The 144,179-nt window shown below is 43.6% G+C and overlaps 3 protein-coding genes across 6 annotated transcripts; 1 reads left to right on the forward strand and 2 right to left on the reverse strand.

Annotated features, from left to right (window-relative positions):
• Positions 1 to 4,257: 4,257 nt before the first annotated feature.
• LOC126544726 (zinc finger CCCH domain-containing protein 15) lies at positions 4,258 to 37,909 on the forward strand. The gene is made up of 10 exons (XM_050192185.3): positions 4,258 to 4,424; positions 6,756 to 6,857; positions 7,768 to 7,858; positions 8,310 to 8,450; positions 15,529 to 15,620; positions 19,181 to 19,372; positions 26,846 to 26,992; positions 28,482 to 28,601; positions 30,978 to 31,062; positions 37,726 to 37,909. The coding sequence occupies exons 1-10, from the start codon at positions 4,353 to 4,355 to the stop codon at positions 37,830 to 37,832; spliced, it is 1,149 nt and encodes a 382-aa protein (XP_050048142.1). The 5' UTR covers positions 4,258 to 4,352; the 3' UTR covers positions 37,833 to 37,909.
• Positions 37,910 to 41,400: 3,491 nt separating this feature from the next.
• Positions 41,401 to 80,964, reverse strand: Hcs (holocarboxylase synthetase-like protein). Of its 3 annotated transcripts, none has more exons than XM_055061786.2 (10): positions 80,730 to 80,964; positions 64,396 to 64,608; positions 63,568 to 63,924; positions 60,504 to 60,686; positions 60,114 to 60,385; positions 57,779 to 57,834; positions 55,538 to 55,698; positions 51,899 to 52,013; positions 49,305 to 49,524; positions 41,401 to 47,378 (listed from the first exon to the last, which is right to left on the reverse strand). In XM_055061786.2, exons 2-10 carry the CDS (start codon positions 64,540 to 64,542, stop codon positions 47,216 to 47,218), a joined length of 1,674 nt encoding a protein of 557 aa, XP_054917761.1. In that variant the 5' UTR covers positions 64,543 to 64,608; positions 80,730 to 80,964; the 3' UTR covers positions 41,401 to 47,215. The 3 variants fall into 3 exon arrangements, with proteins under 3 accessions (XP_054917761.1, XP_054917760.1, XP_050048152.1); XM_055061785.2 differs by lacking the exon at positions 80,730 to 80,964 and adding an exon at positions 64,994 to 65,143; XM_050192195.3 differs by lacking the exon at positions 80,730 to 80,964 and adding an exon at positions 64,689 to 64,865.
• Positions 80,965 to 94,448: 13,484 nt separating this feature from the next.
• LOC126544731 (mitochondrial import inner membrane translocase subunit Tim21) lies at positions 94,449 to 116,237 on the reverse strand. Of its 2 annotated transcripts, none has more exons than XM_055061787.2 (6): positions 116,151 to 116,237; positions 114,186 to 114,444; positions 112,694 to 112,756; positions 106,539 to 106,701; positions 105,483 to 105,591; positions 94,449 to 94,653 (listed from the first exon to the last, which is right to left on the reverse strand). In XM_055061787.2, the coding sequence occupies exons 1-6, from the start codon at positions 116,220 to 116,222 to the stop codon at positions 94,528 to 94,530; spliced, it is 792 nt and encodes a 263-aa protein (XP_054917762.2). In that variant the 5' UTR covers positions 116,223 to 116,237; the 3' UTR covers positions 94,449 to 94,527. The 2 variants fall into 2 exon arrangements, with proteins under 2 accessions (XP_054917762.2, XP_050048147.2); XM_050192190.3 differs by lacking the exon at positions 116,151 to 116,237 and adding an exon at positions 115,252 to 115,746.
• Positions 116,238 to 144,179: the final 27,942 nt, after the last annotated feature.

Below are 144,179 nucleotides of genomic sequence, written 5' to 3' on the forward strand. Positions count from 1 at the left end.
GATCATCTGGGCGCCAGCTCATCAAGGCATTCCTGGCAACGAGGTCGCCAACCACGTGGCTCGAGATCTGACCCGCCGAGCCGACGCCAAGGAATCTGAACCCGAGCGCATGCACCCTCTAGTCTCTTACCAAGACATCACACAACACTACAAGCTCACCCGCAGAACATATGCACCCCCACACAAGTCACTACCTAGAGAGCAGGAGCGATGCCTCCGAGCTCTACAGGTTAATACATTCCCCCACCCAACCAGAAATCACCTCATAGACCCTACAAAATTCTCTCCGCAATGCCGCTTCTGCGCAGAGCCCGGGTCCCTCAGGCACATAGTAGGGGGATGCAGAGCGGCTCCATTAAATCCTCCGGACCCTTACCCCACTAATGAGCTTTGGGAGAGAGCCTTGGCCAGCTCCGACCTCGAGGATCAGCAATGGCTGATTGCGAGGGCCCAGGACGCGGCCCGAGCTCAAGGCATCCTGGAATGAGGACGCCTCTCCAAAGCTTCATTCACCGAATAAAAAAGTTTATTCTCTCTCTATTGCAGAGAAATTCTCCTTGAAATCCCCATAGAGATTTATATTGCAGAACATGTAATAATTAATATAACGAAGTAATTCTGACTTCTATAACTTCTTTTTAACAAGGTTTTACTGCATAAGAAACCCCATGGTCAAAAAGCATTGACATGTGGAATGGTGCTATCAGCAGAGTACTCTGCTGCTATCTACAGACAGAAGACTACACCAAACCACTTACTGCTCTAGCACAACACTGTCAAAAGAAGGTTCAGTTTTCACATTTTATACAGAAAGTGTATTATGGTACTTATGGCCTTTTGAAGAGGGATGAGATTTCTGAAATGCCCCCTTGCTAAAATTTTCATTGTTTTGTAATAATCAAATCTAAGCATTTAAACAATGAAAAGCACCAAGGAATGTTACAAAGCATTTTAATGGCAGTTACAAGCAACTTTTACAAGAGTAATTAATCCATCAATTTACCAACTCCAACAACTTTAAAATTTTATATTTGTCAGTAAATGCAATGCTTAGGCAATGGGAGTTGGTGTGCTAAATTACACCTCCACAATTCCACTTCAGCATTCATTAGCTTGATGCCACACAAATGAAATTAGTCCATCATGGTGTGTTCGCGAATGTGGCAGGCCACCTACTCGCACCATGCATGTCATAAAAAACCTGCATAGCAAGTGTGCAGATAACCACATAGTGATTAATTGAATGTTGTGTCGCCTTTTGTGACCTGAAAAGAAAAGAAAAGGGGGTTAAAGTAACAATGAAGCAAAAAAAAAAAAGGTATGCATGGCACAAATATTTGAAATGCAGTTGATTGGTCCAACAAGCAAAAGCTTCACTATATATATTCAATAAACGTGCAGGGTTGTTACCATAAAAACATGTGAGCAATGCACTTTAATACTGGACAAACACTTTTAGCCATGTTCCGATATTGAGGCAATGGACGAGTCCTTTCGCAAGACTTTTGTGAGGTTCTAACAGTTGCATTGGTGCTGCAATATGTTAACTGAAACAAGCAAATTGAATGCTCTGCGACTTCCTAGGGTTTTTTCAGCCAAGGAAGGAGCCCATAACTGTGAAATAATTACTACACCCAAGTAATCTAATCACATGCATTTTCTCCACTAAGAGCTTGGCTTTAGATGGTCCAAATATCTTGCAAGAGTGTTAAGAAAAAGAGTGAGTAGCGCAGGTGTTCAGTACTGTGCCTCAGCATTTTACCATGGTAGTTTTGGTTTACAAAAAGGAAAGGGGGAGGCTCGGGACTCCGCCTCCAGATTTGAATGAAGCAGTAAAACTTTGGACGAACTCGACAATGAATTGCCACATGGCGCTGCATAACATGATTCATGAATGGCCAAATGGTAATTTGAGCATGCTTTCTATGTCCACGGCATAAAATGTTTAACATTAATTGATTAACTCTTTCGTTACCACTGAAATATGCCCATTTTCGGTGCTTCTGTTTTAACATTGTATTTCATGACTACGTAGTTGCAACCTATACTACGTAAAATCATAGCCTGATCACTGGCATTTTGAATAGTTGTATAGCAGTAATATTTGCTCGGACAATTTTTTAGAATTAGTAAGAAATTTAAAACCTCAAGGAACAGGAATGAAGTTAATAATTTGCTATTTTTAGTATAAGTACTCAGTTAAAAAAAAAGTGAGATATATGAAATATGCACCTGGTTCCTAGTTCCCAACTTTTTTAAGTCTGATCATGCAACAAAATGAAGATTTGTTGGCGTAAATACTAGCCACAGTATTGCCAGTAATGCCCATGCTATGTGGGAACACGGTAGCTTTGTAAATGTGGAAACAGGTAAGTTCCTATTGTACAGGTAGCATTTGTTCTTGCTCATTGCAGCAGGCACCTGGTTGGTTTCTTTTTTTTTTTTTTTTACTGCATTCTTCAGGCTTGCGAAGCAATAGTTACAGTTCAATGAGCATGCAGAAGGTTCCTCAAGCTTGATTATAGCATTTAATCAGCTTCTCTGTGCAAGCAAGGTGGTATAGTGCGCTCAACTGGTGCTGGAGCCTCCCCATGCTTGGTTCAGTTCCTGTACACTGCTGCACAATATTGTACAGTAATGAACAAGGGCACTTGCATAGGCGATATCCAAAATGTAAGCGATCAGACAGCTAGTAAAGCTTCGGTCAAAGGTTGGTCTTGAATTTACTGCGTGCTCTTGTGCAAGTGAAAATCTCGCATGACGGGAACGATTGCTCGTAATAACTTATATGTACGCTGTCGAAGCATTGATGGATAAAAGCAACCCATGGGGGGGGGGAGGGGGGGAAATAAAGGTGCACTTGATAATGTCAACACAATTATCAAAATAACATGCGCTCGTAAGCATCTGCAATTTGAGACACTGTTAAAACAGCCTACAAATCAGAACATTTGATAACCCGCGAGAAGCTACTCGTCTTCACTGCCGCTGTCATTTAAAAATTATGTTGCCAAGTCAACCAAAACGTAAATTTTGCGTCTTTGTGGAAGAAGTGCTAGGAGCACTGGGTGCTAGTTTCGACGATACCCCCAGTCGAAGTTTTATTTTCCAGACTCTCCAATTTGTCAAATAGGGTCAAATCTGGCAAATAGCCGTAATTTCAGGCGGTGTATAATGTTAGCAGAATTCCAACAGAAAAGTTTAACAACGTGTTAAAAAAACCGATCAAATTGATTGATTTCTATATGCGCGGTAACGAAAGAATTAATGGGGCTTCACTTTCCGATGATGCACATAGGCTACGAGACACGTCATAGTGGCGGGTTTCGGATTGATATTGTACGTATTTAACGTGCTACGATATTTCAGTACACGGACATTTTCGCATTCCGCCTCCACCAGAATGCGGCCGCTACGGTCGTGAATTGAATCCGCGACCCGGTGCTTTGCAGCACAGTGCTTAAACAGCACTAAACATAGATGTGGCCTCGGAATTTCAATATTTACGTTGAACATGCAACACCACACAACTCTCGAACTTTTCTGGCGCAGCTTCGGCCGTCAAGCAATACTACACATGCGAATTAACGCTAACAAGGGAAGTTATATTCCTTCTCAAACCAGCTAAGATTTTACTTCCGAGATCAGCTTCGTAACTTCTAAACGCGAAAAAACATTCTGCTATGTATTACTAGTATTACTCACCCTGGCCTCTAAGTACTCAATTCTTCTCTCCAGTGACGTCAGCTTTTCGTTTAAGGTAGCGAGCCTCGCCCTACACGACATATCTGTAATTGCATAAGGCGCAGTTGTGTGAAACAGAAGAGGAACAGTCATGCTCACGTAACGTAGGAACACAAAACATGCATGCTTACCAAACGATGTAAGAAAATCCACGATTTTCTTGATGCTCCCGCTAATGATTTCAATATATTCCCTGTTCGCCCAGTCTTGCTGAATTTGCTTCTGTATAGCTTCTCTTTCTAACACAGACATTGCCTTAAGCAAACAAGATGCCCCAGTTTGACAGAAAGCAACACAGTTAGCATCCGGTCGACTAGATATGGCTGAAAACCATGCTGGCAATAAGCTTCATTTGAATTTTTTGCAGCAAATTTCGGCGCAAATGTTTCTGGATTTTATAAATAGTTTGCTATTACTTTAACATTATTTATTATTATTTAATGTTTTCAAATTACTTCTACAATCTATAACTACGTCAATGATGTTGATCAATGCCAAACCGCGGCTACTTATGTTCGGTAGTCTCCGCTGTCTCCGTGCTCGTTATTCACCATTTCGCCGTGTGTTACGGTACCTTCTAGGTTTTGCAATTAATTAAAACTGTCACTATGCCTCCAAAGAAGAAAGCGCCTGAGCCGAGTAAAAAGACTGAAATGAAGAAAAAAGAGAAAGTAATTGAGGTAAGCCAATGACGAGGCTTATGTATGTTGCACATCACGTCAATTCCACGGACACCGTTAGCGAGACTTTCCGGATTGATCGAATAAATCGCTACAAAGAGCGCAATTACCCATTACACGTACTACTGTCTTACACTTACTCAACTGTAACAGCGAGAACGTTTCATTCGCGTTGTGCTTAGATGCGCGACAAGTACTGACAATCATGTGCTCATGCGGAGGGAACGTGTGCCTAGGTTTCTTTTTTTATTCCTTAACCCATGAGTACAGATGATTGCCAAAAAAGAAAAAAAAGATTATGCATAGGTGTGCTTTATTATAAAGGTAGTCCTGAAAAATGCCCTTCACAGCATTTGTAATGGTTTGTTAGAATGGTTTGCTGCTTTTCGTGTTTCATATTCGCGAGGTTTCAGATCTATTATGAAGTTTAGTATATGTTTATGCTCTACAGCGAGGCAACAAGTTAGTAGGGCGAAGAATGGCCTAATTTTAGAAATCCCTAGAAATGTGCAAATTCAAGCAAGACCTGTTTCTAGACGATCTGAATCGTACATGATGCAGGGTGATCGAACGTTTAGCTGCGTTCGTCCGACCGTTTTCTTTCTTTCTTGTTAACAGGGTACTGTTATGCGAGGCTAACCTTGAAGTGATTGACGGAGTTTGATCGGCTTCCACATTATAAAACGGCTTGCATTTTCATTTGAAAACGTAAATGACAATATGCAACACAAATCATGCGTGCGTTTTACTTGGGCAACCAGTAATCGGGCCGGTTCATGATTCAGTCTTCAGAGCGAAAATTGCATGCATAGCTTCTCCCTAAAGATTTTATAAATTTTTGCTGTGCATAACAGAAAACACGAGAACTTGCGCCATTATACATGTAAGAATGCCTCAAATAAAATATACTGTGCTAGACACGTGACAGAAACCAATGGTTGATGGCAACACGTGCGCATAGTTTGGTTTATGAAATTTACTACTTACAAGAAGTTTCGATGCGGCAGCCTATACTAACCTGACCAAATTGCTTTTGTAATATTTCCGTGCTTGTAATTAGCATTCCTACTTTCCCTCTCCATGTGCTGTTTTAGCTGAGACTGGGAAAAAACTCTGTGCAAGTAATTAATCCACTTTGCTTTTATTGTGAAGTAACATTGTCATTTACACAACAAGAACAGTTATTTTAAACAAGTTTTTCTATGCTTAAGGAAGATTTACTGCTAATAGTTGCAACCAGCCGATGACAAGGTGCACACAGAAAAAGATGTGTGCATTGTCTGCTGGTTACAATCCTTGAGTTCAGTCAACTGAACTGACTTAAAACCATGTTAGCTCTTATTTGCTGTTGTTCTTATTTGTTCTGAAACACAACTGTAATTCTGAATTTGTGACTCTCCAATTCTCATGCATGTCACAGCTTGCTCTTTCTTGCTGTCATTTATAGCGTCCTGTATGTTTATGAGAGAATGTCTATGACAAGTCCTGTACCATCACCTAAAGAAAAGCAATTATAGGTTAACTGTTTGCCTGGTGTGCATCATTTTATTGCAGATAAATTAGTTGTTTGCATTGATGGTGTTTAAAGCAGGAGATAATTGTATCCTACAAGACTTCCTTTGCAAGATTTTGCTGGTGAAAGTATCATGTAACCCGCCACGGTAGCCTAGTGGCTATAGCGTTGTGCTGCTGAGCACGAGTTGCGGGTTTGACTCCAGCTGCAGAGGTTGCATTTTGATGAAGGCGAAACGCAAAAACTCTCGCATACTTAGATTCAAGAGTGCATTAACGAACCCCAGGTAGTGAAAATTAATGTGGAGTCCCCCACTATGACATGCCTCATAATCAGATCGTGGTTTTGGCACGTAGAACCCCATAATTAATTTTTGTTTAAGTACCATATAAACAGTTTTATAGCATCTTGTTTGGCGACAGGGGTGGGGGGCCATATCAAGAAAAACTATATATAGAAAGTGCATCATAGCTGTTTCCATGCATGGCTAAGCTCCTCTGAGAGGGAGGAGAATTCTCTTGTAAACCAACTACACCCTCATTCCTCCACCCCTTCACTCCTTTGTGGCACTTATATTGAGCTGCATTTTTGCCTAACTAACTAGCCATGCTGCCATTTTCTTTCAGGCTTTCATTAGAAACAGCACTACGCTATTACTAACCAGATCGTGTGAAAGCAAAGTTTGAAATGTGAGGGAGGGGAAGGATTTTATTACTGTGCTCATACGCATGGGGCTGCAAGTGTGAAAAAAAGCAAGCATGGGAAAAAAAATATCTGTGACATCCCATGCTTCATGTTTTTGCTTCATTTTACTGCAGGACAAAACATTTGGCCTCAAAAACAAGAAGGGAGCAAAAACGCAGAAGTTTATCCAGCAGGTTCAGCACCAGGTGAAGTTTGGCAATCAGCCTGCCAAAAAGGTATTGTACCAACCATACTGTACAGTCTTGCATAATAAAAAGCTCAAAAATTATCTGATACTTGTGCTTCCATTCCTGACAGCTTCAGTTTCTTTATTGCAAAGGTTTGTGTATCCTGTAATCCAGAAACACAGTTTGGTCACATTGTGCAGCAGTCGGTCCTGGCATGTTGCATTATTATAGTTTTACTTGTTTTGCCCACACGATGTTTCAAATACGAGTAGGCTTCTTTTGAAGGGAGTGATTAAATTTTTTGAATTGCTTCATTTTGGACCTCCAACCTGCTTTTTAGGTGCAAACATTACGTGAATCAAATATGGTTTCCTTAAGGGATTTACTACCGTAGAGCGTTGCACAGCTAGTCAAGTTGTAAGTAGCACTGTATTGCAACAGACTTCAGACATCATTAACTAGTGCAAAAAAGACAATGAATGACATCGCGAAGCACACAGGACAGAATGTAAGTTCTGTCCTGTGTGCTATGGCTCAAGTCTGTAATAAGCACCAACTAGCCCAACTGTCTCCTCTAACTGTACTCCACGTTCAATTCCCAACCATGCTGGCCTCATCATAATGAAGGAGTGATGTAAAAAACTTGTACAGAGCTACCAGAGCACATTAGAAAACTCCTCTAACTAGTCAGAATTAGTTGGTAACCCTCCACTATGACAATCCTTACAGAATGAATGTATTTTTGTGACAGAATCAATCAGTTGACCTAAATCAGTTGACCTAAATCTGAAATGAATTGTTCCAGTTGAAACGCACAAAAATATCTGTACACAGCATTAGGTCTTGTCTTAATAAAACATCAGCCAGATATTGAGACAAAGGACCATCGGTGATTTCTACTCCAGGGCAGATGAAACTATCAGGGCAGACATATTCAAGACCTCTTTCCTTCCTGCAGGTGGAAGCACAAGCAAAGAATGAGAAGAAGAAAACTGAAACTGAAGACTTAAACCAGCTACTTTTCAGGCCTGTTCAAAAGGTAGAGAAAGGTATGCTGCTATTTTTTGTGGGCCAAAATTCTCTTCGTTGAGTGATGTCCTTATAGTATGGGTTGCAGCAGCTTACAGTACAACAAAAATAGCTCATAAATTGTATGTGCGAATTTATTTTCCAGATGACTCAAACATGATAAAATGAACCTCCAAAGGTCATCATATCTATTGTGTTCTAGTGCCCAGAAGCGTTTTATGACTTATATGACACAAAGCTGTGGATGAATAGATGCATGGAACTCGAATAAATGAGCCATGAGAATTCAATGCTAATCGTAGAACTAAGATGCATGCATGTAAATTTGAAATTAAGTGGAATACTAGGTATTTACGAAGTCTGGACATCACAAGATATTTATTGCATTGAGTACATGGTCACCACTTGGCTTATATTGCTGCTATGGTTTATGTTGAGTAAATTCCCTTATTACAAACATTTTGTTTACAGGGGCTGATCCAAAGTCAGTGCTTTGTGCATTCTTTAAGCAAGGAACTTGTGGGAAAGGTGATAAGTGCAAATTTTCTCATGATCTAACTATTGAGAGGAAAGCAGAAAAGAGGGATATCTACACCGATATGAGAGACCAAGGTATGTTACTTTCAGCCAGTGCTGGGCTGTTTTTCTGCCTTTGAAACATCTATGCTACAGCTGTGAAGGGAATTGTGTGCAGTGCATATATATATATATATATATATATATATATATATATATATATATATATAGGGTTTTTTTTCAAAGTTCAGCACGCAGGACCCGACGTAACATACGCAGGAAAGAGACGACAAACTTTTTGGAAGACTTCTTTTACTTAACGTTTTCGGCTGGTGGACCAGCCTTCGTCAGAGTACAATAACGCATGTACAACACATACACAGCTTTAAAGGCACCGTATCGCGAGCAGAGGGCGCGCTGTCTGCACTGACTGGACCATACACTGCGCATCATAAACCATTATCATTGCGCATTATAAATGATTATCAATGACAGGCATTTTGGAATATACAAAAAATGAAATGCAGATGTGTTCACGATACAATACATACAAACATGACTCCCAAGTAAATGCCAGCGGTTACCATGATTATGTGTAGTGAAAGCAAAATGACTTATACATGCAGATACAAAGGCGTGATGTTTAGCACATGGCATCGTAAGTGCAACCTCGAATTATCTAAAAATTGAGATGTTAAGCGTACAACCTTGAACAACAGCGAAATATGTCAATAGAGCCACATGTAATGAAAGACAGAAAAAAAGCGCTGAAATCATGTGTGTACACTGTGTGGGAGGTGTATATTTGTGCTCAGTCTAAAGTTAGACAGGTTAGTTTTCCTTTGTTTTCATTTATTCCGAACGAGACAGTGTTAAATTTGTGAATCAGGTAAGATTCGCAAAGCTCGCGGTCATGGTTGGTGCGGAATCCAGATTCGAGTATTGTTACTTTGAGATTATTAAATGAGTGGCCCGGCATGTTTACATGTTTCGAGAGTGGTAGATTTGGTTGGGATTTGGCATGCGACCTGTGGTTGTTAAAACGGATCCTGAAAGGTGTTTCAGTCTGGCCTATGTATTGCATGTGGCAAGTTCCGCACTCGAGCAAGTACACTACATTATATGAATCACAGTTGAAACTGCCTTTAATAGTGAACATGAATTGGCTGGCTGTGCTGGTGGCTGTCAATGTAGGCGTTATATGAGCGCAGACTTTGCAACGTGGTTTATTGCAGCGGCTGCAACCGGTCGGGTTAGAAGTGGCGATCTTTGAAGACGTTAGTATGTCACCAATGTTTTTCGAACGTCTATACACGACATGAGGTGGCTCAGGAAAAATGGCTTTTAACCTGTCGCTTTGGGTGAGAATGTTATAGTGTTTGCGGAGTATGCCCGAGACCTTAGGGTTAGATGCGGAATGTGTGAGTATCAAATTAGCTGACAGGGAGCCACTGGGTTTGTTTCTGCCTTTAAGAAAGTCCATCCGGTCATATCCTGCCGCTCGGTGTATCGCGTCATCCATCATTTTCTCTGGATATTTACGGTTGAGAAGTTTCTTTTTGAGTTCCTGGCAACAAGAATTAAAATCGTCTTCTTCGGAACATATGCGCTTAAAGCGCTGTGCCTGGCTATATGGAATCGCAGTCTTGCAATGACGCACGTGGCTGCTTTCAAAATGAAGAAATTGATGATTATCAGTTGGTTTTTTGTAGAGTTTTGTGATTAGGCGTCCATCGGCAATGGTAATCGTGACGTCAAGGAAGTCTACAGATGACGGTGAGTAATGATGTGTGAATTTGATAGCGGGGTGTGCCTGGTTGAATGCCGCAATGAAGTTTAAGAGTTCTGTTTCGCTATGTGTCCAAATACAAAATATATCGTCGATGTAGCGTTTAAAGTAGATAGGTTTTAGTCGTACACTATTAAGGAACGCGTCTTCGAGCACTCCCATGAAGACGTTTGCATAGTTAGGGCCTATTTTAGTTCCCATCGATGTTCCACTAATTTGTACATAATGAGAATTATTAAATTCGAAGTTGTTAAGCTCGAGAACTAACTTAAGCAGAACCTCGAGGGTTGAGCTATCAATCGGGCTATTACACTGGAGGTGTTCATAGGATTTCAAGACAGCCTGAATGCCATCCCTATGGGGAATATTCGTGTAGAGGGAAGTGACATCCATCGTCACCAGAAGCGAGCCTTCAGGAACGGTTAGATCTATTATGTCATTAAGAAAAGCATTAGTATCCTTAATGAAAGAAGAAAATGTGGCTGGAATAAATTTGATTAGACTGTCGACGTAACGAGAGATGTATTCTGTGACTGTTCTGATGCCGGATACAATGGGACGGCCTGGATTACCTGGTTTATGTATCTTGGGCAGCAGGTAAAAGCATCCGGCTATTGGACTGAGTGGGATCAAGGAGCGTGCTGTTTTATCGTCGATCTTCTGCTTCTTCACCAATGCTTTTATGTTCTCCTTAATTATGGAAAGGAATTCGTCGGTAGGATCACAGGGAAGTTCTTTATAAAATGTACCGTCAGATAACTGTCTTGCAACTTCTTTTTTGTAATTTTCTTTTGTCATTATCACGACCGAGCCACCCTTGTCCGCCGGTTTAATAACAATATCATCGCGTGTGCTTAGGCTTCTAAGAGCATCGGATTCGCTAGTGGAAAGATTTCTCTGGAATGGGGCACGCGTTCTTGTAGGTGTCGAGCATGCGCGAGAAACAGCTTTGATATATAGGTCTAGGCATTTGTCCCGTTGCGAGGCAGGCGTCCAGTGTGTCGCGGACAGTATAGCTGGGTGGTCCTGTTTGCTGCTAGTGCGGCCATGAAAATATTCTTTGAGTCTTAAGTTTCAGGAGAAGTTTTCAATGTCTTTCATTAACTGGAATTCGTCGAAGCCCCCGGTGGCTGGACAGAAATTGAGGCCTTTTGAAAGAACCCTTTCTTACGCAGGCAGAAGCGCAACATGGGAAAGGTTAACTATGGTAGTGCCCGGGTTGGTTGTTTCCGGCAATGTTTTAGCAACTGGTATTACAGAAGTTGTCGAACAGCTTTGTTTGGTAGAGTATGTTATCGCCGGGACATTGTCCCGTAACAGTTTCCGACTTTTTATTTTGTTTAACGCATTCACCTTTCTTTCTTCGTAAACATTCAGCAAATGTACTTCATGCGGAGCAAGTTGGTCAACCAAGGTATTTTCTACATTTAAAAGTGAACTTGCCGATGATTCATAGTGATTTAAAATAATACGTACTAGCTGGAGTGAAGCATTAGTCAGAACATCTTGCCACTTATGCTTTTTTACAGTCGATAGTTCAGAGGTAGCTGGGTTTACATGAATTCGAAGGCCCCTAGGGATTATTGAAGTATTAACATACTCTCTAAGGGCGGACACGTGAAGTTCCGCACGAATGCATTTTTCAGTCACCTTCCGGCACTTCAGAAAAGATACAGAAACAGTACTTAAAGTTGAATTACCAAAAGAGTCTTGTAGATCTCTCGTTACGTCGACAGTCTAATCAAATTTATTCCAGCCACATTTTCTTCTTTCATTAAGGATACTAATGCTTTTCTTAATGACATAATAGATCTAACCGTTCCTGAAGGCTCGCTTCTGGTGACGATGGATGTCACTTCCCTCTACACGAATATTCCCCATAGGGATGGCATTCAGGCTGTCTTGAAATCCTATGAACACCTCCAGTGTAATAGCCCGATTGATAGCTCAACCCTCGAGGTTCTGCTTAAGTTAGTTCTCGAGCTTAACAACTTCGAATTTAATAATTCTCATTATGTACAAATTAGTGGAACATCGATGGGAACTAAAATAGGCCCTAACTATGCAAACGTCTTCATGGGAGTGCTCGAAGACGCGTTCCTTAATAGTGTACGACTAAAACCTATCTACTTTAAACGCTACATCGACGATATATTTTGTATTTGGACACATAGCGAAACAGAACTCTTAAACTTCATTGCGGCATTCAACCAGGCACACCCCGCTATCAAATTCACACATCATTACTCACCGTCATCTGTAGACTTCCTTGACGTCACGATTACCATTGCCGATGGACGCCTAATCACAAAACTCTACAAAAAACCAACTGATAATCATCAATTTCTTCATTTTGAAAGCAGCCACGTGCGTCATTGCAAGACTGCGATTCCATATAGCCAGGCACAGCGCTTTAAGCGCATATGTTCCGAAGAAGACGATTTTAATTCTTGTTGCCAGGAACTCAAAAAGAAACTTCTCAACCGTAAATATCCAGAGAAAATGATGGATGACGCGATACACCGAGCGGCAGGATATGACCGGATGGACTTTCTTAAAGGCAGAAACAAACCCAGTGGCTCCCTGTCAGCTAATTTGATACTCACACATTCCGCATCTAACCCTAAGGTCTCAGGCATACTCCGCAAACACTATAACATTCTCACGCAAAGCGACAGGTTAAAAGCCATTTTTCCTGAGCCACCTCGTGTCGTGTATAGACGTTCGAAAAACATTGGTGACATACTGACGTCTTCAAAGATCGCCACTTCTAACCCGACCGGTTGCAGCCGCTGCTATAAACCACGTTGCAAAGTCTGCGCTCATATAACGCCTACATTGACAGCCACCAGCACAGCCAGCCAATTCATGTTCACTATTAAAGGCAGTTTCAACTGTGATTCATATAATGTAGTGTACTTGCTCGAGTGCGGAACTTGCCACATGCAATACATAGGCCAGACTGAAACACCTTTCAGGATCCGTTTTAACAACCACAGGTCGCATGCCAAATCCCAACCAAATCTACCACTCTCGAAACATGTAAACATGCCGGGCCACTCATTTAATAATCTCAAAGTAACAATACTCGAATCTGGATTTCGCACCAACCATGACTGCGAGCTTCGCGAATCTTACCTGATTCACAAATTTAACACTGTCTCGTCCGGAATAAATGAAAACAAAGGAAAACTAACCTGTCTAACTTTAGACTGAGCAGAAATATACACCTCCCACACAGTGTACACACATGATTTCAGCGCTTTTTTTCTGTCTTTCATTACATGTGGCTTTTTTGACATATTTCGCTGTTGTTCAAAGTTGTACGTTTAACATCTCAATTTTTAGATAATTCGAGGTTGCACTTATGATGCCATGTGCTAAACATCACGCCTTTGTATCTGCATGTATAAGTCATTTTGCTTTCACTACACATAATCATGGTAACCGCTGGCATTTACTTGAGAGTCATGTTTGTATGTATTGTATCGTGAATACATCTGCATTTCATTTTTTGTATATTCCAAGATGCCTGTCACTGATAATCATTTATAATGCGCAATGATAATGATTTAGGATGCGCAGTGTATGGTCCAGTCAGTGCAGATAGCGCGCCCTCTGCTCGTGATACGGTGCCTTTAAAGCTGTGTATGTGTTGTACATGCGTTACCGTACTCTGACGAAGGCTGGTCCACCAGCCGAAAACGTTAAGTAAAAGAAGTCTTCCAAAAAGTTTGTCGTCTCTTTCCTGCGTATATATATATATATATATATATATATATATATATATATATATATATATATATATATATATATATTGCTAATCTATGTCTACGTTTTTCAGTTATCGAAAAAGGTAGTTTTGCTCTTTTGGGGTGGAAAGAATGTGATTATTATCATTCGCATGTGCACTTACGATACCTTTTCCTCTCTCTCTCGCTTTAAGGGTTTGTACATGACTACGCACTCTTGGGAGAACACTTCATTTGTATTTAAGCACCCGTAGCTGCTTCACTTTGAAGTGGGGTCCTGCAGAGTAACCTTTCATATATTGATATCTGCTGTAGATGTCATATCAGGCACTTCTTTCATATAAAGTAGAAAAACTTAAGTCATGCCATACTGTACGCTAACCAGATTTACACTTTAAAGAGTGCGCGTCCATGTGTGTAAACATTTACTAGCTTTTCGGTAATATGTGCAGTATCTCAAGTCAGTGTAACTCATGTTATGGCCTAGTGGGGCTGCTTTGAAGCAGTAGAAATTCTGGGCCTCTTACCAGGGGTGATGTTCTTGGGTGATCACTTTAGAAGATGCTCTCACTATCATGAGATTTCACATGAATAGTGCTGGATGTTCTTGGCGTCTATTGGCAACAGCGTTATTGAAACTGTGCCAGCTGTGCTAAGACAGCATGCTAGGCCTTGTGCCAGGAATGCCATCATTAGTAGATGCTGATATGTCCGGCGCTAGTCACGTGAAACCTCATGAAAGTATCTTCGAAAGTGATCACCGAAAAATGCCGCCCCACTACACAAGTAGTGCTGATGAGACAGCGCCATGCAGAAGTGTATGCAGTAGTAGTATGCATACACTCTGATGATCGTATCTAAATATCTGATGATTAGCACTGTACAAGTATTGACTAGTTCATTGTAAGAAGCATCCACTTGTAATATTAAAGATGTATAAACTGCAGCAAATTGACATGGTATTAAACTGATCATCACTTAGTGTTGACTGCAAGGAAAATTTATTTTTCCTTCAATTTCTTCCTCATTGCAAACTGATTGTGATTGTAGTGAATGCAAATGCACTTTTCAAGACCCTCTTTGTGGCAAATGTGTGCTAATTAGTTGCTGTTTGCACATATAAACATTTGAAATTGTCATTCCCAAGCATAATTTTCTTTGTGTCTCTTTTCTCTTGTGCTATACTGCCCCTAGATATTGATTTTTCAATTAAGGCAAAATTTTTAGAAATAATTGCAGTGTATTTTTTTTTTCTTTTTGTCCCATCGTAATAAACCCTCATTAAGTGCTGCCCTACTTGTATACAGAGGATCAGGATTCTTGTCAACAGCATGTAGCAGTGCTCATATGACACATTTAAAGAGTAACATGACATTCTGGTTCATGTTTTTCTAATAGGTGCATTATATTTTGGGTTTTAGGACACATTGGAAAGGAAGCAGAAAGTTATGTGCGGAATATTGCATAATGCAGATTTACATCTGCCAGCAGCTCTCCTGTTGGAATCTGTGGCTTGTTTATGTACAGACAGAAGTAGATTTGTATTCAATATTATGATGCAATTTTATAAGCTCTTCTGTTCGGCCACAGCTTCCACTTGGCAAACCTCTAAATATTATAATATGTATTTCAGATACCATGGACAACTGGGATGAAGCCAAGCTTGCAGAAGTTGTAGAAAAGAAGCATGGAGAAGCTGATAGGCGGATGCCAAAAACGGACATTGTATGTATGCTCAATGTAAATTGAGAAAGCCAACATTGCATGCATAATCAGTGGTTTCTGCAAAGGCTGACTGAAATACCTAAAGACAGTGCAGTAGATTAAGATATTTATTTTGGCAGGACACTTTCCTTGCACTGGGCATCAAGAATTGCGCGATAATGATTTATAAGCTAGTAATTGACTAAAATTTACTAATTGTTTAGTAATATCTTCAGGGTGCACTTTGTAATTGCAAGGTGTTGAGGTCATGTCCAATTACTAGGAATCTTGAGACTAGGACAGGTTCCAAGAAGACCACCACTAAATTTTGACTGTATTAGTGTACCATGTAGTATTGGCATGAAGTTGACAATTCAGCTTTTAGGAAATATATTATAAAAACATGTTTCTTTGCCACATTGTGGGGCCAGATATCTTGAAATAGGTGAGCGTCATGATTCCTTGTAAAGGAACATGCCTTAAAGGGGCTCTGAACCACTTATAGAAGTCGAGAAATGCATTTGAAGTTAAAGTAGACTATTCCAGAAATACTTTACCGCAAAAAGTACTTTAATGTATTCAGCAGAAACGGAGTTAATGGCAATCAAACATCCTGTTCGCAGTGCTTCCGCTGCTTCTTGAATGACTTGCACTGCGAAGGCTATGGTGGAGCAGTGTGTGCCCACAACACTCTGCGTACTGATCAGTCTGGCAAGCAGTTCAAATTTGATTTTGGAGGTTCATATAGACGCCATTATTTCTGATTTTGGGGCCTACAATGTGCCAAACCCGGTAGTCCTCGGTGAGCTGCAGTGTGCTCAGCCAGTGGACTCGTCGCAGCACCCTGCAGCTGCTGCAGTATCTATGCTACATAGCAGACTGCAGTGTGTATGCACAGCATTTGCTTTGTACACGACAGGGCTTGAGTGTCTGCTCACTCGCGCCCATGTGCTTAACTATGGCCATGCTACATGGTGCAGACCGGCTTTTTCCTGCACCAGCTTGATCGACGAATGGTAGCCACATAAAACTTGAATATTTTGATGTGCTATCAATAGCTCAATGTGATGCGAAGTCTGCCAAAGCATCTACCAGGAGCGGCCAGAAGTGAGCACGCGCTGGAAAGCGTGTGTGTGGTTGACCTTAAGTTTCATGTGGTTCGAGGCTAGTATAGTGTTGAAAACTAGTCGAAATTAGCAAGACCTCATGGCTAAGACACCGGTAAGCAGGGTGGCTAAGTTTAATTCCTACGTGGGCGGCCGTAGGTGAGTGGGAGCAGACAATAGTCGGCTTCTTCCGGAAGTACATAATTATTATCGAAATTCGAAAGTAGATTTTTGCTTACTTCAGCCCGTTTATTAAACTGCTTCAATAAATATACATGCAACGAAATGCATTCATTCAAACAGCCTTCCTGATTGATGTCAGCTATTGGCCAATAACATCTGCGTATGAGAATCTGCTATATTGAGAAATAAAGTGTCCGGAAAAGAGTGAGAAGCAGGCTTCCATTGAAAAGAGAGCGTTTGAGAAAAAGGTGACTTCGCACTCCACTTGAGAGGTCCATGAGCCGCACACTACTACAAAATTGGCCTGGGATGTTCGCAGCAGCATATGCTATCTGCGGACTGTTTTTTCATCAAGCTCGAGGAGTGATTCAGGACCCTTTTAAGCAGAGATAGGCTTTTCTTCCCACTTACACTGTGGTGGGTTTTTGCATCAGTTATTTAAGGGTAATTAGTAGAATATAGTACATAATGCACTTACTGGTGCACCTCTACAGCTGCAATTAACGTGTTGCTGAAAAAAATTGGCTCGTTTTCTGTACTGCACCGTCTCATAATGAATTTTTGTCAGAATTTGGTGAAACAGCCTGTGTTGCAGCTACTTATTCTTGCCTGTAGCCAGCTTTCTTGGCAGTTTTCAGCAAGCTCTTTCGTATGGAATTTCTTTGTGACCTGCAATACATGAGCTGCAGTCTTTTGTATGACATTCATGTATTGACTCTTGGTAGCAGCAATTTACTGCAATGTTGATAGTTACCTACATGTAGTTTGTAAAAAAGAAAGGTAGGATCATTAAGTCACTGTACAAGTGCCATATGAAACAAAATCTTTGGAATGCAGATATTTAATTGTTTGAAAATATTTGAGTGTGGGATTATGCTAGAAATGGATTTAGCATTTTATGAATGACATGCTGGAAATTCAAGACTTTTTTTTTTTTTTGAAGTAAGGTGTTATTGTAAAACTGCAAGGGAGGTGAAATTTGAGCAAATTGGTATGTACCCGGTCTGTCAGGAACAGTTCTAATACTATGAGCCTTAACAACATCTAGAAAGACAAGCATCAGTGCTGGGAACAGAGCTTAATAGACAACTACAGCTTGAAAGGGAAACAAGCATAATGTATGGCAACCAAGCTTGTGTAAGCACAATGGGCAATAGGTGATAAAAACTCAAAAGAACAGATGTAGCTTTTGACACCTGGCAACTGCTGTGACATCATATTAGTCTTCAAAACCAAGCTGCAGTGTTTTACAAAGGAGATTTAAAGGCTGGGCAATGGGTTTGATCTGCTTTTTTATGGATTACACTGCAATCTACAAAAGTGTAATCTACAGCTCATTTTTCTTCCTCTCATTCGGGTCTCTGTGGCTACTTGGCCTAGGTGCATGTGCTTGTTTACTGCTTTAAGAGACTGACTGCCAATCATAAACTCCTCCATCCTCACCAGTCTATTGAATGTTTATTTAGCTTTTTTAATCTAATACCCTAGTCACACAGAGCAGTTTTGATCAGGACCAAATTTATCAGTCGCGATTGGCTTCTTTGCACAGGCTGCAAAAGGGAGTCAATTGCGACCTAGAAATTTTGTCCTGATAGGGCTCAATTGTGATTGAAAGTGCCTCATGTGACTGGGGTACTCATCTTCGAGCCTACCTTTTAACTTTTGCTGGATCAGTTCCTTTGTTATAAGTCAATTCTTTGTTGTTGTTGTAAGCAATCTTTTGCTGTAAGTCATTTCCAGCATTGTTAATAGGACATTGTCCTCCTGTTCTTCCTTTTGTTCTTGTGTGAACTGTAGGTGCAATGTATATTAAGTCCAAATATAGCAGCTCTAGTCACCTGCAAACCACAGGTTGCTGAGGTACTTTCCGTTTTCCCAATCTGGCATTTCGAATGCGTCTTGTAGACATGCGGGGAATAAGAAAAGAGTGATTGTACCTCCTTGCCGGTCTGTTGATGGCTAAAAACACTAATTTAGCAGTGGCAACAGAGGTGCAAAATGATGGTACAGCTTCCATCTGACCATGGCCAGAGGAGCCAGACCAAGCACTCCTATGATTTCTTCATTGAGTCATCTGTCATATGTAGTAAAAATGCCTGCCATTGTACATATGAAGACCCATTGTTTTATATGTATGTGTGCATAGTTAAGGTTTCAGGGGAACTAACTTCTAACACCTGTTAGTATGAACAAATAACTACTCATTACACTATATAAGAAATTTGATGTACTAAAAAAATAACCATGAATTTTAACTCGCTACAGAATGATGTTTGGTAACCTTTGTTGCAGATTTGCAAGCACTTTTTGGATGCATTGGAGCAAAACAAGTATGGCTGGTTCTGGGAATGCCCGAATGGAGGACAGAAGTGCCATTACCGCCATGCTGTGCCTCCTGGGTTTGTGTTGAAGAAGAATAAAAAGAATCTTGATGAGGCTAAAACAGAAGATACCTTGACAATAGAGGACCTCATTGAAACAGAGGTTGGCACATGTTATTACATTGTCATGAGATCATCATTAAGAAATTTAGTGCAAGCACTCTTTGCAAGCGCATTTTCAGTCTTGCATTTGTCTGTGGCATACGAGATTAGGAATACCGAGCATAAGATTTCTTAACAAAGCCATCCTTATCAATGAGTTGTTGTAAATCAAAGGCATGCTGCATTTTGCACCTCTTGCACTACTCCTGTTTGAAACAGTGTGCAATATCCCTCATTGTGTGCTGGAACCATTCTTGTTTCTCTTAACTCCATGCCTGACTCATATTTTCTCATTCTTGCTTGATGCACTCATCGGAGTAAAAGAACATTAAAAAATGCATTGGTGCTAAGTGCATAGTAAGAAGTTCTCCCAGCATTTTCCCGTATTTGCTATGATACAGTACAATTTGGAATTCTTCGATATGATGTGCTTCAGAATGTAAAATGTCAGAAAACAGTAAAGTTATGCTATGGGTACAATGATATTGTGTATGATCTGTGTAACTTTAGTAGTTATGTAGGTATTAAGTGATACTCGTAACAGTAGTGTGAAACCACACTGAATGCAAGAAAGACAACTGACGCAGCGCTATGGTTGTTGTTGCAAATCGAATCACTCAGTTCTCTTCATTCTTCTCACTCATTGTAGGGAGATTGGGATTATGTTCTTGTTCATATTCATCATAAGGAAAATATCCGTCACCAATGCTAAAAGCACAGGGGGATTTTAGTATCTTTTGATTAGGAAGGGGGAGGCTGGGAAGTAATTTTGTTCCTATCTACAGTCATGCTTCTTTGTTAAAGATATGAAGAAGACCGTAAAATCGGTTCAGGTGTACTTTGGGAGTGCTAATTTCTATGCTACAATGCTGTGAATAACACATTGCTCATAGCAACAGGCTGTGTGGCTAATGAGCAGTGTTGCTTCTGACATTGTAGTGCGGGAAGAGTGAGGCAACTCCAGTTTGGACAGTTTTGAAGAGTCTGGGCTGATCGAGTGTGGAGGCAATAAGGGATAGTCCTCAGCTCTAGCAAGACCTCTTGTTGGGTGTGGCTGTGTGTGGCCCCTCCCAGCAACGCACATATATGACACCAAATTTTCTAGCTTTCGAAAATTGCATGTTAAACCGTATGCGTCCCACAGCAAGCTGGCAAAATTTGAGCGCATTAAGTGCAGTAGAAAATTTGTATTTAAACTTGTGTTGCAGTTAAACCGTAATTTAGTCTCGCGACACTGGGTGGTGAGGAAGTGAAGTAGCACCTTCGGAAATGGCTCCCTTAGATAACGAAAGCCGATCTTGAAGGACATGCTTTTGTGTACTGCCAACACAAGGGATTGCAGGAAGTGACCGCTGGATTTACAAATACGTCATGGCTGCCATGCATTGTTTTGTTTTTGCGTGTGCGTATTGGTGGTTTGCTGCTGCCTTTTATCGACTGAGTGAAGGAACTGTGGGTACAATCGAACGCCGACGCCCTTGCCTTGCTGTGCCATTGGGTGCCAGAGTGTGTGGAGAAAGACGCTCAGTGTGGTCTTGAACGTGGCCCCTCATTTCCTGATGTCACACAGCCATGCCAAAATGGCAGTTGCCTTTGGTGAGAGGGGTTTAGAGGCAGTGATTTCAAATTGAAATTTCTAGTTAAAATGTGTGCTGAGAGTCCAGCTTTTCTATGAGTATAACCATATTGGGCCCTATACTACTATCACTTACAATGATAAACTGAGAACAGTACGACAGTCATGTCATGGCCCCTTTAAATGGTGCTTTTATAACTGTGGTTGAACCCGTGAAAAGACCCAACACAATAATGCATACATTGGATACAAACTGGACTTAACTCTGTATGTCGCAAGACCAGCATATCTCATGTGCATACCGTATTTACTTGCATAATGATCACACTTTTTTGTTAAAAAAATTGACGCAAATTCAGGGGTGTGATCACTACGCGGGTTAAATTTCTCGCGAAAAGAAATTTTCATCCCGCATTTGCTGCGGGATGACAACAGGTCAACAAATAGGCGGCTGCTGCTGTATGTAGTGCGGGACACCAAAACAAAAATGGCGGCCGAAGGAGCAAGCCGAACGCGCCGAAAGTGATTTTTTTTTCTCTTCGTGAGTACATTACGTGCATTGAAACAGTTTTTTCCGTATCAGTAATGAATAATATCGTTAATATCAGCAAGTTTGCGGCAATAACGTAGCCATGTCCACTTTGAGGGGACAGAAACAGATGGGCGCGCTTAGCTGCCAGTGACATAGAAACACATGGCCGGCATGCTGCGGAAACTGCGGCCTCTGTCTTCACTACTATCCTAATGCGGCACGTTTCTGCTAAGGGTGGGCGAATATCTTAGCTGTGTTACAAGCGTCGGCATATGAATAGGGTACACTTCTAACGTATCAGTGTAAACGTGGCTACTATCGTTGCCGCTCGCGATTTGTTGCAAGCTCACGAGTGCAGATGAGAAGACTCGAAAGGCGCCTTTTTTGTTGTTGACCACAACCTTTATAAAGCCTACACATAGTAAAGGCAAGTTTGGTAGTACCTCTTTTTGTCATGGAAGTGCGGAAAGTGATGAAAGTAATGAAATGGGGCATCTACTTAAGAATATTTGGTGCGTGCAGACCGCTTGGTTTGTCTTGAAGAGTCATTCGCATAGCATTCGACAGATGGTAAGTGCAATCGTTATTAGCTTGACTTGGCACAAGAGATATCGCTGCGGCAAGTTCAGGGTGCGATCATTACACGGGAAATTTAAAAAATCAAATTCTGACGACAAAATTCAGGGGTGCGATTATTATGCGAGTAAATATGGTAGTCATTGTGAGTCTTTCTGCTGGTCCCCTGTTATACTATAGTCGAACCCAGATACGATGAACACCTTCATTGCACAAAATGTGTTTGCTGTATCACGAGTTCGTTATTATTGGGCTTGCCCTCTGAACTACTGATAAAGAACTGAACAAGGTGCAAAAGAGACGCTTTATTACCAAACATGAATTGCACAATGCTTAATGGCACAAATTGATTATTTAAGTAAGTTTAAGTAGTGTAAACCAGGTACTCACACTCTCAAACTTCGTCAAGCTGCTGACGTGGTCGTAGATGAAGCCCCTAGCAATTGAGGGGTACAGTTTGACGTTTGAAAGTTTCTGGCCATCCACGCCACTGCAGGCCTCCTTCTCTGGAAGTTGCTGCGCCTCTCCAGTGTTTGCTTCATCAGAGGTGTTTGTCGAAACATCTATGCCATCGTCAGTAGCAGGATCAGTCACTGTAACAGCATCCCAAAAATGAATTGAAAACAGAAACAGAAGTAGATTGGCCCATGCTGTTCAAGAGTATTGACAGTCCTAGAGCATCAAAATCAAAAAAAAAAAAAAAAATGAGAGGGGAAAAAATAAGGTAACGTAGCCACTGTGGCAGCGAGCGCTGGTCCACTATGTCAAGTACGCACCTAAAATGCACTGTTTTTATTGCCTAAAGTCGCCCAACCATGACCAGTGTCAATAATGCAGCGATGGATAAACATGCTATGTGCGTTTTTTCAAATCGGGGTGTTCATACACATAAACCGTTTTTTCATGGGCGCCATCTATGGGCAGTTGGCATGCCAGCTTGGGCGAGCGCTCCATTTTGCATGGCAGGTATACGCTCGGCAATAGTTTCTGGCGTTTGTTTTCGCGCTTGTGCAGTCTGTTTTATGTGCCGTGGTGTCTTCTACGTGGTAAATGGTTCTGTGAGACGTACTGAAGTGGTTTAGGTCGGTGCAGCCGTACTTTCTGCTGGCGTTGGCGCGGACGGAGCACGCCGCGCGATGTGTGCGCGCATATTTGAGCCTACAATCAGCCTCGGAGATGTATTGTGTATTTCTGAATGTTCCATCCACTAATGTAACCTTATTGCAGTATTATCCTCTAGTTCTAAGCTGCGGCTTAGGAGAAATGAAACATACGCGACAATTTTAACAGCGTGGGTACTGTTCTGCTACGATAGGAGCTGTGCTGTTTTACTTTGACAAGCATTCAAACTGTTTGCTGCAGGTTACAATGCATGACTACTTGGTTCGATGGATGAGGTTTCCACCCATGAATAAAATAGTTTTGGCTAGTAATAGCAGCATACCTTGCAGTCTGAATTAAGCTTGTCCAGCAAAGCGACCATTTATGAACTGCGCGAGCGTCCTATGCAGTGGTAGGTGCTGGATTACAGATATCTTTGTTCTATGTATAGTGCATGGTCCAAGCACACGACATCAGCATTTATCTATCGTTATATATATCAGCAGTTATAATAATAAACGTCGTGCGGCGCGACTACGCATGCGAGGTCATATTATGGCATTAGCCCCTTTTCTCTTGCTTTTTCGAAAAAGAGGATGATAACCGTTTTTTTTTTTTTTTTTCGACCTCGTTTTTCTTGCTATGACGCACTGACACGTATTACGGCAATTTTGTCTTCAAAAATAGCCATCGCATTCTTTTTATGCGATCCCTCTCATGTATTATGGCTGTATACAGGCCAAAAAGGCAATGCCGACGCACACAGCTTATATATGTATCATGCGGCAGGGCTAGCGTAAACAAATAGTAATTTCAAGCCGACTAGACTTGAAGTCCGTGAGAACGATGCCGGTGTATGACAAATATTTGATAGCGCCTGCTGCTTAGATGTTTCTTGGTTGCCTTAGGTTGGCCGTGCACGAGCATGCACTCTTAGGTTTTATGTTTTACTCCCTACGCCAAGCGATCAGACAATGAGCTGATTTACCATTTAATACTGGTAATACAGAGACACCGGTTTTCTTCGTTGAAATAAAACCGATATAAGCAAAATAGTTCACAACATATAAACACACCGTGACTGATAATGCACGTACACCGCGGCTGATTATGCGCGTCACATTTTTGCGCCCCCAAGACATATTTATGCCTACTGTAATTACCGATGCAATGAAAAGCTTCCCTGACAACCTTATATGAACGGACATGGCGTAAATTTCACAAAGTGCGATCTAAAACGTTCCAAAATCATTCCGCAGCACGCAACAGCAATACTTTCAAGCAGCGTCGCGCCGGATCGCCCAAGTCAGAGAGGAGGAAAGGCTCACCGTGCACCCTATCCTCCTCGCCCGATGAAAAAGTCTATATGTGCACGCTGGCTTATCTCCCACTGCAGCCACAGAGGAAGGAAAAATACTTTGTCCTTCCTTCATGGCCACAGGTCTATTCACAGTATGCTGCGTGCAAAGGTTGCCAGTCATATGCATGGAGCATTCTGGGTAATGCAAGCATCGAAGATAGGCGTGAGATAGAGCATGTTTTATCTCGATGTCAATGCCGCCTCCTCGCGCCAGTCTACAAAGTGGTCATCTCTCCTCAGTGTAACGTAACATCCATGCGCACATGTGTGCCGACATTGCATTCGATTATAAAGGAGCCTTTACAGTAGTGGTTGCCCTTGCAGCCTTCTCCTGTGCCCTGGCTCGTTGAGACGCTGTTGCTCCACGATTTATTCCATTCATTGTGACCAAATTGAGCAGGCTAACGGGTCGTTATATAAGTGGACAGCTTTCTCATATGCCCCTTGTGAAACACTTTGGTTGTTGAGAAACTACAGTCGAACCCACTTATAACGATACCGGTTTTAACAGTATATTGGTTATAACGATGAGAAGCTACTGCACCGTCAACTTTTGTATATTTTCCATGGTGAAATATCCTGCTTAGTAGAATGTCCTGATGCCACATTATCGTTTATAACGATGAAGCCTGGCTGCTGGGTGTCCGAGCCGAAAGGTAGTGAAATGCGAAATCCTTGAAAAGCAAAAAAGAAAATGAGAAATGGGCTGCACGACGGGCTGCTGCTTCAACAGCCGCCGCACGTTCATTTTCCAGCCATCTCCGAGCGCCTCTCTCCCGTCGCCCTTCCACCCCTCTGAACACGAATGGGCTGCGCCCATAGCTTTAAGCCGCCCCACCCCCCGAAACACAAATGGACTGCGCCAACTGCGCTGCTCGCAGATTTCTCGCATGTTGCTCGCTTGCTTTTCATTCAGCGCAGTTCTGCTAACAGCTCATTCGCTCGCGTTCGTTTTTGTTGGTTGCATCAAAATCGTTCCTGGCCACGTGGTTTCTCAGCCTCATTTGATCAACAGTTGGTTTGACTTGCTGCTGAAATTGGAGATGGCTGATGCGCCCGCTAATCATCGGCAATGAACGACATTGCCATGAAAAGAAAGCGCACGGCTATAGATTTGGAAACTAAGTGCTTCTAACCGATGAAGTGATCGTTGTGAATATGCTTGCATCAGATAGCAACGGCGACGACGGCAGCGATGACGCAGTAGGGCAGGCTGCCTCAACGTTGTCCTCACAGGAGGCCCGGCAGATGATTCAGTCCCTCTGGGGCTTTGTTTTCGCGAGGAACCTTCCGCTGCACTACGTGGAGCACTTGGATGCCTTAGAGAAGGATGTTGGCAAGCTTCGCGTAAAGCATGCAAGGCAGAAGGACATAGGGTTTTTTCGTGCAAGCCAATGAGAAGTACGTGGCGAAATGCTTGTGGCTATCTTGCCTCAGTGTTTCTTATGGATTTCTCAAGCTGACAGGCTGCCACGGCAGCCTTCTCACAATTTTGAAAAGGCCCCTTTTGGGGCCACCAAAGCGATGCCTCGGTGTTGCTCGCACATCGCTTGCCACCTGTGACCTCTCTTTGCAGTTGTCATAGCAGTGCTATTCTTTAACGCCGACAGCCGCGGCTTGTTAGACGCAATCGGAGTGCCCAGGAAGCAGCTAAATGAATGAACACAATCAGCAGCCGGATGGAGGAAAGTGGTGGGGAGGGGCACTGGCCTCCCCACCATTATAGTTTTCTCACATCAGGTCTGTCATCCCCCTATTTTGATTTTTTTATGCAGCCCAGTTATAACAATTATCGGTTATAACAATGGAATTTTCGTGGCACTTGAACATTGTTATGAGTGGGTTCGACTGTATTCACCTGCCCACGCTTTTGTGTTTCAGTAGTTATCGCGTAGTGCGGCGCTGGTTTTACTGGCTCACGAAACTTGCATAAACGGAAAGTGGTAGAGAATCAATGTCCACGTGATGTCGCGGGATGCCCGAGTGGTCCACGCCACTTGACCAAGAAGCAGCTGCAGCGGCGAATCTGCTGCTCTGTCTTGGCTCAGTAACGCCGTCTGTCGGGCGCCGTTTTACTCACTGATGGCAGCAAAGGGTGGTGATGGTGTATGCAACGTCACCACTCCCCTGATTGGGTGGCGGGAGATTTGAATTTCGATAAAGGTATTCGGGCCCTTCAGATGCAATTTTCTCGTAAACTAAGTCTCCTTTTTTTTTTTTTTTTGGCACAAAACAAGTGTTGCAAGGTTTCTTGAATGGTATTTAAACAGTCCATGTTGACTTAGTATTTGCCTTTAGTGTCCCTTTAAATTGAATTATCCTTTTGCAGAGAGCAAAGATAGGTGGCAACCTTCCCCGCATCACTTTGGAGAGTTTCCTTGCATGGAAAAAGGCTAAAATTCGAGAAAAGCAGGACACGGAGCAGAAAGAGCGAGATCGCAAGCGAGATGAATTCAAGGCTGGTCGCAGCATTGGTGTAAGTATTTTTAGTACATTTCACAACTTTTCAGCCTTAAGTAAGGTTTTTTTTACTTTTGTACTATCAACCACAAAATTTTACACAGCATGACTGCAGAAAAAGAAAGAAAAAAAAAATATTTCCTTGAAGCTGATGGATGTGTCCTGGAACTTAAAAGTGCACTCTGCTTTTCTCTCTCTCCTTCTTTCCTTTCTTTAATGTGTGAGTGGTTGAAAGATGCAAACAGTAATGATGCCTCTAAATCTCTCGTGCTGGCAGTAGTTCAAGTGATGGATGCCACTGACCTGTTATAATTTGCTGGCTCCCATGAAGGAACCAAAGATGTACAGACTTACTGTCTTTGAGAAATGCTTGCACCTGCAACTGACAAAGCCCACGCAGGCAGAAATGACATCTTTTTTCACTCTTAAGTAAATATGTTATTTGCATGAATGTTGTGTTCTTGACTTGCAGAAGTTCTTGATTTAACAGAACAATTCTCCAGTCCCATCAACTAAGTAAAATGAGGTTTAACTGTACTTGTCCAATAGTCGTATCTATGGTAGTATAGTATATATGCTTGTGTTGCACAATTTCATAGTGATGATAGAGAAATGAGTGGGATATTGAATGGGAAGGGGGATGTGTGTGGACATGCAGGTTTTCATCACCAACAAAAGCAAGCTAGTCCTCATCTCTGCTTGTTTATGTAACAATATTGCCATCATTTCTCATTGTAAGCAGGTGTATATTCCTTAAATCATGGGTGCTCAACGTTCAGGTCCTTTTTAGTGGACAGGATCCTCTATTGCATCCATGAAAGTCAGTTTGTGTTCATTGCACCAACATCACTTCATCAGAGTGCACACATCATAGGTAGTGCTGTTGAGTTACTGAATCACTGGGCATCAACCTTATTGGTTACAGGGAAATGGAGCTCGTTACAGTGTCTTTATGATCTTCGTACTAGTGGATTGTGGGGCTGTCACATTAACCTATGATTATCAGAATTGTAGACAACTTGTGTTGCAGTTATGACGTATCCATTGCTAAAACTTTTTACGTAAAGGCCAGTGAAGGCCAGTCTTTTTGTCCTGTTGCACAGGGTGTCAGTATATAGGACCTTTGAAAACCTTTTGCAGAGCTTTTTGTTACCTGTTGTTGTTGCTTAGTGGCTTTGACGTTGTGCTGCTAAGCACGAGGTCACGGTATCAAATCCAGGCCACGGCATTCACATTTCGATGGGGGGGGGGGGGGGGGGGATACAATAACGCCTGTGTACCGTGCATTGGGTGCATGTTAAAGAACCCCAGGTAGTCAAAATTAATCCTCAGTCCCCCCTTACAACGTGCCTCATTATCAAATCATGGTTTTGGCACGTAAAACCCCAGAACATAATTTTAATTATTGCCGTCTTTTTGTCTTTTAGTTGATCATGCCCATTAAAGGGGCATTTGCAAAAAGCCACTCACTACAGTATTGTGACGCTATACTTTTTTGTATCCAGTTGAGTGGCAGGGACATGTTCACATTTCGGCCTGAGCTGGCACAGGATGATGGCCAGGATGAAGAGGGTGAAGAAGCATATGACTTGTCTCGGTTTGACGGTGAGGAAGACAATGTTGAGGTGAGAGGCTTTGGTTATTGTTTTTCTTTGCTTTCTTTCTGTGCTTGTTAAAAATCTCATACTAATTTCACTCTTCATCTGCACTTGTGGCTCACTTTGAATAACCGTAGGTAATGCCATGTTTTAGCCACAGTCTGCTGATAGTTCGAATCTCAACTCTCAAAAGGAATTACAGGAAACATATGAATTAAATTCTTTGGTTATGATCCTAGTATATCTTTAATTTATATAAAGAGTATTTGGCATATTATTGCTTTATTTGGCACTGTGCCATATAACTTCATTAATGTAGAAAATATAACTGCTACACTGGGATCAACTATCATACAGTTGCTGGGTCAAAGCACGCTAGGTATGGCCTGCTGTGTTCAGCTGGCAGGCACGGGTGAGCGAGAGAGCTTGTTGTTTACAGCCCTGGCCATGGTTTTCGCAGGGTTGCTAGTAGACAGGTAGACAGGTATGCTGCAAAGTGTCACATTGTGGCACGAATTAGTTTTCTTGCATGTTCAGCGGTGGCATCTGTGCAGAATTATTTAGCTTCTTTCATCTGCAGAGAGAAACGTAAACAGATGGGAGCATTGCAGCAGCAATATACCAAGAAATAGCTGCATGTCAATGTGTACATGAACGAAGTGGCAGTACAGCCATCTGTAGTTTCGATGGTGTTCCAAAACAAGTCCTACATTCAAGGCTAGCTTGCTAAGGAAGAGGCCTGATTGAGCAAATAAATGGGCCCAAAAGACAGTACGCAGCTTTGCAGGAGCATAGTTCTAGGTCCATATATTGTAGGGATTATTTTTCTCTGATTCTGTTCCTTTATTTTTTTTCTCCGTCTGATCCACCAAATTGCCGATTCTGGCAGTAGTGGGAATCACTTTGTCAATGTCATTTTATTGTTTATGTGTTTGCACTTTTGTCATAATAGTATAATAAATACATGAATTTAAACTTACAAAAGCTCCAAGATACTTCAGAATCAACTGAATGTCTTTTGCATCCAGTGCCATCAAACAAAGGCATCTGTAAAATCTCGGTTTCTGTGTATATTCAACTGTGAGTGTCATGAGAGAAAAAAAATGCCATGAAACGCTCGGCCTTTGCCTTGAGCGCCATAGGGCAAGGAACAGGGCAAGGAACGCCCAGGACAAGGAACAAGCTGCCGTCATGATCACTGCTGCGGACCCAGACACAGCAGAAGAAATGGCAATCACCCTCACCATTTCCACGTGCACTGGCGCCGTCATAATCAGCGACTCACAAGCAGTGTCACAATTGCCAAAAAGGAAAAATCTCAAAGAAAGCCCTAAGCATCCTTACCAAAACCTGTAATTGAAGAGAAGATCTTCCAGAGACTTACATCATCTAGACCCCGAGGCACGAGTCCCTGGTGGAGAACGAAGCGGCCAACACTGCAGCATGGGAGCATACAAGCTGGGCTTTGCTGCCAGAGGAGACCAGAAAGGTGACGAGAGGGGAAGACATCTCGAATAAGTACGCCAATATTCTCCAGCACCGTAGACTCGAACAAAGAATGTGCCCACTACCTCACCTGAAACTCAACAGAGAAGGCACGGTTATTTTAAGAATATAAATGAACTCCTATGTTTAACAGTATCCTGTTGCATAGGATATCTCCCAACGCAATTCCCATGCCTCTGCAAGTTTTGCGGAGTCTCGGGCACCCTATGCCACATGCCCGCGGGACCCCCACAGAAACCGAAGACGGAAGAGGAAGAAACAGCCAAAGAAGAGAAGGCAGAAGAGGACAAAGAACTGTGGGAGACCATGCTGTCTTGCCCAGAACTGGATAACTAGTGAAAGCTGGTGGACCAGGCCAGGGTGGCAGCGAGAGCCCACAGATACCTGGAATGAGAAAGCCGCTCACCTGAGGGCAAAGAGAGATCTCTTTCTCTTTATCACTAGTTCAGAAATAAATGCTTATTTCTCTTTCTTTCTGAAATCTCTAAGCACTATAAATGAAGACTGCCAAAATGTTTTGAAATAACTTTTAGTAAGAATATGAAATTTCATTGCCTGCAGGCGTGGCAAGATCTTATTAATGCATAATACTTTCAGTATAAAAGTTGTAGTGAAAGTTCACAGTCATGTGTATAGGTCATATGTATGTCTGCTGTATTTGTACCTATATTTTATACCTGGATGTGTTTGACAGAAAGTAGTGCTCAATAACCAACAAGTCTGCACATGGACATATGTACAACTTGTGTTGTCTTAGAGCATGGCAGCACGTTCATTTATCTCAAAAGACCAAATTCTTAAAATTTGGCATTAAAGGCTTATCCACTATTTAATAAAATTAGTGTTTAGCATAATTGTGCCATGGCTCTTTATGGTGTTTGTGCTTCTGGTTACCAGGTTATAAGAGAGATCACCCTGGAAAACTTGATGGCAGAGTCACTGCAAAGTGGAGACATGGCAGCTGCAGCTTCCTCACCAATAGGTAATGTTAGTTTTGCATGTTCTCTAAACACTGCAGTGTCAAATAGTGGCGCAGCAAAAAATAACTGAGACATGTCCACCTCTTAGTTAAAGGAAATGTGCACTTTTAAGAGAAAGTTGTGCCATTTTTACAGGGTTTACGACACGTTAGATGTGCTGAAGCTTGTTAGCCCCTCCTGATAAAGCTTCTGTCTCATAAAAGTTATGATTATTGGTACTGATCATAACCAGCTTATGCTAGCAGCTCATGGAATATGTCCTTTTTCTGTGCCATTTGGTTTGTAATAATTTCTAGTGAGACTTCTATAGTCATCGCTTCTCGTGGTTGTCAACTAGAAATAAAAATGAGCTTGTAGTTTGAACCAGTGTTTCGGAAAGGGGACTTGTCTTTGTACAAAGACCACTGTTAACTGTTCGACCACTGTTAATTTTCTACTATATTCTACCTTCTACTTTCTACGTCCTATATGAATACAACAATCAAACCCCCGGCCCTCAGTCCCCAGCAGCTGTGAAGCAGCTGACCACAGCGGCGGTCAGACCTGTGACGCAGCAGAGGGTGCTAAGAATCTCTGGATCCGGACAGGCCGCCATTGGAATCTGAACCTGGCAACGTTTAACGCTAGAACGTTATCTAGTGAGGTGAGCCTAGCAGTGCTAATGGAGAAATTAGCGGACATTAAATGGGATATAATAGTGCTCAGTGAGGTTAGGAGGACAAATGAAGCATATACAGTGCTAAAAAGCGGGCACGTCCTGTGCTACCAGGGCTTAGCGGACAGACGAGAATTAGGAGTCCGATTCCTGATTAATAAGGATATAGCTGGTAACATACAGGAATTCTATAGCATTAACGAGAGGGTGGCAGGTCATGTAAAACTTAACAAGAGGTACAAATTGAAGGCCATACAGGTGTATGCGCCTACATCCAGTCAGGATGACCAGCAAGTCGAAAGCTTTTATGAAGACAGGGAATGGGCGATGGGTAAAGTCAAAACGAAATACACTATACTGATGGGCGACTTCAATGCCAGGGTAGGCAAGAAGCAGGTTGAAGACAAGTCAGTCGGGGAATATGGCGTAGGTTATAGGCATAGAGTTATTAGTAAAGTTTGCAGAACGGAATAATTTGCCGATAAGGAATACCTTTTTCTGCAAGCGGGATAACCGAAAGTGGACTTAGAGGAGCCCGAATGGCGAGACTAGAAATGAAATAGACTTCATACTCTGCGCTAACCCTGGCATCATACAAGATGTGGACGTGCTCGGCAAGGTGTGCTGCAGTGACCATAGGATGGTAAGATCTCGAATTAGCCTAGACTTGAGGAGGGAACGGAAGAAACTGGTACATAAGAAGCCAATCAATTAGTTAGCAGTAAGAGGGAAAATAGAGGAATTCCGGATCAAGCTACAGAACAGGTATACGGCTTTAACTCAGGAAGAGGACCTTAGTGTTGAAGCTATGAATGGCAGTCTTATGGGCATCATTAAGGAGTGTGCAATAGAAGTCGGTGGTAACTTCGTTAGCTAGGATACCAGTAAGCTAGCGCAGGAGACGAAAGATCTGATGAAGACAGCTGATTAAGAAAGGCAGCTGGGGAGGATCAGGTAACAGCAGATTTGTTGAAGGATGGTTGGCAGATTGTTCTAGAAAAACTGGCCACCCTGTATACGCAATGCCTCATGACCTCGAGCGTACCGGAATCTTGGAAGAACGCCAACATAATCGTAATCCATAAGAAAGGGGACGCCAAAGACTTGAAAAATTATAGACCGATCAGCTTACTGTCCGTTGCCTACAAAGTGTTTACTAAGGTAATCGCAAATAGAATCAGGAACACCTTAGACTTCTGTCAACCAAAGGACCAGGCAGGATTTCGTAAAGGCTACTCAACAATAGACCATATCCACACCATCAATAAGGTGATAGAGAAATGTGCGGACTATAACCAATCTTTATATATAGCTTTCATTGATTACGAGAAAGCGTTTGATTCAGTCGAAATCTCAGCAGTCATGCAGGCATCACGGAATCAGGGAGTAGACAAGCCGTATGTAAAAATACTGAAAGATATCTATAGCGGCTCCACAGCCACCGTAGTCCTCCATAAAAAAAGCAACAAAATCCCAATAAAGAAAGGCGTCAGGAAGGGAGATACGATCTCTCCAATGCTATTCACAGCGTGTTTACAGCAGGTATTCAGAGACCTTGATTGGGAAGAATTGGGGATGAGAGTTAATGGAGAATACCTTAGTAACTTGCGATAGGCTGATGATATTGCCTTGCTTAGTAACTCAGGGCACGAACTGCAATGCATGCTCACTGACCTGGAGAGGCAAAGCCGAAGGGTGGGTCTAAAAATTAATCTGCAGAAAACTAAAGTAATGTTTAACAGTCTCGGAAGAGAACAGCAGTTTACAATAGGTAGCGAGGCACTGGAAGTGGTAAGGGAATACATCTACTTGGGACAGGTAGTGACTGCGGATCCGGATCATGAGACTGAAATAATCAGAAGAATAAGAATGGGCTGGGGTGCGTTTGGCAGGCATTCTCAGATCATGAATAGCAAGTTGCCATTATCCCTCAAGAGAAAAGTGTATAACAGCTGTGTCTTACCAGTACTCACCTACGGGGCAGAAACCTGGAGGCTTACGAAAAGGGTTCTACTTAAATTGAGGACGACGCAACGAGCTGTGGAAAGAGGGATGATGAGTGTAACGTTAAGTGGGGGGGGGATAATAAGAGAGCAGACTGGGTGAGGGAGCAAATACGAGTTAATGACATCTTAGTTGAAATCAAGAACAAGAAGTGGGCGTGGGCAGGGCATGTAATGAGGAGGGAAGATAACCGATGGTCATTAAGGGTTACGGACTGGATTCCAAGAGAAGGGAAGCGTTGCAGGGGGCAGCAGAAAGTTAGGTGGGCGGATGAGATTAGGAAGTTTGCAGGGACAACATGGCCACAATTAGCACATGACTGGGGTAGTTGGAGAAGTATGGGAGAGGCCTTTGCCCTGCAGTGGGCGTAGCCAGGAGAATGGTGGTGGTGGTGGTGGCGGCGGCGGCGGTGGTGGTGAATTTTTTACTAAGAAAGCTTGGTCCATATGTCACTGTGTGCATTTTATAAATGAATAATCCCATTCATTTTGGTGTAGCTTTAACATGCAGCTTGCAAGAAAGCTTGAACACATTCTGTTCTCGTCACATTGAGGACTTCGTCTAGCTTCAGCCAAGCTTTCAAGAAATACTCAGCTAAACTTCACAGTTCTTTGCTAGTTGGCATAGCATACCACCCCTCTGCATACCTGCCAATCTGGGGACCTCAAAATTAAAGAGATTCACCGAGGGGCCCAGAAATTAGCGCTTTTTTTTCTGGCCCACAGCATTGTCAGAAATGGCTCTAAATGGCTGCCAGTAATCACCACCATACATTTCTTAGACGTCTCAGCACTCATACTGTGACTGGAGACAGAACGTGCGTGCGTGTATGATTCCCATGACAGTATAATGTATATATAATGTCCCATGACAGTAGCCCTGTTTCACTGTTAGTATGCTTCACCAAACAACATTTCTGTGCAGCAGCAAAACTAACTTAGGAAACCAGCCACTAAGCAATGGAAAATAAAATTTTATTGTTATAAGAGATCATCACTATATCTGGACTGCTGTAAAGAAAAGCTGCAGAACATACCTTTGTAGCTTTGAACCCAAATTTGCCACTTGCACTAAGGAATAGACGTAGAGAGTATGCTGTCAAAATAAAATGTTTGTTTATACCTCTAGACACCGTTTCAAACGTTTGGCGCGCTGAAATAGTAAGAAATCTGCACTTGCTTTCACAGCAGTTTCAAGTTTTTAACCACAGTGTGTATCATGTCCAGCTGCTGCGTGAGCACTGGCGGCAATCCTTAAGTGCGCACAAAATCAATGAGTGATTCGATCGACAACAGCGCACTCTACATTGGGGTCAAAGATGGGCCATTGTCAATCTTGTCACTGCCACTGCTGTAGTCACCTCGTTCGTACAGTGCCGCCATCTGCCACGACACTGATTGCCTCATTAGAGATCTCTTCGCAGAATGAGGCAGTACTATCTGCGCTCAGAAACTTCTCCATTGAAGCACCAACTGTCTCATCGTCAGTAACAATGTGCTCCCAGAGCTCGGTAATGTCAGTAGCTTCCACTGTGTTGGTTTCACTATTATGGGGGGCTTCGCCATTTGCGTTGATCGGCATGGCCACTGGTTCATGATCGCAGCACTCCCAGTTTTAGAGTTGTCAATATCACTGACTACATGGGCTCATACTCTTTTTAGTCTTTCAAAGTTTGCAGCTTTGTCCCAAGGGACACAACTTTGTGCTTTGTCAGCACCATCTTCTGCAAACTAGGCTGTCCGCTGCTTTGGGGCTGCTTCCGCAGAGCATTCCCACGCTCTCTGAGAGAGAGAGAGAGATTGTAGAAAGGGCGGCCGACATTATGCTGTTTCGCTTTTCACTTTTCTATTTTCTTTCTCTCTTTCTCTTCTGTGGACGCATATAGCCAGTTTCACCTATTGCGACTAAAGCGGGGAAAAATAAAATCTGTGCAGTCGCATGCGTCGTAATGTAATTTATGATCAGGGGCGATACAGGTGCGAAGCAGGTGGCACCATCTTGTGGCACGCTGCACCAACTTGCAATGCTCTCTGTGGCTATCGCAATTGTGCTGTGCGGTAATGGCAGCAGATACAAACTCACGTAGGCAAATTTTTTGCCCCGTCTTGGCATAGTTCATATAAGGGGAACTTCGAAAAGCCAAAAGGCAAAATTTTTATTGTGTTATCCGACATGCAGTCATAGCATAATGTTATATATGTTTTTTTTCTCATAGCCCTAATGCATAAGTAGATACTCGTAAATCAGCACGTTGTTATAGCTGATATATTGTTATATGTGGTATCGTTATAAGTAGACTGCACTATATTAGACCTTTGCCTCACACGCACTGCTCAATGCATCTCTTGATCTGAAGCGAACCGAGTTAGGCCTACACTACTTACACACAAATGGCTTAGATTTAAATGCAACTTCAGCTAGCTACCCAGTGCATAATGGCAATCATGATGTGTCTGTGCTGCATTGTGTGTTTATTTGTACTTGTATTTTATTTTTTTCGCAGAAGTAGGGGCTGTTTTTCGGGAGATTTATGGCTGTGTATAGAATCGGAAGGATTGGTCAGAATTTGGGAGTGTCCTGGACAAATCAGGAGAGTTGGCCTTTGGCTTCAATGGGGCTACATGTTGGCAAAAAATCACCGATGATTGCAATACTCCATGATGCAAAATTTTAGCACAGCTGTATAAGTGTTTTCATTTCGCGATATATTCTGGCATCGCACCGATCACCGCACTGACTGGCAGAGCCATGGCATGTGGCGCTATTTATAGACCGGCCACACTGTTGACGCTTCGTGGCAACTGCAGCTTATGCAACCATAATCTTTAACGGGAAAGCTTGCGGCAAACGCTGTGCGCGAAGGTGAGCTTTCTGGTTCTTTTTTCTTTCCCGCACACGGCCGCTACCGCAGATGCGAGTGCCATCTGGTGGTGCGTCAAGGTGGCTTCCTCCACTTTCCTCCTTGCGCTCTCGCTGTATTTCATCCCTCGCCACACTCCGCATTCGCTCTTTCATCTTTCGCTGTGCTCGTTCGCACGGTTACACCGCCGAGGCACGCCGACGCTCAATGCAGGAATGGACGCCTAAGAGTTGCATTCTAAAAGCTCTGATTTGATTGTTTGCAGTAGTATTGAAGCATTGCTGCGTGCAAGCTAGCCTTCAAGTGATATTTTCGCTAATTAAATTGAGCAGGGCACAACATTATTGAACGATGATTATGATACTCCCTAATGCGAAATTTTAGCGTAACTCTATACGTGTTTTCATTTCGCAATATATTGGATCGTGTGGACAATCTGTCTCATGTCGCACATTGCAAACGGAGCTAAGTGTGGCGCGACTGTCTCGCTAATCCGCAAATCGCGAGAGGCAGCATGTGGACGACGCATGTGTGCGAATCACAGCAGCCACCACCGACAGATCTCCGTTCATGCAATGCTTTGTTTCCATATATGGTATGAGTGGCGTCATCAGTGAACAGACAATGTGCGCTACTCTGGCGCCATCTCATAACCATCGTTACCACAGAGCCCGTCTTGTGCGGCACTACGCTTCTCACGGTTTCGCCATACCCTCCCCCTCATGGTTCTGCTGCGCCCTCCTCCGCTTTCCTCCTTGAGCCCTCTTTGCACATCCCCCGCTTGGCTCCACGTTCACTCTTTCATCTTTCGCTGTGCTCGTTCGCTTGGTTACGCCGAGGGACGCTGAGGCATGCTAAGGCTCAGTGCAGGAACAAGCTCCTAAGAGCTACGCTCTAAAAGATAACTTGCACAACGTGACAGTGAATAGCATTGTTTCACCCATTCAGCTGTTGAGACTGTTGTTTAAAAGCTTACCTCCAATTATGTTGGGTACATCTTATAGGGTGTGTTGTAACATCTAGTGCTCCGGAGGTCAATTTCAGGAACATTCCCTCTATCATTTTGATCCTTTCATATGCTGCGACACTTCACACGTTTGTGCACAACCTCGCTGGCACTTACGAATACGTTTGTTGTCATTTCAGCTTCTATGGCTACTTCTGTACCAATTGACGAGAAACTCTTTGAAGATGATGACTTGGAAGATCTTGAAGAACTTGAAGACGAGTTGGAGGAACTTGCAATTAAGTGATTTGGTAGGTTCATTGGACTGTGTCGCTGCTTGTTGCAGTTTTATTTTTGTGAATAAATGGACATGAGTGAAACAAATTTGAAACAGTGCACTTTCTTATCTTTCCGCTGTTGCCCAGAGTTTCTGGCAAGAAAGCAAAATGGTAAGGTTTTGCTCCAGAACCTTGGCCACATGTAGTGGGGACACCTACCTGTCTACTTTTGTCTTAAAGGACCTGACATTGGCTAGCTGAAAAATAAGCTGCTGCATTCATGGATAATTTTCTTTCCATTCATTAGCAAGAGAACTGCTTAACAATTACACTGCACAGTTTTGAGAGAGCAGCACAAGTTGCAGTCCAAGCTCGTGATCCAGTTTTTAGCTCAAAGAAATGCAGTCGGGTAGAGCATAAGGACAGAACAGAACAGACAGCAGCACTGTTCTTTCCAGGTGAACAATGTCAAGTTCTGTAACTGAATTGTGCGCGAGGGAGAGGGGTGTGTGAGGGGGGGAGCCCGCAGTAACATGATCAAGTGTGCGGCTATGGCTGTACATGGCTGTCACTGTGGCTGAGCGTTGGAAGTAATCTGCGCGGGAAGGGACAAAGACTGGGCGAGCCGAGATGGCTGGTGGCTTAATGTGCGCTGTCTTCCTGCGCACATAGTGTGGAATCTCAAGCTTCGAAGACGTATTGAAGCATGAAGCAGACGAAGAGTTCGCTTCCCTCTGCCTGTGCTCTTCATCGCGCCAGCATTGTGGTAGCGAGTGTTCACAGTCATCAAGAAAGGTCTGTTCATGTTTGCCTGTGCTTGCAAGATTCTATGCCTGTTATTTAATTAGTAAGCAAAAAAACTTCGTTGTAGTTCACTACTTTGCTATTGCTATCATTGCTTCACCTTTCAGATGAAACCGACTTCTTTAATCATGGAACTAATACTAAAACAATGCATAATGGCTACCGAAATTTTGGACGCCGTACCGCATATTGCTCGATTTCTCGGACGACACACATGCACCATGTCGTAAATTTACAAGAACAAATGTGGCGGCCACAAACAACAGATTGTCGCCCATCACCTTGCTTGCACAAGATGTTAAAGTGAACCTTTCTTTGCGGCGTCCAACGGGTTTTGATACTGCATTCGTCGGCCTGGTGTGGAGAGCGGTCCGTTGGTATAGCTTCATTCTACTGTAGGCGACAGTATCAGCTGCAGCGGTGGAGTGGACATCAATGCTTTTCAGGCTTCACATCGTACTGCCAATGTGGAGATATCTTCATCATCATCATCAGCCTACTTTACGTCCACTGCAGGGCGAAGGCCTCTCCCTGCAATCTCCAATTACCCCTGTCCTGCACCAACCAATTCCAACTAAGGGCACATTCACACCGGCGACTGACAGTGGTCGCGCGACCAAGTTGGTCGCAAAGCGACCAGTCGCAAATGGTCGCAAACGGTCGCCTTTCTTGAAAAGCGACCATTTTGGGCCAGTCGCTCTCTGCGCGATTTTTCAGTCGCGCGACCGTGGTCGCAAAACTGATAAACCAATCAGCGGCGCACCGGAAGTGATCTTTCATGTGTCTACATCCGGCCTCCTCCGGCGTCGCGTTCAAATTCCGCGTAGATTCCGAGAGTTCTCGCTGAGAACGATAATCTCCGGGATTGCGACTTGCGGGTCGCGCTCAGCTGGGCTTGCCGGTGTGAGCATCAGTCGCCTTCGGTCGCTTTTTGATTGCGAGTCGCAAATGGTCGCGCGACCTCCTCAAGTCGCCGGTGTGAATGTGCCCTAACGCCTGCGAATTTCCCAATTTCATCACCCTACCTAGTCTTCTGCCGTCCTTGACTGCGCTTCCCTTCTCTTGGCACCCATTCTGTAATCATGGCATAAAACCGCATCTTTGGCCGCTGACTCTCAAATTCAACAAAATTACATTTTTTTAAAATTATCCAAATGTCTTTTTCTGGATGCGCAGTAATTAAGGAATTTTCACAGCCCTTTAAGCTGTCTGCAACTGTAATGTGTGAAAAGGTTAAATTTCAATATAACGAAATTTAGATATAAGGAACTGCCAATTTTACCTACTTCGTTATGTCAAGGTATAACTTACTTTAGATCTCGAGTGCTTTCTGTGGAGCCACAAAAAAATGAACAGCAGCTCTCATCGTTGAAAGAAAACCTTTGGATATTTCTTTATAGGCTCACAATTTCTCGAAGGTTTTCAATCTACACCAACACTCTAAAAGTTGGTTAATTTTTGTTAACAGGGTGTCTACCAACCGGGAAAACAGGGAATTCTCAGGGATTTTGAGTAGTCTGGAAATTCTCAGGGAAAACTAAGGGAATTTGTGCTTCTATCAAGGAAAATTGGCTGTAATTTTATTGAAAGGGAACGAAAGTCGCTGTAATGCTGGCTCGAGTAAGAGAGAGGAATCGCAACGAATTGTCTTTGATGCCGTGTCATCGGCTGGAGGAGTTGCCAGTGTACAGTCAACGGCCGACTTTCCGAATGCCCGATAATTCGGACGGCTTCGCGGTATCTTAGAACGTCTCTGAAAACGTATCTGAAATTTTGGGCACAAGAACCCTTCGCCGTCCGATTTTCCGGACTATTTGCCGTGACCGAAGGTCCGAAACGACATTAATCAAAGTCACCACCGCTGCCGTTTTGATTGCCTCGCCGCCTCGAACCGGCGCTCTCGCACGCAGATCCGATGGCAGCCGTAGCCACCACCGCCGCAACGCTAGGCCTAGCTGCTTCGACGTTTGCTTAATAGCAAACTTCTTGCCGTCCGGTGCCGTGTTTTTCATTGAAAGAATTGCCGATGTCAGCAATGGCACCGACTCCGCCTTTGTGGTCATTGTGATTCCATGGCTTCGACGCTCTGAAAGCATTCTTTTTTTCGAACTGCCCGATTTTTTCAGACGTTTTTCGCGGCCCCTAGGGAGTTCGAAAAATCGACTGTACAACTGACCAAGAGGATGCTTCAAATGGTCCGTGGGGCGAACGCGCGGAGGAAGGACGAGAACATAAAGGACCTACGCATTGAGGAATGAACGGGAAAGGAAGCGTGCCATCGCTTCGTTCAAGGAGCTTGAGCTCAAGTAGTGGCTGACGCCAAGATGCTAGGTGACCATCACCCAAATCAAATAAACACTTAAAAGCAGTGAAATGCAACACTGAGGCGTTGTGCGTGGGCCGAGAGTATGTCAGGACAGTTGAGGTTGACTTTCCAGCTGCTGCGAGAGAATCACTTGTTACAAAGTTTGTCACTTGTCAGTGACAAAAAACAAAAAAAAACAACCATGCTTAAAAATTTATCTGGTGCTCAGCGGACCGAACGTAAGTCACACACAGACTTTGTAGTGGCACCACTAGATGGCTCAGTGGGAAATGAGAGGAGACCAGCTGCATGCACGTTTCGGCGTTAAGAATACGGTGTCACTACATTGCTTCAATACCAATTGCATTAAAATCTATATTTATCGCGAGATCGCTTCTGTTGGAGTTTTTTTCGCAATATCGTGAGTTTATCGTAAGATCGGTTCTGCTGGAGTTTAAGGGTACAGCGTCACACAATGAACCTACACATTCTTTCAAAATACTGTTTATTTAAAACAAATATCACAATGGGTAACAAATATTGGCAGGGTAAAAACTACAAACATATAGATGTCGCAAAGCAGGCCCCAATAGGTTAAAGCCAAAAGATTTTAAAACTGTAACCCAGCTGCCAGCATCAGCTAACACGGGCTGAGCTACATTGTAGAGTATTAAATCTGTGCTTTGAAATAAAGATGTTTGACTGGACAAAGAAGAGAAATGCTGAATTCCTGTAGAAAATAAAGGCATCCCAGGTGTAGTAGACCAACATAAAGTTCCACAACACAGTAGCACCTCCACCAGAGGTCATGAAGATCAAACCAGTAAAATGGTGGGAAAGAAAGCTTCTGCACCCATTTAGAGGAAGCTTATGAAAATAAACGTTTTGTGTACTAATGCAGCAGGGAAATAAAAAATACCACATAACAAAAGTAGCCTAAACATCGGCATTTTTCCTAACTTATACTGTACACATAAATGCACTACAAGCCACAATTTATGCCAACAACAAACAATTATTTGTGAAAGACTCATGACTATGAATTTTGAACATGCTTCTTAAAACATGTTCTTTGTGCATACAAATTACAGAATGCAATCTCTTCAATCACTCTCTTGTGTTTAGCAAAAGAAAAAAAAAGGAGAAAGAAAGATAAGCATAAATAATAATGCGTCTTTGGTGGCAAGAAAAATAAAAGGCATGACACAGTCAAATCTCAACATAATGAACCTCAATGCAATGAAATTGTGGTCTAACAAACTAACAAACACACATTTTTCTTAGTTTGGCAAAGCAAACCTGCACTGCTCTTTTGACTTAACAAGGACTGTGTGCATTGCACATTCATATTCGCAGCTTGCACAAGGAAGCAAAAGAAATACAAGGTTTCCTCACCACACATAAGTAATCAGCAAAAATGCATCTATGTAACCTGCCAGCCTTCAGCCTACATGGGCTTAGTAGGAAATGATTGAATCTTGGGATTCAACATACTAAAGCAAGGCAAGGTGTCTATAGGAGGCCACTCTGCTGCTGAGCAGCAGAATGCCATAGCCACTGAACCACTGTTATGGGTAGCAAAAAATCCAAGGCTGCATTCAGCTGTTTCTATTAAGATGGCTTTTTTTTTTATGGCAAGCATGGTAGCTGCACAGACACCAAAAGTTTTGTCCTCAGAAAAGATGCACTAGCAAGAACGTGTGCAGTGCAGTGCTAAAAGCACAGGTGGTTAGTTATTAAATGCAGCCACATTTACACTCATAACTGGACAAGTGCACCTGCATGTGCACAAATGCAGCCATGAAAAATGCACCCGTTATAGTCTGCAGGAAAAAAACGAAACAAAATCTGTGCACAGAGCCACAGGATCTTCGGTGGCAGGAAGACTAGATGAAACAGTGTTGCACAAACAGAGCAGTTGCCCATTGGAATGTGAAGGTGGTTTGGGTAACAGGTTTAGTATCATGGCTGTGAAGTTGCACTGCATAAATGTAAGGCACAAACGAAGAAGCAGCATCACACACACACAGGATGCTCTGTGTGTGATCATGTCCCCTTGTGTCTAGCTACAACCATGCAGCACAACTTCATAGCCGTGATCAAGCCTACACACAACCTCTCATTGGGTTCAATGTGCCCCGCAACAACTGAAGGGAAAAAGCAGGCTGTGGAATGCTCTCTCAACCTTAGCATTACAATTGTTGCAAACCACACTCTGGTTGATCCACAGTGGGCTTTGTCATTACATATTTGCTGCATTACTGGGAGTGACCACCTCCAAATGAATGGAATTATCCATTGAAGGGAGAGCACACAGGTGGCGTGAGGACTGAGTGGCTAGAATCAGTTTCCTACAAAAATTACTAGAAGGAACCTTGGCACTAGTGTCTATGGGAGTCGCAAGCATGCCGGTTCAACCAGCCTGGAAATGATGAGCGGCAAATGGATTTGCTTAAATTTCATCCTTCTGGCTTCAGATGGCTTTGAGACTTGCAAACTGTTCATTTTCAACACTATATTGTGTTATAAAGGCAACTATATGCAATAGTTATGCATGTGCACTAAACTAAGACTTACTGCCTAGCCAAATTTATAAAACTATGATTGCTTGGAAATTCATAAAAATAAAACACAAAAAGAAATGTCACAAGCACAAAGATTGCACAAATCCATGTATATTAATTACCCATTGCTGCTATAGTGGCTGAATGATCGTAGTGCCAGAGTTCTCTTTAGTCCCTTATGTAGGAAACTCTATGGCTAGAATGGCCAGGAGAGATGAGCAGGTGTGTGAGGACAGACAGGAAAGAAAATTGGCTCCCATAAATAACTGACATGCTCACTTCTGTGCTCACATGCTCACATGCTCACATGCTCACAGTGCTCACTTCTGTTGTTTAAACATTCTTTTAGCTTACTCAACATGGTTGTTGTGAGCATGTGGCAACAGTGCCATCTTCAATGCCTGTAGAAACATACAAAGAACAGGAAATGATGGCATGTGAACTTCCCTCCATGCATATATGTGATAGGCGCTTCATATAGGCTGCGATAGTAGGCGAGTGAAAATGGCGATTAAAGGCTAAAAGCAACTTCTTGTTGGTTTGCATTTTGCAATTTCTTGTTTGAATAACCGCTGATCACATGAGCCAATATCTGCCATTGTTCTTGCATTTGCTTCAAGCAACATTTCAATTTTATCTGAGCCATAGTCAGTACTGTCTTGAAAAAGTACTGGAAAGTCCCTTTAAAGCACCCTTGTCTGCCTTTTTCTGTACTTCAATCTTAGGCATATTCCATCATTTAGTATCATCCACTTACTTCACTTTCTGGAAGAATAGACCATGCTCAAAAGCACATAAAAATAAATATTTAAAAAAGGTAAAGCGTCTACACAAGAGTGGCCGGGTATTACAGTCCTGTCCACCCCTGTAGCATCCAGCATACTTGCAATGAGGAAAAAAAGAAAAGCCATAAGAGAGCATTAAAAAACTGAAGCTAAGCAAACAGCATTTCAGGCTCCAACATTATTGCAAATTTTAATTTAGTGCATATCTTGTAGACACAAAGCGAGAAAAGGAGGAAAAGCAAGGAGGTTAACCAGGCGCAAGTTCAGTTGGTACTTTGCACTGGGGGAGGTACATAGAGACGAAAAAACTATACCATGTCATCTAGGTCGTTAGCGCACCATTCTGCTGGGTTCCCGAGATCAAATTTACTTATAAAATGCACAAAGACAATAGTCAGCCAGTGATTCCATCAACTGTTACGTGCCAAGAGTGAATGACAGTGAAAAATGTATTTCATTGTAGTTGATACCCTTATATCACTGTTCACAGCATCAAATACAGTGAAAATCTGTATTGCACTTCCACAGAATACATTCTTGGGCTATATGCATGCATGATGTTTAAAAAAATAATTACAAATGTGGCTACCCTTTAGAAGACGCACACCAAATACTACATCAGCAGTTATGTTTACCTTACACGTTCCTATGACCAATTCATTTGCTGTTTATTACAGTAAAAATGTTTCACATAATGTGTACCTATCATGGGCAAAGAGTCTGCATCAATTCTTCAGTTTTCAAGTTCTCGCTTTTGTGCCACCCTGGCCAGAACCTCAGTTCTTTGCAGCACTGTCACTTGTGTACTATCTGGACATTACCAAAAGACAAATTTGAAACTATATAAAAAAATATTTTCTGGGGATAACTTTCCAAAAATTTACAGGAACTGCCAAGCTACAAGCATTTCACATATTTTAAAAATGCTCCTTGCTCCTCCCTTATGCCCTTTCCTTAACACTTCTCCCTGCCATGGCAAGTGCCTAGCTTTCACAGGAGATACGAGTGTACATCAGAGCAACATGCCCTGCTGGGCTCCTTTGACTTTCTGTTGTCAGGGGAGCATGCACTCCTGGTTGCACAAGCTATCTCACCTGCGCTGCCAGTTCCTGGTGAGTATCTTTCAACCAGTGAGAAAGTGCTTCTGCAGCAGCTATTCTGCTATTTATGACTTTAGAATGTCGTTGGAACCACCCAGTGGGCAGAATGTGCAGTTTTTCTTTTGCACTTCCAGACTCCTCACAAGGCACTAATAAATAACATTTGGCCTCGTGATGATGACTAAATACTGTACACATAAGCTTGTTAACTCAAAATGTCTGACACCCAACATTTATACACATTGTAGAACGACCTTTGCATAACATGCCAACAGCTTATATTAATATAAACAAATTCCAGAATTTTATGTGCCAAAACTATGATATAATTAATAGGCACGGGGTATTCCGGATTAATTTTGACCACCTGGGGTTTTTCAATGTGCGACCAGGACTCAATTCCACACCCTTGGGCTAGCTGATAAGCAAAAAGCTAATTACATGTCCATGAGTGATAAGCTGATATGTAACATGCACGCAATCTATTCAAAAGAGTGTCCAGCAATCAATCCACTCCTTTCCAGGAATTAGTGTCAATGATATTGCATGAAACATTCTTTGCTAACTTCATCAAGAACACCTCACAGTTCTTTAAAGGGACATTGAAAAGACTGCATCTATTTCTGCATCTATTTGGCAGATAAAGATGGCTTATTAGTAGAAAAATTGAAGGTTGGTTATTGAAGGTAAAGTTGATTGATTTGATTCATGGGGTTTAAAGTCCCAAAGCAACTTTGTAGCGAAGTGGAGGGCTCCGGATTTATTTGACTACGCACGCGAATGTATTCACGTTTCGCTGCCATCAAAATGTGGCTACTATGGCCAGGAATCGAACCCACGACCTCGTGCTCAGCTGCAGAACGCCATAGCCACAGAGCTAATATGGTGGGTGCATAGGAAAGTTAACAAAAGTAGCAGGTTGAGTCCTTGCTCATTTGAAAATGCAATCTAATCATATTTTGCTAATGAATGATTAACAAGCCCCAGCTAGAAAACAGCAAAGATCTATGAACACAGAAGGAGGTGGTGCAACAGCAGTGCCACCAATCTTTTGCCTTTGTATGCTTTTTGGCCAAGAGGCCTCAGCTCATGGTGAGACTAGCCTATTCGTAATTCCTGAAGTGTTTTCTTTTGTAGCTTAATTGAAACGTTCCCTTCCATACCCCTTTAAGACATTAGACAGTTTTAGCAGAGCATCACCTACAGCCTGCTCCACTCGTGCTTCATGTGCTCAGGTACTGCAGAGATTTGCGTTCATTGCACATTTTTTGATAAGTGAGTTTTCCAGAGATGCAAGTGGCACAGCCAGTTTGAGTGCAAAACAACTAAAACCAAGTGGATGCACCATCACGCTCTGTTCAATCAGCTCGGCAGTGAAGCAAGGGCAGTGTTGTGCCCTCCGCTGCCGACATGCGCATTGAGCGCACATGCACTAGTGTTCCCACTGAGTGGCTATGTACACATTTTTAAGGATACATCGGTCTGAGTAGAGCAGACTGTAAATGCTTGGCTAAATCTCTCTATTGTGCTACACTATAAGTTTTGGGAGCCACAAGCCCGTCTCGCTGTGTCAGCTTCAGTTTTCTAAGCCTTGCTTCAGCAGCTATAGCTCCCACGATTAAATAACCAAACTGTTTGAGCACTTCAGCTGTGTCAGTATTGCTTAAATTTCTGTTGAACTCTTATTTAAGTACACTCATCCACCACAGATGAGTCATCAGTACAGAGTACAGTTGCGGAAACATTATTGCATGAAAAAGCATCAGTTCACAATTTAACAAGTTCTGTGGTGAAGATGCAACTTCATTGCACTGAGGTTCAACTATGTAAGGAATGTTATAACATGGATAAAGGCTACACTTTTGTAACAATAAGATTGTTCATAAGGTCGAAGCTGTTTCCATCAGGCTGCAATTTGTATAGCTTGCCCGAGCACTCCGCCAATAAGTAGCCATAATCATCCAAGCCTTTGATCAAAGCCTTGCATCCGAAATCTTGCAGGGTGACTTCCTGGCCACTGGAATGTGAGAATAAAAAAAAAGCAAGTCACTAAATGAGTGAAATATTTTGGGTACAAGCTAATTCACAGAAACTAGTGTCACAAGACGAGTTCAAGAAAAGGTAGCCCATCGAGAAAATCAGAAAATGAAGCTTGTTATGTTGGAGCTGGAATGTTGGTACTAGATTGAATCATTTGAACTAGAGCATGCTGCTAGTGACTCCATCAAAAGATCTAGTAATCATGTAAAAAAACTCTGCTAATGTTCACATTAGCATTGAAGCACTCTCAAGTTGTGAACGATTACAAATTTATTTTGGCAGAGCAGTTTCCCACCACTGTGTGATGGTGCCATTGGAAAAGGCGTGGCCAAAATGGCACTAGCCAAAGCCAAGCCAGTTCTAGCCAAAGTCAACATCAAAGAATACCTGACACTGAATCAGAAGTATGTGAGTGACTTATTAATGAACATGGCTTAATTTTATCTAGCACAAAACAATAGGTCCAAAAGTGGCAACTAAGTGCAGCTGTTCTAATGCAAATTGCACTCTACACTGTAGACCAGTTATTCCAGAAATTACAAGCTTAGGCTGAAGGCAGGTGCCAGATGGACAGGACCAGACGTGCATCCATACTGAAACGTTTCTCATTTATAACTGCATGCAAGTTTCATATGCATCAGAGTTACACTTTTGATAATTAAGACCAATTTCATATATCTTATCGAAATAAGTTAATGCAAAATTTTTGTACAGAAAACAGAATATCTCAGAATAAACACTATACTTGGGCAAGTCTGCAATTTCGAAGCTTAAAAAGTTATACCAACTTATGCACTGTATTGGCAGAAAAGTCAGAAGATGCAAGGTGCTCTAAAAAACTAAATTCTCGGGTTTTGCGTGCCAAAACCACGGTATGATTATGAGCCAGGCTGTAGTGGGGGACTCCAGATTCATTTTGACACCCTAGGGTTTTTCCACGTGCACTGAAAGCACAGTACATGGGTGTTTTTACATTTCACAACCATCAAAATACAGCTGCCGTGGCTGGTATATGGTCCCGCAACCTCGGGCTTCGCAGCACAACACCAGAGCTACTATGCCACCAAGGCAAGTAAGATGCTTTGGTCTTAGGGCACAAAAAAATACTGAAACAGTGTCACCTTATCTTTAGCAGGAATTGGATTCATGCTAACTCATATTGCGTGATTTGGCTCACTTCATAGTTCCCAAAGAACACCATTTAAACCAAACAACGCCCATTTGTAAAAGGTATTTGTTTCAGTTGCCCTTTAACACTTCATAAATATCTAAACGTTAAGAAATTTTCTGTTATAGTAGAGAGTGGTCAAGAGTCATAGCTATCACTTCTGAGAGCATTCAAAGCTCAAGTTCTCGCTCAAAAGCAGAAATGACCAGCCACATTTATTTTTCAGCATGGCTGGCTAGGCAAGTATTGTGGGTTCCACACTTCTACATTAGCAGCAAATAAATGAATAGGGGCAGCACTGGAAACTCTCCGCCCCTACCTATTATAGCTTTAAATTCATAAGTGCTAACTAAGTGGTGATCTTAAGTATCTGATTTCTTTCTGAGCACAGTGCCTGAAGCACACAAATGGCACTGAATCTTGGCATAAAAATAGCAATGGCATGCATTGTACAAGCCAAGCTGTCAGAAGCAGAAAAATAAAGCATACAGACTGCACTGCATAATGCAAAAGCAACTCAACTGAGAGATGGACAAAGAAACATCACCTTACATGAGATAAAGCGCTGAAGCTAAAGTGCATTAATTTTATCCTGACACAAGGTAGTGCCACCACACGCATCATGCTTCCTTCATATCAGAGAAAGGTATGCTTGAGGGCATAATCCAAGACAAATAAGTAACTTTAGGATACCACTTGTTTGGAGTTGGTCTCTGAAAGTGATATGGTACTCACCCATGGAGCCAGTACTTGTAGTACTCTTGTAATACCATGCTGCTCCCTCCACTTTGGAATGTTGCCACCAAAAACTCTATTTCATTTAACACCTTAGCAATAACTTCTTCAGGTGTCAGCGGGCAAACCACTTGCTGCGTATTAAATTTACAGGACACTACTTTTGCAATGTCATTGATGCATAGAGTTGGTTGGCTGTTTGAAACGTTCATGCCACAGCCTGGGGAAAAAATTAAGGAGAGAAGAGCAGAATCAGAGAACTGAGAAAGTGCACTAAAGAAGATGGAAAAGTGAACAATACTGCTCTATCACGGACTTTTTATCGAACATTAGCATGTCCCAACATAGTTTGACAAGCCTTCATTTTAAAATGGTTCCAAAATACACGACCCTGTGATCTTTGCAATTCCAGATAAGTAAATCTTTCCAAAAAACTTTACACCCACCCTTAAAGTACCGTATAAACCAGAATATAGGCCTAGACTTTCCCCTGAAAAAGAACAGCGAAACTTGCCACTCATCTTATATAGTGGTCTTCAGTATACTGGAGTCATCGTCTGGCCAAGTTAAAGTCAGGGTTCGACCTATACTTCAGGCCGACCTATATTACAGTTTATACGGTAAGTAAAGTTGGATTTTATATGCGCAGCAGCCAGTTTCAGCTATAATGTGCCAAGAACAGGGTTACTTTGTGGGGCTAAAGTACGAGGTCTAGACAGTTAAGTTTCCAGACTAAATGTGTTGCTGCAAGACTTTTAGCACACCTACAGCAAGGGGTACTGTACCTGAGGTACGATGGGTTAGTGTGCTGAAAGCCAGCATCGTGAGCACATAGACGATGGCGGTACCCTAGCTCCTACATAGAGGTGCACCTCTCTTCCTTGACAAATATCATCATGGTGGAGTTTTCTGAACAATGCAATTGCCTCAAGTTCTGTTACAAGTTAATAAATACTGCTACAGCAGAATGTTATGAAATGTTGAAGATGGCCTTTGGGGTAGAAGCCACATGTTGTCCTCAAACTGTTGAGTGGTTTTCCAGGTTTTAGGCACAGAAATTCAATTAATGATGACAAATGCTCTAGTCCACAGGTGACTAGTACAACACCAGAGATCATGGTGACGAAGTACATAGCAGAATGCTAGGCAGAAAAGATAGCAGATAACGGAGCAGCTGACACTAACACGAGGGCGACAAAACAGGAAGTGAAGATCTCGTGCAGTGCAAGAAAAAATTGCTTGTGGCAGCACAAGTGAATAGCAGTCGGACAAGATTGTTCAAATGCCACCGTACCAGGTGGGCGTGCCTAGGTCCGCAGGGACAGCCGAACCCGCATCTAAGTGCACTGTTCTGAAGACCGAGCATGCACGTCTACAGGACGGAGAGTGCCTCGGCTCATCGCCAGAAGCGCGATGTCGGAGCGGTATGAGTTTGCTGCCGTCACGATCGAGACCGCTGCCATCATCCATTCAAGTTTGCTGCCTGCTGCCGTCTGCCAAGCCTGGCACTATCTACTTTTTGTGCCCATTCTGCCATCCTTTCCTTCCATGTCAGGCATCACTTCACCAAAGATAGTTCTATCGCAATGGGCACCACCAGTACCGCAAGTTTCAGCCTTTGCCAGAGAAATTGTGAAGTCTGACAAGCTTTATTTTATAACCCCTTGTATTTGACCGAGCTTCTCATATGTGTAGTGTTCGTGTTCCAATTTAATATTTTTTTGTGCCGTAACAAAACACCTTGTATAATTCATCTTTACTGCATCACAGCTTGCAATGTGCCAATCCTAACATTCACAATCACCAAGAAAGCCTGTCAAATTACCTGAAAGGACCATTGTCATACCACTGATGCTAGTGAGATGATGCATCAATACTAATGGTTAGACTACTGAACGTTGATCGAAAACAGAAAAGACTTGACGTTTGCTCTGACCTCACTCCTGCTAACAATTCCAGCATTCTTTGCAAATGTCATTGCAGTTCTCATTACAGGTTACAAAGCCTAGGCTTACACCTACTGATGCAAGTCAATGGAAAAGTCAAGAACCCTCTTGATTAATGACGACTAGGCAAATGAGACGCAACATAAAGTTATAATTTACTTTCGTTTTCCCCGTTTGGGTCCCACAGAATTTTGAGCTATAAGGAACCTGTTCCTCTATGTATCTATGGCAAAGTGTGAGAATAAAACAACCTTATCAGTGTGAATACACACGGCTGCTCCATGACAATATACTGCCCTTGTGACTTGACAGTTTTTGGTGAACAGCATGACACTGATTTGACATTCTACTTGCCCTACCTCACACTCTACAGCTAATTTTTGTTTCTAAAACTGAAAATGAAGCTGAGACGGCAATGATTTGACACGGTGAGGGAGATTCAAGCATGGTCACCACAGCCTTCTTATCCCACAAGTGTTTAACACATATCAACAATAGCACACATTTCTTTGCTGTTCCAATTTTGTTTTGGATCAGAGTCATGTCATCAAGGTTCTACTGTAACAGTTCCTATAACTGCACACAGCGTAAGTAGTTAGGGGAAAACTCTTCATAACCAACATTTTTACTAATGAATATTGAATTTACCTATAAAGCAAGTAATGGCATCCTTGTTAACCGTTGATGAGACCAAGACGCCTCCTATTTTCACATGGGACCCATAGTAAATGTCGTTTGGCCACTTCACTCTGATATTTACCATCTGAAAAGAAAGCATGTAGCAGTTATAAGCGCATCTATAATGTTAGTAGTTTCATCTATCAAGTATTGACAACCTTGCTATTTTACCTATGTTACATCAAAATCCACAGGAAAAACAGAAACACTTCTACGTTTCAAGTGTTCTAAAAATTCTTCTGTCAGCACTGATGCTCTCCAGCTGTCCACCAAAAGCAGCAGTCAAATAGTCCGTTAATAGCTCAGTAGAGTGGGAGTAGCTTCATAAAACTGGGAGCACACGAGAGCAGTACGTACTAGCCACTCCTTTATCACCTGCTCGCCCTAAAATCAGGCAACCTTGCATTACATTATTTAAAATTAAATTATGGGGTTTTACGTGCCAAAACCACTTTCTGATTATGAGGCACGCCGTAATGGAGGACTCCGGAAATTTCGACCACCTGGGGTTCTTTAACGTGCACCTAAACCTAAGCACACAGGTGTTTTTCGCATTTCACCCCCATCGAAATGCGGCCGCCGTGGCCGGGATTCGATCCCGCGACCTCGTGCTCAGCAGCCCAACGCCACATTACATTAATGCTCCTCTATTTCTTAAGATGGCAGTACTGCTAGCGCTTGCCTGCTTTAGACTGATGGCACACCTGCATTTCAGCCAGCTGTTAACCAGTGAGAGTACTTGACTGCGCTACGCGCTGAAAACTGCTAGTTAACCTTTTCAGGGTCAATTTTTTCACCATATGTGACCGCCCAGGGCCAATTTTTTTTCAGAGGGAACTATTTCGAAAAAAAAAAATTTCCGTAATTTTTCTAGCTCGACCGTAAAGTGAGAAAAAAATATTTTGCATTGTTAAATACGTACTGTTTATTCATGAATAACAACAATAAAAAAAGGAAATAAACTTATAAGAATTAAAACTTTGATGCATTGTTATGCAACATAGTTCAAGGCTTAGAAAATACACACACGAGAATATTTCGCAAGTTCAAATGTTCCTGCTATTACATTAATATTTACATCCATAACGTAATCAAACTGCGTAGGTCAGCGCACTCAAGAAAACTGTGTAGCTGTGCGCCCGTCAAAAAAAGCAAAACGTGTGACAAACTTCCCCTAATCTTCATCTTACTGCCAACCAGAGGCAATTAGTTCTCGAGAGTCTCCAGAAAAAAAAAAAAAAAGGAAACGCATGCACGGCGGCATCCTTCGTATGCGCACCCTTATGAGCAATAAACGAGTGAGTAACAGGCGGTCAACTTGTGAGCGATTAGTAACGGGATAGCCATCAGTTTTGTGAGCGCAAGAAGCCGAAATCACTTGTCGAACAAAACCCAAACTAACCGCTGCCTGTCCATGCATGCGCCAATGCACAAGCGGTAGTATATAGACTCGCCGGAGCAAACCATGCAACGAAAACCAAGACGGAGGCACTAGAAAAAAATTCCCTGTATTCCCACATAGTGGCAGCACATGCCAGGAAAGAAAAAGTTAGGAAATCGGTGCGCTTTTTAACCGTACAGATGGTGCCGTAAATATACAGCATAGACCATTTTGGACTTGTTCGCGGCGCCATATATATTTACGTCAATGACCCTGAAAGGGTTAATTAATCATCTTGTATTATGTGGAAAACACTGTCACAAATGAACAGTCCATGCAAGCTATCGAATGGAGCCTGTTCGTCTCAATCATCAGCATTCGCTTCACATTGTACATTCTACATCTCACTCCTCAGCAGTTTCCTTGGCATTGCAGTCTTACATTTTTTAGCCTTGCAATTCGCTTCAGAATGATGCTTTTTGTTTACAGGATTCACTCGGCGTCCTTTACCTGGTTATCTAGAGAAAGCTCCCATTTTATATCAGCAATTCATTCCACCACTCAGGCCGAGAAAGCAAAGTCGTGTAGGTCACTGCTTCACAGTGCCATGTGCACTCTGTTCAACAAAGCTGTTTTTAATGAAGTGTTGAACACTCCTGCACCTATGTGTGGGCCTTTGCTCACGCTGCTCTCACGTACTAATTCCAGTGCGTGGCACTTCTGTTTGCTCAATATTAACATCTCGTTTGTCTTGCAAATTCATATATTTATCAGAAATTAGCATGAGCGAGTACACACTAGAATCTATAAACAGATGGGCATGAAGTTAGCTGGTCAAAGCAGTGTCTTGAGCTTCATTGCAAGTCACTACAAAGTCAACATTAAAATTTTTTGGGCTGAACTCTTAACAGTGCTACAACGTCAACATCTATACCTAAGGTTTCATCTTTAAAATTTGTTTCTGAAGCTATAGTGAGTGACAGATCAAGAATGCAGTGGCAAAATCACCTCTGAAAGGCAGCATGCATACATGCACCAGTGAACTACGTTGTCCAATTCTTCCTCTCCTCCTTTCCTTCCTATTTATGTACTCCCTTTTCCCTTGCTCAGGCACTGCCATGTCGTGAATTATGAGATGGCAATGGTGTTTGTGAAATACAAATGATACAACTGTCTGTAAAAGAATTAGTTCCACCTTTTGTGGTGCACCTTTTAAGCTGGACATGCTCGACTAAGATCTGGAGCGGTATATTCGGTCGAAGACTCCCGGACATACTATCACTTTCGTGAGACGGCTTGCGACTCGGCACTGGATGCGTTGGCATATATATGACCACCAGCGTTTCAGGCACTGTGCTACGAACACTTTCGGCCGCCTAAATCGACAAGTCCAATGCACAGTTACCAAAAATATGAAAAAAATATCAAAACGTGATTGCTCGAGACTACCACCCCTGTGCATTTGGTATCTGTGGCCAATAAAATGCAAATGGTGATGACGGCACGCCACTTTCATTATGAAAGCTCATTAAAAGATTGCCTTCTGTGAAGGTGAATTCTGCACGTCATTTTTTTTTTTCTGATTGCGAACATTGGGTGTGCACTGCATATTCCTGTTATAAATCAGGAGCATGTCACATCAAGTGCATTTTTATTTCCGTACTTTAAACCCATGAAAATTGGGTGCGTGTTAGATTTGGGGTCGCGTTAGGATTGGGTAAATACGGTATATTAAAGAAACTTCAGAGGAAGCTGGGCACTCTGCAATGGGCAATGAAATAGATGATGATAGGCATAAATAACATCAAGAGACTGGATGACAATAGCATGGATTATAGAGCAAGCACATGTAGTTGATATTCTAGTTGAGATCAATAGGAATAAGTGCCATTGGGCAGGCCATGTAGTGTGTAGAGCAGATAAGTGGTCATTTACTAAAAGCAACAGAATGGGTACCAAGAGAAGCAAAGTCTTTGGTGGTGTGATGAGATTAGGAAATTTGCAAGCATAGGATGGAGTCAGTTGATGCAAGACAGGGTTAAGTGAAGATTACTTGGAGAGACCTTCCTGCAGTGGACATAAATAAACTGATAAGTGACGACATGCTGCACTTTTAATTTGCACATGTAAATTTTCAATTCAAACAAAACTTTGTTTCGCACACAAGAATCTGCAAGTCGAATGTATGACAAGTCAGTCAGCAGGGCAATTCCCCACTGATGCAGTACCTCATAGCCCTGTGTGCTACGAACAGCTTTGGCCATAGCCAGGGCAGCAAGATGCTGGACAAAAGGGCTTCTTTGGCCCAGAGGTGAATGCAGTGGCAACTGCAGGCACACAGTGAACATGGCACAGCCAGCAGGGCCAAGCCAGGCATTGCCTCCTCGACCTGCGATTACAAGACCACAGACAAGACTTATTGGTGCTGCTGTTTAAGTATAGCTTCATCAGTATTTTCTTAAAATCAATGACAAAAACAACATCAAGTGCATGTAACGACAGGCATTCATACTGAAGGAGCCAACAAGGTTTCCTGTTTGCAAGAACACTCAACAAGCACTCATTTTTGTTCATTTTTTTCTTGATGTCATCCGTCACTGTGCTGTTTATTTGCCAAGATGCAGACATGCCAGCCCACCTAGTTTGCAACTCTTGTCCATATTAAAATCTCAACTTAGTCATGACTCATGACCAAAGAATAGCATGGGCATAGATCAATGCTAGATTATTAATGAACCATATCAGTACAATGCATCTCAGTGCTTTTGTCATTAATTTATCTAAAGTTTGGACTGCCAAATATGACTGGCTCTTGCATTTAAAATTAAAAGCAGACCATAGTGAATGAATTATGTGTCTGGACTGCCACTTATATGTGGCCATGTTCATTTAAGTATGGTAACTCTATGCATAATGTCAAGGAAACTATTTGTATAAAATAAATAGCAATGTGGAATGAACCTTAGCTTTCCAAGATATATTTCTAATGTGGCAAAAAGTGCATCACAAGGTGTGTGATACATGTCCTGCGTTCTTTCACTTGTCCCTGTCAAAAGCACAGTGGGTAAACATGAAACACTACTTTTGTGATAACAAAATTTAGCAGGTTCTAGGCCTTGTGAAATACACTTCAAATACAGTATAAAAGCTCTGTAAGCAGAACTTATACATGTTATGACTAGTAGTTAAAAAATATCTTGGGCTAGTTTCTGGGAGAGGACTACATAGTATATCTAGTAATTTAAACCTCAGAACACTCACCACATTTGTTAGCTACATCACCGTTAATTAGAGCTAATCATTGCATGAAAACTTCTGGAATTTAAGACTGACAAATGGCAATTCTGAAACGCATGAGTATGCACCTATGTAAACACTTTCCGTCATCCTGCTTGCTTTAGTAGTATTACTTTCTATCACAAGGTTTGTTCAAAGGCTGAGAATATGCAAATTAACACACTTTCGCACATTCTGAACCTTTATAGAAGCAGAAACAATACAAAAAAGGAAACACCTTATTCAAAACTGTCCGCTAGCATTGTTTTTTTTCCCGAAATAAGTGCAGCTCCACAAGTCCGATTCTTCAACATAAGAACTACTCAGCAACTGCCAACAACTAAGGTTTGAAAGAGCATTTACTTTTGTTGTAAATGCTCTTTGAATACTGAATAAGTATTCCCTTTCATATTGGTCAACTACATTAACTGATTCAGCACCATGCCTGCAAGTGGATGAGAAGTGTCTTGCAGACTTGCTGACAATGAAACAATGTTATCAGCTGATAGGCTTAACATCTCTATTCTATTATAGAAGTGCTGTGGATTTTTACTATCTGAGGTCTTTGGACATGAACCAAAATTTCTGTTTTTAACATTTTGCCCTCGTCAAAATGTGGCTACCAAGGTGGGAGTCAAACCCATTACCTATCTTGTCCTTTGCAGTGAAATGACATAGCCATTGAGCCACATCATGATGTGTACTAAGTGATGAGTACTCCTACCATCTAGATTTGAGTAGACCTCGAATACTTCTAGGGCTAGGACGAAATCGCTGCTGTAAATTTCTCAGTCAAGCTCCTTGTAAGAAGAGATGTCTGCCTCTATCAAAATGGTGAAAATAAATGCCTCGACTAACACTCTCAAACAAACACTTCACAAGAGCAATCTTTCCAGCCAACCTTACGATCACCTACATAGTTAGGATCGATCACCTACAAAGTTAGGATAGATAGACTAGTCAACTCCTGCATGTGAACAAGGAAAAAAAAATAATAATAAAAAATTACCAAATAAAATAAAAAAATGAACAATTTTTATCGCACCCTCCATTTCTTTCTTTTTTGTTTTTTTTTCCTGATGACATAAAGGCATGCTGGGCTCATCAGCCTAACACCCTCAGTAAAACCAATTTCACTGATTTTGTACCTTTACTGGTTTTGTAACAGCTTTCCATGTTAAAACAGTACTTGCCTACTCCGTTCAGCTGACGTGTGGCAATAGCAATAGATCCATGGATAGATTGTAAACTGCACAGAAAAAGAGTAAACATATGTTACTGACCAAATGTCACTGTTCTGCGCATCATAACCCACAACTGCTTCTGAAATTTCTGGTCCAGTCCCTAAAAACCTGCCACAACAGTAGATGCATCATGTGCCAAGGCAGCTCAGAACAGCAGCTGCTGGTGACACTATTTTAATAGCAAGGATAGTAAAGCATTTTTGGATGAGACTGGCCAAGACATGTCTACTGACACTTTAGATTTTGATCAAAAAGTATATGCTGCTGATTTTTAATGCTGGAACATGAATGTGAGCTTGATTTTTTAAAAAATTACTGCTCTCTAAAGAGATGATGTGTGTGCAGCAGCATGCCACCATTTTCAGCGGATTGCACAGTCTAAAGTTTGCATGCTTACTATATGAGGTGTTTGAGCAATGATTATCTCCAATAATTAAAGATATGCAACTGAGGACAATATTTGCTAACCATGATTAACCGCAGTGGCAGGCATTCAATAATCCACAATGAGCAATCTAATTAAATTTTCAGCACATTTACACTATGAAAAAGTTTAATCTTTTGCCACTGTGCCATCTCTCCTCAGCAAGCATCCTTTGTTATCGGTTTTACCTTGTTGAAATGTAAAGTAATTTTCATGGTCCGATTTCAGTCTTGTAATCCTTTGAAGCAGCAGAAATGCCGTCATAAAGTTTTTTTAAATTAAGCAAATTCTGGCCTTGTTCACAGCAGCGCAAATGTTTGCTGCCCCACAACACGTCTTGCATCACACTGTTGTCAACCGATGCAACGAGATGCTGCTCGTATATGGCAGGAGGCTGCAAGGAAGCAATTTTCTTTTTGCTTGTACAGACATTTTGTTGCACAGACATTTTAAAGGCACCTTGCTAATTTTGCTTTACTATTATTCAAAAACAACCCCTAAAACATAATGACAGCTGCCTCATCAACATGCCCTGTCCTCTGAGAAATCATGTGAAGCATCTTATTACCGGTGATCTTACATTGAGCTTAAAGGCCACTGCAACACTTTTTCAACAGTGTAAGAAAATGTTGACAATCTGCAGAAAACACTGCGATGAACATTCAAATACATGCTAGCCATGGGGCAATTGCTCATTATCATTGTTTACTCTCAAGTGAGAAAAGCTTACAGTGCACACATGCACCCCCCCCCCCCCCCAATCTTCTAGCAAGCAGGGATTGCTAAAGCGTCCTGCCCGTCCTGTTGCCAGCCCTTTATCACTCACCGGCATCTTTGTCAGACGCCAACCTTGAAAGGTTATCGTAATTGCCCCACAGAAAGAAAAAGTAAGAAAGGGGCAATATGCAGTTGACTGCTATCAGTCCCGCATCCCAGCTACGAGGGAACGCTGTGTTGAAAAGGAATGGTAAAAGTAAATATTATGCTCTATATATACATCAGTTATTATTAGGTTCTTTTATAAAACATTTCTTTGGGAATATATCCTTTGCAAGGCATCATACCAACTCCAGTGCGTTTTCAGTATTGAAGCAGTGTTGCAGGGCCTGTTTAAGTTGCCCTTTGATGCCTTTGAGGCTTTCTTTTCTTCATTATTCTGAGCAAAAAGGAGGCTGAAACTTCATTAGTGTGAACAATGCTCCTACCAGTGATTCATCACTATGCTAAGCCACATTCACACTAGCCATACTCACTCAGTTCATTTTCTTTGCCACTGTGCTACCCCCCCCCCCCCCTTTATAATGCTTTCTCAATCTGTTTTCTTGCTGTGACACCTCCTGTTAATGAGCTGGTGCTTGATATTTCATTGCAACCGAATCAATTAAGCAAAGCCTGTCCAACAGCCGGCAATTTACTTTGTGACCGTACAATCTTGTTACCCAAGATTGCTGGAGAATTCAAATGGCCTCAGGAGCAGACATGCAAACTTTGAAGTAAGATTGGATGCTCTCAGGCATATGCAATTGTAAACACTTGGCTGAGGTGATCATGAGATGGCATAATGGCCGGGCGGGTTTATTTACTTTAAGAAATTGTTGTGCAGGGCCCCTGTAACAACAAACACCTCTGCATAAAGTATGTTGGTAATCAGCAACTTTGTCGTTCAACAGAAAAATAAGGATACTGTGTCATGTCCTTTCATTGATAATTCCACATTTCTCAAAAGTACATTCATGGGCATGCAGGGTCAGAAATATGTCAAATGTGAAAACTCCACGGAGGCTGCTATGTAAAAATGAAAAGTGTGTTCAACAAGAAAAAAACTGTAGTACACTTGGAAAATAAGAAATTTAAACTCACGCTTTTATAGCTGCCATTGTGGTAGTTACGTTCTCAACAAAAAGGGCTAGTCGGCCCAAGCTGTGTGTCCTCAATGCAGTGAAGTAAATTGCACTGTTGAAAGAGGGACAGCTGAAGAATAGATCGCTAGACGGGATGATCACAGGCAAGCAGTCAATTGTAGGTGTCATCGATGCGGCATTGTCTGCTGTGAGATAGTGAAAAGTGATGCCGCCATCCACAAATGCACCAGAAGTAGTTTGTGGTCTAGACAAAAAATCCAGAAGCGCCGCCTGCATAAAAGGACGAAAAGATAAAGTAGGGGAGGACGTTTAGTTAAAAACCAAATCTTCACAAAATAAGTACATCCTCCAAACTGAGGCAAACTCTCAACCTCCATCGTTGGCTCACCCTGTCTGCTGCAAACACATTTCCTGTTGACAACTTGTGGGAGATACTGATGCTGCAATTCAAGCGAAAGCATGTGGACAGTATGTTTCGCAACATCGATATCCTGCTCTCATTTGCTTTCTTGAGTTTTGCAAACACATCCTCAGATATACTGAAGAATACAGGATCAAACTCCAGGTGAATCTGAAAAAAGGAGCAGAATGCTGAAATTATGAAAAAAAAAAGCAATAAACACCATTAAAACTGCATACTAAAGTACACAACGCAGCAAGGTTGATTTACAGATGGGGGCTTTATGTCCCAAAGCAACAACTACTGGTCTGTGAGAGACACTGCAGTGTTAATATAGAGTAAAGTGCACAAAAGGTACTTAAAAAGTTTCATTTCAGAAAATCAGATTGTCAGCAATTGCTGGTTTTGATTATAATGCTCAAACCGCTAGTTTATTCCTCAGCTATAACATTCTAGAAGTAACAGTATTTTACGACTACCAACTCATATCTGCTTTTAAAGCAGAACTTTATGAACATTGTCCGAAAATGAAAGCTGCCGCAAATTTACAGAAAAACACACCTATTAATTTAGAAGACATAGCGAATACTGGTATGTCCCAAGGACATGTACTAAGTATGGCTATAATTGCAGTGAATATTTTTTGCTACACATACTCAACAAATGCAAGTTAACTGAAGACTCCCTCTGTGTTATGTCGAACAAGGAGTTAATGCTTATGTGTAATTAATCGGTGTATAGGTAGTCACTGTTTCTTTCTTAATTGGTATTTATGTTCTGAATACGCTTCTTCATGTTATTTGTTTACCATTCTTTGCATATATGTGTACGACTAAGCTGCTTTGTTGATTGCTGTCAAGTGGTCAGGGAAGTGGGTCCAGTCAAGCTGCTTAATCTGCAGCTTTTACCTTGCCTTCCTCATTACAAGTTGTAGACTGTATAATTTCCAAGAAATACTTACAGAATGACCTCAACAGGATTCATGCATGGTGCCAAAAATTGGTCATGTCCTTGAACAGTTCAAAATATCAGTTCATGTCATTTACCCGAAAGCGTCTGCCGGCAAGATCACTGTACAACTTGGATGGCCTTCCTCTTGAAATGGTTCAGCATTATAAATATCTTGGCGTCTTTCTTTTCTTTTAGAAAACTTAAAGTGGAATAAACATAGTGAATATCTCCCTTTAAAGTCATCCAGAATACTTAACCTTATCAGACGTAACTTTTATCAGGCCCCTTTTGATGTAAAAGAACAACTTTATGTTACATATGTACGTCCAATTCTTGAATACGCTTGTGAAGCGTGGGACCCTCAAACCTCATACCTTGTTAAAAATCTCGAACAAATTCAAAACCATGCTCCCAGGTTTGTTTCTGGCAATTATGACTTTCACAGCAGTGTTTCAGTAAATAAAGAAAATCTAGGCTGGAAATCACTAACGCATGGTTGAATGACTGCAAAACTGCAACTGTTTTTCTATATATACTCTGGTGTCACCGGAATAGACAAAAATCTGTACATTTTGCCTCCCCACTTTGTCTCTCAGCGATGCGATCATGATTATATAAAGTCCTTGAATTGCGCTGCTGCACTGAAGTTTTCAGTAATTCATTTTTCCCGCACACTTCAGCTCTATGGAATAGGCTCCTTAAGAGCATTAATCAATGTTAAATCTTTTCCAAGTTTAAATCTTTCTTCTTATTAAATTTTTCATAGCTGCATATTACCCTGTTCCATTTTTTCACATGTGTCTTGGTTTATGGTTTGCCTACTACAATAACTTTCCTTTTCGCTTAACTGTTTTCTCGGCTGCCTTTGCCTCTGTTTTCCTGCTGATGTTAGTCTTTTCTTTATTATCTAAGCTTTCTGTTTATGTATATTTTCTTTCCCGAGTCAGTCCTTACTGTACCAATGTATCTCTGTGGTGCCCCCCTGCTACAATGCCCTTGTGGCGCTGGAGGTAATCGCATAAATAAATAAAAAATCAATGTCAATGTCAAAGGCTTCGGATTAGTACCGAGACCACTTGGGGACCTCTAACATGCACTGAAGTTTAACATGTGGGCACTGTTCAACTCTGTTCTCACTGGAAAGCTGCTGCCACAGCTTTTAATTGGACTGCAACCTTGATAAAACTAGGAGCGAGAAAAAAAAAAAAAGAAACAGATGGCCCTAACACCACTCTGTTTTTTTTTTCTTCTTGCTTTTAGAATATAGCACCGCCAAGTCCAAACGTCCACTCTTGTTACCTTGAGCTTAGCAGCTGAATGCCACAGTCCCTTGATGCACCATTAACAAGTAGGTGCTAATAGGACAAGCATGAATTATTCTTGATGCTTGTAGGAAAGCAAATTTGACATTGCTTTCATTTCACAACTAATTTCCAAAATAATTTTGTACGACTCCCTACATGCTTTCTTCTAAGAAAGTGGGTATGGACCCCCAATTTGAAACAAGTTTAACCCTTTTAGGCACTTTGTGTACAATCATTGTGCCAACACAGCACTCTCTAAGAAAAGCTTGCACCCCCTAGGGCTTACCTTGTCTCCCAACATAAAAGGGCAGTTGCATAAAAGGAACAACTGGAACATTAAACCTTTTTGCTTGATCATGCCAATGCATGAAATTTAGGAAATATTTACCTGTGACCATCACCCCGTTCATAATGTATGTTGACTCTATAGTACGAATTCCACCCGCCATTTCTTTAACCTGACCTGCACAAACATTTATTTACATATACTACAAAAACCAAGAGCAGACTTTGCAGATGTTTCTTTAATAATATCAGCGCCCATACTTAAACAGTGTGATGTAACTGCATTGTGTTTTCTTGAAACTGATGCAAAATTTTTTAACCATATTGAAAAACAAATAAACAAAAAAGGCAATTCTGACATCTCTAAGGCAATGTGTTTTTTGTTTGGCACAACATGCAACAAGTGCATCTTTCATTGTTTATTCTCTCTACCTTAACATGACAGTATTTTTTGCACATAAAATAGGTTTAAAAGATTATTCAATATATTGAAGCAAAATGAAAGCCTTTACCTGAGATAGAAGTGCTAATCCGTTGCTGCCACGCCCTCGCAGCTCAAATAGGAGGCCGGTGCCGTCCTGATCACATGCCAAAGTTTTAACTCTTGTACCTGGGTCAAACTGGTAAACTACATCACCTCTCAGCACGGCAATCTCTCCTGCAGTGTCATATGTTACTTTGGCAATGTCTTGATGCCCTGAAATGTGTTCCAGTGGCCTAACACCAGGCAAGTCTAGTTTTGCAGCCATGACAAGAATATTCCCTCCACGTAGAAAATATTCAGTAATGATGCGCCTTGTTGTGCTGCTCATTTCACTGCATGCAACAATAAGGAGTTTAGTGTTGGTCAACCAAGGAGTAGTTTTGACCTGCAAATAAGATGAACATTAAAGAATTAGCAGTGACAAAACAATGACAAGAGAAAAGCACACCTAAATTTCACCATGCTGCGCATTTGCAGGACTTGTTACAATAATAACCGCACTGTCAGTTTGTGTGCAGCTAAGATGCTAAGCAGCAAGCAAAGTTTACTTACCAACTAGGCAAAACACAGATAGTGGTCAAAGCTACTAGTTATAATCCGAAATTTTAAACTACACATTCAGAGATAATTTCCGGGTGCATTTCTACATACACAGCATGACTAATTCTTTAATTAAACAGTACCAGTCAGAATGCAGAGCAGTTTTCTCATTGGCCTGGGTGATATTACGTTTTGCCCTATGTGAACACAAAGAAGTTCGTCGGCATCACCTAACAAAAGTCGTGTGCAGAGACGAGAAAGGAAGTTTCGTGCTACCTATTGTGAACGTTCTTGACACGGGTAATAAGGTACAGACCTGGTTCTCAGACAGAGGATAAATGGCGTAGTTATCGGGGCTGAGGCACATGCTCAAAGTTTCCTTCACGGCGTGAAAACGAGGCTGGTTTGATCCGACATCTTCATCAGTGAAAATCAGCACATTTGGGGGCTTCTGCGGAGCCATTCCGGCTGATTCTAGGTTGCCCCTGGCATAACTTCCAGCGGGAGAAGCCACCCCACGCAAAGGCAGCTGCAGGCAAAACCCAGCAGTTAGCGAATCGCCACACTTCCCTCACCACAGCTACCAAGACGCGGCCAATACGAACGCACCAGGAAGTACGAATGCGGCCGAAAGGACACTCGTCGAAAGACATGTAGGATCATTTATAGGTATGACGTTAAAATATAAGGGTCGCATACAGGCAGACGACGAAAATCAGAAACGCAAATCAACACAACTACGCGCCGCAGCACTGGCACCTGGCGCCACTGCAAAACCGCGCCACGGAACACTCAAACATGCTACATCGCGCAGGTGGTTCATACAAGCAACGACGAGAGAGGGAAACTTATGTATATATATTTATATATGTTTTAGGTAATTTAGAAAATGGTGCGAAAACCAAAAACATTACCACATGTACAATCACAGGAAAACGTGGTGCAAGTTTCACGTTGCATCGTCGTTCGGAAGGAATACACTTAATTCAGGTTCATTCAAATGTCCGAGATATTCCTAACTGTCAGTACAGTTCACCTTAGCGTCACTACTGCTACTACCAATGGTTATTAAACCTACAATAAATAAACATAATGATATAATACAAAACATGATGATGATAGCTGCGGGCAACAAGAACCACGGCCGCTCGATGCGTTTTTATCGTGCAAGAACTCCGACTCCTGACTACCCCTGACTATATCGCCGCGGCTGTTACAATCAGCTCGAAAAACCCCTCGTCTGTTGATAGATACTGTCAGCAGTCTCTCGTGGGGCGCCTACCGGCATACACGGCCAGATTGGAATATGAGGCAACGAGGAAGCCCGTTGTCGCCTGATGATGCTTAGGTTGCATGCAGTCTTGATCATGCTCAACTCACTGACATATACAGACAACGATTTATCCAGAGCGGGGTGGGAAGGCTAGCCTAGTTATTCTCATGACCCCCCCCCCCCCCTTCCTTTAATCGAAGGTATTATTCTGGATCCATGCCTGGCTCGACCGCTTAGTTTAAGAGGAAGCTTTAGCTCGGGTGCTCCTATCTAAATACATGTAAAAGGAGAATTCGTTTTTCTCGGCAACCACTGCAGCAAATTTGACGGGGTTTGCTGCATTTAAAAGAAAAGCTTAAAATCTAGTGACTGTTGGTTTCGAATTTTCGATTTAGGTCGTCAAATTTTTATTAAAATTTGGCAAAAATCGCAACATTTCAGAAAACGAAACTATGAAGTTTACAACTCCGTAACTCAGCAAGAAAAAATAATATCGCAATTCTGTGAATTGTACATGATAGCACATCTAAAGCGGACAAAATTTATATGTTACACATGAACCTCAAAAAATGGAGTAATGTGTAATTACAACTTTTGCAGAACCTTCGTAAACAACGTAACGAATTCACGTAAGATGTAAACTGACATATCAAATTTGTCCGCTTTGAATGGTCTAATGGATGCCGTTTACAGAATCGCGATATCTGCTCTTGATGCAGAGCTGTTAGCTTGTAAACTTCTTGCTTCTATTTTTTTCAAACGTCTGAATTTTTGAAAATCCTTTAACAAAATTCAAGCCCTTAATCGAAATTCCGCTTCCAATAGTCACTAGAATTTAACTTTCTCTCTCAAATGCAACAAATTTCAATAAAATCGGTCCAGGGGTTATCTCAGAAAAACGTTTTTGCGTTTTTACATGTATTTGAATAGGCCGCGTCGGAGTTGGGCCCGAGCTAAAGCTTCCTCTTAATCCTTATTGTGAACCCGCAGAGAAAATTCGGTTTCGATTACGCACTCATAGGCGTCCAAGTATTGTTTTCACTGATAAGTGAAGACAACTACTATAAAGAAACAGATGTACAAAAATAAAAAATCACCGACAATTACGATACTCCCTAATGCGAAATTTCGTGTTTTCATTTCGCGATATATATTGAGACATCGTACCGATCACCGCACCGACTGGCAGCTAGAGCCACAGCGCGCGGCGCTATTTACAGACCAGCCCCACAGTTGCCGCTTTTGCAGCATATGCAACTGTGATCTTTAGTGAGAAACGCTTGCGAGCTTTCTGTTTATTTTCTTTCCTCCACACAGCCAGTGCCGCGGATGCGCAGACGTGAGCGCCATCTGGTGGTGCTTCAATTGTGGCTTCCTCATGCTTCCGCTGCACGCTCTTCCTCCGCTTTCTTCCGGGTGGTGGAGGTCCCCGACTATCTTTTTATTGTTTATGTGGAATAGAAAAAACCCTACACAGATTGGAACCAAGCTTATTAATTTCTGCGCACGCCTTTGTTTGACAAAGAAAAAAATTTGCAACTAAAATAAGCAACTGCCTCTGCGCTTTCATACTGTTTAATGGCACGAGCATCGAGTGACACTCCTGTTTCTAGCGCAGCACTTCCGAACCTCCCGAGACAACCGGGGACGAAATTCAAAATAAATAAATAAATAAAATCTTAAAAAATAGTACAGTGCGAAAGTCTTGGGTTTCTTTATAGATATGATATCAGAGCATACGTTTTGTTACAAGTTGAGTTACTGAAGTGTCTGGAATAATTAGAATTAATTATAAATCACTGATTACCGCACACCAAGGCACAGAATCGTATAGACTTTAGAGACCCGCCACATGAGCAAGACGCCAACTGGTGAAATTCATGGTTTCCCGGCAGGCATAAAGGCAACACTGGACTTTAGTCAACCAAGGAAACAGGCTGGCTTCAGGAAAGGATACTCTACAATGGATCACATCCATGTCATTAATCAGGTTATCGAGAAATCCGCAGAGTACAATAAGCCTCTCTATATGGCTTTCATAGACTACGAAAAAGCATTTGATTCAGTCATATAGGCATTGCGTAATCAATGAGTACAGACCGCTTACGTAGATACCCTGGAAGATATCTAGAGAGATTCCACAGCCACCTTAATTCTACACGTTGTCAAAAGCCTTCTCCAGGTCCAGCCCTAGGCACTCTTATATTCTTAAGTCCATTTCGGATCATGGCCTCGGCGCGCGCTTTCATGATTATGTCAAGTCCTTCCTGTCAGGCAGGAAGGCTACCTTGAAGGTTGCGGAGCTGGAGTCAAAGATGTTCAATCTTGAAGACAGGGGCACTCCTCAAGGGGCCGTCATCTCGCCCACATTGTTCAATCTGGCCATGGTCGGATTGACCAAGAAGCTCTTGGAGATTGAGGGGATTAGGCACACCATGTATGCAGATGACGTGACCATATGGTGTCCCGGTGGTAGTGAGGGCTATATCGAAAGTGTTCTGCAGGAGGCAGTAAATGTAATTGAGAATTATTTGGACCCGACGGGGTTAAGGTGCTCCCCCTCCAAGTCGAAGCTGTTGCTGTACAGTCCCACTAGAAGGGGACGCAAGCCAAGGGGATGGATCCCCGTGGACCAGCTGAACATTCAGCTTCGTACAAGAAATGGCGATCTCATACCTAGGGTTGATAAGATCAGGGTTCTGGGGATGATTATTGAGTCGAACGGCGCCAACACGCTGACGATCCAGAAGATCATTGCCAAGACAAAATGCGGTACGCCTAGTGAAGAGGGTGGCCAACAGGCAGACGGGGTTCAAGGAGGATAGTCTCATTAGACTTATGCACGCATTTGTATTGTGTCACTTTACTTATGTGGCGGCCATGCACAAGTGGAAACCATCGGAGAAGGAGAAGCTTGACACGCAGATTAGGAAGATCACGAAGAAAGTGTTGGGAGTGCCAATGTGCACCAGCACCGACCGACTTCTCCAGCTGGGAATTCATAATACCTTAGATGAGATAGCCGAGGCTCAGCAGAGGACGCAGATGGTGCGTCTCTCTACGACTAGCACGGGTCGGCAGATTCTGAGAGAGTTAGGTGTTCCTCAGGAGAAGATTTCGCAGCTTCATGTCGGTATTCCCGTGAAGGTCCGTAATCGGTATCACGTCAAGCCTGTTCCCAGGAATATGCATCCGGAGCGAAATGTTGGTAGAAGAAAGGCCAGGGGAGCTTGCCTACTGAGACTCATTCGTGATAAGAAACAGAAGGTTGGCTTCGTCGATGCTTCTTTTAACGAGGAGAGAAAGGTGTTTACCATAGTTGTCGTGGACAATGAGGGCAGTCTCGTTAACGCTGCTACCGTTCGGACTGATAGGCCAGAGGTCGCGGAGCAAGCGGCTATTGCGCTCGCCTTGGTTGACAGGCGCAGGCCTTTTGTATATAGCGATTCAAAGTCGGCCGTTAGGGCCTTTGAGAAGGGCTCGGTGGCTAAGGTTGCTTTTAAAATTATGCAGACATGTGAGATCTCTCAACACTACTTATGTTGGTTCCCTGCTCACCTTGGGATGATCCAGGGAGCCCCTCCGAATCTCAATGAGTCCGCTCATGAGGCAGCGCGAGATCTTACCCTCCGCTCTGCCCCGCGCAACGGCGTGGCGGTACTCCCCGAGAATAGAGACTCTCCTTCCACATACAATGAAATCACGAAGTATTACCTTCTTAATCACAGGGTTTACAGTTTGCCACACCCTAAACTAAACAGGGCTCAGGCACTTACATTACGCTTACTACAGACTGGTACTTATCCTTGCCCACGGAGACTGAACATGTTTTATCCACAGACGTATACAGAGCCTTATTGCCAAGATTGTGGTGCTTTAGCCTCGCTCGAACACATGCTCTTATCTTGCGAAAGAATTGAAGACTCGGCGATCAAGGATGCGTCCACGTGGGAGGCTGCACTTCGCAGCCCGGACCTGGATGAACAATTCTGGGCTGTCCAGCAGGCTCACGATGTGGCCGTGAGGCTTGGCCTTCCGGTCCCGACGTGGGAGCGGCCCGCTTAGTGATTAATTATCGCTCCTTGCAGGACCAAATAAAGTTTTCCTTCCTTCCTTAATTCTACACAAGAAAAGTAGCAAGATACCTATTGGGGGCGCGGATTTATGGAGTCGCCATCTGTCGGAAGCGCCTCCCTTGCATAATATGAGGGATCACGCGGCGCGCTCTTCATAGGTTTCGTTTACGGCGCTCAATAAAAACACCACACGGCATCCCTCCTGGACATTTATGTAGGTGCTCTCAAAACGAGGGAAGTTTTTGACTGTCGATATAATAATCTTGGGCAAGCTGAAAGTACAGAATCGTTTACAGATGCTATCTCTTTACCGAACACGTACGGTAAACGCCACTGCGTGCGGTCGCCGCGATGGAGTCTCCCGAACCGACTTCTTACGTGAAAGGTAGGCAAACGCTGAAAGTAAACTATGTGAAATATGTTCTTATAGTGGGCTGCCTGTATAACCAAATGGGGCATAACAGAATGAAGGCTCAATGCAGCGATCGCACGGGTTCGCGGCGACCGACTGCGCGTCTCCATGCACGTCCGCGCACGTTTTGCTTTCGTTGTGAGCGCGTTTTTGCACCGTGCCGTTAGCTTTAGACCGCAGCATATGAGCATTTGACAGTACACTAGCAACCATTGTTGCGTGGACGCTATCAGAACTGTTCAAAAATAATTTCGTTAAAGAGTTAGACTAGTGCCTACGGAGACTGTGATGTGCCGTCGCGACGATTCAATCCTTTTCTGTCTTCTAAATTCTTGGACATATCAATATTATTTCTCAAGTTGCGTCGCACTGTATGTTTATCGGTCTTCTCAGCGTGCGATTTCCCTCTGCTTCTTTTTCGTAATCCAGTGCATTAATTCATAACACAAACATGACCATATGTCATGCCTTTTTTAATGTGCGTCTTACCGCTCCCTTTCCGTTCCAGTAACTTGCCAGTATCTAGCATCAACAAGTTCATAGACCAAACCATCATGACATTAACCGGGCGCAGGCGAGCGTCTCAGTACGCGTTTTCTGCTAGTCACCGAACATCGCGCAGTCCCGGCGCCGTAGCACAAATCTTCCTCACGTCTGTGCTTGCTGCATACCCGAGTTGCAGCCGATGGCTATCTGCCGGTTCTAAGTTTCGCCAGCCAAGCTTCACGCAGCTCCTTGCCCTGCGGCTACGTGTGAATATAAGGCTGACACCGGGCTCCGTAGCGTACGTCCGGCACTGCGGCACCGAGCAGTAGCCTACCATGCTGCACGCCTCCAAAGGCAGCCACTACCTATTACATTACTTTCAAATGTTGTCAAGCAGACACCCAAGGCGGTAAAGCCTCACCACTTATTCAGAACCGCGGCGCAGGTGGGACTTTATTAGGTTAGGTTAGGTGCTTCCGACGCGACCGCTGTGTCCACGTGATCCCTAATGGCACGTCGCGCCGACTGTGGCGCCAGCTTTATATTGAGCCAAAACGGCCAATATACTGCAAAATTTTTAATACCCGTGAGGCCACACTAGAGTAATGGCGCTGAGGTTTGGGCGCGAAATTTAAAAGGGATGTATAGCCATTTTCCCTTGTAATTAACAATCAACCTTTCTCGGTACTTGTGCTCCGCGAGCTGCAAGTGCCGGCTGAAGCTATTCGACTGCACATGGCGCCACGATGCCACCAGCCACAATCAAGTCCTGTGCTGCAAAGGCTAGCGATTGTACAGCTGCCAAAGGCGAAAACTCGCACTACGTTCTACACTCGGCATGCGTTCCTTTAGCAGTGGACCGCACTGTACCTCCTTTCACTTCCGAGTTCCCAAATTTTCCTTTTCTGTGCCTTCCTCTTTCATGGAGGCGGGCGTTGCGCTTGTTGCGCCCACTCCGGAGGCATGCAGTTGCCAATCAGTCGTCTCCAATTTTTTTTTTTTTTTTTTTTTTTTTTTGCAGCCATCGCGGCGGCTATAGGCGGATATATGGCATTCTGCTGCTGAGCACATGACACGGCTTCCGTTTCGCTCTACATGCGGTCTCTACGGCCTCGTCAGAAATTCTAAAGCGAATGGCTTTCTTTGGCTCTTTTCACTACTTTCGTGGCCGCGGACTTTCTCCTCCGAGATATGCGTGCACTCGCGCAACCTAAAACTCATCCACACACGTGAACGGATGGACTTTACCGCAGCCGAGTTGTGGGACGCGTTCGTCGCCCAACGCCAACTAGCTTTTCGAGAGGCACGTGCTGACGCGCAAGAGCTTTGTGATGTCTGAAGGTTTAGTTAAGATGCTGTGCCTCGTTTCTCTGCTGCCTCGGCTGACGGTTGGGATGCGCCTCTTGTCGGGATGTGCCTGGTCTTGCCAGTTCATGGTAGCTTCGCAGACGCGAGTATACATAATTTTTAAAGCGAATGGTCGGAAGAGTATTTGGCCTCCATGGAATAAGCGAACGAAGAAAAAAAAAAAAAAAGCGCAGGCGTGCATGCAGGTTCCGTTGTCCACAAGCCGTCTTAGTCATGCTGCCGCCGTCTAGGTTGTCATGCTATCTACCAAACCATGTGTTTAGAAGAAAATTTGGGCCGCCATATTAGACAGTTTTAGTACTGCGTACGTAACGGCGTTGCGTACACAAGATCGCTACGTCCTGCAAAGTGCGCATGCGCAGAACGAAACACCAACGGTGCGTGATGCGTACGCAGCTGCTGCGCACGCACGCATCCGATTCTTGCGTGCGTACGTGGGGAGCCTTGCGTGCTGCTCTCGTGGTTCTGTTTGTTCGGGAGTGCACGAGACAAAAGAGTTTCGCAAAATGTCGGCGTCGAAGGCGACCAACGGAAGGCTGTACTTTTGAATGACCTACGATTTGGCTTTGCTGCGTGAAGTGAGCGCGCCGAAGCCATTCCCGGAACCTGCACGGTGGGAATCCAGAGAGAGAGAGAGAGAGAGAGAGAGAAAAAAAGAACTTTGTTTTTGAGAGTGTTCAGTGTACGCTGTTCGCGCGAGAGGCTCGACCTCCTGTTGGCGCAGTTCATTGCAAATTAAAGGCCTAAATATAGTTCGACGTTGCGTGAGCGAGCCCACACGTAACATCAGGTTGGCGATATCAACAGCGTCTATAGTTCGACCGATGGTTCGAAGTGCTGGCGGATATATATATATATATATGTATGCATGTATGTTTATGGTGTCCCACGTAACTTCAGCCGAACTTTAAAAATATGCAAATGCCACGTAGCTGGACAGAACCAACGATGTTGTTCGCCGTCGTTTGGAGATACTCAGATTATTTTTCTATTCTGCCGAATTTGATAATTCGTCTTAATTAATCGACATTTCAATTATTATAGTTAAATGAAAAATATTAATGAGAAAATTGTAGAGCAACATGAAAAACTCCCGATACAGGTGCGATACAGCTTTCTGTTGCTCAGTGCGTGCTACATGAAAGTGTTTTTCCAAGCATGAAGGAAGTCCGCGAATACATGAAACAATTGCCGCGCGACTGGCTGCTCCAGACACTTTGCGTCAGGCACGATAGTCACGTTTCTGAAATTATGGCTTACCCACTGCGCGAGAAACTCCATGCTCACTGCATGCACATACAGAGGGAGGCAAGAAAACTAGAGATGGTGCCCTACCACCCCTACACTTTTCCTGCTTCCTGCGCGTTTTCACAAACGGCGTCGATCTTTAGCTTCTGCGTTTGTAATCATTGGTTGTTTTACTTACATTGCAATGATAAGAATATAATGCATAGCAATTAACCCCACTCCCTCCCTTTCAATTTTCTTCTTTCTTTTGCTACACGTATGTATGTACGGCACATTTCCAGGGTCTGTTCTGCACGCTCGATCTGTGCTTCATGGGAATTTCCACTGCATATGACCTCAATAATTAACTCGCTCGTGCGCCGAGTGGCTCCAAGAGTGCGGAGCTTTTGTATTAAATTATATCTCTTTATCGCATTACTACCACCGAACATTAACACTATGAAGAGATCGTCATTGTGCGATCACACACCGCACTTATCATCTCAATGTGCCCAAACCTGATGATGTGAGATTGCGAAATGAAGTTGTTTCTGTAATAGCTAACGCGCAACAAAGGGGCATTTAGGTACCAAATTTAAATACACACAGCCAGTGTTAGTGTTTATGTGCTACGAGTTTGTCTAGTCTCGAGCACCAGTAGCAGCTGGGCTGCTATACATACTGCACGAGCGTGGAACAGTAATCGCATTACATACAAGCCAGGATGTACTAGGGCAGATGAAGCGTGTGAAAATGCAAAACTCGCATCGGTACTAATTCAATAAAGCTGTGTGGGGCGCCATAGAATAAAGAACCACCTTGGGGCGCTCTGAAAAGCGTGCTGCAGCCCGAGGCCCAACCGCTCGTCGCACTGTCTGCCACATCAAACGAGCAGCGCGTCGCGCACCAGCGATTTTCGGTTTAGTTGGAGCGGAACTGGAACAATACTGTACGTTTACCACAGAACACCTGCGTTTACCTCCTTAAAACGAGATTTTATATGTTCACGTGGAAAAGTCAAGGGAAATTACGATTTGTTATATCCACAAGATCGTTATGAATCACTTCATTTGAAAAACTTCTCTGCGAAAACCCACAATAAGGTGCAGGAAGTTTCATGAAAGCAAATATATTATACCGCATATGTTCCTGCACTTAAGAGTTGCCGATTAACCCCTTAAAGCCCAGACACCATTCCACATCAAGGAAAATTACAACTTTTTCACCTATATTTCTGGTCATGCAAAGTACGCGTTCGTACAAAAAAAAAAAAAAAACCCACAACAATGAAGTGTTAACTTAATAGTAATTAATTAGCAATTTGCTTTCTAAACGGAAACTTGACTTTGGCACATCAAAAATACTATTGTCTCTGTGCTACGAGGAAGCTTCCTTGGGCCCAACTCGGATGCCACGTAAAAAGCAAGAATGCTTTTCCGAGATAACCCCTGGACCAATTTCAATGAAACTTGTTGCATTTGAGAGAGAGAGAGAGAACATTAAATTATATAGACTCTGTTGGAAGCGGACTTTTTCGGGACAGGATCTTTTTAAAAATTAAGATTCCCGAAAATTGCCAAGCTTGAAAAACACGACATTTATTCGAAACACAAAAAGGAATGACCTTTACAAATCTGCATCTCTGCACGAAAAATTGATATTGCAGTTCTGTAAACTGCATAAATCTGATATATCAACTTAATCTTACACGATCTTGTTAATGTTGACGAGGGATTTGCAGAAGTCATACTCGCGTATGAGCCATGTATAACACACCAATTTCGTCTGCTTTAGATGCACTATTATATTGTAGTTTTCTGTAGCAAACTTCATAGTTTTGAAACTTCAACAATTATTATAAAACATTTGACTGTCTAATAAAAAATCCACTTCCTACAGACACAAAATTCTAACTTTTTTCTTGTAAATGTAATAAATCCAACCAAATTCGGTAAAGTGGTTGCCGAAAAAAGATTTCTCCTTTCCAATGCATTAGACAGGTTCCCTCGAAATAAAGCTTCCTCTTCAAGGGTATTGACATGAAAATCAGACTATTAATTTCATGCGCTAAATGAAATTCCCAAACGTCTAAATCCTCAAAAAACCAGTGACAAGCCTCAGAGCGCCGGTGGTAATTTAATATAACAGCGTTCCTACAGACAGTTTAGTATCCAGGAGGATACTAAGTCACAACACAGTATATGGGAACAGAACATTGCGACATTTTGGCACTTGCTTTGGCTTGCTTGATCGTCTGCTATATTGCTACATCAGCCCTCACAAAAAATTGTAGCACACCATGTGACCAAGCAAGAAGGAGTGAGCTTCAAAACGTCACAGTGTCCTTCTCCCATATGACCGCATACTATGAGGAGCCAACAAACAGACACCAAGGAAAATATAGGGGAAATTACTCATGCTTACTAATTGAATTAAAGAAATGATAAATTAATGGCAACGAAAGTGGATGAAAAAACAACTTGCTGCAGGTGAGGAACGATCCCACATCTTCACATTACGCGTGTGATGCTCTAAGGCATTGGTCTCAGGTTCGACTTCCGGACTGGACTAATTTTCCTTCCGACTCCAAAGCTTTCTTTCTGGTATTTTCCTTTCAACCATTTCATATAACAAAATTGTACCCGTGTTCACATTTCTGTCAGCTATTTGTGCACTCGGGAACGACCTGGGTGATGTGGTAGGTCCTTAAGGAGTCTGGCTGGTTTGAGAATAAGGGCACACTGGCTTGTTGGAATTTTTTTGTTACCTTAGCATGCATCAGTGTGACATTTTGAACACAAAAACACTGCAATGTGATGTACGCACAATGGTCATTTGTTTGCAATGCCCAGTCCTGTGTGGAGCCCTTTAACATAGGCAAAAGCATGTCTTTTACTGAAGCAAAGCTCCCAGGAGCTTGCCCTTACACCTCATCAGCCAAGAAAGCACACACATTCTTACGAGTACCTGAAGGCAACAGAGTTCAGTGCTTGACTGTAGATATTCTGCACATTGTGTGTGTAGTGCACGTCTAGTTAACCTCCCTGCCTTTCTTTCCTTCCCTCCCCTCCTTGTTCAAGTGAACAAAGCTTTTATGTAGATGGGGCTTTTTATACGTCATTGTTGAAGTAAGCACATTGTGAAAACTCTGTTTAGAGAAGCAGACAAATACACAGCTAGGTTACAACTACTTGTTTCCAAATGATTTTATACATTCACCACACCTGCACAAAAGTGCTTTATTTCCACTGAAAACTTGAGACTTACTTTGTTTTTCCCGTCGAAGCTGGTCAGTCACATAAGCAGCATGAGTGCATCTTGTGGAACACACATAAAATGGCTGGCTATAGGTACTAATTTCCACAAGCTGCTGTTGCACAATTTTTGTAGCTTTAGGTTGACTGCAGTATCTGAGGGCTGCTGTTGACAGTCATTTTCAGCTGATGGCACTTTATTTCTTGGCTTCTGGCTCTATAAGCACTTAGGTCATTATATACTTACTTTTGTGATGTCTTCAGCCCCAGCCAACAAAGAGCTGTGTGAAATCATCTGAGTACAGAACACATTTTAAGGCTCCCTTGCCACATAAGAAAATTGGTGATACTAGTATTAAAATGTATTAAACACCTTGTGCCACTGTCTTGTACAGTGAAACCAGCACTGCTTGCAAGCCACAGGAACTGCACTTCTAGCATCTTCCTATCAACTTTTCACAGAAGCATTGCTGGATATGGAGACGGCAACTAATGCATGATGTCATAGCACAACACAATTCACCAAACACAGCCCAATGGCACAAGTCAGGCAACACACCACCAGAGATCACCACGGGAAGGAGCTCATTCACTTGGTGAGGCCACTCAACTCTAAATGAAATTATGAACATCTCACCATCACAAACACACACGCTTCCAGAGGAAATTGTTTCTGAAGCACTTCACACTTTCGATCACAGTGAACTCGCACTTCACAATGCTTCTGCCATCTCCTTGTACGTATCACATTTGCATTTCTAAAATTTTTCTTGCTCATTACCATTCACAAACACACTGTGCACAAGGGCATTCACAATTCCTCTCATAATCCAGCTTGTGACACATGGAACTTTGCTACTTGCACTGGAGTAGTGCTGCTTATGATGAAACAGCTGTGTAAATTGTCTTCAGCAACAGCACAGTTGCTTAGAATGAATAATGCCTTATGCTCCTATGTATGTTCATTTCGGTTGATGGGCGTTAGAAACAACTGAGCATCATCAAACTATGCATCACCAGCAACAGAACAACCCACTTGTGCTAATTTGATTAGGGTCCACATGATGAACACTGTCTTGCTGGTTTGAGGTGGTCATTTCGAGTAGGTGCAACAAATCTTGCAGGAAAATATGGGTAGTGGTGCTGGGAGGCACTGTAGCACTTGATGGCATCTCCACAATGGAATTGCAACACATTTCACTTCACGTGAACTTTCCCTCCAACCCCAGTTAATTCATGTCACTGAACAGTCCACAGATTATTTTGCACTTTAACACTGCTCTTTATATGTAAGAACATATGTTCCCCAGTTCTCAGTGAACTCCGATCCATTGTACTGATTTTCTAGGTCCACTAACACATCACAGATGTCCACACTCGTCTGTGCTGAATTTATATCTAAATACTGCATCCAACCAGTCTGAGCTTGTTTTTATGAATAATTTTAGAGCTGTCATGGCACACCCGGCACTACTCTTGAGCAGCTCCCTGTTGGACAGCACCATTTCCACTGTTTTCATTGCCAGTTTCAAGCCCGCTACAGCTCAGCTGTGCAGCCACTCCAGCAAAGGGATGCATTTGACTAGGTGTATCTGTGCATGTTTTACGCATTAAAATACCATTAAGTGAAGCTGCAACAGGATGTCTACACCTATGGCACTTTGTGCTGAACCACAGTTGTGGAAGTGATATTAGATATCTAATGATGAAACCCAGAGGTTGCATTCTGTTTGGTATTTGGCAGTGCACACTGCTGCCAATAAAAGAAATGAGCTGCAGTGATCTGATGGTCAAAGATTACAAAAAGATGGTCATGATTGGACTGTGGTTCAACAATGTGATATTTTAACTCGCCCGCCATTTTTAGGTGCAATAAACATGCTCTTGTGAGGGCCCATGCTATCTTCGGTTGTGCTGTTTAGACCCACAAGGCCCCTTGCAAGAGCACCTTCCAAATTGACCAAAATGGCTGATATCCACCCACTGGAAAATGACACAATATGTACAAACAGAATATGTCAGGATACTGGCACCTTGCTGCTGGTTCCGGCAACACAAAGGTTGTAATTGCACTGCTGACGTCACTCATTATTAGTGTGTTTAGCTTGGGTACGTTTCAAAATCTGAGAATTTATAATTATTGTTAATATTACTCCTTTCATGTTGCATTTTGAACCTACTGCGGCTGCTGATTTGAATAGGGGTCACTGTCAAACGCTAGTGAATATACTGCAACTATGCTTTTAGGCTCAAAATGCAACTGAAGTGTTCTCATAAGTCAATTTTCTGTGCATAGAAGTGTCTACCTTACAGCATATATGCACCATGAAAAAAAAAGTTTGTAACCACTTTCGTACTTGGTTCTTAGCCATTACTCAGCCTTACCCAGTCTGTTGTGCTACATGACAACAGTCTTCATTCAGGTTGCACCCTTTCTTCTTTTTTTTTGAGAGAGGGATCTTTAGTTGAAATCAAAATACACACATTGGGGTACATATTCAGAAGGAGGTCCTATACCACTTGGCTGAAAGGGCGACCTCCTGTAGGCTTATAGTGTGACATATTGTGTTCTTGTGCACTGCTGCAAAATACAAAGGTGCTTATCAGTTCAACCAGTGCCCTATGAATTATGCCTAAAAGTGCTTAACCCCTTCACCGTTTTGAACGAGCACAGCTCGTCTTTGCTGAACTGTCCCAAAACTGTATTGGACAAATGTAGCTCTTCCTCTCGAGATAATATCCCCTTGTGAGCGTATTGAATGAGACACGCTAGTTTGTTAGCTAGTTGGTGTGTCGCTTTGCAGATGGCAGCACTTGACAGGTAATTTCTTCTTTTTCAACTGCCATTTCACATTTACTGGGGGGGGGCAACTCGTGTTTAAAAAAATGGTGTCAGGTGGAGGCGACGCATGTGCTGCTGGTCTGTCGTCACAGAAATGAAGCCTTTTGCCGTTGTCCAAGTCTCTGGATGATAATGATTCAGACACCAAAGTTTACTTTGTTTCTGGAAGTGAAAGCAATAGTGATGACTTCAAAATTAGCAATTCATCTGATGAAGAAGACTGCTCAGACGACACTATTGCCAGTGCGTGTGACTGGCGGTGCACTGACATGAAGACTCCTCGGTTTCCGTTTTTGGGGGGTCCCCAGAAAGGTGTTGTCAGAATGATCAAACTTTCTGAACTGCGCTCTTGCTTTGTTTTTTATTGTTGATTACCAGAAAGTAGCTGGCCTCCTTTTTCATGAGCAATAATAAATGTTATGCTAATTCGACTTAGTATGCTCTAGAATTTTGCTTTGGACATAGAAAACTTGCTGTTTTAGAAGGAATATATTCAATACCAAACTTAAAAAAAAGATAAGCAGTTTGGGCATAGAAATTGTCAAAATAATAAAAGAGTTAAGGGGTTAAAGGATAATTCCTCGTGACTTGGCCTCCCATATTCATTAAACTAATCCCACCATTACTGGAAGTAGCTAAACAGGCATATGTGACAATATATAAGTTGGCAAATCTTTGCGCTAATAACTTCCGATTACAAATAATGTTCGGTTACATGAGTTATACTGACCTCTCAGTAAGGCACAGGGGGGGGAATTGCAAGGTACAAACCTCCAGTGAAGTTTTCATGCTGCAACGAGTGCCTCGAAGGGGGCAATTAACTAACTAAAGGTTGAGCATCATCAGCCTTTTATTTTCCCAAAGTGTGCAATTCTGCACGAAAGCAATGTGGCAACATATATATGTCACCGCTGTTATGCACTGGCAGCTTGTTCACATTATAATTGGAGTGTACTTATACATATCACAAAACTGTGAATATTAAGTATATGCTTAAACAAATATCAAATGTTATCAAATGAAACTGTACTGAAGCGTTCCCTCCCCCGCCCAATGGTTATCGCGTTCCTAAAAACTGTGCATACACACTTTCAACAAACACCCCACGCAATAAAATAAATAAAAGCACGCGCACGCATGCTGTACGTGTTTGTGTGTGTGTGGGGTGAGGGAGGGCATCACTAGTTCTCAGTAATGTATGCTGGTCTTTTTCACAGTTACAGAACGCTAGCAGCTGCAGTCAAAGGGCACCGCCATTAGTCCTAGAGCCCCATTAATGACATTAACACAAGAATCGACCCGTGCACCCAAATATTTGGCATACACTGAATGCAACATATAGCAGCAGTGCTGGTAACCGTTACATATTCCTCACAGCCGTGGTTAAAAATTAAGCGACTTATTTCAAACGTGAACAGCACAACCCGAACAATTAATGATAACAACAACAACAACAATAATAATAATCATAATAATAATAAAGAAATAAATGATGCCTTTCGGATATGTGTTTGATCTATGTTATGATTATGCAGAAGGCGCACAAGTTATCTCCTAAAGAAAACTGAAACACCAATTCTGACGACCGCTTGATTACACAGATCCAGACCATCCAGGCTGCGTACAGAACCCTTAATAGAGCCGCTTATGGCTGCTCTTTCATTTTAGACAAGCTTAGCTATAGAGCAAGCAGTAGCCATGCCATCGCCTACCGTGAGTCAGCACATCAGATATTGCCATTGGCGTAGCGCACTGCAGAGTTCACAGAAAAACGCTGCTCAACACATCTGCCATTCCACAGGCTCAACCGCAGGACCGCGACAGCCGCGATCGCCAGCTCTCATGCGGATATCCGAATTCTGAATCATACCCTCCCTAGACAGGGGACTACCATTCAGCGTGTAGCTCCCTGCCTCTAACGCGACTAACTTGACCTTGCACGACGAGTCGGACAGATCTCAATCAAGTAGGCTTGATCTCACTACGAAGCAGTGTTTTAAACTCGCATATTTGCTTTGTTGTGCAACGTAGACAGCATTTTTTTATCATAGCCTCTGGGAATGCGCATCTGCACGGTTTGTCCCCAGTTACCTCCATCTAAAAATGAAGAGACACATCATTGTGAGTGTGACATTATGTAAGATTAATCATTTAAAGTTACGCTATGTAATCCGCGAATTATAGTTGTGTTTAACCATCTTCACTGCGGGAAAACGGTAAATCTATTTGCGCTTATGTCCAGTTACTCCCTACATAGGTCCCTGCGTGCCCTGCGTCAATTCCCCTAGCCGTTCCGATCAATCCCCATAACTTTCACTGCTTTTTTCCCCCTTTTTTTATAGTACGTCATGCCATGGAGCACAAGCTTGGCCAGCATCAGTTATGTTCCGTGTAATTTACCCTATTTCGGGGAATTTTCGGCCGCAATTATTAGAATATTGCCTTTGAGCAAGCCATCACTTCGACAACCCATAGCAGTACACCCTTTTCAGTGCACGGGCCAAACTTGGAGTCGGTCAGCTTCAAATTCTAGTAGCCTTTGTTGCTGAAAAAGCAAGTGTTCTGTTGGGTACAAAACGTGAACTGCAGTGTCAATATTCGATGATGTGACCTACCCAGAATCGCTAAAATGCTGCGAGCCACCAGTGGTAGTTGGTGCTAGAGCTCTGTCTATGCAGATGTGTCGGGTACCGAAATTAGGAAGTACGACATTGGAAATTGAGCTCTCATGTTGTTACCGATATTTGAATAGGCTGTGTAATGCTTTTGAACATCTGTATATCCTGACTGGTGTTGCAGAAGTTACGGGGCGCTTGTTTTGTCGTGGGCTGCTTTCTTCATCGCGACGATAAATTGGATTACTTAGAACTACTGCTTCAGCAGGGCACATGTAACCGACTTTACAGAAGCACCCGAGATTATAATAAAGCAGGCGGTGCACCCAAGGGGCCGTGGGAGAATCAAAGCTGGAACCTGGACTGGTCCGTGGGTTGGGCCATGTAACCGACAAACAGAAGCACCCGAGATTATAAAATTATGCAGATCCCTCGCACTGTGGGAATCGATGTAAGCGAAGCTTTCCGTGCTGGATGCTTTGATTGACGATAATTATCGGTGATGTTGCCGGCTAAAGCTTAATTTCTTCAACGTTTAGGCTAACACGAGAATGGTGAGTTGATATTAAACGTTACCTTGCGTGCCCCACTGCTGTTTGTCTGCGTAGTACACAGAACACACAGGGAGAGATGTTTGCTTGAGTCGTTGTTGTGCGCCATATTTTATAACCTCCGAGAGGGTTGAGCGTTGTCAATGCCTCAGATGGCACATCGCATTGTGGCAGAATTAAGTATTAAACTTGAATTGGATTATGGGGCTGTACGTGCCAAAACCACACTCGGATTATGAGGCACGCCGTAGTGGCGGACTCCGGATTAATTTTCACACCGTGATTTCCTTTAACATGTCCCAAAATCTAAGTGAACATGCGTTTTCTATTTCGCCCCCGTTGAAATGCGGCTGCCACGATTGGGATCAAATGCACGACCTCTAGCAATGCCATAGCCCCAAAGCTAACGCGGCGGGCACAGAAGTGTTGATTTGACGGTCGACCGCTTCCGTAGTGTCTCCTGGACTCTGCGATGCGCTTTAATTAATGCGGCTCTGCTTCTGCGCACTGCGTAAGTTGCCCACTTGACATCTTTGCATGGCGTTTATTTTTCAGAAATAGCAGCAACCACTCCGTGGCAGCAACGTATACTGTACCGTACCTTGAACTTAAGAGGAAGCTTTAGCTCGGGTGCTCCTATCGGGTGCTCCTATAAATACATGTAAAAGGAGAATTCGTTTTTCTCGGCCCAACCGCTGCACAAAATTTGACGAGGTTTGTTGCATTTAAAAGGAAACTTTAAATCTAGTGACTGGTGGTTTGGAATTTTCGAGTTAGGTCGTCAATTTTCTATTAAAAATTGGCAAAAACTGAACATTTTCAAAAAACGAAACTATCAAGTTTACAACTCTGTAACTCAAAACGAAAAATTATAATTCTGTGAATTGAATCGAATAGTACATCTAAAGCGGACAAAATTGATATGTTGCACATGAATATAAAAAAATTTAGTAATATTGAAATACAGCTTTTGCAGAACCCTTGTAACCAGTGTAACAAATTCATGTAAAATGTAAAATGACATATTGAATTTGTCCGCTTTGAATCATCTAATGAATGGTGTTTACAGAACTGTTATATCAGTTCTTGATGCAGAGCTATGAATTTGTAAACTTCGTGCTTCTATTTTTTTCAAACGGTTGAATATTTTAAAATATTTTTAACAAAATTCAAGCCCTAAATCGAAATTACGCTTCCAACAGTCACTAGAATTTAACGTTCTCTCTCAAATGCAACAAATTTCATTAAAATCGGCCCAGGGGTTGTCTCAGAAAAACTTTTTGCGTTTTACATGTTTTGAATAGGCCGCGTCGGAGTTGGGCGTGAGCTAAAGCTCCCTCTTATCCAGTTTCCCCGCAAACGCCGTGGGGTTTCCTTGCCTTCTCACGTCACCTCCCCCATGTCTTGCATGGGAACTGCCTCTTCTCCTCCCTCTCCTTCTCTGCTCTCTACAGTTCTGCGGCCCCTCTGGCCTCGCACGTTAGTAGAAAGGGAAGCGCTGCAGTTTCTGCAATGCATCTGAGGGGAGTCACGGACAATTACAGCTGTCAAAGCGGCTAATGTGGCGACGGCCAGGAAGCTCCAGAGGGCATTGTGCACATTCGACGCGGTGGGGTGAAAACGAGTTTCTCCCTTTGCCTTTCCTCTCTTACTCGCCCCTGCCATCTATATACACGCTCTGAACCACCTCCCGATGCAGTGTGTGCTACAGCTGCAGCCACAGCAGCCCGCAGCAGCAGTGGGAAAGCCGAAGGAAGAGGCTAAGAAAGCTCCGCTTTAATAAAGCAGCTAGTGGAACACCCAAAGGGCAGTGGGATAATCAAAGCTGGAACCTGGACTGGTCCGTGGGTCGGGGCTCGCTGAGGCCCGACCCACGGGCAGGCGCCGCCAATAATACCAAATAATGACATGTTGTTTGAACCAGTACAACAACAACAACAATAACAACAACTATTATTATTATTATTATTAATAATAACACTGGTTACAAGGGTTCTGCAAAAGCTGTATTTCAATATTACAAAATCTTTTCATATTCATGTGCAACATATCAACTTTATCCGCTTTAGATGTGCTATTCGATGCAATTCACAGAATTGCATTATAATTTTTCGTTGCCGAGTTAGAGTTGTAAACTTGATAGTTTCGTTTTTTGAAAATTTTCGATTTTTGCCAATTTTTAATAAAAAATTGACGACCTAACTCTAAAATTCGACACCAACAGCCCAGCCACCAACTTGCGACGCTAAGTTCCGGGCTATCGCGGCTTGCGCCAGTCAGAACCTTGCCACCTATGTGTGTAGGGGCAGGAAATTTTACGGGTTTTTTAATAATGCAGGGGAAAATAGTCGCAAATAGTGAATTTTCGTGCATACGAATGGGAATTCTTCTGCAAGTTACGGAACGTCACTGGACAGCGTCTCCTTGGCCTTCATCAGCACAGAAGATGGAGCCGCACGCCGCGCCGCCTGCCTGCCGCACGCGTGCGGTCCTGCGAAAAATTGCACATCTGCACAAATTTCGGCTTATACTGCAATTTTTCGCACGACCGCACGTGTACGGCAGGTGGACGATGATGCAAATCGGAGGGAGCCTTGGAAAAGAGGCGGACCGCCATTTAGGGTCCTGCCTTTTCTGTTAGTCTGACATATATGTACCGATACTGGCACGCAATTTATTAAATTTCCTTAAATTAATTTCATTGAAATGCATGCAGTAAACCTGTGTATGCCCTCAATATATATGCTGCCTTTTTGTTTTATTTGAATACATGAAATTTATTTCTTAACAATTATATGTCGCATTATATGTGGCCCGACAGCCCGCAGCGTTATTTGACTGAGCTAGCTTAGATGCTCAGTTGACACAGACAGGAGTTTGAATCCTCGTGTTTGTCTTTTTTTTTTTTCTGAAGGTGGGAAGCTCGAATTCACTGCCCCCAGTTCACTACATCTCCAGGTTTGGAGTGGCGCCTGACACCGGCAAAAACGCCAAGAGCAAGTGGGGCTATACTAATCCAGGTAAACCAAATTAGGAAGACCCACTAAGCTTCAATAAGACACTCCCTAACCAGAACAGGAATTGGCCTCCCTGGTGCAGTGTTTGCCCATCACTACCAAATGACTCATTCAATTAGCCAATGGCCCTCAGTCCCCAACAGCTGCGGAGCGCTTGACCAAGGCGGCGGTCAGGCCTGTAACGCAGCAGAGGGTGCTAAGAATCTCTGAACCCGGACAGACTGCCAATGGAAACTGACCCTTGCAACGTTTAACACCCGAACCCTCGCGAGTAAAGCTAGCCTAGCAGGACTCTTTGAGGAACTATCAGGCATTGTTTGGGATATCATTGGCCTTAGTGAGGTTAGAAGAACTGGTGAGGCTTATAAAGTGCTGACAAATGGCCACGTTCTCTGCTATAGAGGACTACCAGATAAGAAGCAGTTCGGAGTAGGATTCCTACTCCATAAGGACCTAGCGGGCAGCATTGACGAATTCTACAGCATTAATGAGAGGGTAGCAGTAGTCGTAATAAAGCTGAATAGGAGGTATAAAATAAAGGTAGTACAAACCTACGCTCCAACCTCCAGTCATGATGATGAAGAAATAGAACACTTTTATGAAGATGTTGAATTAGTGATGCGAAAAGTGCAAACTCAGTATACTGTAGTAACGGGTGACTTCAGTGCAAAAGGGGGGAAAAACAGGCTGGTGAATAAGCAATTGGCAACTACGACATCGATTCTAGGAATGCTAGAGCAGAGATGCTGGTAGAATTCGCTGAAAGGAATAAGCTGAGAATAATGAACACCTTTTTCAGGCAGCGTAGCAACAGAAAGTGGACCTGGAAAAGCCCTAATAGTGAAACAAGAAGTGAAATTGATTTTGTACTTTCTGCCGATCCCAGCATAGTGCAGGATGTAGAAGTGATAGGTAGGGTAACATGCAGTGATCACAAGTTAGTGAGAGCTCGGATCCACCTCAATTTGAAAGAGAGAAAGAGTAAAATTGGTCAAGAAGAAACAGGTCAACCTAGAGGCAGTAAAAGTAAAAGCAGACAAATTCAGGCTGGTACTTGCAAACAAATATGCAGCCTTAGAACAGAGAGATAATGATGATGACATAGAGGTAATGAATGAAACTAACTAGGCTGGCTTCTGAGGCAGCAATTGAAGCGGGAGGCAAGGCATCAAGGCAACCAGTAGGCAAGCTCTCCCAAGTAACAAAGGACCTAATAAAGAAACGACAAAGAATGAAAGTGTCCAACTCAAGAGATAAGATAGAATTTGCGGAACTGTCAAAACTGATCAAGGCGAAGATAAATGATATTCGAAAGTATAACGTAAGAAAGACAAGAAGCTGTAAAAAAGGGACGCAGCCTGAAATCAGTGAGAAGGAAAGTTGGCATCGGTCAAACCAAGATCTATGCACTGAAAGATAAGCAGGGTAATATCATCAGCAATCTCGAAGATATAGTAAAAGCAGTGGAAGAATTCTATACTGACCTGTACAGTACCCAGAGGAGTCAGGATACCTCAATTAGAAACAGTAATGATCAGGTTACAGAGGCTCCTTCTATAACTAGTGATGAAATTAGAAGGGCCTTGCAAGACATGCAAAGGGAAAAAGCGGCAGGAGAAGATGGACTACCAGTCGATTTAATCAAAGATGGAGAAGGCATAATGCTTGAAAAACTAACGGCCCTTTATACGAACTGTCTATTGCCTTCAAGGGTCCCAGAGAACTGGAAGAATGCCAACATTATACTAATCCACAAAAAGGGAGACATTAAAGAATTGAAGAATTATAGGCCCATTATATCCAGTATTATATAAAATATTCACGCAGTCATAGAGGCATTACGTAATCAAGGAGCACAGGATGCTTACGTAAATATCTTGGAAAGTATCTACAGAGATTCCACAGCTACCTTAGTTCTCCACAAGAAAAGTAGGAACATACCTGTAAAGAAAGAGGTCAGACAAGGAGACACACTCTCTCCAATGCTATTTACTGCGTGCTTGGAAGTATTCAAGCTATTAAACTGCGAAGACTTAGGGGTAAGGATTAATGACGAATATCTCAGCAACTTTCAATTTGCAGATGACACTGTCCTGTTAAGCAACACTGGGGACGAGTCACAAGAAAGGATTGAGGACCTTAACAGAGAGAGTATAAGAGTGGGGTTGAAGATTAATATGCAGAAGACAAAGATACCGTAATGATCAACAGCCGGGCAAGGGAAGAAGAGTTCAGGATTGCCAGTCAGCCTCGAGTCTGTGAAGGAGTAGGTTTACCTAGGTCAATTGCCCACAGGGGACCCTGGTCACGACAAGGAAATTTACAGAAGAATAAAAATGGGTTGGATCGCATACGGCAGATATTGTCAGCTCCTGACTGGAAGTTTACCATTATCACTAAAAAGAAAGGTGTACAATCAATGCATTCTACCGGTGCTGACATATGGGGCAGAAACTTGACGACTGACAAAGAAGCTCGAAAACAAGTTAAGGACTGCACAAAGAGCGATGGAATGAAGAATGTGAAGTGTAGCGTTAAGAGACAGGAAGAGAGTGGTGTGGATCAGAGAGCAAACAGGGATAGCCAATATTCTAATTGACATTAAGAGAAAGAAATGGAGCTGGGCAGGTCATGTAACGCATAGGTTAGATAACCGGTGGACCATTAGGGTTACAGAATGGGTGCCAAGAGAAGGGAAGCGCAGTCAAGTACGGCAGAAAACTAGGTGGGGTGATAAAATTAATAAATTCGCAGGTGGTAGCTGGAATCGATTGGCGCAGGAAAGGGGCAATTGGAGATCGCAGGGAGAGGCCTTCGTCCTGCAATGGCCAAAAACAGGCTGGTGATGATGATCTGTTCCGAACCTGAATTTGAACCTGGCAACGTTTAATGCTAGAACGTTATCTAGTGAGGCGAGTTTAGCAGCGCTATTGGAGGAGTTAGTGGGCATTAAATGGGATATAATATGGGCTCAGTGAGGTTAGGAGGACAAATGAAGCAGATACAGTGCTAAAAAGCGGGCATGTCCTGTGCTTAGCAGAGAGACGGGAACTAGGAGTCAGATTCCTGATTTATAAGGATATAGCTGGTAACATGCAGGAATTCTATAGCACTAACGAGAGGGTGGCAGGTCTTGTTGTGAAACTTAATAATAGGTACAAATTGAAGGTTGTACAGGTCTACACGCCTACATCCAGTCATGATGACCAGCAAGTCGAAAGCTTCTATGAAAACGTGGAATTGGCGATGGGTAAAGTAAAAACAAAATACACTATACTGATGGGTGACTGCAATGCCAGGGTAGGCAAGAAGCAGGCTGGTGACAAGTCAGTGGCGTAGGTTATAGGAATAGCAAGGGAGAGTCATTAGTAGAGTTTACAGAACACAATAAATTGTGGATAATGATTACCTTCTTCCGCAAGCAGGATAACCGAAAGTGGACTTGGAGGTGCCTGAATGGTGAGACTAAAAATGAAATAAACTTCATACTCTGCGCTAACCCTGGCATCATACAAAATGTGGACGTGCTCGGCAAGGTGTGCTGCAGTCACCATAGGATGGTAAGATCTTGAATTAGCCTAGACTTGAGGGAACGGAAGAAAGTGGTACATAATAAGCCGATCAATGAGTTAGTGGTAAGAGGGAAAATAGAGGAATTCCGGATCAAGCTACAGAACAGGTATATGGCTTTAACTCAGGGAGAGGACCTTTGTGTTAAAGCAATGAACGACAATATTATGGGCATCATTAAGGAGTGTGCAATAGAAGTCGGTGGTAACTTCGTTAGACAGGATACCAGTTAGCTATCGCAGGAGACAAAAGATCTGATTAAGACAGCTGATTAAGAAAGGCAGCTGGGGAGGATCCGGTAACAGCAGATTTGTTGAAGGATGGTTGGCAGATTGTTCTAGAAAAACTGGCCACCCTGTATACGCAACGCCTCATGACCTCAAGCGTACCGGAATCTTGGAAGAACGCCAACATAATCTTAATCCATAAGAAAGGGGACGCCAGAGACTTGAAAAATTATAGACCGATCAGCTTACTGTCTGTTGCCTACAAAGTATCTACTAAAGTAATCGTAAATAGAATCAGGAACACCTTAGAATTCTGTCAACCAAAGGACCAGGCAGGATTTCGTAAAGGCTACTCAACAATAGACCATATTCACACTATCAATCAGGTGATAGAGAAATGTGCAGAATATAGCCAACCCTTATATATAGCTTTCATTGATTACGAGAAAGCGTTTGATTCAATCGAAACCTCAGCACTCATGCAGGCATTACGGAATCAGGGTGTAGATGAGCCGTATGTAAAAATACTGAAAGATATCTATAGCGGCTCCACAGCCACCATAGTCCTCCATAAAGAAAGCAACAATATCCTAATAAAGAAGGGCGTCAGGCAGGGGGGATACGATCTCTCCAATGCTATTCACAGCGTGTTTACAGGAGGTATTCAGAGACCTGGATTGGGAAGAATTGGGGATAAGAGTTAATGGAGAGTACCTCAGTAACTTGCGATTCGCTGATAATATTGCCTTGCTTAGTAACTCAGGGGACCAATTCCAATGCATGCTCATTGACCTGGACAGGCAAAGCAAAAGGGTGGGTCTAAAAATTAATCTGCAGAAAACTAAAGTAATGTTTGACAGTCTCAGAGAACAGCAGTTTACGATAGGTAGCGAGGCACTGGAAGTGGTAAGGGAATACATCTACTTAGGGCAGGTAGTGACGGCGGATCCGGATCATGGGACTGAAATAATCAGAAGAATAAGAATGAGCTGGGGTGCGTTTGGCAGGCATTCTCAGATCATGAACAGCAGGTTGCCATTATTCCTCAAGAGAAAAGTGTAGAACAGCTGTGTCTTACCAGTACTCACCTACGGGGCAGAAACCTGGAGGTTTATGAAAAGGGTTCCACTTAAATTGCGGATGACGCAACGAGCTATGGAAAGAAGAATGATGGGTGTAACGTTAAGTGGGGGATAAGAAGACAGCAGATTGGGTGAGGGAACAAACGCGAGTTAATGACATCTTAGTTGAAATCAAGAAAAAGAAAAGGACATGAGCAGGGCATGTAATGAGGAGGGAAGATAACCGATGGCCATTAATGGTTACGGACTGGATTCCAAGAGAAGGGAAGCGTAGCAGGGGGCGGCAGAAAGTTAGGTGGGCGGATGAGATTAAGAAGTTTGCAGGGACAACGTGGCCACAATTAGCACATGACCGGGGTAGTTGGAGAAATATGGGAGAGGCCTTTGCCCTGCAGTGGGCGTAGCCAGGCTGATGATAATGATGATATGTCGCATAAAACAATTCAACGAGTTCAAGCACCATGGTGGCATGTGCTTGGTAGCGTTATCTCACGTCAAGAATGTGAAGCCCATTCAGCCTTGTCTTTACTCTCCTTTTGCAGATCAAATAAATGGTGTTTTCAAATAGTAGCGTGTTGAACCATAATGTAATCAAGTATGCGGATCCCACGCACTGTGGGAATCGGTGCAAGCGAAGCCTTGTGTGCTGTTTGCTTTGATTGACGATAATTAACAGTGATGTTGGTGGCAAATGTGTAATTTCTTCAGTTTTAAGTCCAATACGAGTATGGTGAGTCAATGTTAAATGTTACCTTGCGCGCATCACTGCTGCTTGTGTGCATAGTCCACAGAACACACAAGGAGACGTGTTTGCTTGAGGCACCCATCGTTCATAATTTTTGAGAGGGTTGAGCATTGCTTCACATAGCATAACTTGAGGCCAGGCGCAAAACAGCACGTAGGACAGCAGAAGGGAATGAAGTCCCTTCCTCTGAACAAAACAGTCCTACATGCTGTTTTGCGCTTTGTCTCAAGTTATGCAGTACCAACTGGCCCACCAGTCTCTTCTCTTGAATCACATAGCACATCGCATTGCGGCAGAAGTATTAGACTTTAATTGAATTAGGGGGCTGTACGTAATTAAATTAATTAATGTGATTGTATGTATACATTGCACACATACATTCTTGGTCTGCACCATGTTTCGCTGCACAGCGAAGACGCTCCGGTTCCATGCAACGCTTCTTTCGGGCCTTGGTGTCTTTGATACTAAGTGCATGCTTTGGAGCCATTTTGCTGGCGCGCGTTTACATGCTTCTTCTGCATACGTGGCCAGCACACTGTTGAGAAGCCAGCTCTAAGCGCTCGCTTCAGGGTATCGACGATTGTAATGTTGACACTATCACAGCCCAGCATCTGCATTTTTGTCACATAGGAAAACAAGCACAGCACATACCATATGCACATGCTGAAACGCTGCCGCGCCGGCGCCGGCCGGGATGCGCGGAGGTGAGCGCTATTGTGTGGTTTTGCAAGAAACTCGCAGCTTGTGCGGCAAGACCATAACAGCAGCAGCAGTGCCCGTAGAGTCGGGAGAAGAGGCAAAGAAAGCTTCACTTCAATATGTGTCGTATGTACAGCTCACATAGGCTACATTTCTTTGGTGGCTTAGGACAATGTTTATTAAAGAAATGCAATTTCTTGCACATCCTAATGAAAAGATGATCACTGTGGCCTTTCCAACAATCGTTGGCAACGTGGCCTGTCTGTACGGTCTCCCACCAATTTGTCCCACATGGCTAAATTCAGCAGAAAGTTTCACCTGGTGACAGCACAATGGGCAGCAGGTACCCTTACAAAGGCTATCACCAGCCTAACAAAAACGGCTTTCATAACAGCTCCCTAGAAGTCATGATTGAGAGCCACCGAAACATTTGCTAAGAAAAAAAAAAAGCAGACATTGAAATTGACTAGAACTGTTTCACCCAGCGGTTTGAAGCAGCCTAATACTAAAAATGTTTGATCAATTGCTGGCTACAGATGCTATGTGCATTTTATGCTTTGTGGGCGAACACAAATCCATTGCTCGTGCTGGCACCTTTTGTTTCCCAAATGGCACCATAGCCAATACCAAACAAACAACAGAATTAGAGTACTACTGTCATGCTTTCTCATGCTGAGAATTTCAATGATGCCACCTTTATATTGTTGTGCTGCAAGCGCACTGGATGATGGCTTTTTCAACAATCATTTAGACCTGATTACCTGAACCGGTGATCCTTCCTTAAACTATGACGCATAATAACGAGAACACACGCAATAGAAGCACACTATTTTAAACATCAATGCCATCAGTTTCCTTGAAGGCATCTTGCATCTTTTATCAACAGTTGTATGTGTGAGGGTTTGTCTGGCAAATCCAAGCAATTACTCCCCAAATGGCTCTCCATATTATAACATATTCATGCATAAAAAAATAACTCATGGGCTCTACTTTGAACACTACTACCACCAGTGCTCCCTCACCATGCTTTTAAATTTTAACCAATCATAGCAGGCAACATACCGCCATATTGCTGTCCCTTGCCTCCCCTTGGCACTGTGATAGAAAATACTTATGTGCACAGGACTGTATTTATTCGAATCTAGGCAAGCCTCAATCCTAGGCCAAACCTTGAAATTCAGGTATGAAAAAAACATTTCCTCGGATGTAATTCGAAGAAAAAATGGCATTTGACAGTGAAAAGGAAAAGAACATGCAACATCGTCAAGATGTTGCACTTTTTGAATGCTCGCATTATCAGATCGACCAAAATTGCATCCCATGACACTCGGAACCAGCTTTCTAGTGGAGTAGTCTACTTCACTAGGCATGTTGAAGTAGACAGGCGTCTGAACCTGCTCTGAGCGATGCTTTAAATGCTTGTGACCTCTTTTGCCTTTGCCTATATGATCTCCATTGTTAAAGACATCCCCGATTCTCTTTATGTCCTGATAACATCAGCAGGATACTTTTCCACCTCATGGCATCAGCTTTCCTGCAGTTACCAGGGTCTGGCGGCTGCGGCCAAATCGCATCATCGAGTCTAAGCCGACCCGTGACTTTCGTACCTCATCTTTAAAGAAAAGTATTGGCCTACATTCGATTAAATAAGGTATAAGAAAAGGAAGCTGCTATTTTCTGATATTTTTACAGCAGAAGCAGGGTGTGAAATAATGTCAAGGTCAGTGTCATGCCTAAGATTTCTTGAAACTTAAAAAATTGTTGCAGGGTTAAAGATTCTTCCCACACACTACTGCATACCATAGGTTTTCCAAATAAGCTCGCCTAAGACTAGGTTTGCGACTGCATTTCTGGCAGAATAAAGTCAAATGGGTTGTGCCGTCTCTTTAGATGTATTGGCACAGCTCATAGCTCCAGTACAGCACACAACCTCTTGCATGCAAGTGGAATTTCCTGCACTATGCCGGACGAGCAATCCACATGTGAATTCGAGAGTTTAATAACACTGCTTCCAGAAGTTTCCAGTATAAGGTTCACTCTTCAAAGCATCCTGACAAACTTGTTTGGTACCCAAACACTTAACACCCAGCTTTAGCCAGTGGGACATACACAACTTCAGGCTTCTTGCATTGTGTGAAGCCCAATGATGTTAAGTAGCAGAAAGCCAGCAACCTTGCATCTGCCTCTGATAGATCATTTAGACTTAATGAGGGGAAGATTTCAGACAGAATTCTCCAAGGCAGTAGCAGGAGCAATGACAGCTTATAGTCTTCGAGCGTGCAACTTTAAGGGGCAGCAATTGCGTCTTTGAATAAAATGTATGCATATAAATCACACATGCCCCAGTATGATTCAAGCATTATGCCTAGAAACCAAATTGCTTGACAGGAGTTGTTTTGATCACCATTAGGCTGGCACCAACATCTTGTTACCAGCTCAACAAAAACTTTAGGATTTCAAAATCATTAAAAGGCCCCCTCAAAGGGCCCCTAACTGATGGACCTGCCGCACTGGTTTGCCATGGCCGCCCTGCTGTGACAGAGCGATGAAGCAGTGGCACATTTGCTTCATTTAAACTAAAAAATTTAACTTACAAGTTTTCTGTGTGTTCAGATGATATGTCCACTGACAGTAACAAAATGTTATTTTTGCACAAGCTGCTTCTGGAGAGGCAAGGAGTGCACTGAAAACACAAAAGTATTCTTGGGAGTGGCAGGCGCTGTGTGAGTTGTCTCAGGAATGGCAGCTAAAGAGCTAATGGCTTCTGCAAAGGTAAGTCTCTCACATAGAGCACAGAATTTTTGTGGAAAAGCATTAAGAAAATAAGTGTTAGCTTCTGCTGTCTGCCTACTGCAATTGATATGGACTCAGCGAGCAGAAAAGAATGATTGTATTGCTTGTGCACAGCAAATAAGAAGTGGCATATGGGAGGCACACTTTCTTTATTAGTATCATTTGTCTTTCTGGATTTACATAGGTATGATAGAGATGATCATTGCAACTTTTAGATAACATCAAATGTGTTGCTGGAGCCCCTGCTTTCCCTATTGTCCTCTAGAATGATCGTCCGCTTTGGTTGGCCGTCAAGATCAACAAACAGGTAGCGGTACTCGTAGTTCTTGCGATTGTCCTGTTGAGAAAGGAAAAAATTGAACTGAAAAACTCATGATCTTATGTCTTTAAGCAGTTTGTACATGTTATGGTACCCTGTGTGGTGAGGCATCCCTTATATAGTAGAATCTCAGTAAACGAAAATTGCTTAAAGGGAATTGCCTCTTGAATGGAACGACAGCCTCTAAATTGGTTGGTTCTGCATTTGTGTGACTCAAAAAAACTTTCATTATTTGGAACCAATATTTTCGCAACTCTCTGTAAGCGGAATCACAGAAGAAAGCACTGAAGGACTTTTTCAGAAAGAGGCAGGATCTGAAATATAACTTTTGCGATGGCTTTTACTATCCAGAAAGCCATCCTTAAAAAGTGGTGGCAGACTCAAGCAGGCAAAAGTTTAGTGGATTTCTAATGCATAGCATGTACACATGTGGACAGGTTCGCAGCACCATAACTAGCCCAATCAGATGACCAAAATAAGGACAACAGAAATTTCGGACACCCTACAGTGCGACGTCCGATAATTTGGACTCCCTGTGCATGAGCATGTGCTATTTGGGCAGCGATTGGAGCAGCAATAGATATGCTTTTGTTTTGATATGTCGCCGATGCCTGCTCGAAACCGAAGATACCATAGCCTAGGCAATCCAGCAGCTGTTGACCATGCCCAAACCACAGGAAAAACTAGCTGCTACATTCACTTTTTAAGTTTAACGTATCTGACAGTGTTAAGAGGGTGTATGACATATAGTGCTGCACCTCTGCATATCTTTCTCGGTAAACGGAACTCCTGTTGATCAGAGCACACTGAATTTCTCTGGTCCCTTAATGTTCCATTTAATGAGGTTCTACTGTATATAATATAAGGCTAAGCCTTGACATACTCCAAGAAGGGAGCAGAATTGCAAGTGCGTTCTAATGGCAGTTGCCTATAGAAAGCGTAATTCAGTAAGCAAGCAGGCTGATCATGTGACACTCAAGAGTTACATGGTGTTTAGAAAAGCAATTAGCAAATGATGTGTGCTGCAAAGTGCTAAATGAACAACCACACTCTCCATGGCCTACTCATATCTTGGTTTCGACCTGCAAATGCACTGTATTCCAGACGTGCAGCTAAATGATTCAAGCAGCAGGCTTCAGCTATTTTATGGTGCTCTTACTGCATCCTGATGGACCATATTGTAGCACTAAGAAAATAAAATGTTATTCACCAGCATAACACATCTTATCTAAATGAGCATTACAAATGGCTAAAGAGTGTACGCAAAAACAAGCAGTTTCAGAGCATCCTTTTATGGCCCCAGAGTGTGGCTACTGCCGCAAGGAGGCAACGTCATTCGAGGAATGGGTCTGGCCATGAGCTAATGTTGAAGCGACACTTAGCTCACTTTTAGCCCTGAGACGGACCTAAAGGGGCGCTGCGAGTGCCGCTCGTGTGACGTCAGGGCATGGACTTGTGCCTCTCATCTGCTGCAGTTCAGGCAATGTCCGGGAGCCTTCTGAAGTGTTTCTGCTTGTCTACTCTCATTCCCTATGCTTGTATACTTATGACGGTCGTCTCAAATATACTTTTACTGACGTCTTCGTTCGCGTAAACTTATTCAAAGAGCCTATTTCCTATGCGACAATATATTTCTCAAAGGTAATGCTACAGTACCGGCTGAAGGAGCTCAGACCAGCTCACTGTGGGTTTTTCATGCATGGATCTACACTTTGCAGTGGTAGCTCACGTGAATAATAAAAACATAAAAGCAAAAACATAGCACATAAGAATCCAGTTAGGATATCATACCTACCGTGATGCAACAAGCATCAGAACAATATGGCAATATGCGACTTCTGCGACATATAACTTCATTTTAACCAGCTAAATTATGTTTGCTCATGACGAGTAGTTCATGGTATAATAACAAATTTTTGGATTTCTTCACAGCAGCGCTCGGCAGTAACACGAGGGCTTATCACATTGACGTTGTTCTTGTTTATCAACTGCAACAGCAGCACTGCTGTTCAGATTATATAAGCACAACTTGCTTCTTTAACTGCTTCTAAAAATTAGTCTGTTTTTCACCGGTTAATTTTAGGTGGCGGTAATTTGAAGTAAAGCTAACTGTGGCTTACAGCTGTTTGAAGGATACAGAAAGGAATGTACCAATATTTATTCCCTTTTCCATGCTACACGTTCAACTCACTTGAGCAATTTACTGGTGCTTGTTGCTTTTAATTTTTTTTTAATTATAGGGTTTTACGAGCCAAAACCACTTTCCGATTATGAGGCATGCCGTAGTGGAGGACTCCGGAAATTTCAACCACCTGGGGTTCTTTAATGTGCACCTAAATCTAAGTACACGGGTGTTTTCGCATTTTGCCCCCATCGAAATGCGGCCGCCGTGGCCGGGATTCGATCCCGTGACCTCGTGCTCAGCAGCCCAACACCATAGCCACTGAGCAACCATGTCGGGTGCTTGTTGCTTGAGGAACAGACATGGCGAATCTGTTTGGCGAACTGACACAGGCTGCTCGGCCCAAATTTTTGAGTGAAATATGCCTTTTGGACTGCATGGCTGCAGCTGTAAAGAAGTCGAAGCCTGATTTATTAGTAGTACATGTATGGGACATATTGAAGATATAATTATTACGTGGTGGAGGTAAAAAATCAAGTGGATTCATGTGAGGCTTGTGGTGTCTTTCTTATGAGGCAGGTATGCGAGGTTCTTTTTGATGTATTGACGAAGTGCATAGTTCTCAGTTTGTATAATTAAACAACGCAGGTTCGAGACATGGTGAGGTAGAAGGTGTCTGAATTTTCATTTTCAAGGCAGCCTATGCTATGCTGTAGTGCCTCGAGTATACTTTAGGCAATGCAATTGGCACTGTAAAAACAGCATCAGGGTTTCAATTCTAAATTGCAGTGAACTGGTGGGTTTCGTGAACAATGCGTACTTCGCCGTAATGACAGTCAGTTGCTCTCACTGCGCAAGGGGTATGCCATATTGTCGATAAAGGCTACTGAGGGCCATTACGAAGGCCACTATGATATGATATACGTAGTGCCACTTGGTTGGCTCTCTATCTTAATCACGAAACTTTCCTTTAGTTACAGTGTTCGTGAAGCATTTACATGACCCGCTGTCATGTTAACCGCCATGAGCAATGAGCAATTCGTTTTCTGGGTGCCCGTTTCAGAGAACGGTGGAAGTATAGTACCAGACTTTTTCATACAAAACACACCTAACTCTTCTTTTTTTATAAAGTCCCATATTTGACCAGAACAACTCACTACAGTTAAGAATCATGATGAAAGCTTCACTGGGCAGTGTCCTTTTAACACGGATTTATGATGTCGACACCAATTACTAAGATTTTTCTTCCATGTAAAATACAATATGCCTCATAGCTAAGTACTAAGAGAATGTTAAGTGTTTAGCCGAGCATCTTACACAACTTTGCCTGTTGAATTTGCAGATATTCTTTTTATGCAAAATTATGGACAGACAAGACACATATATGCATTGCAAGACTACTAGACCCCTTCAACGGTACATAGCTTGCGATATCTAAGCCGTAAATTATCTCAACTCACGCGGTTTTGAAGAAGAAACTGCAGTTCAGGCAAGGCAGCAGAAAGAAGCCGACATATTCTTCAATAAGTATGGCACGAGCCACCAATACCTCAAGCATGCACTGAAGGGAACGAGCGCGCGCGGCAGCTGAGCGAGCAATGTCCTGGCTGTGATGTCACACGCGAGAGGGCGCCACTCCAACTTCTCGCCGCTAATAGAGCTTCACATATGAATCTTTCATAGTGAGCCACATTTAGCCTGATCTCCCTTATCCTTACCCACTCCTTCAAAATAGGCCTTGAGCTACTAATGAAACATATTTTTTCTTCACTGGACTGTAAAAGTACAACATTCATGATCATGGTGCATTACTTGATATCACATCCACAGAACAAGTAGCAGCACAGGCCATGCACAGCTTTCATTGTTGTTTATGACATTACCAATAGCGTTCATCACATTGTGACAGGTGCATCTGTTTCTACTGCTTCAGCATATCTGCATAAGCGGCCATGGAGCATCCTCCTCATTATCTATACACAGGATAAAGTTTACTCATTAGGTTTCTAAATGACATTTCTAGATATTAAGGGAGCCTACCACAAAGCAGACAGGGAATTATTATGGGACATTTTCAAGCACGAATGCATAGGTGATGATTTTGAAGCTGCTGAGGAAGATATATAGAGACGACCAAGTGCAAACTATATGGGAAGGCCGAAAATGTAATGAAGTGGTGGAAATTCACCAAGGACTGAAGCAAGGATGTCCTCTATCTTCATTGTTGTTGACACTTTATGTTAAGGGTATAGAAAGACTACTGGAAAACAGTTAATTAGGGTTTGATTTATCCTACATGCCTAATGGACAAGTGGAGCAACAGAAGGTCCCCGGACTGATGTACGTAGATGACATAGTGCTAATACCGGACAATGCAAGAGATTTACAGACACTTGTGAATATCTGTGGGAATGCAGCGACAAATCCAAGCCTTAAGTTAAGCACAGGGAAATCTGTAATTATGATCTTTAATGAAGAGACGAGTCTCTTCAAAGAAGAGACTTACTACTTCTCTAACAAAACACCATCTGATGCATTCTGGCACTAAACTGGACTGCCAATGTATTTCTTCATAAAGTTCTGGAGTTAATATCTTGAAACTGGTTTCATTCTGAGAATTCCCCGAACTCCCTAGCTACAATTTGTAAATTGCAATATGTGCTCCAAGATCAATAGTTAAAAATGAATTAGTAATCTTTTTTTAACTGGTCGATTATGCATTTCAATTTTTCATGTGAGCAATGTCAGCCTCTTTGAGTAGATCAGCTCAAGGACTAAATTGTGCTATCTGCCACAGGCGATTTTTAAAAATCGCTTAGTCTTTGCAGAAACACCTGGTATACTTTGGTTATGAACAAGAATTCTGAGTGGTATTACATCAATAGGAAACAAATTTATATTATTACCGCTTAGTGACTAACTCACTTTCTGCCGTATCTTCCAAGGCAATCTGGAAATAGCATGATTCGGGCACTTCAGCTGAAACATTACAATTTTAGTCTAATGAGCTCTCAAATCGACGACCAATCTCAAAAGGGCAGCGATTTATTGTTCAGTCTCTGTCATGTACATGAGACAAATATTAAATGGTGGGGTTTAATGCTAAAAACTGCAGAGTGTAATGAGGGACGCTGGATGAATTCTGACTACTTGGAGTTCTTTAATGTGCACCCAGAATGTTTCTGCAATTCACTTCGATCGAAATGTGGCCACCATGACCCGCAACCTCACGCCCAGCAGCTCAACGCCATAGCCACAGAGGCACTGCAGTGGGCATATACACGAGATCTGATAAAGTGATAGCCCACATCACTTATTGCTTATAATTATCATGAGCTACTCAGAGATGAGGTCTGATTTGGTGTTGGATGACCATCGTGTAAAAGGGTGCCACCGTGTTTGTTGACGCAAAGCTGTTGGTTAAGTTTGGGGTGCCACGTTATGTTTGAAAAAATTTCATAGCTTTGCCTGAAAAGCGACGCATCGACTGCAATAGCAAATTATTAGACAGCTATACGAAATAAGGGCAGTAGTTTTATCCGTCGTATAAACTTGTAAACATTAGCTTACTAACTAAATTAACAAGCATTATGTCACACATTCACAGGCAAACATGAACACATTTCATTTGATGACCTCGGGCACTCGCTGTCAAAACGCTGGCATGAGGAAGCAATTTGCCCTTCGTGTTGCCTCTCGCTTTAATGTGAACTAAGTGGCGAGAACACATCGCACATAAAGCCATCAGTCCTTGTGGCCACAGTCAGCCGTGCCATACGCAGCCGGCAACAGAGTTCTGACCTGAGACTATTATGTTTCGACACACTCGTCCTCAAACTCAGTCACAAATATGTTGGTCTTGCACTAAACTTTGTCCTTGTTAGGCTTTCTGAAAAAATATTAGCTGGAATGCCAATGCATTTCGCTACAAGTGTAGGGAGTGTGAAGAAGAAGACGTGCCTCTGTCCAGCAGCATTGCCAATGCTTGGCTTGCGCTGCTGGTCACTAGTGTCTTTCGAGACGGTGCCTCATGCTGCCTCACCGTTCCTACTCATAGCATTCTTGAAGAAACGCATCGCCAATAAACATCTTATCAATTGGTGGAGGTTGCTGGAGTTCCCCCCATTGCTTGCATCCTGAAGCTTCGAACCCAAACACTTCTGCCCATCATGACTGACAACACAGAACCGCTGACGCCTTCGCCTCAGTCCGTCATCTGCACCAGGGTTCCTTGGCAACGTGATCCGAAGGTCTTCAGCGGTACAAATCGCACCGATGTGGAAAACTGGTTTACATCTTATGAATGGGTGGGCGCACATAACAAGTGGGACGCCACCGCAAAGTTGATCAACGTCATATTTTATCTGACTGGCGGTGCCCAATTCTGGTTCCATAATCATGAAAGCAACATCCCGGCATGGCCAACTTTCAAGACGTCATTCACTGAAGTGTTTGGTCAACTTGCTGTCCACAAACAGTGCCTGCGTGCCCGAGCACAGCAGATTGGAGAAAATTTCATGAGCTACATAGAAGAAGTCGTTGACCTTTGTAAATGTGTCAATGCCGCCATGCCCCAAGCTGATAAAATTCAGCACATTCTCAAAGGCATCGTTGACGGCGCACTGCCAACGATCAGCTTGCTCTGCTCGTGCAGCTGGTCGCTGGTGTCTTTCTAGACGGTGCCTCACGTTGCCTCGCCATTCCTACCCATAGCGTCCTTGAAGGAATGCACCACCAATAAACATCTTATCAGGAAGGTTATCTCCAAACTGGTGTTAATCTCAGGATTTATACTAAGTGTACATGCCTAGAGGATGCACATGCTTTAATTATCGAATTAATCAGAAATTAATTAGCAATAATAGTTAATCAGCTTATCATTTTATTAATTAATTTTATTGGGTTTAGCATTTGTATTCTTGCACACGCAAGCCAGCAGTGGAGGGCTTCTATTACTGTGTATTAAAAAAAGTTTAGCTGTTCCCAATTGAAGCATGTGGTATATAAAGCATATGTTCCCTTTTCAATGTGCACATAGAAAAATGTTTAAAATTACGATACAACACAGTTTCATCAATATTACAGATGCTTTTCTCTTTGTAACAGCACATTACTTCCGTGCAGTCAACAAGCCAATGCTCTGCTTTTACCCCATCTGTGGTTGTTGTTTCCTCAGTAGTGAAGCTATGCAAACAAAGCTAAGCCCCTTCTTAAAATGAGAACCATGTGCCTCCAATGCTCACCTCAGTGAGGCTAAATAGATCAGAAAGGTGCACATGCAGCAAGTAATACTGTTAAACCTCGATATAACGAAGTGGGTAAAATCGGTAATTTGCTTCGTTTTATCAAAATTTCGTTCTATCGAAATTTGACCATTTATGCAAATAAATAGAGCCGCCAATAGATTTTTCTTGCACAGAAAGGAGCCGCAGAATTTTTCTAATTACCGGGCAATCAAAAAAACAAATTTGAATGAGAAAACAATTCATTTTGATAAATTTGGAAGACAACGATGAATGGTACGGTTTCATATGCTATGTACGTTGACGATATCTTCTCGGTGGTACGAATTAAGCAAAGGCAGCCATGCTTTCGTGTGCACTCCGTCTCCGCAGCCGATAGCGTCGCCCGCTCTGAGACGATGCTCTCAGGAAAAGCGCTGGCAGCGGGGATCGAACGCTTCGTCTGCCTCTCACTCCAATGGGTCACTGAAACTCATGATTACGCAACCTCTAATACTAAACGCTGTTATGATCGGCCTGCAGGGGTGCTGACCTGCAAAACTTTCCCAGCCCGCCGCAGCTGCTTCGATTGTCCTGCGGGGGTAGCGATCTTCGAACCCTTCCCGGCCCGCTGCGACGAGTGGCTTTGGAGAGCTCAACAATGCGCGTCTTCGAAGAACTGGCGACGCCAGCAAAGTTAACCGACCATGCACCTCCTTCGGAGAACTGGAGGCCACAGCAAAGTTAATCAACCATGCGCCTCCTTCATAGAGCCGACGGTGCCAACAAGGAAAGCTACGTTTGGTGGACCGTGTATTGTTAGTTGGTTCACTGTCGCCTTCACGGTCTACTTGCAGCAAGAGAGCTCCTGGAAACGGGTGTTTTGCGGTGCGCTTTCACGGGTCCCAGAATTCGTCAAGTCTGCTGACAGTCGTGGCGGCTACCCGAGAAGTCAACTCTAGAATCAAGAGGTCCCAGCTGGGGTAAAGCGTGACGACACGTGTATGAGGACCCGCTCACCTCAGTGTGTTCAGTGAGACCAAAGTGCGGAAGAGAGTGTGTGAACCCTCCCCCTCAAAGGTGGGTCGACTACGCCTCCAACGACGACTGTGGACGGTCCGATTGGACGAAGGTTGGACGGCAGTTTTCCCTCACCTAGGGATCTAGGGAGTACAGTGGGTTTTTAAGCAGCAGTCTTCGGCTGCTCGTCAAGCTGCGTGCTCGTGTGCTGCGTGCTTTGTCTTGCATGCTCCGTTTTGGAGTCATGCTAGACTGTTGAAATGTATCTCATGTCATAATGTAAATACTGTAAATAAATCCCTTACTCCTAGTTCTCGATGAGAGCAAGTTCCTCCCTACAACCACGTCCCAAGCGTGGGTGAGTTGGACGACGGCATGGGCCAGCTACCGCTTATTTCATGCCTGACTACAGCCCGTACAACTGGTAGCCAGCGATGGGAAGTCCGTCCCTTCAACTACGTCTAAACCTTACAACTGGTTGCCAGCGGTGGGATTGCTCTCCAAACCTTACAACGCGTGGTAAGACAGCTTACGTGGTGCCACGTCGTCACGACACGTCCACTCTTTGCACACGTGGCAGATTACCTCTAAAGCAGGATGCGTATGCGCTCAGCCGCGCTTACAGCCATGTGCAGCCACGGCTGTGACGCGCGCCAGAAATTGAGACGTGCGCCAACTTAACCCCCACTTCACCCCCTCGTGCCCACTTGATCGCGTCACTGCGAGCTCGCTCCCCTCCCCTTTTTCCCTCTGCTCGTGCGGGAAGGTGGCACTCATGAAGCCACTGTCTTTATTGTGTCACCTTCGTACACTTTCACTCGCACCTATGCACACAGTGGGAGCGCGATAGTATCTTATCGCACTTGGGCTTTATACGGAACATGATGCCGCTCCACTTTGGCAATTGCTCTTGTCGCACAACGCGCGATTTGTGAGCACGTTTGCAAGCAGCCGCTTGTAATTCAATCATTTCACCATCTGCTTCCGAGGAAGTTTTCATTTATTGCCTCGGCATTCCTTTGTGGCGGCAGTGAAATTTCGTCATATTGAAATCGCATACAAACACACTTCGTTACATGGAGGTTCTAAATACATGGTATTTATGAACATGAGGTTATGAAAGGTTAAATACTTCGTTATATCGATAATTTCGTTATATTGAAATTTGTTATATTGAGGTTTAATTGTAAAAGTTCTGGTAGCAAACTCTGTCAAAGATATTGATTTTATTTGCACATACAAACGACTTAGAGATTGCTTTTTTTTCTGTACACCTTTGCGAGCAGCCCATTGTAGTGGGAGTGGTTCTTAGTTTTGCAGTTGTCACTTGAGCTAATTCAGTTGCATCGTCTCTTTCTTTACTGAAATGATAGCAGCTAACACGTTTCTTTGAGCTAGCTGGTATGACAATGCAAGTACATACAGCATAACGAGACAGAGGTAGAGCAAGGAATGATCCTGACTGCACTGTCCTCTCATTCCTTACTCTGTCTTTGTGTGCTTCCACTTTACGTACTTCCAAAATGACAGGTTTGGATAAACTATAGTTGCGTTGATGACCATTCTTCCCACTGACACTGATTTCTTGAAGAACTGCAGTTTTGACAGTGACATTTATTTACTTATTTATTCAATTCAGTGCTATCTACAACCTTGCATGCTGTGCTAATCACAGAGGCAAAGCACCAAGGCTGTCAGTTTCCATAATAATGTGACAGTGATTTAATGATTTCCAATGAAAGAACAATGCCTGAGCCAAACTGTGTGAGACTAATGAGAGAAATTAAACAAAAAAAGTCAATCTTGTGCAGATGTCCTTATTTACTTCGTTTTCTCTGCATTTCTATCAATGGACCTAGCAATAATTCCTGTGCACAAAAGAAATCAAACTGAGAATTCGCAAGTTGTGGCACTCCTGTGGCAGGACTCATTCAAAGTGAAAGGCTCACTTCTGGCATCTGTGGCAAAAAACTTGCCACAGGAAGTTCAGTAAGTAGACTCCTTGCAAACAGGTACATTCATCTCTACAATGCATAAACCTCAAATTCATGTTGCACTGACTTCCCCACCTGGCCTGCCTGACAGGCACAGCCAAAGGGGAGGAACGTCAGGGTAAACTAGTGGGAGAGAAGAGGAACATTCAGGATGGCTATGCAGGCCACACGTTTGAAGACTCTGCTATGACGAATGTCGCTACAGGCAGGCTCAGTTGTATTGGATGAACAAAGTGGAAAGCACAAATATTAGTAGCTAATGGCTAACTTTGCAACATGCCATACAACATACGTGAAAGCACCATCTCCCTTCACAACGATACCAGTAGTAGAGGTATTTATTCAGACAACCACTACATAGTTGCCTAAGGGACTGGCATAAAGGCCAAGAAAGCCTGACGTTGTGCTTGTTCTCCAACTCAACCAAACATCAAGAGGATGCGAGCCCACGGACACATCACACTTGCTATAGAATAGTGTTGAACATACCTCTCTGACTTCAAGATGTACAGTTCCAGATCTGCTAGGCCCCTTGATGTAGAACTTCATGCGCATGTAGTTGATGCCATCTTTTATGTACTCCATGTGGCTAACATGCCTGTAGATGAAAAAAGAAATACTTTGATAAGTTGCCTCTCTACACTTTGGCTGTTTTGAAGATAGCACTTCTGCATACTGTCACAGTGTAACTTTGGATGCGCTTTTGTTTAAAATTATAGAAGTTCAACACAACAGTCACGGAACTTCAGAAACTTCTACAGCTTTTCCAGAAATATGCAAGGCACGCTACTCCTATGACTTTCATTCATTGACAACAGCTGTCAAAAAAAAAAAAAACTCTCTGACCTACCTAAAAATACTCATAAGAAGCCAACAGACATTGAAACCAAGAAAAATCATAGGGGGAACTAACAGTTTTCTCAAATGAAATGTAGAATTAATTATGATTGAGGGTGAAATTTGGGATAAACTTAATATTCTTAATAGAAGAAATGGGAAACACAGGTGGAAGAAAAGACAACATGCAGTTGGTGGGAGCAGAACTCACAATCTCGCATGATACATGCAATGCTTTACCAAGTAAGTTGTGGTAACTGTCCCTCCATGCACTGTCTTGGGTATTTGCATACATTTACTAAACTTAGCCCCTTGGAGTGTTAGCCTGTGCCACTCACGACTATGGCGGCAGATGTGGAACATCCTTTCAACTGCAGGAATCGTGCAGTATGCGAGCTCAGAAGCAAGCAACTTAGAAGAAAGCAACAGAAAAACTGCATAGTGGGTTATGAGGAATACCATAGTGAAGGGTTCCGGATAAATTTTGACCACCTGGGTTTCTTTAACATGCGTTCAAACCACTCTACACAAGCATTTTTGCATACTATCCCCATTGGAATGTGGCCACCGTGGCTAGGAATTGAACCTATGACCTTACATGTATAGTAGAGCAACGCCATAGCCACTGAGTCATGACGGCAGGTAATCAAGAGAAAATATTTTGTTTAAAGCAATGGAATCGCCTAACCCCACTCTAAACAAACATACCTGCGGCGTCCTCTGCTTGTTGTTTCACCGTGTCCTTGCAACGGTTCACCGAGTGCAGCCTTTACTCTGGGGTCAGCTCGGCAGCGTTCCAGAGCTTTTGAGTACACAGAATTGGGGCTATGTCCCGAGAAAAGCTCATGGAAAATTGTGTAAAACATGAGCCCTGCACAGACGAGCAAAACACGTGATAGTTGAGCTAGGCTCAATGGTGTGGTCGGAAACCTAGATCAGCCTAGGCTGCACATACATCAATCTTATCACTCAAAATGATAACACGCTACAAGCAAAAACTTACAAAGAAAATTTTGTTCATTAAGATAGTGTACCATGACTAAAACAGCAATCCCCCCCACACACACACAAATGCAATTTCAAAGAAAGAGCTAACTACATTGTTGATTGACTTGTCTTGCGATTTGTATTTTCGTTGACTATCTGCTTGCAGGTGCCTCTTACTTTAGCCTAGCAGCTAATGCTGCTAACCTTCAGTTGGTATTAAGCCCAGACCAGATGTACACTTGTTTACATGCACCCACCTATGTGCTCACGGTGCGCCAAAGCTTGTGTGCATCGAAACATGGTGTGAGTGCAGGGATCAGTTCATCTCTACTATCAGCGCATAGGCTTCCTTGCATAGGCACGCCTGGTTACGCAGCTATGGTGTGGTACAATCAATTTCCAGTGAGGCTGATTTACGTTGTGCGAGAAAGTGCTTTTTCTTCGTGTGCTTATTTAAAAACATTTGAAAATATTTAAGCATTTTGAAGCACTGTCAATAATGAAGTATGAAACGATGTCTGCCAAGGCATTATGAGTGAGCGATGGTAGAAGAATATGAGTGAGCCAAGTGAGTGCGCTGGCGCGGGTCTCATGTGGATGCAAACCGCCAATTCTTGTGACGTGCAGCAGACACAAGGCACGCACTTCGGCAAGTGCACATGTGGTCAGATCTTTAAGCTTTGTCTGCCTACCTACAACTTACATCACTTCATAGTTGCTGTCTGTATTTAGGCATGCCACTTGTAACAATGACTATATAATACATCTTTTGTTGAACAAAAGTCCTGAAGGTGTACATGTGCGCACATATACGAGCTCAAAACTAGTAGCAAATGTTTCAGGAAACCATGTCAATACATAATAAGCACCAACCAAAAAGCTTGACATAAGAACAGAACCAATACAAAACTAAACTGAAGTAAGCAAGGGACTACCTTTATATTAAAGCTGTTTGGGGTATAAACACTGCAACGTAACACCATATATGTACTAGTGAAATTTAAAGGAGTTGGCAGCAAAAATGATCTTGCATATCTAAAGTATTGTTTAGAGAAAAAAAAAAGGCAAATGGGCTGTATTTCTCATTCTTTTCGTGTAAGAAGTGTTGTCACCTGGGCTGTGTGGAATCGACAAAACTTTCTCCTGACCTCAATGCAAGAAAACAGCTATCCATACCATTATTGCCAGGTGTGCTAATGCAAAGCAACAGCAATTAGCCCAGTACTGCAGAGCAAAACTGGGATACCCGTTACTATTTCAGGCATGTCCAGCAGATCCAACATCATAGAAAAGTACATGCTATGCCCCAAGCTTTGGACAAGCACAACTGCTTGTACATGATTCTCCATCAACACTTTGCAAACAAGATACCGAGCAGCTGGCGCCATAGGCACCGACTACGGGGGGGCTCCGGGGCACGAGCCCCCTCCGGAGTATTCCAAGGGGGGGCAGAGCCCCCCCCCGGCGATGCTGAAGCCTACCCCCCCCCCACACACCTAACGTGTCACTGCCAGACTTTTGTCACCCACAGCATTTGAGGTTACTTTTTACTTGCATTGACTTTTTCGCTTAAAACTTTATTGTGGCTAATAGCTTATTGCATCATTGTTGGCGCGGTCGTGCACGAATTTTCATTTATACTTTGCTTTATTTCTGAAATTCTAATTCTTAAAGAAAGGAGAACAAGCGCATTACAACAACCAGTGGCGGCTGCCTCATCCGTATTTTCTCTCTTCAACTTTGTTTTAAATTTCCACTGTATGCACCATGAACATACACAATATATATAAATATATACACAGGTCAAAGTTTGTTATATTCTTAAAGAGAAGGAGGTAGCCAATTAACAATTATTACTAAAGGTATGGACAGCTTATGCCTCGAAAATGAATGTGTTGCTGTATGTTCACCTGAATTCAAAATGCTTTGCATGCTTTTTTGACCCTGAAAAAAACCTTTAGACTTTAGTGACCCCTTCGGCAGAGTCTTTTATCAATGGCGTGTGAAATACACGTGAATGATACTCAGTATCACTTCTCTTTCCAGTAAGCAAAGCTAACGATTCATCAAAAAAGACACTTCTAATAATTTTCAACATTTATTAGTGATGGAAACATCGTCACTTGCATGCAGAGGTCATAAATATATACAGGATGTCCCAATTAACTACCATGCACCAAGATTTAAAAAAAGCAATGCGTTACTACAACAAAACCTAGTGCATATTGTTTCCAGTACAGTGGAGTAGCTGCTAGTAATTTTTTCATTACTGATATTTAATTAGGTAATCGTAATTAATTATCTAACTCGAGACTTACTATCATAATTATCAAAGTGTCAATGAGGCATTTGTAGGCACAGCCAAGGGACATCTAACTGCGGTATTTTCAGCGATGTACTAATTGCGCACAAATTTTTTTCTACTGATAAACAAACCTTGCAAAATATGGTGAATACCAAGTGACTGCACTGCCACCCGCATCATGAAGCAGTGCCCTAGAACAGGGTCCTTCTGAGTTAGCCTGAACGAAATGAAGGAAATAAAGAAAAAAATCACTGCCCAAGCACTCCATACAGATGGTTAATCAGTGAAGCTGAAACGTGCGGCCCCGGTATCTATCACTGGGGTAATCTCGACGGTTCAATAAACGACGGCTTGGCAGGCGGCCGGATCCTCGGTACGCAGTTGCTGCTTGCACTAGGCTGCACGAGCCTGTTTTTGTGCCCGGGCTGCAGCATCGGGACGGCGTAGACGAGCTTGTTCCCGGTTTTGCTCACGGCGTTGCTGATCGAAAGCTGCCTGCTCCTCAGGAATACGTATGAAGCGTGGCCTACCCATTTCGGAGATGGAGAGAAACTCCTGCGCGCCTCTCTTTTGCTTTTTTTTTTTTTTCATGCATTCGCATAGGGTTGTGCAGGAGTTTTCGGCGTACAGGCGATAGACGGACAGACGGACGAATCAGCTAGCCATATACAGCTTCGCTGTAAAATATCATGATCGAGCTAGTGCCTTATCTGCTGCGCCTCGGCCTAAGCAACATGTCGCATTTGCTGTTAGTTGGAAACAAACTGTGATAGCTGTTGTCTTAGCGTAGGTCAAGTGCATGGATGGTTTTATTTTTCTGCCGCAAAACCTATCACCACAAAAGCAAATTGACAATGTCAGTGCAAATGTACAAATGTAGGAGCGTTTTGTTATCTCCCAGTCGCCATGTCTTTTTCTAATGAGCAGAAGGTAAAAATAATCCTTGCCTTGGGAGCTGCAAATGACAACAAGAGGAAGGCCGCAAGTATATATAAGTCATGGAAGTGTGGTGGTAGACCAAACGTGTCGACTATCATCAGAAATGATGAAACCTTGAGACAAACCGGCAGCCTCAAGAAACAGCGGCATAGGACTCCCTCTTTGAGTCCTAGCCTATGCACGGATGTTTTAGTATTTATGGCCTCAAGCCCTCATGCTAGCGTGCAGGATGTGGCCGCCCAGGTGCCAATTTCCAAGTCACCAGTTTGGAGGATTCTAAATGACGGCCTTTCACCCGTACCACCTTAACCAGCACCAATGCTTGACTTGTTCTCATGCTTCTTTGTCAGTCTCCAAGTCTCTGCCCCATATGTCAGCACCGGTAAAATGCACTGGTTGTATACCTTCCTTTTCAATGATAGCGGTAGGCTTCCAGTCAAGATAGGGACCTGTAGAATAGTCTAGATTTCTCGAACTGGGTCCTCATAAAGCCAATGAGTCACCGGACATCTTGAGCAACATCATGCGCACAGATGAAGCAAATTTTCACAAAAACACCCACGTAAATTTGCATAATGAGCACTATTGGAGTGACTACAATGCACACTGGGTGAAGCGCAATCGGCACCAGTACCAGTGGTCATTCAATGTGGGCTGCGGAATTCACGCTGGTGCTATAATCAGACCCATCTTCGATCACTCACTGACTAGAAAGCCATATGTGGACGAAATCCTTGAAGGAGTGGTGGATGAGTTTCTCAGTGAAGTCCCGCTGTCATGTCTTCCACTTCTGTGGTATCAGCAAGATGAAGCACCAGCACACAGCAGCAGCCGAGCATGAAACTGGCTGGATGCGACTTTTCATGTGCAACAGATTGGAAGGCATGGGCCTGTAAATTGGCCGGCTAGGTCACCTGACCTCTCTCCACTCTATTTCTTTCTTTGGGGTTATGAGAAAGATCATGCTTACATGATCAAGATGGACGTCAGATTAGCTCAAGACAAGGATAACGGATGTCTGCCGTAGAATTTGAGCGTCGGTCATCAAGAAAGCCACCGAAGATATGATAAAGTGGACTCAGTACTGCGTGGCTGCAGAAGGAGACCTATTCGAACATGTCCTCTAGGCAGCAGCTGGTGTTCAACAGTGCTTACGAATTTATAGATAATAAGGGCACACTTAAATCTAATGTATTTTTGTCTGTTTGTTTTTGTGCAGGCGTCCCGATTGCCAATTCGGCTCGTTTAGAAGTGCTATATTAACTATTGTGAACGCATCGGCTTTGCCTTTTCTCTACACCTGGGTCGCTTCCCCCAGTCTGTTTATTTCGCTTTTATATTTTCCCACAACCCTATTTTTGCAGCATGTACGCACTCTCATGAAAAGTAAAACCATCACTTTAATTTGATTTTGGTCCAAAGCATGTTTCTGGCACGAAATATAGCTGCGTGCGCACTCTGTCGATGCGGTGCGAGCAAAGCTGGGATTTTGAAACATGCTATGCCTATTACATTGTTTTTCACGTTTTGTGCATGGTCAGAGCGGTGTTTCGGCTGCATTATCAAGAGGCTTTTGTTATCAATGTGATAAGTGACGGATAGTGATGGATTATCAAGGTGATGCGCTGTCTTCGAGTTTGTGACAGGCAATGAAGTTGCTTTTACTCAGCTTATTTGAGGGAAGGAGCGTAGTCCTTTCTTTGGTATTTTTCATATTTCATGAGGTTTGTTTGCCAGTCGGAAAAAATTGCACGCAATTAGTACGTCGCTGAAAACACAGCACTGAGATGTAATTTCGGTGTGCCTGGGGGTGCCTACAAGTGCCTCATTGACACTTTGATAATTAGGATAGTACTTCTCGAATTATATAATTAATTGCAATTGTCAAATTAAATTTCAGGAACGAAAGAACTACAGGCGGCTGCTCCACTGTACTGGAAACAATATGCACTTGGTTTTCTTCCGAGTATCGCAACTGTTCTTTCTTTAAGCCTTGGTGCATAGTTGGAGCACCCTGTATAATTAGCTCAGTAACCGAAATGAGGCCAAGCCAGATTCATTCGAAATCAGAATCAACAGCAGTCATGCACAGGAGCACTTGTACTCAGACTCACAGAAAGAGAAAAAAAAAGAAGACAGAGAGAAGCTGCAGTTTCCGCGAAAAGGCGACGCAGTATTAGTGATAGCGAAGTATAAGACATTTACAGGAAGGAAGATTACACCACCGAAAGACACCAGATTCTTGGTGCTGGGACAGGACTCGGGCTGTGAAATTGAACTGTGTCCTAGTATGTGGTCTTGTAAATTCTCATATAAGGCCGTCACTTCAGTGAACAACTCTTCAAGGTCACACGAAGTTTATTCAAGTGCAAGAAATGATAACTTTCTAACTGGCTGGCGCCACAGTGAAGCTCATTTCACATTTACAAGAGGCACTGCTTTTTGCTTTCATTATTCATAACATTTAGTGCTACTTTCTATGCTGTCTGTAGCTATAAAATTTCTGCAAGTTCTGATTATGCAGCATGCAGAAGATACACAATGTGCCTGTAATTCCAAAGGTTATTGCAAAACATTATGAAAATTTTTGTTATATGCGGCTAAGCACTAGGCTGATCAGGAGCAGGCTCACCTGTAACTCCAAGCCCTGCGAGTATCACACCTAAGTAACTTGCATCTTTCGTGCTCTGCTTCACTGGAAAAAAGGAAAATAGAGTGTATAAACGTATACCATTAAGGTGCAATAATTTAAAACCTCCTGTTATCATGCTGGCACTACAAGAAAATCCATATCCACATACAAGGAGCTATGCAAAGGCTGCATACCTAATACACAGCTCCTTAAGGTCTGTACAATGGCATGTCTGGCAGCAATGATGGAGGAGGAGGTGTTTAGAGGAAATATGCCTAAGGTAGACAAAGTTAGATGAGGGAAAAGGAGTACTTTGAGTGGCTATGTGGGCAACAAACAGGTCACATTAGAGACATGGTAATTGGACACCTAGCTGCTGAACAGCCAGCAAGTTTGAATATCTCTTTAACCTTTCTATTTCCACTTATATTTCCACCAGTATCATCAAAAAGATGTCCTATTCACCACGCCACTACTTTATTTCCTTGCTAGAGATGAGCCATGCCTGTCTAATCACTGAGCAGATTTATGCTCCTTTCCTTTTCATAGTATAGCATTGGCATTTACCATTATCATCCTGGCAATGGTTGCTCTTTTTACGCTGCCCCTGCCAGATGTAAGTGGGACGCATGCATAACTGGAAAATTGGCTGGGTTGACAATGGCAATATCAATGTGGTTTCAATATGCCAAAACCTCCAATTATATTTGAAGCTTACGTATATTCCAAGAGAAAGCCTTTCTTTTTCTGGGGGGGGGGGGGAGGTTGTAATGTTTTTTTCATTGATATTTCTGGTATGTGATATATATAAACATATATAAAGCATATAAGTTTTGTGTGCAACATGGAGAGTTTCACTAAAGTAATGAATGTACCATTTACCTGACAGTAGTGCAAAGCAACAAAGGAAACCCACATGGGTTCTAAGAAAGCAAGCTTTGCTGTTGAAGAAAAGTCTGTCCTGGTAACGGAATTGAACCTGGCCCTGCCGCCTTTCTTGACTTTTCAATTGCAAAGCTTTCTTCCTGAGGAACCGTTATGGATTTCCTTTGTAGCACCACGCTACTTTCGGGTGGATGACAATTATTTTTCTTTCACATATTTTTCAAACCAGGATATTATATGCAAGGATTTGGTTGGATACAATTTTTTTCAATTCTGTGCACTTCCGGGGCAGAACACTTTTTCAAACTTGTGTGAGCAAGCCAGCTAGCTGTCAGTTGAGGATTGGCAGATTGGCAGGTCAGCTCTTGCAGCTCAAAGTTACAACACAAACCACCAGCCCTGGATGCAATAGAGATTAAGATCGATGTAGCAGTTGGAACTGCAGCAGCAGCGGCAGTGTAAAGTAACCACTCTTACCAGCCAACTTTACGGTACAAGTGTAACACATGCTCACTTGATCAACCACAAAGCGGTTAACTATAAGACTGCAAACATAGAGTGAGAGAAAAAATAGGCAGCTTCTTTAGTCTATATAAAAGATCCACACCTTTCTGGCCTAAGGTAAGCTGCCCTCCATCTGTATCCTTGGCCTCAGATAGTGCATTGGTGTTTTTGTTAGTGGCTGTTGATGCGGGTCGAAGCCACAAGATCATAGGTCGAAGCCCAGCCAGCTTAAGGAGGGCTCCATCCTTCTCGCTTGTCTGCATTTGTCCATTTACTGAGCGGTGTGCAAGGCTCGAGATGTTCCTGAAGCCTTTTGCTTTGCAGCCAGTCACCAGAACATGAACCTTGGATGTCAGCGTCATCTGGATAGTCGGAGACATTCAGAAGAGAATGACACACATTTGTCTGCATGACAGCACCCTTCCAAGGAAGGCTGCTTACTAGCTGTTGGCCGCTGCTCAGTGAAAGCATTCATTTCTGATGCGACAAGTGCTGGCAAGTGCAGCAAAATGCGCAGCTGCCAAATTAGTACGCTTCTCTACTGGACAATCAGCTGCACTATGTACTGTGTTTTCTATTACTCTGAAAGTAGGCGCTAAGAATTGATGCCACACGATTACGCTAAACCAAGGAAAACATTATCCACACCTATATATGCACACGCCAGCAACAGCTCAGCGAAACTGTCAGAAAGCAGCAGCAGCAGAGTCACCTGACTGTGTACTAAGCAAGGTTCCCTAGCTTTTCGGATGAGTGCCCTGCCCGGGGATTTCTAAATACCTGAAAACAAGTTTAATCTACAAAATTAAATGGAGCCAGTTAAATGACGTATACACGAGATCAGGGGACTTCGCAGCATTGACACCAGAGAAGCACCAAGAAAATCTCAGCAGCTTGTTTGCATAACATTATTTCATTATGCACTACTCGCTACTCGTTTCAATGAAGGTGTGAAAGACGATGACCACGCTTTTCCAAACATGCTAATGCCATAATTATTGCGATGCAGCGACGAAAAGAGTGCACAATTGGGCAAAAGGGTGCCAACGTGCTTAACATTTACTTCCCAGTGACAGCCCGAATGTGGAAAGCATATGATTACACATATTATCAAAACAAACTGAGCAGCAATGTCGCGGAAGGTTACGACGATGGGATTCGCTACTCACGTCGTATGTTTGACGAAAAGCACGCCTAAAACTCCAATCGAGGGTAATATATATACGCAGGCGCTACTGCTACATACATAGGATCACGAGGACTATAAGGTATAAGAGCAAAAATCAGCTGATTAGGAAAAGTGCGCCAACTTCGCGGCAATGCAGACCATGTTTGCGAGCAACCATGCCTACAAAGCCGCAACCACCAGGATTTATGTTCACAATCATGGTTTAGTATTTGTGATAGAGCTGCAGCATGAAAAATCTCACTGTAAAGTATTCAGAAAGAACGCAAGTGAAAATACACACTAGTAAACACGAGAAATCAAAACGCTTTGATTGGGCGTTGCGGGAAACTAGAAGAAAAGTTTAGCTTAATTATTTATTTATTTAATGTTGCATGATTACACCTGTTTTGAGCTAGACTAGCACGGTAAATAATATTTTTAAAAAAGAAAGAAAGTGAAAAAAGAAGCATCGTCTGCCGAGTAAAAAAAAAAAAGGAAAGTTGGCCTGTTGGCGGGAAAGATAAACGGTTTCACAAAAGTCTATAGTCAGGGAAGGCCTCGTACGTAATAAACACGTGCAGCGTTTCTTTTTTTACTACACTTTAGTGCTGTGAAATTAGACTATTAATGAAGGCTACGCTGGTTCCGACAAGAAAGCAAGCTGCCAGTTTTTCTGTTCGAAGCAGGTGGTTTGCGTGGAATGCCCGCGAAGAATAAACGCAAAAAATGGGAAAGGGAGTTTTGCAAGGAGTGTAAGGTGCCAATTAACTTATTGCGACGTTTGGTTGCGAGAAATTTCATATGAATAAATAGAATCTGTTGTCGATGCTTTTTACATCGTGTTATACAGGGACGCGCATATTTCGCTTAACATGTTCGAAAAAAGGATTTTACGCTTACCGCTGCACTGTTCTTCCTCAAATATCGTAGACAGATCGCATTTTGGAGTCTACATCGTTCAGTGTAACACATAGCACGGTGTTCGCCTAGTTTTTTTGAAGGAAAAAATGCAAAGTTGCCTTCGTGTATGGGGATGCAAGCTGCTGCCGCGACGGCGCTGGAGGGATGTATGGATGAATGTTATGAGCGTCCCCTTTGGAACGAGGTGGTTGATTGGGCCACCAAGCTGTTGCTATTATACTACCTAATGTCCTACCTAGGTTAAAAAAAAAATAGCGCTATGAACTCTCACAACCAAATTTTCTGACCCCCTATCGCGAACTATGCTTTTGTACATCTCCGCTTTTTTGTCGCTTCCCTATTTTTCTTCCACCAATCTTCCAATCGCCTCTTACTAATCTCTATTGCGGACATGTTTACATTTTCACTGCTTTCGCTGAACCCAAGGGCTTCAAGGAGGCCAGAGGTGCCTAAATCGACCGCTGGGCAGACGTCTTCACATTCTAATAAAACCTGCTCCATCGTTTCCCTAGCTACAGTGTACTAGAATAGTACACTGTACCCTAGCTTCACCGCAGCAAGCACATGCTTCTTCTTCCTTCTTATATCTCGCTTTATATAACACTGACGCAGCTTTCGACCCACGCACCAGCGAGGGAGCAGTCGCCTACCACGTAGTGAGTTCTTGTGCGACACATTCTACTTTTACAACTGCTGATGCCGATGACCCAACGGAACTTGAACTCCGCGCAATAGTCTGGGCATTAGATAGAGTTTCAAGCACCACGCAAGCAAATCATATCGATATATACACCGACTCTCAGTATGCGCTGCATGCCTGCAAGTCGCGCCACACAGCATCATCGGAAGTACTCCTAGTCAAGCAGGCCTTCAGGCGTGCGGAGTCCCACGGGGTCACTGCAACACTTCATTGGATCCCTGGTCACCAGGGCATCGAGGGAAATGAGAGAGCCCACGAGGCAGCGCGCGCCCTTCTTTCCAACCGCGTCGTCTCCCGGGATCCTTCAGAAACCCTCACAACCAGCACAAGCAGCACGACAAATGGAGACCCGTATGACCCAGACAGAGCTCTGAGAGCAGCAGCCAACCGACGCAAGAGATAACTCTACGGGCGCCGTTGTTCTACCATCTCAATCGGTCGTCATCAAGTTTAAGACATCACACGTAACGACATCTACAGGCTCTGAACTGGCCGCTCTTCGCGCTGCTGTCGAATACATTGAAAAAGAACCGCCCAACAAATGGGCAATATTTTGTGACTCGAAAGCAGCCCTCCAGAGCTTGAGAAGTTTACGACGTGGCAATTATGAACAGCTGGTGTCACAAATCCACGAAACCTGCCATTGCGCTTCTGAAAGAGGACATAATATCATATTTCAGTGGCTGCCGGGACATTGTGGCATCGTTGGTAATCACCTCGCCGATGACGCTGCCCGACGTGCCCAGGCTGGCTCACCGACACTCCTTATACCTTTATCCAGAGTCGACGCTGCAAGAAAGCTTCGCAGTCTCGCTCGTACAATCACGTTAGGTTGCTGGCATACACCTCAGAACTCTAAGTGTCGTTTACACAGCCTCGACCCATCACTGAAACTTACATTACCAGCGAACCTTCCACGACGTGACGCAACACTGCTGTGTCGGCTGTGGGTAGGAGTAGCATTCACCAACTCCTACAGCTATCGTATTGGAATGGCGGATTCACCAATGTGCGCGAAGTGCAAGTGTGAAGAGACCATCAGTCACCTTCTGTGCCACTGTTCTCGCTTCGATAATCAACGCGAGACTCTCCAGTGTGCCTTAAATAGACCGGATGACAGGCCATTTACGGAAGCGAAGATCTTGGGGGCCTGGCCTCATAGTTCATTGGCCCAGAAAGCAGTTCGAGCGCTTTTTCGCTACCTGAGGGAAACAGACTTGAGTGCCAGACTGTAGACATCCTATACCTAAGTTCTCTCTCTCCCTCTTTCACTCCCCATTCCCCTCCCCACGTGTAGGGTAGCAAACTGGACTCAGTCTAGTTAACCTCCCTGTCTTTCTGTCTTCCCTTCTCTCTCTCTCTCCGTGCGAGTGTGCCCTCAGACCCAGACCCACTTCCCGCGGGTCTTCCCAGGTCGGGGCAGGTGCTGCTGCATAGGCTCCGTTCCGGCTTCGTCCTCACACCGGATGTGCTGGAGCGGTGGCGGCAGTACCGGCCACGCCGGGAACCAGGGTCTCCGGAGTGTGAGGCGGAGACGCTACCACTCAGCCATGAGTTCGATCGTTCAAAGTGGGACAAAAACGCCTCTAGTGAATGTGGTGTTGCCTTACAAACGTGCCGTAGAAAGTTATACTGCTGTGTATCTCGGTATTTATGAGCATGTAAATTACAGAAGTCGCAGTTAAACGCGTAGCGAAGTACGTTTCCGCTACATTTCTTTTGCGCTTTCCGCACACGCAGAGCCATCTTGCAGCAAACACAGAAGACCCCCTCCTCGCAATGTAAGGCGCTGCCCCGACAGGTGGCGCACCACACGCGCATTGGGGCTGTGCGGGGACCGGTGCGAGGCGCGTTGCCGCTCTTACTTACGCTCTCTGGGTGCAAATGGGATGGCCGGAGCAAAACCTTCCAGCGCGCGCAATCTCAAAGGCCATGCACGGGCGGTGGAACTCACCGATTGCGCGCGCAGTATCGTGGAAGTTTTGCCACTTTTGCCGCGGCGCGGTCATGCCTTGCATTTTCCGGCGTGAAGATGATGGAAAACTGAGCGAGGTGGTATTGATTCATGGTAAATAAGCAGCAGCGCACTGAAAACGAAGGAAGATGTGGACAGCGCTTGTACTGTTGTATCCACATGTTCTTTCGTCTTCATTTGCAGTGCGCTGTTGCTTATTTTCCCTTCGTCAATCGGTGGCGGCGCGGGCGTTTGCTGCCGCTCTGGCGTTATAACCATGATGGTGTTTACGGGATCGCCGGTGATGGCCGCTCAATCGGCGCGCCCGGCTACGCCAGTGTATGATTAGAAAGCCGGCGAACACACGAGCGTCGGAGAGTAGCGTAGTAATTAAACCAGACGCTATAAAACATATTTTACGCTGAGTTATCATAAAGGAAGCAGGGCCTTCAGACCCCCAAGCGATTAGCGAGCTCGAGATCGGGAACGCCACATCTAACGCTTAGACATTCGCGTTACGCACTTGTAACCGTCGTGCGAATGCCTTTTTTTATTGCGATAGCAATTATATGGACACTCCAGGCACATTTCTGCTGTAGCCGTCTCCATGATGTTCCATGTAAAGTCCAAGGGCGATAACATCGTCGCTACGCCCCGTATGCTGTATGTGCGAGTTAAAGCGCGCGAGGGTGATTCAATCTCGCGCGCATGGCACCAGGAGTAAAGGGAAGGAGGAGGGGCGTTCTACTTCGGCGGCTGGTGCGTACGGCGCGGCCGTGCGGGCCCTATCTTGAAAGCGATCTGCGATGCGTGGCGGATAGCTTCGTGTGCGCTGCGTTTTCGCCGCTTAGTTCGCGTTGAAGCGAGAGGCAGCGTGAAGGTCACTTCGCTCGTCGCTGTTGCCGCGCTTCCTCTTTCCAGCGTGTTGACAGCGAGTTTCCGCGGTCATCGACTGAGATCTATTCATGTTTGCTTGGGCATGCGTGACACCATGCTTGTTAGTCATATCCAGCTTTAGTGGACACGTACCAACTAGCGCCCCAAGCGGCCCCGGCACGAAGCTAGCGCGTTTTCAATGGAACGAGCGGGTTTTTCGCGAATAACAAAAGCTGCAGGTTGATTATCGAAAAACGCAGGTGACAGACGTGTTCTGGAAGACAATCCACACGATCCAAATGCAGTGATCACGCTATGGCACGTAAGAATTTTGTTCCCACAGCGGTTAAAGGTTTAGCAATGGAAGCCTATGGAAACGACGAAAATTTGTGCTCGATTTTCGAGGCACGAACGGTGCCTGTAATTAACCTACGACGTCTATCGTAATACGCAGTGCAGCGTATGTAGTCCGGAGACTTAGCTTTCGATTGATGCCTATCTCGACTCTCCACACATGGCGCAACACTGTTCCCAAAAGCGTTTTTTGTAACACTGTCATGAAAATTCACGCGGTATCTATAAAAACATAAGCGTACCACGAGGCGAAGCCTCGGAAGCCGTGGCTGAGTGGTAGAATCGCGCGCACCTTTCGTATCCCGTCGCGGTTGCCGTGGTTCGATTCCCGCTTCGCACTTTTTTTTAAGCCGCATACGGCCTAGTTTTATAGTCTGTCACTAGATGGCAGGAACACAAAATGCAATATTTGCTTTCGGTTCTGGTTTTGCAGCGGCGCAGTTTTTCTTTTTTTTTAGAAGCCGCATAGGACTTAGTTTTACAGTCTCCCACCAGATGGCAGAAACACAAAACTCATGATTTGCTTTCGGTTCTGGTTTTCTAGTGGTTCTCTTGAAATATTATGTTTTCTATTTTTCCTTCCTAAACATAGCAGTGTCGTGTTCATTAGTTAGGTCATCGAATTTATGAATATTTTATTCATTGGACATCATAACTAGAAGCTTGCGCATAGCTTTGTGTTATGCAAAAAAAAAATACTTTAGTGCTTTGTAGCGTGGAACCTGGGAGAACAAAATGGCTATTCTTATTGCGTTCTTCTGGAAGGTCCGTTTTCACGAATTTCGCCTGTCCTTAATGTCACATACTCCGAGCGAATCAGGTCCACCTGGGCCACAATGCCACCCGGTGGCCAGTGCCATTCCTATGCAACATTCGTGCGGAACAAAGGGTCTCCTAAGCTGAGTCGCTGCCCGAACGTTAATTATTTCTAAAGATTCATCCAAATGAGAAATGCACCAACTAGGAGAAGACGTGCAGCGTGTGGATTAATAGCTACTGTTGATGCGTTCTCTACAGCCAAGTGGTATGAATCTGCAGGTGTGCCCGTAAAAAATCCATTTGAATAAATGTCCCGTGCTGTGGCTGCCCCGGTCGCTCTACAGAGAAGCTAGCTTGGCTAGCCGTCAGTATTTAGGATCAACACATGGCGTCGCTCGTTCGGTGTAGTTGCTTTTAATGCGCAGCATTCGTTGGCGAGTACCCCAGCAATTTGGTAGCAAAATCGTGCAAAATCGTGTCTGTAACGCCAAAACACTTGACGCATTTCCCATATGAATACATAGGTCTTCATAAAAAGGGTTGGGGTGGCCAACTTGAAATTGGAAGTGCCATCAGCATAAATTTGGGCGTGATACAGGGATGGGCCAAGCTGAATTTGGTAGTGATATGGGAGTGGCCCAACCTAAATTTGGGGTGAAATGGTAATGAGCCAAGCTGAATTTGAGCCTGATATGGTGGTGGCCCAACCTAAATTTGAGGTGATATATGGGTGGGTAAGCCTAAGTTTGGGGGAATATGGGGGGTGGGCCAGCCTGGATTTGGGGATGATACGGGGGTGGGAGAACCTAAATTTGGTGGGATATAGGTGGTGGACACCCTAACCATGGGGGTGACATGGGGCTGGGCGAAGCTGAATCGGGGGTGTAATGGGGATGGGCTAACCTAAATGTGGGAGTGATTTGCGGTGGGCCATCCTAAATTTGAGGTGATAGAGGGGTGGGCCAGGCTAAGTTTGGGGCTGATATGGGGGTGGGCCAACCTGGATTTGGGGATATGTGGGTGGGCCAACCTAAATTTGGAGGTAACATGGGGACGGGCTAACCTAACCATGGGGGTGATGTTTGGCTGGGCCAAGCTGAATAGGGGAGGGGGGTGATGGGTGGACTAACCTATATTGGGGGATGATTTGCGGTGGACCATCCTAAATTTGAGGTGATCGAGGGGTGGGCCAGCGTTAGTTTGGGGCTGATATGGGGGTGGGTCAACCTCGATTTGCAGGTGGTATTGGAGTGGGCCAATATAAATTTGGTGGTGTTGTGGAGGCGGGCCAACATGTATTTGGGGGCGATAGGGGGGTGGGCCAGCCTAAATTTTGGGCTGCGTCGACTGGAAATTTGGGGGCGATTTATGGAAATTCGTGGGTGGACCAACTTGAAAATTAGGGGTGGCCCAATTGAAACTGGGGATTGGGCCAAGTCCAAGTTTAAGGCTGGGTGAAAAGAAAATCGGGCGTGGCCGACTTGAAATTTGGGGGTGGGCCAACTTGAAATTTGGGGGTGTGCCAACTTGAAATTTGGGGGTGGGCCTATTTATTGTTTGGGGGTGGGCCAATTGAAATTTGAGGGCCTGCTTACGAATAGTTAGACAACACCAGTGGTGTTTCTGCATCTTTTTCATGATCGCAAAAGTACGTTAATTGTTACCTAATACTCCTCAAGGTGAGCTATCACTCGAGCCTTCCCAGCCCACTGGGCTAATAATGTCACAGAAGTACTCTTACCGTGACAACTGCGACGTTCAATGTGGAGATCAGAAGAACAAATCGCAGACCGAGCTGACCATTTTCACACCAATGTCATCGCTAACACTCCTCGCTCGTGCTAGAGGCAACACAAGCTTACAACGACCGTAATTCAACTTTCACTCGCGCGCTAGTCGACACGCTCTCAGTGCACAATTTCGCCCATCATTGGACAGAAGTTTGCTGGATGTTTTACTGTCATGTTGCGTCGTTTTTCACGAAGGCCGTCTCCCGAAAAGGGAAAACATTTTTGAGATTGACGAGGCAAGCTAGTATATAACTCATACGAAGCAAATGTATAAACGGTTATAGTGATTTTTCAAAAATGAATATAAGTAAATAAGATTTCAGATGGTATTATTTCGACCGGGCATGACAACGAGTTTTTCCCACCTGTCACAGTGCTTTGACCGAAAACCTAATCATATTGCTCAAACGTGTTGCCCCAATACTACATGTGCTAAATGTACAAAAGTGCGGTGCGTGGTCACAGCTTCAAAGCCAGTCTATCTTGTGTAGGGTTGTTGATATTGTAGTAATGTGGAGTTTTCCTCTTGATAAGAGCACAGAAGGAAAAATATAACAGATGGTAGCTAAGCGCAAAGTACATTGGAAGATCTGAAACCAGCAATTATTTTTAATTTGTGGGTTGGTCCTCTCCGCCGGTAGATCGCTGTCCTATCACTTCAAAGAATTTTTCTTGTGTGCAACTGCAGCAAAAACGAAGATACTACCATTTCATTACCAGGACCTTTATGCCCTCCACACACACAAGGAGGACACCAGATAATTGGCAATATCAGTTTATAAACTGATATTGTTTTGCTAATTTCAGTGTAGCATGGTGCCTGCGGACGGAGTATTTTCTTAGTATCAGTCCAGTGTTAGCAGTGAGAAGCAGTTCGGTCTACCATTCCCATTACGGCATACTAGCCATTGTAGCGCTTTAGTGTAGGACAAGTTAAGTGCTAAAAACTTGGTGTGCCTTGTCCTTTCCGCAGATCGTCCATCCATTCTGTTATGGTGATGATCAACGTTGTGTCCATCAGGCCTCCTCCTCATTTTTAGCTTCACCATCGCGAGAGTGGACAGAGAAAGGAAGCTTTCTTCACAATCAGCCCCAGCGGGATTCCACCACTCGGAACTGCTGCAATTTGCATTCAGTGGCTGGGTATGCTAACCACATCCTTAGTTTCACAATGACTAGAGTACGCAGAAAAAGTAGAGCTTTGGTCGCTATCACTACCACAACCCATGTCAATGCAGATATAAGTACGTGCAGGGGCTGGGTATACTAACTTCTCCGCTACCACCTGCATCCACCACCTTAGATTTTCCAGGCATACCTGCTTCTTGTTTTGATCGCAGGCGCATGCAGGATAAACGCGGATAACTAAAAAATCTCAGTGCCCTTCCACTCTGTGAAAAAACATGACCTGCAAAGCTGTGTATGTGGGCCCCTTAATAGCGAACTGCACCTCCACCGTATGTCGGCCCCGCATTGCACTGTCTTCGGGATCGGCCCACGTATGGGGAGTGCTTAACGCCTGCTTCATCTCCGCCGCGGGTCTCCCCGGCATGGCGTTACATTCGGGATCAGCCCACGTATGGGGAGCGCTGAACGCATGGTTCACCACCGCTGCGGGTCGGGCCGGTATTACGCTATCTTCGGGATTTGGCTCTACACGCGGACGCGATAGTGGGGAAAGTAGCCCTTAAGAGGAAGCTTTAGCTCTGGTGGTCCTATCTAAATAAATGTAAAAGTTGAATTCGTTTTTCTCGACAGCCACTGCATCTAATTTGACAAGGTTTGTTGCATTTAAAACAAAAACTTAAAATCTTTTGTCTGTTGGTTTCGAATTCTTGATTTATTCAATATTGTGAAATATCGCAAATTTTAAGAAAACCAAACCATCAAGTTTACAACTCTCTTTCGGCAATGAAAACTGATGTCACAATTATGTACATTGCATCTAACAGCACATCTAAAGCAGACAAAATTGATATATTACGCATGAATCTCAAAAAATTTAGTGATATGGAAATACAGCTTTTCCACAACCCTTGTTCACAACGTCACGAGTTCACGTAAGATATAAATCGGCATATTGGATTTGTCCGCTTTGAATTGTCTAATGGATGCTGTTTACAGAACCGCGATATCAGTTCTTGATGCGGAGTTAATAATTTGTAAACTTCGTGCTTGTGTACTTTTCGCACTTTCAAAATTTTGAGTATCTTTTACAAAAATTCAGGCCCTAAATAGAAATTCCGCTTGCAATAGTCACTAGAATTTACCTTTCTCTCCCGAATCCAACAAATTTTATTAAAATCGGTCCAGGGGTTATCTAAGAAAAGCGTTTCAGCGTTTTACATCTATTTGAATAGGCTGAGTCGGAGTAGGGCCCGATGTTAAAGCTTCCTCTTAACGACTTCGCTGTAAAAAAAAAGATTAAAAGATTAATAATAAAGAAACCGCTGCAGCCATCAATATCGCCGCCTCAGATTTCGTCATGATGGCACCGTCACCATCGGCACGGCTCCATGAGCAGCTACCAAGCTGTTCACTTTCGTTATCTTCCTTCCCTTGGCGGCCGCGCATTGTCTTGATGCCAGCGACGCGCTAAATCTGCACCATCATTCCGTCATGCATCGCTTCTGTGACCAAGCAAGCTTTCGGCGGCACACGTACACTGCCGGATTGACACCAAAACTTTAAAATGCTTGCCTTCGAGAAAGCAGCATGAATAAAAATGGAACGCGACTATGTGGCCACGGGGCACATGTTCGCGGGGCCATACTATTGATGACAGCATCACAAAAGGCTAGATGTGGTCAGGTTGACTTTACAGGTTTGGAAGGAATGACTGACGGGCTAGTTGCTTCATTCATAGATTCATAGATTAGGCAGGCCGGATACCACTAAAACAAGACCAATAATTTTTAAACTTCCTGACTTTAGAGACAAAGCTAAAATCTTGCGAAACTGTTTCAAGCTAAAGGGGTCAAGTTTTTCGATCTCCGAAGATTTTTCGCCTCACGTACGAGACTTAAGAAGGAAGTTATGGAGTTCTGCCAAACCAAGGAAAGAATCTGGAGATAAAATTATTCTAATTTATGACAAACTACGAATCAATGGCGAAATGTTCTACTGGGACGAAGAAAATAATAATGTAGCTCCCTTGAAACCAGGTTCCGTCAATCCTGATCCAAAAAACCAGCAACACGGCCTTCGAAGCCTACGTTCACGCCGAACTTGATATCCAAGTTATCCTTCTTGAACATAAATGCCCGTAGCATATTAAAAAAAAACGGATTCCCTTGAAGCCTTGATTCTTGCATATGAACCTGACTTTCTAACACTAACAGAAACCTGGCTAACAGCTGATATTAATGATGTTGAGATAGCCCCTGCCAACTACGCCATCATCCGGAAAGACCGGACAACACGAGGCGGTGGCGTGGCCATTCTAGTAAAGAAAGAAATCTCGTTTTTAGTGTTACCGGATGTTGCGGGCGTCGAGGCTATCTTTTGTAAACTGCGCTTCGCATCTTATACTGTTGTCGTAGGCTGCGTCTATCGCAGTCCTTCTTCCGGCCTCGACAATGAGCGCCGATTGCATGAATATACTTAGCAATATGCATCAGGGTCCAAATTAATAATCACAGGTGATTTTAACGTTCCTGAAATGAATTGGCAAACAATGCAGCATCATTCACTCTGTGCGGATGTGTTACTTGACTTTATGTTATCGTTCAACCTTACACAAATTGTAACTGAACCTACACGTGTACAGGGATCCAGCTGTTCCATACTAGATCTAATATTCCTCAGCAATCACTTCATAAATGAGGAAACAAGATTAAGCTTACTAGATGGTATTTCGGATCACAAAATTACCCATTGCACTATACCCCTTCATGACAGCGTTACCCCTCAGCAAATCACCGCTTACCCCGACTATATTAAAGCTAACGACACTAGTATACTTGATTACCTGATTAATGAATACCACACGTTTTTGCAACTTTCCCATAACAGCACTACAGACATCGATACATTGTGGCTCGCATTTTCCGTCATTATATCTCATTGTATAACCAATTACATACCAACTAGAAAAAAGAAACTTATTAGGCGTAATCCATGGATAACGCGTGACGTTATACATGCGACACGTAAAGTAAACCGAATGCGAAAATTGCTGAAAACTAACCCATTAAAATTTACGCATGAAAATCTCAGCGCAGCTATCCAACTTATGAAATCAAAAATTAAGACAGCCAAACAGTTCTACTGTACTAATACACTCACAAACTTTTTGAAACTGCTCCCACAAAGTTCTGGAGCTACATTAACCAAAAGAATCGTAACGACAACGAAGCCTCAAATGAAGATAACCGGAACTCTGCTAACTTGCTTAACGACTACTTCTGCTCTGTTTTCACTGAGGACAACGGCACACTACCACAAGCAGGCTTCTCTAGAAATAAGCCACTAGAGCCACTCACACTAACCGAAACAGGCATACTTAACCTACTGCTTAACTTAGACCCAAAGAAATCACCAGGACCTGATAATATTCCAAATGCATTCCTTCGCAGATACGCTGAGTGGATGGCCAAGTACTTATTAATAATTTTTAACAAATCAATCTGCTCAGGTAGCCTCCCTAAGAATTGGAAAACAGCTAAAGTGAAACCAATTCATAAATCGGGAAGTAAAACAGAACCCGCTAACTACAGACCAATCTCACTAACATGCACTGTTCGTGAACTACTAGAGCACATTATCTTAAAGCACATAACCAAACACCTTGAACAGGAAGAAATACTAACGGATTGTCAGCATGGTTTTCGCAAAGGAGTTTCCACAGTCACACAAGTAATTGAGCTTGTCCACGATGTATCGTTAAGTATTGACCAACAGAAACAAATCGATCTAATCTTTCTAGATTTTTCAAAAGCTTTCGATCGCGTAACACATAAGAAATTAATTTATAAACTCGAACTTACCTTGGGAAAGGGCCCTATACTAAACTGGATCAAAGACTACCTTACTAACCGCACTCAATTTGTAGAAGTTTACCAGCAATATTCCATGAAATCTAGCGTAAGATCCGGAGTTCCACAAGGAAGTGTTCTGGCTCCAGTCTTATTTCTCATATACATTAATGATCTGCCTTCTAATATTCCAGTCGATGTTAGACTTCTTGCTGACGATTGTGTTCTGTATCAGGTAATCAATTCTCATAATGACCATGTGGCCTTGAACGACGCTTTGTCACTTCTGTACAAATGGTGTAACGAATGGCGAATGACTTTATATATTAAAAAATCAGCTATATTATCAATTACTAGAAAAAAGCTCGCATATTTAACTACACTATAAATAACGCCACACTTAACAAAGTGAAAAAGTACAAGTACCTTGGCTTAACATTAACACACGATTTCAGATGGGAGCGCCATGTTAACAGCGTTACCTCAACCGCACAAAAAAAAATTGTTTTTCCTGAACAGACGTCTTAGACTAGCACCCACAAACACAACACTACTAGCATATAACACATTTGTCAGATCTGTATTAGAGTATACTAACGTTGTTTGGTTTCCTTTCACCAAAGAACTCATTAACAAACTAGAAGCAATTCAAAGGAAGGCACTAGATATATTTACAAGAAACATAGGTTAACAGACTCACCCACAGAATTGCTAAAAACGAGCCAAGCTTGCACGATTAAAATTGATGTATCAACTTATTCATAATGAATTGAAAATAGACAGTTCCAAATACTTATCTTTAGCACAAACACGACTCACCCGACATAAACATTCACTATCATTAAACGAACACCCATTTCATACGGAAAGCCATAAGCATTCGTTTTTCCCTTTAATGACACGTGAATGGAATAAGCTGGACCCTAGTATTATAGACAGCCCATCGTTAACTACTTTTTTGACATTAGCCGAAAATGAATTGCGTGCTTCACAATTATGATGTACCTATGTCACCATCTATTTTTGTGCCATTTTATTTCATTAGATTGTGTACATAACCACAATTTCTTTGACGACACCTTAAACGTATCTTATAATTACTACCTCTTGTGTATACCTCACTTTCATAACTTGTATTACTTGCCATTACTGAGTACTATTGTTTATTTATGCAAATTCTTTACTTCTTTTCCTGTTATAATTATTGCTTACCACCATTGATATTTGACAGACTACCTCATTACCCCTTGTTACTCTTAAATTTAATGCTATGTATTATTGTATAATTTATGCCTACCATTTTATTCACCTTTGTAAACTTTCTATCTTTGATTACCTGTTGTTTTTTCTTTTCTCGTAACATCATTACAGTGTATAACGTTACTTTTCTGCCTACTACATTGTCTGCCTCTGCTAACTGCATGTCTAATATGTCTAATCTTATTATTGCGCTAATTATTATTGTTACACTGCAAGATAACTATGTATGCCCTTCCTGTACTACATTCCTCTTCACCCGGCTATGTTTCTTGGCAGAGAACCCCTTTTTAATATCAAGGCAGTCCTCAATTTCTTAAATGATGTTGTCCTACATGTTATAAGCCCATTACATTCGTAGAGCATCCTCGTTCCAGAGGATGCCGCTGCGATAATTGTGTTGCATAGCACAATGCCTCCAGACCCTTGCGTTTCAAGGGCTCTAAGGAGGCAGTAGTGCTCTAGCCAATCTTATAACCCTATATATTTTTACACATCGTATTATTCTTTTAAATGCATCTTAATGTTCACAGCACACGTCATAAGCCATCGCCATAATCTTAATATACAGATTTTACGTACTTTAGAGCGCCTCCTTTTTAAGGCCCCTTTACAGCCACATCGCCCCAACTTCATAAAACACATCAAGTATATTGCGAACCCATTACCATGGACATTGCGCTCTTTGGCCATACTTGGCCCTTGCGCCATTAAATATCAAACGTTCATTCATTCATTCATTCTTCCTGTTATGACCCCTGATGGGATCAACACTATGAATAAAAAAATAAATAAATTATCACATAAAGAACAGCGCTTAAAGTTAGCGCAGTTTGTGTGTGTTTCCTCCTTTGTGTCCCGCCGTGAACTGCTGTTCTTTCTGTGGCTTTACAGATGGGCTTTTTCTGCGTCAGTTACGCCTTCCTAGAGTGTTTACTTGGACCATTCTTTTCGCGTGGTTCTTACAGAAGCATGTTTAGTCGAAAGTTTTTCGCTTGGCTGCCTAATCTCGAGGACGGGCTCCAAACTGCTCATTTTCTTTAGCCACGTGAGAACCATTACTGAAAATTTAATTAACGTAGCTTTGTTAATTAGGCAACCAACTTCTCAACTTACTCCGCATCTAGAGATTACCGATCTGAACACTCGAATGATAAAATGATGTTAACATTGTTTGTATCGTTTCAATAGTTTTGTTTCGTGCAGTTAAAAGCAGCCGGCATATTGATGGTGCTGTAGACTTCTTATAAAGTAAGTGTGAAAGCTTGGACAGGTTATCTTGGCACAAATCAACTTCATGAGCTTAAGCACATGGCCCAACCTTGCACGTCTGTCTTTACAACCGATTCTCATACATTATACAAGAAGCACCTCAGCGCTACGGCGCATCCCACAAGGTGTGCGAGAACAATGTGCGCGCTCCCGATTAGGTTTCTGAGCGTTGGTGGCATCAGGCTTGGTTTCCTGGCATCATAAGGAATAAAAACAGCTTCCTGAAGGAAATCATTGGGTACATTTTCAGTACTTTGTAACATATGGATAAGCACGGATATGTACAGTCGCGGTCAAAAATACGCGGCCCACGGCTCCAGTCGGCGGAGCGGCCGCGAGCCGCACCGCGGCGCTCGCGTCGGCGCTGCGAGAGTTTGCGCTCTGACGACAGGTATCTCCCTCGCTCTCGGGCGGATACGTAACGGACGATACGTAACGGGCGGATACGTAACGGATACGGACGATACGTAGGGAGATACCTGTCGTCAGAGCGCAAACTCTCGCAGCGCCGACGCGAGCGTCGCGGTGCGGCTCGCGGCCGCTCCGCCGACTGGAGCCGTGGGCCGCGTATTTTTGACCGCGACTGTACGTTAGAACGAAAAGTACTGAAATATTAAGGTGAGGGTTTCGCTGGATGTATTTTAGCTGTCTAATGATAACATCTAAAGAAAAAAATACTGTGATTTTGTGACAATTAATGCTAACATGAAACATGAGCTCCGGCACAGTACCCGTGGTGGAACTGGCACCACGATATGCTGGTTTGATAAATACCAGTAATTGGAAAGTGGTTCGCTCTTGAATTTCCTGTATGTCGGCGTCGCTGTGCAGTGTTGGGGGCCCTTTTTAAACCAGAAGCATTAGGTTTCAGCTAATATTGAAAGCAACTGTATTCTTTTTTTTAGGGGGGGTTGGGCTTTTTTTGGCGTCTAACCTCAGTTCCAAAGTTATCAGTTAGCTCAAGATGCGCCTGCATGTGTTTCTAATATCCAGTATGTTGTCACGGATTCAATAGCGAAAGAGCGTTATCTTATCAGATTGCGCGCGTGAAGCGAATACTGGCGTACATTCTCCATCACATTTGAGGACCCGAGATTGCGCTGCAATGTTCGAGCATTCCAATCTGACGAACCGACGCCTTGATCCGTAGATCGTAATCAGAGGAAGCACTTTGCGCGCAGCCATCGTTATGTTTGAGTGTTATTTTCTTTTCCAGCGCAAGCTCATAATGAGTAACATTCGTGACTGACTCTTTCGGAAGTGTTTTGTTCTTGACATTACTACAACGTGAGAGTATAGAGGTGCTCCATCTTCATTGAGTGAATACTGGGAAACGGACTATAGCCTTTTCTTGCGTCTGCGTTTGCACATTTACCGGACCAATTTATTTCTCATAACTTACTTTTTATTTTGGGGGGCTGTAAAAGCACAACAACCTTTTATTAACACGATGTTTTAATAACACAGAAAATTTAAATGCTTATTAGTCGGCTTTCACCTCATGGTAACGAATTTATATAAAGACATACTTATTATGATAATTAAAAGCCTATCCGTTTGACAACGTCTCATCTGAGCTCCCCTTTGCAAGGTCATACAGACTTGCAGGTGGTTTGTATCGGGGACCCTCGACATATGTCCAACCGTCAAATGAAAGGTTATTCCGAATGTTTCATTTCAGGAAGGCGTGTGACCCTCCTGTCTTTCATTCCCGTTCGCAAACACACATAAGACGAAAGTGGTGCGTGAAGAGCGTCGTTAGTGCAGGCCAACGAGCTACCATAACTCACCTCGCCTATATCGCTGTCATTTAGGCTTAGATAAGAAATCTATATATTTCAAATCGACGCATCACGAATCCAAAAAGAGCTGCCTGTGACCAGCCCAGCTAGGTTTCTTTCATTTCGTACTCCGTCGTAGCGGCTAATAGTAGCTCACGAAGCAGAGCACTGAGTGTGGATATGGCAGAGAAGGTGTTCTATATACTGTCTCGCCACGGGCCTGAAATTGCCCGCCGTGCTACTGGCCATTCCTAGAAAATTGTTTATTTGCAACACAGCTACTTTGTTTTGCGATGGGCGAGTCCAGGTGAGAGACAGGGTGGTTTTGGAGATAAAGACACGCTATTTTCTGCAGTAACTTAGGAATGCATGAATGAATTCCTTCATTTATTGAAAAAAAGGAGGAGCAAGCATCAGTGGAAGCACGTCTTAGCAGATTGGGAAAGAAGCGGGGGACAAAGGGGAAAAGCTGAGGCCCGGGTTGCAGGCGAATTCGCAGCTTAGGGGCGAGAGAATATAAGCAAGAGTTGGCGAAACCAGTTGAATTCCAGTGCAGATGTGTGATGTGCCGAGTAAATGATTGGAGTCACCGCCCAGCATCCGTCCTTTGCGGCAGTATAGGCTCCCGCCGTTTTTGGTAACAAACCTTTACTGAAAACCAATCTTCGCAATTACTTATTCATAAGCCATGGCTAGCCACGTATTCCTGAGTGGCAGGGTCTGTGGATTACAACTACGCTGTCCCGACAAGTTACGACTATAACATGACGCTTGCGGTTACGGATGCCATACTCGTGACTCTTACTATACTACTACTATACTGTGCGAATACTGTAAACATGGGTTTACTGCACAAGTTAGTGAACAGACATTTTAGAACCGCGTTTTTCGCCTTACATACGCTCAACGCAAGCACCACTGCAGCAAGTTAGGGTGCGCGTCCCTTCAAGACAGAGACGCGAACGCAAAGAACGCGTTTGAAGACACGGTCTTGGACCTCGTCCCAGACATATCCAAGCCAACAATATGTTAACAATCATGCCGTCGTTTCTATGCAAAGCGGTTATCTATTTAAACTTCTGGAGTGGCAGTCCAATCCGCCACCTACGGGAGCGCGTGAAGCCGCCGGGGGCCACATTGTTAGAGAAAAAGGAGCGCGGCCACAGTACGTGGCTGTGGTATACGCGCGACGCAACCTGTGCTTGCGGTTCTGCGATGAAAAAATAAACTGAAACCCCTTTAGGAAGTATATCAGTACGCCACTGTGTGTCGCTGTTGTCAAAAATAAAATGCCATTGTGGTGGGTGCCTTGTGTTCTGTGTACAATATGTTGCGAAAACTGAAAAACAGTCGTTTCCTGTTTTCTTCATTCAGTAACCTGCCGCGTGCATCGGCACTGTGATGCCCTTTCGTCCATACGTGGTGCGGGCCCGTATTGGCACAACGACATGACCTCGAAATATAGTATCCTTATGCCATTTCTTAAAAAAATCACTATTTGCGTAAATGAGAGTTTTTGGTTTAAACCTAGAAAACAAGAAAAAATATTCAACGGTAGGCCTCATTTTTGTCCGGCATTTCAGTTTTAGCTGAAAAGAGTCGGTGAAAGCAAATTTAGAATAAAGCTAAGGGGACCCACAATCTGCACGCAGCCGCAAGCCTACATGCGCTCCAATGACAATAACCTGTCAAAGTTAAGGTCATGTGTCAGCTGGCGGATCAAGCAATCTTTACTTTTTTTTCGTTCTGCATCCGTTCTGCCTGCGTCTGAGGCAAAAACGTGAAGTGGGAAGGTAGATAAACAGAAATTGGTGGAGGCAGGTGGTAGCGTAATGGTTAGCGTGCCCATCTCCCAAATGCAAGATGGTGCATTTGGGAGATGGGCTCGAATCCCGGTGGTTTGTTTGTGAAGACAGCTTTCTGTGCTCTCTGGTGACTGCGAAGCTCAGGATGAGGCGGCAGCCTGACGACAACGGTCGCCGTCAACGTAACCGAATAAGCGGGCGTGAAAGGTCACACTTAAAGCCGAAAGTACATTCAGAGGAAATACACTATGCTCTTGTCGACAAAAAAAAAAAAGACGTGACGAGTAACGAGCGGTGTTGATGAGCGAGGCTGTAGACGGATAATGTCACCATAGACAGGACCACGCTTCAATCCCGGTGCTCAGCGGAAATTTACATAGACAGCGTGTCAACTAGCGTGTAATTGATACTTCATTAAGGTCGTTGCGTGTTTGTGTTGTGTCTAGCAGGAGCGAGTAGTGTAAGAGATGACACTGGAGAGAAGGCGGTGAGCGAAGTCAGCGAAAAGTAATTGAGGATAGCCATATTGAACATCGACGCCATGTTGAATAAAGCCTTCGACTTCATTTGCTCAGCCGCCAGAAAGGCTTGAGTGGTAGCATACCGCTGGGCGTATTTTGTACCCACAGCGATAAACACACACTTTGCGGAAGTAAACAGAGGAAAGGGACGTAGTGAGTTGGCCACCCTTTTCGATCTCTGCCATAGTTTGAAAATGAATGTGGCGAAGTGTGACCCACAAAATAGTATATGTCAACCCAAATGAATCATCGTGGTCATACTTGCGCAACACGCCATGGTGGCCTGCCTCCAGGACATCATGAAGTTGCAGCCATGAGAGTTTCCATTGGGCAGTTGAGAATAAAAAAATGGCTGTGGCTTAGCTAAGGTTAAGCCCAGGATGCGAAGCATACAAGCCGTTATTTTAGTTGTTGAACCACTGTTTAGCCTGGTGAACTGCTGTTGCTCGGCTATATTTGGTTCGGCTAGACGAAGAAACAACTCATGCAGGCGAGCGCACGAGCTGACACCCGGCTATGTAGCTACGCGGCCGCAAGCGAGCGCACGAGTTGAGCCTCCGCTTTTGCAGCTGTTATGACGTCATATGGTAGCTACGCGGCCGCGCGCGGCGCAGCAAGGAAGAGCGTGGTTGTGCGGCTAGTACGCTTCGCATAAAACGAGCACATCAGACACGTCCGAGGGACATTTCTAGCGTACAAGAGCACATCGCCCCCCCCCCCCCACCCCACCAAAAAAAAAAAAAAAATATAAATCGCGAATATAATCTTACGAATAGGGACATCATAAGATCGAGCACTGCGGCGCTTGTTGATCTTGTTTAGGATGACGTCAGCATTTCATTCAGCGTTTATTTCAGAGAAAAGGAGTTGAAGTTCCGTTTATTTGCATCACAATGACAGGCGTAATCAGGCAAACATCGACAGCATTTCATTAGAGAGTGCCTGTCTAGTCTGTGGAGATTACTTATGACAATGAGAAAAAACACAGAAAGCTTTGCTTACATCAATTCGCACATAGATGGGATCCGCATAATTTTTTTACTGTCAATATAAATGCTTAAGAATGGCGCTCATTAACGCAATATTTCCATTCACAGTGAGCAAAAGCGGCTGTCGTATCCACAGTAGAATTGATTTAAATGGCTTTAATCCCATGCACATTATATCATTGCCAACTTCCGTGGGATTGGAGTCGTCAAAATGGGATACACTTGACAGGGAAATCAGGAGGTTGATGAACGGCAAGAAGACAGAAGCTTGCACAAGACCTCAGGGATATAAAATGACTTTTTGAGCAGCTTGGTCAGGGGCCACGCAATGGTTTCCACGTCTATTAAAAATCCTCAAAAAATGCGAGCAGTTTGGGAAAGGTGAAACCGCTGGAAATTTCATAACAGCATTAGCCTAAATATAAAAGATGACATGAAAATAAGAAACCATAACGTTGACAAGGTGGCGAAATTTTGGCAGAAATAAATTGGCTGTTGAAGCAGTTCAGCTGAAACGCAATGGTGCGAAATAAGGCGAGAATGTCGGCAAGTGTTGAACAAAGGTCAAGTAGGTCTTGTGGCCGACGCCAGCGCTCGGCAGCTGTCAAGCGACTGCACGTATTAGCGAGATGCCTAGTCGTCAGTAGTTACAATATGATTCGGGTCTGAAATGTTGGATGCGGACCCCATCACATTCAACACAGTGCAATCTATGGTGTCATTCTTCGACAGATGGTACCGATTCTCGCGCAATGAGGTTGGGAACAAATTGTCTCACGTGCCGGCTGTCACCTTCCTCCTACTTCCAACATTCCTTCCCCTCCATAGTTGCTTAGCTTTTATTGGGTTCGGCTGCTAATCACGAGGTCTCGGGATCAAATCCCAACCACGGCAGCCGTATTTAAATGGGTGTGAAATGCGAAAACCCGCGTACTTAGGGTTAGGCGCACGTTAAAAAATCCCAAGTGGTCTAAATTATTCCCGAATCCTCCACTACGGCGTGCCTGCCTCAAAATAAAATCGTGGTTTTGGCAAGTAAAACCTCATAATGTGTTATGTAACATTCGTTAAGGATGTCCTGGACAGTCGCACAACTCTTGAATACAATTAAGTGTCAGGAGTTGTGCGCGAGGTCTTTGAGTGTGTGGATAGCCTTTATGGTGTTCGATAGCTGCTAGTCTACATTGCGGCTATATAATAAAGGCGGAACGGCAACATGGTAGAGAATGTGGAGAATATACAAATCCCGCATATATTGACACGTGTACTTATCTTTATCGGGCAACCACGTTTCGCCGCCTAACAAATGTAATCGCACAGCGCGGGACGCGCCTGCATGTATCCGAAGTTTCTGGAAAGTTATCGATGCTTCTATCCGCTGTTTGTTGTCGCCGAACCTTATGTTATCTGATTTCATCACCTGACGCGAATGGTGTAGAACTTTGTGGAAGGCACGCGGGTCCGAACGATTAGTCTGGAACATTCGACGACTGTTCTTTAAAAGCCGACGCGATTGACCCGCTGATCAGATTTCCGACGATCGCCGACCGTGTTCGCCGCTATCGTTGTGCTATAAGTGTAGCCTGTTTTTGTGGGCACAGGTTCGCCTTTCGCTGAAACTAAAGCTCTACCGAAAGGCAGCGCAGCCGAAGTGGCGAAATTTTTTGTCGAGAACATCCTGGGCCGGTATATTGTAGCAATGCCTTTTTCTATTCTATGCCTTTTCAGGCTTTTCGCGCTTGGCCACTGGTCAGAGCGACGGTCTGCCCACATTATCAATGCGATCAGGCGGCCGTGTGTGGTGGATGATAAGAATAGCACAGCATAAGGCATAAGGCATCACTACAAAATAGCGGCCCTGCTGCGACATGGTGCTCCAGAAGTCCTCATCACCGACAGAGGAACGGCTTTTACAGCAGAGCTCACGCAAGCCATTCTGCAATACAGCCAGACAAGTCACAGGAGGACAACGGCCTACCATCCGCAGACGAATGGTCTCACGGAGCGCCTGAACAAGACCCTCGCCGACATGCTAGCAATGTACGTCGACGTCGAGCACAAGACGTGGGATGCAGTCCTGCCGTACGTAACATTCGCTTACAACACGTCGGTGCAAGATACTACACAGATCACGCCATTTAAGCTGGTTTACGGCAGGAACCCGACGACGACGCTCGACGCCATGCTGCCGCACGTCACTGACGAGGAGAATCTTGACGTCGCTTCCTATCTCCAGCGTGCCGAAGAAGCCCGACAGCTCGCCCGCCTGCAAATCAACAACCAGCAGAGGACCGACAGCCGACACTACAACCTCCGACGACGCTTCATCGAGTACCAGCCCGGTGACCGTGTTTGGATTTGGACCCCTCTACGTCGACGAGGACTGAGCGAGAAGCTTTTGCGTCGCTATTTCGGACCGTACAAGATCATCCGACGTATTGGCGCACTGGACCATGAGGTCGTGCCAGACGGCATTTCGCTATCACAGCGGCGCCGCTCACGACCTGAAATAGTCCACGTTGTGCGACTCAAGCCGTACTACCACCGTTAATGAACTTTGGGGCTTCGCGTAACTGACCTTTGGACTTTGTTTCTTTTCGCTGTTTTGTTACTTATGTTTAATAAGTGTCCTTTTGTGTTTCACTCTCTTATATTTGTAGCATCGGGACGATGCTTTTTAAGAGGGGGGTATTGACACGTGTACTTATCTTTATCGGGCAACCACGTTTCGCCGCCTAACAAATGTAATCGCACAGCGTGGGACGCGCCTGCATGTATCCGAAGTTTCTGGAAAGTTATCGATGCTTCTATCCGCTATCTGTTGTCGCCGAAGCTTATGTTATCTGATTTCATCACCTGACGAGAATGGTGTAGAACTTGTGGAAGGCACGCGGGTCCGAACGATTAGTCTCGAACATTCGACGACTGTTCTTTAAAAGCCGACGCGATTGACCCGCTGATCAGATTTCCGACGATCGCCGACCGTGTTCGCCGCTATCGTTGTGCTATAAGTGTAGCCTGTTTTTGTGGGCACAGGTTCGCCCAATAAAAGCTAGTTTTGTATTCCACCGTATTGCTGCTTTCTTCACCGTCACTACCACGTGACAATATTACTGCACAATAACTTTAAATAGCGTTCTTGCTTCACGCACGTGGATAACCGCCATAGGAGGCGACTTTGGAAACTAACTGCAAGTACTGTATATGTCTTACCCAAGGGTGTACCTGACCTGGTGGCCAGTAAATGTGACGTAATATTGCGAGCAGCTTCGGCCATAGCATGCTAACGAACGCCGACACAGGCTGAAGTGACTAGCGCAAGAGGCAGGGGACACTAAAGACGCTACAAGGACAAGCGCCCAGTTGGAAGCTTGCGCTTATCCTTGTCGCCTCTTTAGTGTCCCGTGTCCATCCTTGCGCTAGTCATTTTAGCACGGAATACCAACTAACCCGGCCTCACACCCTGCCACGACACAGGGACAGTTTTCTCAACTCTTGTGCCGTGACTTTTGTGTCAAGGTGAAAAACCAACATATCCATGTATATGTCTTAATACTTCAACACATCTAGATTTGCAGCTGCGGCGGTAGCCCATGAGTGCGCATTGAAAAGTCGTTAGTGAAATAATTGTGTGTGCCTGAACGAATTCGATATAGGGAAAATAAAAATCCGTCCACGACGACGTCTCTAGTAGACGCTGTTCGATGTTCGGACGTTAACAATGTGTGCCGACTGAAGAAAGGCTGCCCCGAAGTGCTTCTGACGGTTAGGCTAGCTTCTTTACTCCGTAGAATGAAAAAATAAAAAATAAAAAGAAAAGGAAAATAAAAAAGCAAGAAAAAGAAAAGAACAGCATCAAAAGCCCAGAATCAACCATTGCTCGTCGCGACTAAACGCTCTTAGGATGACGAGTAATTTCCAGGCGACGAGCGAATACGTTTTATCAAGAACACTGATAACGCCGGCGGGACAAGCATTGTGGCGAAGTTCAATGCACAGGGATAGCTTTAATCTTTTTATTTTTGTTTAGTTGACGTCATCCCGCGTCACCGCGGGAAGTTTGAAAAGTTGAAGGTCAGTACGCCACGTGGTGGCACTCGCGCGAACTAAACCCTTGTGTCCAGAAAAGCTGGATACGTTAGTTAGTATAAGCGAATGTTTACATGTTTATATGGGCAATGAAACTGCTTTCCTTACTTCGTATAGGTGTCTATTAACTTGCTATCGCAATAGATGCTTAGCCTTTCGGGGGAAACTGACTTTTTTCATAGTCTAGACGGCGTTGCTATGATGGGTAGACATCACATCGTCATCGTTACTATTGTCACAGCAGAAGTCAGACACTCCGCGGTACATGGTCAGTGGCTCCGGCATTCTGCTGTTGAAATCAAGGTCCATGGTTCGATCCCTTGCCGTGAAGGGCGCATTTCGATGAAGGTCGAAATGAAAAAAAAAAAAAAAAAAAGCTTGTTTACTTAGATTTAGATGCACGTAAAAAACCCCAGGTGGTCAAAATTAATCCGGAGCTCCCCATTAAGGCGTCCCTCATAACCATACAACGGCCGTTGTCAGCATGTATTCACAAGGACATACAAGTCGCATTTCACGTACTGAAGAACACAAGCCACGGTCACGCAGCACGAAAACACAGTCAGAACCTGACCCGACATCACGAGTCAATGAACAAGTTCGATGTATGCCTAAGCCTTTTTCCCCACTTGAGAACGTTGCTCTTGCATTCATCGCTGTCAGCAAAGTGATCACAGCTAACGCACTTGAAGCTGAGATACAGTGAGCTTCAGGCACGCCTATAACAATTCCTGGAAGGAAATGCGGGAAACAAATTGACGAAAAGCTGTCACGGAACGACACTTCACAGATGTAAACAAACCGTCAGCCATGAGCACTGCCGACTCCGCCGAACGCGCCCGGTCGCTGGCGCGGCGCACAGCCTCATGGGAGGTACCACGTGACCAACCTGTTTCGGCGGAGGGGAGTTTCTAAAACTCCCTGTCGGAGTTTCACAGGAGAACAAGATTTTGAAGCGGAAGAAAATCGCGTCATGTCACCCATAATCCTCCCGCAGCTAGCCAACGGAGTGAAATGAGGGAATGGCGCTGTATTGCTCACATACATCAGAGTAAATATTCGAGGATGGGAGGTTTTAGGGCATATCACCTGTTAAAAACTCCCAGGTGGGTTTATTTTCGTTTACAGTGCAGAAGTACACGTTGCTGGGTTAGTCTGTTCGTATTGCTCAGTAGACCACAAGAAATTAGGGTCGCTTAGCGCAAACAAGGAATGACGGAAGGGGTCAAGGGGAGCACCAGTAGCCGGGCTAGCGGTTTGAATCTTAGCGCTCCCCTTGTCCCCTTCCGGCCTTCCTTGTCTGCGCTAAGCGATCATAATTTCTTGTGGTCTACTGAACCTCATAACCAACTGAAGTTTCGGGACGCAAATCTCATTAGTAGGGGTGCGCGAAGATTCAAACATTTCGAATACAAATCGAATAATTTTTCCAAATGATTTTGATTAAATTCGAGAATTCAACAAGACCGCCCAACTAATCTACCGACCGCATAAATAAATAAATAAATAAATAAATAAATAAATAAATAAGAACACTGCTGCATTGCTGTGTTGCAGATATACAACTCCGAGGCCAGGTGCCATTTCATGAGCGCCCGCTGTTGCATTTCAGCAACACACCACTTACCCTAATATCCTGCAACGCCCAGCAAAATATTGTGCAAGATGTTAAACCACGTACAGCTTTGTGGAGCGTTGCTCCGACGTACACACCCGCCGTGGTTGCTCAGTGGCTATGGTGTTAGGCTGCTGAGCACGAGGTCGCGGGATCGAATCCCGGCCACGGCGGCCGCATTTCGATGGGGGCGAAAGGCGAAAACACCCGTGTACTTAGATTCAGGTGCACGTTAAACAACCCCAGGTGGTCGAAATTTCCGGAGCCCTCCACTACGGCGTGCCTCATAATCAGAGAGTGGTTTTGGCACGTAAAACCCAGTAATTATTATTATTATTGCTCCGACGTACTACCAAACTATAACCGCGAAAGTGGAAATGCACAAACGCTAGAGAGAATTTCTCATTTGCTCCGGAACCACGTGTGTCCGTGCGGAATTCCATATTTAGACAGAGCTAGCGGCGACCATGCAGCTCCCAAGGATCAGCAAAACGAATTCTCGTGCACTAAGAATATCATAAGCGTGAGTACAACAAGAGCACGGGCAACTTCTGGGGAGATAATCTTTACGTGGTAAAGCAATGGTGCATCAAACTGCATGTTGCAGATATGCAACGACGGGCATATTGGTTCTCAAAGCGATTGAATAACGGCAGCATTGAACATGTTCAGTGTGAGGGAAACACCACAGAGAAGGAGACGGACAACAACGAAGCGCTCTTTCTTCCTTGCCGTGTTTCTTTCTTCCTTAACATGGTCACTTTTGATGATCACCAACTTAGCCCAATGCCACGATGTTTTGAATAACGTCATTTTCTCTATACCTATTATAGCGATAGATCATTGTTACCGGGCAGTCGACCTTTGACATATGTATAGAATGAAAGAAAGATTGCCATTTTGTCCCATTATTTCTACAGTCCCACTCCTGCCAGTGCATTCCGAACATCAGCATAGTACGAGAGCAAAGCACTGCTTTTCAAGGAGTTTCGTCTAGATCGGTGGTGTCGTATCAGGTCTCCATCCGCATACATGTACAGCACATTGGCATACTAGCGTGCCCTCGCGTGACATGTTCGGCAGACAAGGTAAGAGAGCTTGCTGAAAAAGAAAGTTAAGGTAAATTAGTGGGGGAGAAGGTGAATAATCAAGACGGCCACGTGAGCCTCATAAGGTCCACGTGTTTCAGACCGCTGATCTATGTATATACTCTGTAAATCTGGAATAGTGTGTCCGGCACTTCGGGCGCAAGATCCTTCACGCAGGGTGCCGCATGTCGTCCGGTAAACAGGCTTTTTTTATTATCTGTAATAAGTATAGACGTTAATCACCATCATCATCAACATCGGCTTCCGGACATGGTTGTGCTCTACGAGGAGGTTCTGGTTTCCCGATTCAGGTGCAAGCCAGGTATAGCAAGCCAGGTATATCTTGATCTTTACGCCATCTAGCGCTGACAGGGGGTTCAGAACAGCACCCCTTGATTTTCGTATATATGATGTGGTGGTGGTTACGGAAGGAATGTATCCACCGCCCGCCGCCGTAAATCGGCCTTCGACAGTCCGTCGGGAAAGCGTCCGTTGGCCAACGGTGTTCTATTCCCCGTGTTTTTCAATAATAGCCCGGTCCCAATAATGGCCCTGTACGTTCGACGTACAGCGTCGCACGTGTCCCGAGTTATATATACAGTACTCCAGCCAGCGGTATATCGTGAGTGCTGGTTGGCGTATATGCCCTGGTCTGAGCCGTGTCTTGCGTACTTTTAGTACATCTTTGCGCTGCCGTCCAGTGCTTATGCATTACTTATGAAGAGAGACGCGAGCCTCCCATAGGTGTGCCAGGTGCTCATTTGTGGTTGTTAGGCCTTCTTTCATTTCTAGCTCTCTCGTAGCGACCGGTCGATCGTCCTTGTTATGCTGGCGATAACGGACACTGGAATTGTACGTCAAGAAGGCGCTGCAGAAAGCGTCCCGCTTGACGACTTTTGTGGCGCGGTTTTTTTTTCTCCTTTTCTTTTGCCCGAGCAACACGAGCTGATTTCTAACCATGGGGGGCATGCAGTGGTCACTTTCCATGAAATTCGGGCCACTGCGCCAAATCCTGCGAGTCTATACGTGACCTACGTGGCCTATACGTGAGGTCTGTGTGCACCCTATGGGTTGGTTAGTTGGTGTAGCTCCCGACATTGAGTTCCTTCACTTCACCAGACATATTTCCCCTGACAGTCACCTGCGGGATCTCTAACAAAGCCATGAACGATCTTAAAGCCCCGGGGGACGCAAGAAAGCGGCCCTGCGGGAACGCCCTCTCCACTTGGCATAACCACCGGAACTTTGAGGCGTCCTGCCAAGGGTGGCGTCGACACGGCTACGAGCGGCGCTCCGCAAGGTGCTTCAACGGGAACCGAATGCTATACAGGTGCTCGCGCGTTCCCGCGTCCTGAACGGGAAGCGCTTGAGCTCCCTTCTCTAAATTTCGTTCGGCGCGTTGGCTCTCGTTGTTTTAGCCAATTTCGCTTTCTCAGCGTGGGTGGGACGCGCGCCGAAAGTCCTCGATAGAGATCATTGCGCAACAAGGTCGTTGCCGTTCGTCAGAACGTAGCGAGAAACGTCGCGCCGGTGCTGGATGTGCGTCGCCGCCGCCCCAGGGCCCGTGCCGGCCCTCGGCGGATGGAGGAGGGTCTCGAGGCGGGACTCGACCACGCACCCGCGGGGTTGGCGGCGGGACGCCTTTGATCTGGCGAGCGCGAGCCAAGGGGCTCCTACGTCACTCGACGCTGCTCGGCTCGAGAGGTCCGCTGCCCCAGGCTCGCTGCCGCTTTATTGATGCTACGGGGCCGCGCGCTGCGCAAGCACGAGCACTTGCTCCGACTCTGCAGCGGGCGGCTCTCCAACGCGAAAGGGACCGCGCTCTCTTTGTGCGATGACTCCCTGCTTAGCCCCAGCCGTCTCCAGCCTGCCTTGGTTCACTCTTCATTCTTCTTTGCCTCCTCTCCCACTTTCCGCAGAACGCACGAGCTGGAACTGATTGAGCGGCCGGGCATGCAACGCTCGGAGTGAAAATAATAACCGTGAACAGGATGAATGCTCTGTGCACCGTCCAAAGGTCGCCCATACATGTGGACGAAATCGAGAGATTTTCGTTAGCATTGTACTAGGGCGCAATTGAAGTAATTGTTTTTTTATAACCTCAAGGAGTCTCAAGATACAACCATTAGAATTTCGCTATATGCCTGCAGTTCTCTATCATAGAAAGTCAGTAGCCCATTGT

The sequence above is a fragment of the Dermacentor andersoni genome, chromosome 1, assembly GCF_023375885.2.
Source record: "Dermacentor andersoni chromosome 1, qqDerAnde1_hic_scaffold, whole genome shotgun sequence".
Lineage (NCBI taxonomy): Eukaryota > Metazoa > Arthropoda > Arachnida > Ixodida > Ixodidae > Dermacentor > Dermacentor andersoni.

Coding starts and splice junctions, on each gene's coding strand:
- LOC126544731 (XM_055061787.2), bottom strand. CDS start 116,222: ATGTGTTACACTGAACGATGTAGACTCCAAAATGCGATCTGTCTACGA. Junction 106,702..112,693: donor CGCAGGGCTTGGAGTTACAG/GTGAGCCTGCTC, acceptor TCGTCTGTGCAG/GGCTCATGTTTTACACAATT. Junction 105,592..106,538: donor ACAAGCAGAGGACGCCGCAG/GTATGTTTGTTT, acceptor TTTCATCTACAG/GCATGTTAGCCACATGGAGT.
- Hcs (XM_050192195.3), bottom strand. CDS start 64,742: ATGATCCTACATGTCTTTCGACGAGTGTCCTTTCGGCCGCATTCGTAC. Junction 57,835..60,113: donor ACAATGGCAGCTATAAAAGC/GTGAGTTTAAAT, acceptor TTTTCTGTGCAG/TTTACAATCTATCCATGGAT. Junction 47,379..49,304: donor TACAAGTACTGGCTCCATGG/GTGAGTACCATA, acceptor CTCACATTCCAG/TGGCCAGGAAGTCACCCTGC.
- LOC126544726 (XM_050192185.3), top strand. CDS start 4,353: ATGCCTCCAAAGAAGAAAGCGCCTGAGCCGAGTAAAAAGACTGAAATG. Junction 7,859..8,309: donor TGTTCAAAAGGTAGAGAAAG/GTATGCTGCTAT, acceptor TTTTGTTTACAG/GGGCTGATCCAAAGTCAGTG. Junction 19,373..26,845: donor AGGACCTCATTGAAACAGAG/GTTGGCACATGT, acceptor ATCCTTTTGCAG/AGAGCAAAGATAGGTGGCAA.